General features: G+C 30.6%; 1 protein-coding gene across 1 annotated transcript; it reads left to right on the top strand.

Annotated features, from left to right (window-relative positions):
* Window positions 1–44,759: 44,759 nt before the first annotated feature.
* On the top strand, window positions 44,760–102,872 carry LOC126735787 (vascular endothelial growth factor receptor 1-like). The gene is made up of 25 exons (XM_050439894.1): window positions 44,760–44,956; window positions 46,931–47,064; window positions 57,143–57,299; window positions 64,529–64,704; window positions 64,776–64,926; window positions 64,988–65,139; window positions 65,238–65,397; window positions 65,658–65,781; window positions 65,840–66,045; window positions 67,022–67,188; window positions 81,570–81,711; window positions 81,775–81,951; window positions 82,063–82,212; window positions 82,608–82,732; window positions 88,003–88,162; window positions 88,245–88,348; window positions 89,808–89,958; window positions 96,303–96,530; window positions 96,612–96,780; window positions 97,780–97,850; window positions 97,933–98,216; window positions 99,835–100,046; window positions 100,105–100,210; window positions 100,321–100,585; window positions 102,364–102,872. Exons 1-25 carry the CDS (start codon window positions 44,908–44,910, stop codon window positions 102,681–102,683), a joined length of 4,140 nt encoding a protein of 1,379 aa, XP_050295851.1. The 5' UTR covers window positions 44,760–44,907; the 3' UTR covers window positions 102,684–102,872.
* The last annotated feature ends 2,955 nt before the right edge of the window (window positions 102,873–105,827 follow it).

The following is a 105,827-nucleotide window of genomic DNA, read 5'->3' as shown; positions in this document are numbered from 1 at the left end:
AGTATTTGGAGAACTCATGGGTATTAATGTTTTTTAAATTCCAATAATTGGGAGATATTTTCTGAAGAGGAACGACGAAGAATAGAATTTTGTGATAGAAAGAAAAAATGAATTGTGTGATTGTGAAAAAGTGAATGAATGATTTGTTTTTACATGGGAAATACAATACTTCGGTTATTCGATTTTGGTCTCGCAAAAATGAGCAGTTTTCAATTCCGTACTCAGTATCCTCAAAAATTGAATGATTTTAGATAGTATTTTGGGAAACGTTATTACAGAGCTACTTTTTAATAATGGTACTTTAAACAAGCAAAAATAACTTGTTACTGCAAAACCAAGTTCTTCTTTCAAAGTAAATCCTTCGATCTGTTTTTAACCAGATGGCTGTCCTGCTCGTAATGCTGTTAAGGTTACAAACAATTTTCCTTATCACCTTACTAAAACTGGCGATATTAAATGGGGTCCTAGATTTCCAGACTTGTTCCTAAGTGATGATGAAAATTATTTAGAATTATAAATTTAGTAAGCAAACAAATTTAGAAGAGTTGCGACAGAAACTCTCTAAATGAATGTGCCAATTCCATTTCCCTAGGAACTCTTTTGGAAGTACAAAATGGCTTTTATGATTAAATTCTTGCTTAGCCAGGGAAGGAGATCTGTTTGAGCCTTTTATTTAAAAAAAATAATTTCTGTTAAGTTATTCTGTAAGATATTTAATTTTATTTTTGTATAGTATTTGCATTTTTCTACTTTTATCAGAGTTTATATTTTATTTTTATTAGAAAAATGCTTTAATTTTTATTATGCAATACATAGCATAAAAAACATTTTGAGATTTAAGTCCGTTGCCATATTTTGACTTTAAGCACCTGTCTATGCGTAATGATCGATTTCTCAATCTGTATATACTATAAAAGTTTTGTTGTCAGTTTCAGCATACTAAAATGCAAAACATCTTTAAACAGGTAAGTTCGGTTTCAATAGTAATATTCATTTCACAAAAACTTACATCAACATTGATTTTATCAATTTAATGATGGCTATTTTTGGCTATTATAACAACCAGAGTATACGTGTTAAAAGATGTTCTGCTTTTTATTGTGGAAAAACGACAACCTCGCTTAACTTATATAATTTTACTGCTCTGCTCAGTATCGACTTATTATAGTGCTACATTATTATATGCTTATATAAGTTGAAAAGTGTAAGAAAACATATGATGATTAATAACCAGAAACAAACAATTACGTTATATAGGGTATCCCAGAATATGTGTATACCAGGAAAAAATGTTAAATAAATTTGTTAGTAGAGTTTTTTAAGTAACTTTCAAAATATTTTCTGTAATTCCATGGATTTGAAGTCTGTTAATCATTAGATAAGTCTCTAAAGATAATTATTAAAATCAATAGGAATATATCTAATAAATAGAGTGATTTGCTAATTTATTAATTATAAACTGTTTCCAGGGGATACACCATCACTAATACATTCCTAGCGTTCTCTTATACCTTATACAGTGAACAACAAAAAAATCAAAGAAATTTAATAAAAAATAAATGAAGACGTGCTAGAAAAAATGGTCGTACACGTCGCCGTCGTTTAATAATTTTGGTTGTGCAAAAAAAAAATTTGTATAAAGGATGTTTCATGTAGCCGTTGTCAATACCAAATTTCTTATTTAAAATAGAACACCCTGTATGTGATTACATTTTTGGATTTTTGAAAAAATTATAAACATTTTGATGTATCATATGATATACTTTTAGTAAACTGTTTATAAGATACGGGGTTTTGAAAATTGATGCTTTTATGAATTTATAAGCCTGTATAATTTATTCTACTTAAAAGGAAAAAAAAATTAATTTTTCAATTTTATTATTATACTTTTTCATTCCTTTTTCCTGAAAAAAAAATGATACATGTCAAAAAAATCAATGTACGGAAAATTATAAATGAAACTCAACGAATTAAATATTTTAATTATTTTATTAAGTGTTCAAAATACTCAGTATTCACTTCTTGGCAAAATGCTATTTAAAAACTCATCCAAAACATTGTTATTTCAACAAGTATTTTCATTAATTTGACTAATTTCATATCTAATTTTAAATTTATTTTATCATGCAAATTGCGCGGCTTCTCTTAAGTTTTTGATTTTAAATACCTCGAAGGAAAAAAATCCAGAGGTACGAGATCTGGGTACCTTGCAGGCCATTATGTAAGACCCCTCTTACCAATCCACTGTCCGTGAAAAAGTGCATTCAAATATTTGCATACCTAACAAATAAAATGGGGCGAGGCATCGTCCTGTTTAAATCAAATAGATCTATTTGGCATATTAAGCTGATTTGGATGTCGAAAAGAAATTGCGAGTTGGAATTAAGTCATTTTGAAGAAATTCGGTCTCCAGGAAGAAATTAATCGAAAAACAAGGTCCAATAATTTTATTATTAAAGATTTTCTTTTATCCAATGGGGATTATTCGTGTTCCAATACCTAAAATGTTGAATATTTACCGTACCATTTAAGCAAAACGCGGCCTAATCACTAAATAGTATCTGTCGATGGAACAATGGATTTAAGTTACCCATTTTCATGAAATTTTCAGAAAATTCTAGTCTGCGATCAGGATCATCGTCGTTTAGCTCATGCAGTAATCTAAGTTTGTATGGATTATGCTTTTCTTTCTTCGTTGGCTAACAACATCATTTGAGGCTCCTTCAGAAGACGTAATATGGGGATTATCTTCCACTGCTTATAAAATATTCTAATAAGTTCTCTAAATTTTCTTTCAATTTTACTTACTGGACTTCTTGTAATGGGTCTTTCGGGATATTTTGCATTAAACAAATTACAAACTTCTTCTTGAGTTCTTTGTTTATCTTTGTATCCAATAAAATTTAATACTTCAATTCGTTGAATTTCATTTAAAAGATGCATATTTACTTTAAATACTTAATACTGTGAGACGATATACCTTTTATACCTAAAGTGATGCCTGGTTTTTTTAGATTCGTCCATTTCATTCATGTGTTCCCTATTTTTTAACATGTAATATACAAATACAAATACAAAAAGATTTTATTTGTCACTTTTACAATCAAGTTACATTCTTGTGTTCACTTATTTTATTATGACAAATAAGAGTGTCTCTCGATTAAAACAACCATTTGCCGGCACCATCAGTAAACTGTAGTACAAGTGAGACAACCCTTTTAAAGACCTTAAACAACTATTTACATTCCAGCTGCAATACATTTTAAATATTTATGAGACAAAATTAAAAGAACCTATATTTGAATAGAAATGTAAAAACATAAAAAAAATCAAGAAAAACCACTAAGAAAAATATTTATAAAAAAAAGACATGCACACTCATGAAATAATATACCCTCAATGGGGAATAGGGATACTAGCTTAGATAGGGAGGCAGCGCTGATGCGAGAAAGCCAGAAGGAGGAACGGCATGCAGAGAAATGCAGATGAACGGGCGAAACTAGTCGGAGACACGTAAAACTTTTTTTTTTGCACAGTAGTACACAAACAAAAAAACAAAATCAATTATTATTTTGACCCAAAAGTATTTTTAATTTGACTTATTTAAAAAAGCTTTGGAGAGGTAATTCCTTTAGTTCTTGAGAGAGACTGTTTCATATCTGAACAGCAACAAATTTAAAAGAACACCTAAAAGCTGCTGATCTGTGGATAGGTACAATAAAATCGTTATTTCGAGTTGCATGAGAATGGACAAATTCTTAAAGCTGGTGTCTTAAATATGCCGGTTGTCCTCTTTTATGACCCTGTATACAAACATGTGCATGTGCAGTAGACTTCTGAAAACATCTTGTCGAACTTGCATTGTCTTATTTATTTAATGTAACACGACGTTTCGGTTGGTAAGTATCTCCAACTATTATCAAGTGTAAACTGATACTAGTTTACACTTGATAACGGTTGGAGATACTTACCAACCGAAACGTCGTGGTACATTAAATAAATAAAACAATGCAAGTTCAACAAGGTGTTTTCACTGTACCATTGTCTACCACCTTCAAAAACAGACCAGTAGACTTCTATTATTCATATTAAGAATCTGATTAGCGTTAAGATACGGTGTTATGTGATGTCTATATGGAATGTTATATGCCAATCTTATGCAGGAATTTTGAACTCTTTCAATAGCATTTTTGGTGCTTACAGATAAGAAATCTCCATAAATTACGCCCCCATAATCGAACAAAGACAAAACCAGATTTTATAAAGCTACCTTAATCTTAGATATGCAGCTTTAATTTTGTTTTTAACATGGGATTCGAAACCCATAGATTGGTCGAAAATTATACCCAAGTTTTTTGCTTCTGCTACTATTGGGATTTGTGTATCATTTATTTCAATAGAAATGGTATTTTTTACATTTTCCCTTAATAAATGATTTGTCGACATTATCAGAATTTTTGATTTAGTAGCATTCAACTTAAGGTTATGATTCTCTGCCCAAGCATTTAGTTTTAATAAGTCTAAATTCAGTTCTTCTTGCACTGTATTTAAATTTTCGCAGCTCACAGGTATGTATATTTGGGAGTCATCAGCATATTGTTGTAATCTCGAGTACTTTATTATTTTCTGCATATCTGACACATATATTGAAAAAAGCAGGGGTGAGAGTATCGACCCCTGAGGTACTCCTCGATTACAGGGCATAAATGTGGAGACTTTGTTTTCAGAAACCTGATTAACGACCACACAACTCTGTCGATTATGTAGATCATCGTTTAAAAAATTGGTACCCTCAAGTGACACACCAAAAAATTGTAATTTTGCTAATAATAATTCGTGATTTATGGTATCGAAGGCTTTACTGAAGTCCAGTAATGCCATACAAGTAGGACGATTTTGTTCCTCGTTAATTCCTATGTCGTTTAATATGTTTACTAAAGCCGTGGAAGTGCTAAAATTTTTCCCAAATTTAGATTGGCAAACCGAAATTATATTAAAAGATTCGGCAAAACTAAATATCTGATTATAAATATGTTTCTCAATGACCTTAGATATAGCTGGCAGTATACTTATTGGTCTTAAATCTGAAATTCCCTTTGGCTTTACTATCTTAGCTATAGGTTTTATGATTGCCTTTTTCCATATTGATGGATATTTTTGTTGTAAAATGCATTCGTTAATAATATTGACCAATGGATTTAAGCAAAACGGCAGACATAATTTTATATATTTAATCGACAACTATTCCTTTTGCGCTGGTTCTAATAGTTGAAATAACCTTCAATAAGTTATCTTTATCTATTAATTGAAACACTAACTGTTCGTTGTTAAAATTAATATTTTTATAATATTCGATGATGCCTTGGTTGGTTGTGTCTGGTAAACTGCTAAGATTCTGAAAGTAGTGTTGAATGTCATCGGGATTAGTAAATGAATCAATTGGGAGGTCAGTATATGTTTTTTTTCGTTAACTTAAGTTTTTCAGCAACGGTCCAAAATTCTTTACCTTTTTTGTTAATTATTTAATTGAAACATGTGGTTTTTTCACGAATTATTGCATGTTTTGTATAATTTCTTAATTGTCGATAATATTGCAGATCTGGGTTTGATTTTGATTTTTAAAATTTTTTATGCGCACGGTCTTTTAATTTTATTAAAAGTTTAATATTGTCGGTGATCCATGGGCAGAATGGCTTATTTTAGTTTTTACAGGAATATGCTTGTCTAAGAGCATGGTTATGTTTTTATTGAAAAAATTGATTTTATCGTCTATATTTCTTAAATAATAAATACGTTTCCACGGAATGGCTTATCCATCCGTGATAAAATTGTTGTAGTTTAAATTATTGAAATCTCAAAACATTATATGTGGTTCTTGATTTCTAACGTTCTCATATTCAAAAATAGAAAAAATTAAATTATGATCGGATATTGTCTCTGAAATTGGAATCGATTGTGATTTTTTGGATATTAATTGTTTACTAGATATTATGAAATCAATAAGACTACCATTACCGGTATTTCAGTCTATTCTGGTCAACAATATTTTGTGTCAAATTAAAACTTTCCAAAATAAATCTTAATCTGTTACTATACAAATTTATTTTCAAAAAGTCGATATTAAAATCACCCACCAGAATTATATAGTCATAGTTTATAACCAAGGATTCAAGCATGTTTTCCAAATCATTTAAAAACGTTGGTATGCTAAGAGGTTAAGATATGAGCTAGGAGACCCAAGACACAGGCACATATTTACAGAATATTCTGTAAATCTGTGACACGGGTCCATCCCCTCCTAGTTAATGATTTTTAATTGTTGAAATGATCCGGAATTATGAGGATAAAAAGTGGTGGTGCTTAATCATGAACGCATTAGGTATTGACAACCGCACATGTGACAGTTATGTAATACGCATAAATGAATATGTGACAATTAAGGAAGCAATACTTGTTCTTTCAAAATTAAACGAACCGTAGATTTTGGGCAATCAAAATCGATTATTAATTCTTGCATACTTGTAGAAGGATTTGTCTCTATAGATCTTAAAATATCTTACGTAGTTCTCACTACAATTAATTTGACTTACATAATTACGTTTAGTCTTGGAAATGTTCCTCAAATTATACAATACATTCATTTCCGATACAAAATATGTAAATTATAGCTTTTACCAGCATTCAAAGATCAACTCTTCTAAACGTATTATTCCAATATGGAAATTATCATGCAAAAGCTTTTAAGGATATAGTCTATGGTTAAACGATATAATCAGAAAACATTACCAGCCGCTTATAACTATTTTTACAAATATTAAAAAAAAAACTAGACGCAAAATTGTAACACTAAATTTAATTTAATCAAACTTATTTCAGCTCACGTAACTTTTAATTTTGGTAATGTTTTGTGTGAATAATTGAAGTCTTTTTTCATGTAAAAGATTTAATTAGAACTTACGGTCAAGTCAAATGCAGTAATTTTCCTATTGCATTTTTTACCTTTACCTACTGAAGGCTTACCTATTTACTAGTAATCTATTTTAACTAAAAAAAACTTTTGACAAAAACTTTATTTTATCGTTATTAACTATTTTTAGAGCTATCTTGAAAATGTATTTTTGCTTTAATTTTTCAAAGTGGAAAAATGAAGATTGCTCACATATTCTAGGATATTCTATGTATGAAGTTTAAAGCTTTCCAGATTCCAAAAGGACATAGTTAGCAGAATAAGTAGCGCATTCATACGGATAGTCAAAGCTTTAAGAGTTCAATTAGTAGGTTTAGTTTTTTCTTTTTTTTTATGTTTTATATTTTTCTCATGTTGCAGGTAAAATTATTATATTATGTAAATAATCTTTTGGTGCACTCCACAGGACTATTTATTACTGTTTAAGATTGTTACTCGTTTGATTTCGTTAAATATTAGTGATGTTAAATTCATTTTATATAAAAAAGAATCTAAAATACCAGATTTATAAAAATTTTTAATTAAGTGAACGCATGTAAATGGAAGAAATGATAAAATAATATTAATTGTCAATGGTTTTAAATTTGTTCTTAGTATTTATTTTTATACTTAAAATTATGTTTATGACTGTTTTAAAAATATTTAAATAAGCTCCGCACAGTTTTTATTAGAAATGGGATAAAAACGTAATTGTTTTGAAGTATTGTCGATCTCGTTTGGTCTTAAATTAGTGTAAGTATTTAGTCAACTTATTATGAGTTAAAGCGTTACCAAGTATATCACTGTCTTAAAAGATATTTATGAAATGTACCTGGCTGGATTCTTGTATAATTTTAAATAAACCGTTAATATGTGGTAATTATTATTATAGTATTAGTAATTTTAATAAATGTATTTACCCCTCTCCATCAATAATGCACCGTGTCTTTATTATATTTTTGTCTAATTTCTCAAAAGCGTACACATTTTTACGCATCGGAATAGACAGTTGAACATAATACTTCCTATCAAACCCATTTCGGTTCACGTAATTTCTAATTTGGTATTTTGTAGGGATTATTGAAACGTTTTCTTATGTAAAGATTTTTTATTTTATGAGAACTTACGGTCAAGTCAAATGCAGTAATTTTCTTATCGCATTTGCTTTTTTCTACTGAAGGTTCTTGAAAACACTTATAGTTAAAGCATAATATTTGTTATGATATTTAATTCAAAATTAACAATTTTATTATAGCAATATATTAAAAGCTAGTTTTGGATTATCAAAAAGAGAAGAAGGCGAGGCAAGAAGGGGGTTTGTATTATTTCTTATTAATTATTTTAGCTCAAAATCAATACTTATTTTAGGTAATATATGTAAGTTCAATATGTAAAAATTGCTCCAAAACCAAAAACTAACAAATTCGGAACAATTAAAAAAAATATATATAATTCACTTTAAAAAATATAAATTTAATGAACTAATTAAAACCGTGTAAAGGTTTATAGTTAATATATTGCTACTATTTTAAAAACTATAAAAAGATGCAATTAAGCGTCAATTAAATTTCGCGAGTTACTACATTTTACCCCAAATTTTTGAACTCCCTTATAATTCAGAAATCCGTCTGGCCAACTTAGTTCGTAGGTGCGAAAATCAAATTAAAAAGAAAACGATAGCGTTTTCCTTCTAGAATTCTTCTACTAACTTGATTTTGACCCAAATTGAATAGGAGAAGTCCGATTTGTGTCGGGTTTAGTATTCACTACACAAAAATAAATTTCTTCTTTCAGCGAAAGTGGGGAATCGAAAACGCATTGTCGTTTTCTCTTTAACTTAAGGCTTTGTGTTTGTCCTGCTGCATGTTAATGTAAAGACATTGGCTAGAGGTGTAGACTGCAGTTTCCTTGCTAGATCAGAAAACTGAGCCTTTTCCTTATTTATATTTTTTTACACCTGTCGAGTAAAGATGTATATGTTTAATGTCAGAATGTTGAATGCGTACGATTCTTGACAGTCACTTTTTAAGATTCTCTAGTATATAATTCGCTTAATATGTTAACTGTACATTTAAAATACTAAATAATGAAAATACCTAGGATTCTTATTCAAAAGATCTAGATCAGCAGTAAATTAAACATATTTTTGTGAATTGCGGCTAAAAAATATTTAAACAAAAATAAAAGCATTTTCATTTTATTATTTTCACTAATATTAAGACTTTTAACTGAACGATAAAGCGACTTTTCATGGTCACTTGTTCTCATATACAATATAGCGTCAATATATTTAAAATTTGCTTCTACTTTCTTCGTCGTAAACATCTTAAATCAAGCCAAAAAAAAAAGATTTAAAACATAACTTTCTCATACCGTAAGGTTTCAAAATGAGAACTTTTTCAAAAATGTAACATTAGGAAATCAAAAAGAGAAATAATGTTGATTATATCATAAAGACATAATTAAATTTGAAATTATAATTATCATTATTTTGTGTAGTAAAAAAGTCACCATAAGAGAGACCTATTTAAATTTTTAGAAGTAAAGCAAGCAGAAAATAAGAATCGTCTACAAAAACGTTTTTTTCTGGATTTTTTTATAATCCATCGGATTTTTTAGTTTTAAATGCCAAAGTATACTTACTGCCAGATTATATCAATTTAATGGAATTTATATTTTTTTAATTTCTACAAATTCCTTTACCACCACTCTTTATTTTACGTTTATTTTAGTAAGAAGTATTTATACCGAGCATCCGAAACGTATGTGCAATCCTCTTAGGGGTACTCGCGGACCTAATATCAAACATTTTAAGTCAAATATGTATAGGTCGAAATCCGCCTTTTATTGTAACTGCAATTTTGCCAATAAATTAAATTTCACACTTAATCGGTAATATAGTACATGTTACACTTAATATCTAAGTTTCAAAGTTCATTTTGTTTCGTCTAATATCAAATAACATACATTCGAAACATCTGTGGAACTAAGAGAAGAAATAGAGACATTAAAACGTGAAAAATAATTGTATAATTGAAATAAAATACTTTATTGGATGCTTAAATAAAATTGCTTTTATCGTTTAAACCCTTTTAAACATACGCCTAGTTATTGCCATTTATTTTAAGTCATGCTGATGTCTAGCAATTCTCAGAATTAGAGCCTGTATTGTGGCACAGTTCGAGCAAACAAAAGTTACTGGATTAGGACAGACATGTCCAAATTTTCGGGAAAGAATATTACCAACTGCTACAATGTCCACGAATGTGCTCTTAAGACCAGCTCCTTCAGATTTTTTGTGAATTTGTGAAACTGAGTAATAGGCAGAACTCTTATTGGGCCACATCAGAGTATTTAGATGAAGCTAACTAATTACAGTTCCTGCAAAATGCTTTTCCCAATTATCGCTGTTAGAACGAGAAAGGCCAATAATTTTCTAAAAAAGTAGTTGTCCGGTGCATTGTATTTTCGCTGTCAGGAATTATTTCGACGACTGTTTTCTGGAGGGATGGTTGTATATATTTAGCTTAAACTGTTCGAAATTACGCTGGAAACATATACAGTCACCGCCTAAAGTGCCGCATAAATTCGATAAAACTGAGAGAAATGATTTTTTTGAGAAAACGCTCGGACTCGTCGATTTTTATTTTAAGTTGCGCAATATTTCACATAAATTTTTGTATACGGGGGGAACAAAAAAAAGATATGACGTCATCGGTCATTTTTTTAAATAAAATGCTATATTTTTTATTGCATTTATGAAATATAGCCGAAATTTCAAGCAAGTTTTGTATAACACACCTTATCTCAAAACTCAACTGTTTCCGAAATATTTACATTTAAATAACAAGAAGTACGTCTATTTACAAATTAAGGTAATATCGAGGATAAAAATAATGTTATAAGCCAATTGTTTCTATTTCCATGGTTGCACTTGTAAAGAATCTCCATTTTCGAATGTCATTGTCAGTTCGAAAATTAATAGTTTTTATCAGAATAAATTATGGCTAATTTAACGGAAACCCGACGAATTGAAATTTTGATAATGCTAGGGTACGGGGATCGAGTGCGCACGCAGAAAGAAGTAAGTGAACTGTTTAATGCCAAATACCCAAACCATCCTATTTCTCAGTCAACAGTTAGTAGAATAGAGCACAAATTCATACCTTCAGGTCATGTTAGGGATTTGCCAAGATCAGATCCTCCAAAAACTTTTGAAGAAACAAAATTAAACGTTCTGCTCTCCGTCGAAGAAAACCCAAACAAGGCAACTTCACTTCACAACTTCTTTTCAGTTGATAATAATATAGCTGGAAGGTCAGTAAGACGCATCTTAAAAGTAAATGAATAATACCCTTATAAAATTAGACTTATACACGAATTAAATGAGGACGATCCTGATCGAAGAAACCAATTTTGCGAGCAAATGATGAACATTTGCAATAATAACCGTCAGTTTGTGTTACGAGTTTTGTTTTCGGATGAAGCAATTTTTCGTATAAACGGTGTCGTAAATCGGCAAAATTTTCGGTACTGGTCAGTGTCTAATCCACCCTCGGCAACTCAGGCTCATACACAGTATCGTAAATCTATTATTGTTTGGGCTGGTATCGTGGAAAATAAAGTAATAGGGTCATACTTTTTCGAAGAAAACTTAACAGGACAACGCTATTTAAATTTTCTTCAAGAAGATCCTATCCCTGCTTTGGCTGCCCTATACCCAGACGAACAAGACCCTGCTGTCCCGACAGATAATTTGTGGTTTCAGCAAGACGGCGCACCGCCACATTTCTTTCGAGATGTCCGTAATTACTTGGATACAGTGTTCCCAGGAAGATGGATAGGACGAAGAGGGCCAATAGAGTGGCCGGCCAGGTCACCAGACCTGAATCTCTGCGACTATTTTCTATGGGGGTACCTGAAAAATAAAGTTTATATTGAGAAGCCAAACAACGTAGAAGATTTGGAAAATAGAATTAGATATGAAATTAGACGTATATCACCCGAAATATTTGATTTTGTAAACCGTCTTGCTTTCTGCCAAGAAGTAAATGGGGATCAGTTTGAACACTTGATACATTAATAAGAGTTTTCACAGTTTATAACAAATGGACGATCCATTTTACCTTATTTATAAATAGACGTAATTACCTGCTTTCTTGTTGGTTAAATGTAAATTTTTCTGAAACACTTTTTTTTATTAAATTTATTATTTTCTTTCGAGGATTTAGTTACTATATGAAGTTCTAGCCAATTAGTCACCCAATGTTTTGTTGTTCAATTTTGTTGGCTGACGAAATATCATCAGTCATAAGTCATTATTGTCGTAACATCCTAAGTTAAAATAAAATACGTTAACGTAAATTTAAAATCATTTAATATTTATATGTGAATAATTCACAAGTATTACACCGAGAGGAAATTGTTTCTCCAACTTAATTTTTCGGCAACATAATGACTATTTAAAGTATAATATGGTAACTAAGACAACGTTTTATATTTGTTTTTATTCAGCATTCTTGTTTAAGTTCTTAGTTTTTGTGAAGGAAGCATTTTCTGAGAGTTTATTAGTATAAATATTTCTAGTTACTGCTTATTCAAGTTCGAAGACGTCAAAATTATCACCATGATGTACACACACATGCGATTTTGACAGTGGTAGAATTATTGTCTATCGAGATGTTAGTTTGTCGGACAGTAATGCGTATATGCCGGATATGGATAGAAGAATATAGAAGAACACAAAAAACGCCAACTGGTCAACCGAGGTATACCACAGAGCATCACGTTCGATGCTTCAGGCAACCTACGAGGGCGTTTTGCTACTACGCATCATATTGCTGACCTGGACTTTTTTCATACTCTGCTTCCTAAGACTGCAGACCACTTTTGTCACCGTTTGAACTAGAGTAGAGAACACTGGGAAGAATGGCATAATGTTATTTTCAGCAATTAATCACCATTCTATCTAGGTAAGCCCTATGGACGTAGATTGGCAAGACGCCACCGTGGAGAACGGCATGACATTAGATTTGCCTCCTAACAGGAATGTACACAAGACTATTAAAGTAATAGTTTAGAATTGCCTATTGCCTATGGTAGCCGATCATCCCTTCTTTTTGTTCGAGGCAATATGACTGCCGCGCTTTATGTTGATGATATCCTGCAAACCACTTTATTGCCTTAACTAAGAGGCCATCCACGCGTCCATTTTCAGCAACACAACGGACGTCCCCAAATTGTTCTCCATTCTAGGGACTTTCTTGAAGAGCAGGCGTTACTATTTTGCCATGACCACCTTATTTCCCATGAATGAAATTTAAATCCCATGTTTCGTATAAGATATATTGGGGAAGAAACTAACTACTTTGCACCATTCGCCACGGACTCTGGCCTCTGACACAGAGCTAATATAGGAAGTTCGAGTTGCTTGAAATGAGGTGCCACAACCAGACATCGATCATATCACATTTTGTCGGTGCCTTGAGGTATACAGGAATATATTCAGCTGCGGGGTCGCCGAACACATTATTAATTTTTTTTAATTTTATTTCTTACAAATGTTCGTCTCATTCTTGATGTATGACTACCTCATTGCCAAAAAATTTAGTTAATTATATAATATTTCTTCTGAGTGTAATACTTCTTATGTCAGTGAGTATATTTTCATGTATGATTTCAAATTATCTTAATCGATGCACCATATCTATCAATGATAATATCTATCAGGTGTATGGTCCAACAGGTATACCAGAAACTAAAATGTGATTCGACTTAATCGAACATTAAGTAATAAAGTTTAAGAGTGTAAAGTTATCAATATGTGACATTTTAAACCATTTATGCTGATATTATAACCCGCGGTATAGAATCTATCGAAATTTTTCAGACTGTCATAATGAGTATTTTAAGGCAGATCATAAAAATTAAAACTGAGATGATTTTTATAATGCGATAGATGTAGATTTAAGCCTAAAATGCAAATAAAATCCAAATTGATTTTTCTAATAAAAAAAATAAATATTCAAAAGCTCCCTACCCTAGGGAACCTTGTTCCCCTTGGCTCAAACTAAAATTAATACCTTTGTTTAAACTACGGAAAATGGTTTTAAGTAGATATAAAAAAACAATACTTAAATTATTAAAAAATATTAAATACTTAAATTATTAAAAATAAAAAAATATTTAAACTAAAAACAAAAACCGAAAATTTTAAATATGCATATTTATAACAACAAAATTATAGCAAAATTGAGATCTAGCTCTAATAAATAAATTTAGTTAATTAACATTATTACACATAATAAACAGCATATTAGAAGTGAAGCTGTGTTAAATTTAAATCAGCAGGTTAATCTTAAGGTCAGCTATTACCACGATAAATACAATTTATGTAAAAATATCGACGAAGTAGAAATTATAGTATAAAATACTATCGCTTTTTAACATAAATCACTTTTTATAAATAACTTTTAAAGGAGTAAATGACACCATATATTTTATCAGTTCTTAAAAATATTAAATACATATAGATTATAATCCCAAAACATTTTCTCACACTTATTATAAAAAATTTGCAGGGTCAAATACACAATTTTATTAGAGCACCATTTTGCCTTTCATACAATCAGGATTTCAGAGTAATCATAGTACTATTACACCTTTATTTCACGTTTTTTTATGACTTTTTAGATCCCTGGGTAACAATAAAGACTGTTTGATTTTGTTACAGCAAGGCATTTGATGTTCTTTCACATAAAATCCTTTCGTTGAAATTACAGTATTATGGTTTTGGGACAAATGTATTAAAACTAAGAAATAGTTATCTTGACAATACAATATAGTGGGATGCCTTATCAAATAATTTTTCCTTCTTAGTTTAAGAGTTCCAGGAGTCTATCCGCCATATTACCTTTATTGGTGGGTCTCTTTTATATTTAATTTATATATTTGCCGTTAAATTAATTTCATATTTTTTTCTCATCAATACAAAAGTAAATGTTGGTTTTGAGAATGCTTTTATAGTTCATTTTGTGGGATGCTGTAGTGAAAGATGCAGCAATTTGGCGCCGTTAAAAGTGCCAGAGTCGCAATTCTCTTTTCTTAACTTTTACTCCTGTTTTGATGTAAAATTCAAGTATTTTGTTTAAAATAGCAAAATAAGCAAAACACTTAATAAAGTAGAAGTCTTTAAATGCCCCACCTGAACACAGAGTCATTATATTAAGGAGTGTTAGTTTTGCTCGCTGTGGCTAGCCTCTTTGCTTCTTCACATGTTCAGCAAACGATAGACATTTTACTTTATATTAAGTTATATCTACATAATTAGTAATTACATACTAAAATATAACTTTCGTTAAGTAGTTATTAGTAATAGTAAGTTTGAGTTTCAGTAAAATAAATAGGGTATTTTTGTCCAAAAATATGCAAACCAATTTTTTTAAACTTCCGGAACCAAAGAAGAATAACAAAATCTTACCTATATAAAATAAATTCAAACATGCAGAACCATTTTTTTATTAAGAACTAGGCAGCGGAGACAGTGTGCACTAGATCCCATAATATACGACTCCTAATTCTTCATATTTATCATTGAAAAATTTGAGCACACGACTAAGGGACTATTTTAGAGTTGGAAGATTATCTTCATTTATTAAACATAAATGATCTTTTGGTATACATAAATTCTTATTCATGTATACCAATTCATTCACATATAAGTATTCAACCTTCTCGTTAATTTAGGATATTCGTGATACTAATGCTGGTGAAGGCAAGAAAGCAATTTCCAACAATAATGCTTGTATGCGATGCGAGGCGAGGTGATGAGGCGAGGTTCACCGATGGTTAGAGTGTAATTTTAAAATTCGTCGACTCAGGAGTAAAGACATTCGTGAAAGTAGAAGATTACTTACTAAAAGGGGTGGAATGGTTGTAGGATTGGCTCTCCAGCAATTATAACATTTTGATAGACTAAAAGTCTTTGAATAACACGATTTGCGGCAACAATAAAGAAATGTCATGCTAAAATGTATTGTATGGCTTTCATTCTAGTATCTAAATATTTGAAGTTAATGAATATAATGAAATGTTCGATTAAACTAATTTGAGCTTAAATCTCTTAAAAATCTTGTATATTTCATTAATAATTTTTAAAATTCATTGGAATTAGTAATACCAGTTTAAAAAGCAGAAAAAGAAGTACAACTATAACAAATAATAAGATGCCATTATTAAGTTCAGATCAATTTGTACTTGTTAATACAGATGAATTTGTGATAAACAATTTGGAGTATTTTTGAATACTTTAAAGAGATGATTTAGGTTCACTAGAAATTGTTGTACTTCCCGCCGTAATCGACAATATTCCTCGAAATCGTTTCAAAGAAGCCCACGCTATCTACCGAATTTTGCAACGAAAGTATATAAAACCAATTTAAATAAGGCTGTCGCTCCTGGAGATAAGCAATTCTATTGCTCACAAATATTTTCCATCTAAGACATTCTATATAATCTGACTAAGCAGACTTAACAGATTATCTGAATATAAGAGACTAGCTTGGCACCTAATACAAATACACAAAGTTCTAGTTTAGTTACAGAGAATAAAGATAATGAAGCAACTCTTGACTGGCATCTCTAAAACAACGAATCTTGCAGGAGTTATTTACTTGTGAAGTGGGCTAATGAGGTACAGAAAGTTTAGTAAGAATGAAATTCAATTATCCCAAAATCGATAAAATGAAGGGTAAATATTTATCCCAGTTCATTTTAAAATGACATAGTTATTGCATTAGATATTTTAAATAAAAAGCGAGAAAATGCTTCCTTTAGTACCAGTTTCATGTACAGGTGGAATTAAAAAACAAAATGTGATCACTAGAAATCCAAAAACCCAAGAACTTTTGGTCAACTTTAAGAAATACTATTTTATTTAAGACAAAAGAATGAGCATCTATAGATAAATAAAAGTATTAATGGTCTAAAAGCAAGTTATATCTTGTTTGGAGATTTACTTGAGATGAAATATAAGTTGGTAAGATAAAATAAGGAATTCGTCGATCATCACCAAACCTTGAAGAAGTTAAGAATAATTTGTCGATACATAATTTCGTCGCTTCACATGTCGATACTTTTGATGCCAACACTCAGAATAAATGAATTAAAATGAAAGAGTGTCTAAAAAAATCTATTTTATTTATCCTAGTTTCTATATACAAGGTGTCTTATTTGTTGAAGATGTTCTTTGAAATAAGATATCCCATATTTTAAATCAGTTTTACATTCTACTCTCCAATCAAGTCTTTTTACTAATAGATAAATATATAGATTTTTTATGCTTTTTAAAATATTTAGTTTTATTACGTTTTAGCTGAAATTGGTCTTGTATTTAATATTGCGTGGTGTTAAAGCAGTAGTAATAGTGTTATTGCTGATTAATGAAAGAAATATGTACGATTGTCTATTCAGGCAGGACATATTCGATATTAAAACAATCCTCCACTCCCCCTTCGTAAAAAAGTCTGTGACTACCAATTGGCATTAGGCAAATTATGAACTATTTATGGATTTTATTATGTTGACGAATATTTCAACCACCAAATTTAAAAAAAACTTTGTGATTTGTTGAATTATTTATTTATTGTGACCACTTTTTAGTTCTAGTTTGACTTGTATTGACTACATAGAAATGTGCATATTAACATCGTATGCATATATTCTTATTTTAGAATTTGACATTAAATTACAAATATATTTCCCTATATTATGTGTATATTTGATAACTTTATTTGAAAAAGGCAAAAAGGACACAAATATTTTAAATATTTTTTTAGACTTTGTCAAAAACATTTTATGATAATAAAGCATACCTAATTTTATTTGAAAGCATTAAAACATACGTCTGTTATATTTTGTCTGACCTTTATCCAACCTGTTATTTATGTTTAAGGCTATAATGTTTAAGCTTATAAACTAGATTTGGTCAAATTTTAAAATAAAATAGTTTTTTTTATTATTCATGAACCAATGCCTTAATTATCTTAAAATTATCTAATATAGATATACAAAAAATCTAATTAAAATGTAAAAAGTTATCAATTTAAATTTAAAATCTAGAAAAACCCTTCGAATATCGGTAAATAAATATTCCTGGAGTTAAGTTAATTTTAAGGTCAATATTATGTTTTAATAAATAAACTATCACTAAACACTTCATTTGGAGGAATTAATTTTTATCAGACAACAAACCAACTATATCAAAACCTTTAGGTCGTTTACTTATTCTGGACCAATTTCGTCACAACTATCACGCTTTTTTTTCCCTTTGGCATAACCCCAGCTTCTAAAACCAATAATATATTAAAAAAACATCTAATTAAAACTAAAGATAAATTACCCCCCGATATCTCTCCGGAAGTTTATGAGATTAGGTGTAAAGAGTGCCCTGCAGTGTACGTCGGCCAGTCTGGTAGGAAGATTTCTACTAGGATTAGTGAACACAAGGCCCAATGTAATAAATTTAAAAATACCGATAACACAGTGACCAGATCGGCTTTTGCTAATCACCTCCTCGACTCCAAATATAATTTTCCTGACAGCCAAAATATAAAAATACTTCATCAGTGCAACAAAAGTAAAAAACTAGACTTGTTGGAGACAATGGAAGTTAGTAAAGCTTTTAAAAGCCCAGATCTGTCCTGTGTTAATGAAAGGTTTGATTTTGATGGCCACCTAGTTTTTAATAATCTTAAGTAGTTCTAGACTCTTAAATGATGGTTAGATTTCTAAAATGTATAAAGTGATTTGATTGTTTAGTTGAGTTCTTTGTACATAGATAGTGCCACTTTATTGTGAGCTTTGTTTACTTATATGTCAGGTGTTTTGTGTATGTTATGGTAAGTTTTTGTTGAATTTTCCTTTTTTCGGGTTACATAATTTTAATTATTGTTTAGGTCTGATGATGCTCTAGTCGAGCGAAACATGTAACCTTTGTAATTTTATTAAATGCATTTGTGATGCTGTAGATTTCGTGTTTTTACCTTTTATAAAAGTGTATGACCAGCATCTTTGAGATAATGGATGAATTTTTCAAGGAATTAATAAGATGTCGTACACATTATATTATCTACGGTTTTGTAGAACTGAGTTTAGAACCATTGCACTGCGTCAGTAATTAATACGACACGCTAGATAGCCCTTATAAAAAAATTGTTTAAAAGCTGAATTATAAAACTTTACATGGGAAAAACTTTAATTCCTTTTAAGCTTTTTCAGAACATAAGCACCTTACAGTATTTTTTATTGAAATTTAATATTCAAGTCTAAAATTAATAACATCATTCAAAGGTCTATATTTTTTTTAATATCTTTAACTATAGAAATATTAAACATTTGTTCGAGAAGCAGCTTTGTGAGGCCTTTCATATCATTTTTTACATTCAGGTATATAGATATTGTTTACGAACCCTGCTTATTCAAAAAATAGGCTACGGGGAATACAAAATCCTTATTTTAAATTTATTTCCTCGCTCAGAAAAAAAGACCACGTAAGCAACACGCAGACGGACTTTAAATTGCCGGAATGTATAAGAGATACTGCGGCTTCATCTGACATATTTTCTACATAAATTGTTGAAAAGCGGCAAATTATATTATCTGTGTGAGAAAGTCACATTTTGCTACACTACTCACAGTCGCGTGAACACTCACCACAATAATTCATTTATGTATTTCGGCATAAAATATATTTTTAAAAAACATAAATATATTTTTGTATCTCGGCATAAAAGTACCTTTTTAGCGTTCTTTCCCCTACGTTATACCCAAATTATTTAAGACCAAAATTAAAAGCGGGTGTGTAAGCAAAAGATTATTTATATTTTAATTTTTTCCTGTGAAATATTGTAAAAAAAATCTTTATTTGGTTAATTTTAGACTTTAATAAAGCTTATGATATTGTCGACTGATTAATTGCTATAATTAATTTATCTTATTAATGGCTTTACTAATTTTAGGAATTAAGTCTTTGTTATTCTATTCTTTCCCTAAAAGTCTAAATTTTGCCATATCATAAATTATGTATTTATTTACGCAGGTTTATTCAAACAGCAATGCTGCCTTTTGCTGAGAGAAAAATCAAATACGTTTTTATCTATCTATCTAATAAATAAAAAAAATTAAAAAAATATAAATAAATAAGACTTAAAATTTAAAATGCAATAATAAGTGATCATTAAACGTGTAAGGCTGTTTTGAACATAAACGGGCCACAGGATTTGATTAAGCAAACAACCACACTAAATACAACAGTGCAATCAGAAAAATCAATATATTACATCAAAATTTTAAACTTATTAATTTGGCAAATTATTAGAAAATCAGATACTTCGATTGACTTATCATTTACAGAAAATCTCATATAAGCACTCGCACACAAAACCACTACTCATATACATATATGTATAAAGTATGACTATGGGTTGAACCAACTAACGTGCAAAAATAGATAGCTAGAACTTACGTCGTGCTACCTGCTCTTAAGAGGCCTTAAGTGAATTTTTCGATAAATAGCTTTCTGGCAATATCTATGATGTTGGTAGAATCACCACATAAAAATTATTATTAGAAAAGTTTTGATATTTATGTGGAATAGTGTTCATCACTTTTATTGGCCGGGGAGAATTTGCTTACATTCTATTTAGGAAACTAGGTTTTTATATCCAGTTTTTTTAAAAATTGTATGATTTAAAAATATACTGGCAATTCAATACTCTATATTATGAATATGGTGGTACGTAATCTTACTTTTCAAACTTATAAAAGAGCTGTATTTGTGATGCTGTAGATTTCGTGTTTTTACCTTTTATAAAAATGTATGACTAGCATTTTTGGGATAATGGATGAATTTTTCGAGTTTTATAAAAGAGTATTGTGAAGCCTATTGACTGCACAGAAAGTTATTGAGCAAGTAACCGCAGTAAGTAATACACAACTTGTTACGTCAGCTATCAAAAACTGAAAACATATTTTTTAACAAAAAAGTACTTCAAATTATTTTTGTAAAATATTACTACTAAGAACAAATCTTATTTCCATATTATTATTATGTAGGTTAATTTAAGGCAGGTTTTAGCAAAATCAGATTTACAATGTTAGGTTTGTGACTTTGGAGATATTTACTTATAAAAATTAAAATATAAAAAGCATGTGCTGTAGTAATATTTTTTCAGGATATTTTATAGCAAAAGAACCTATTTATTTTTAAAATAATAATATAAACCAATAATAATTGCAGAAAAATCTTGTCACAAAAAGGAATCATCTTAATAATGTTAATGTCAATCAGTGTTTGTATGTATGTTTAAAATCTAGTCATATATTATTATTAGTTATTAAATGGTAATATTTACACTTTTAAATATTAGTTTTAATTTTAAGAGGGTAGTCGGCAAATAAAGGGAAACTATGTAACTGCAGGGGTACAACTAGCTATATAAAAAAGCACAATTATTATTATTATTAAAAAACGTTATATATTTATTATTATCCTACAGTTTAGAAAATTATACCAATATACATATTCCTGATCTTTATCGGCCACCCCCACGGGACATTTTTATGTCTGTTACCATGTGCAATTGGACTAATTTATATATAATAAGAATATGTGAATAAGTATACTTATATAAGAGATATATATAAATATATATAAGATGTTTTTCTTTTTGTAAAATAAAATGTCAATTTAAATTAATAATATTTTAACTTGTTTTATTTTAGCTATTTCCCCCAGAATGCTTAATTGTAGTTATTCATAAGTATAATAGGTAAGCTAACATTTAAAAAAGAATGTTTTTAAATGTATTTTGTTAAATGTGCAAATGTTAAAAAAAAATATTTGGAGTCAATGAACTATTCATTACCATACATTTTTACTGATAAATCGCTTCATTTTGCATAATTTTTTTGGCAAAGTAAGATGGAAAATTGTTTGCCATTTAAAATGATGTGTGACACTATGAGACAACCATTTGACCTAACAAAGGTTAAAATGAAAAAAAGTAACTAATATAGCTTTCTTTAAAATTGACAGTTCTATAGGAATCTATCATGGCTTGCTTAAAAACAATACAGCATTGTTTCCAAAGTTAAAACCTTGAACCAATTTAATTTTTTTTTAATGTTAAATAGACACTTTAATGCTGCTTAGGTGTCACACGATGGAGGTTCCTATTTAACATATCAAAGTTAGGTTAGCTGGAAATGAGGAGGTGATTGACAGAGCTTTATCAAATATATAATTAAATGTCCCTCTGTATATCTAAATTGACGTGTTTTTTTAGTTAAGTTATTGAGGGTAGTTTGTTTTGAAATTTGAAATGAAAGCACTGTATATTAAAATCAAATAAATATAGAAATTAAAAGTTTCTTGTACAAAATTTTATTCTCGATGGTTTTATAGGTTTTATCAATAAAATAATTACCGAGTTACAGACCCTTTAAAATAATAATGTTAATCAATATTATTTGTGGCTGGTCAGAGCTATTATAAAGTAATTCACAAATTGTACAAATGGCATTCAAAAGACTGTCTAAAGACACTCTTAGACGGATTTATAACCTATCCTATACACATATTTGAACTCTAAGAATTATCTTAAATAGATTTTCATATTAAAACAAAATATATTATATTAATTCACATATTCATATAATTCACAATCCATATTGTATAAGTAATTAAAAACATAATCTAATTTCATTAATATTTTTTACTGAATAAATTTTTAAAAACCCTCCTACAACAGCATAAATAACAACAATACATGCTATATCAGCGCCATTTCTCCATATCTTCTGAGAATAATAAGGTATTAAATAGTGGATATATATTTAATTAATAAATTATCAATGAAAAATAGTTTAAATGGAAGTACCTAAACAGGTCTAGAAGAAAGGGCTTTATAAGATGAAGTATTAAAAACTAGACTCTATAGGTGAAAATATGAAACTAATCCTACAAACTAAGTACTAAGTACTACAAACCTAAATAAACAACTTAATAGTACAGGGTGTTTAGATTTGGACACTTTTAAAGGTTATCTTGGTTGCTATAGGAGATAGAACCTTGAGGTTTTCGCATTACTGTATATTTTTTTATGAAACGAAATATGCCATTGTCAAAAACTTGACAGCTGTCAGCTGTCAGTGACAGCTGATAGTTTTTAACCTGCAGAGTGATTTTGAAAATTATGGATTTTGGCACTCTTCTTGTATTTTCGTTCATTTTTAACATATTGAAAATACATATAAACACACAAATTTAACTTTACAAGGAATCAATTGTTTAACAGTTGCAACCTGAAAACGCTGAACGTCGCTTACTTTTTTGAAATTGTTATATTGCCCAGACATAATTGAACATTAACTTTAATCGATTTGTAATATGGAGCGATGAAGCCTATTTTTCATCAGATGGAATCTATAATAGGTATCATAGGAGACATTGGCACGAAGAAAATATTCATATTACTCTTGAAAGTCAAAAGCAAGGTAGATTTGGCTTTAGCGTTGCATGTTTCATTTTGGGTAGGCAACTGGTTTTCAGAATGTTTAAATAGGTGCTTACAGAATACCCGTATTTAAACATACTACAGGAAGTAATTCCCAAGCTTTTAGAAAATGTTCCTTTGGCAAATATATATTTTCAACGAGATGGTGCAACAGGACATAACGCTAATATTATTCGATCATATATTCCTTCAACCTAGAGGATTCGTTTCCGCAAACATAAATAGGAACTGCCACAAATAGGAATGCCATAAGATAACCAGCAAGATCTTGAGCCCCAATCTTTCTATTTCTGGAAGTTTTTTTGTGGGGCTCCCTAAAAAATAAAGTTTATATGGTGCGGCATTCAAATTATGAACAATTACAGTAATCGATAATAACAGTTATACAGAATATGCGTGCACGCCCCATTATATAATTATTTAAAAATTTAATTTAAATATTTTTTATTAAAAAATATTTGGACTCAATGAACCATTCATTGCCATATTTCATATAACCATTTCAATAACCATTCATAACCATTCATTGCCATTATATTTTTAGTGGTTAAACGCTTCCTTTTTTTTGGCAAAGTAAGATGGAAAACTGTTTGCCATTTAAAATAATGTGTGACACTATGAGGTAACCATTTGACCTAACAAAGTTTAAAATGAAAAAAACTAATGAATATAGCTTTTTTTAAAATTGATACAGAATCTATCATAAATGGCGTTCTTAAAAACAATACAGCATTGTTTCCATAGATGGCCTACTGTAAAAAATAAAATATTTGGTGATTATTTTACGAAAATTGTCTCTTATTTAGTCTTATTTATTTTTTTTCTTTGTTATTTTTAAAAATAAGTCAATATTGTTATAAATTTTAAAAAAATTAAACATATTTATTTATTTAAAAATATATATACTGGGTGTTCTAAGTTTATTTTTTATCCCAAAATCGTAAATTACTACAATATAGCAGATAACGTAATTGTGTTTAACGGAAAAACCATTTTTTACTTTTTTAGTATGTTAAAAAATAATAACGGAGATACAAGTGGGGACCCAACCCAACCCAACTCCTAAGTATCAGGCATTTTTATTTCTTCAAAATTAAACTAAAGAAAACTTTTAAAAATGTTAAAAAATCTTTATTCACTAAACACTAAACACGTCAAAGCCACGAACTTATAAATATACCTGGTCTGCTACAGTCCTACAACCGAGAGAACCGTAACAACGGCTGAGGGGGCAGAGGCGAATTGTGTAAGAAATTCGGCTGCCTCAGTGGCGGGCGATTTTATTTTTAATTTAATAATATTATTTCTTTAATTAGAATAAATATGATAAATTCATGTAAAACGGTTAAAAATGGACTAATAATTTACACAATGATTAAGTAAAAATAATATGAAACTTATAATAAGGTTATACAAGAAATTCGTTTTTAAATTAAATATTTATAAAGTTTAAATCGCATATTAAGAGTAAAAAATTGTATCTAGTAAAATTATATTTATATTAAAGGATATATCATACACAATTGTACACTATCGCCCATAAGTAGAGCAACGCCCTAAAATTGCAAACAAAATTAATAGTTCACCCATTACCAAAGAACTAATAGTGCATTTGGAAACTTCAATTAATTACTTTTTAGTTTTATAGTGTCTTTTTGGCAGATATGAAAAAAGGCTTCGAAAAAAACTTTTTTCTGTGTGGTTTTAGGTAAAAATTACTGATTCCATTCGAAAGAGCGGTAAAAAGTACAGTCCAATCGCGATAACGTCAATTAAATAAAACATACCCCCTGAAAATATTTAATATTTGTAAATTTGTCACGAATTTGGTTTCGGATTAATAATTTTTGCTGATAAATTTAAATTTGAATTTCTATCCGAATTAAATAGTTTAAGTAAAATTTCACTGTGTTTCTGTGTTTCCTTCACCATTTTCAGTCATAAAAAGAGAATATTTAAAGCAGTGGCCTATTCACTGACTTATAACAATTAACATTTTAAATCAACAAATTACCAGACCGTAATATAAAAAAGAACTAGCCAGTTTTTCCCTATGGATTTTTTTTTTAAAGTAAAAATTAGCTGTCCTATTTTTGTCACTCTTGACTAGTTTTCTAGTTTTGCCAAGTCAATCTAAAACCCTAACATGTGTGCGCCAGATTAATAAAGATTAACTCTGTCCACCACACATCCCATATGTACTAGCAATAGGTTTTAACCCGGTTCTTGATCGACGTTTTCTAAAAAATTAAAGAAAATCATATATTAAACAAAAATTAAATAAATAATAATGCAAATAAACACCTAAGGCTTATATATAATTTTCTTTGTCGCTTCCTTCGTCGCTGTCAGAAGAATCGTCATCGCTATCATCGTTACTACCGGCATTCGTAATAATAAGTTGTTCGACTTCCTCCATTATTTGAGCAGTCTCTCAGAATGTATTTTTAATCTCCATGACATGTTTGCAACAGTTTGCCCAGTGTAAAGGAGTTATAGACTCAATTTCGTCCTGGACTAACTGTGCCAAATTTTTCATTGCCAAATCACCCGTTGTATTGTCGAATATAATTTTTTAGTTGCGCCTAAACCAATTCGATCGGATTTAATTCGCACATGTATGGAGGTGTGCGAAGAGCAACATGCCCATAGTTCCGAATTATTCGGTCCACAACATAGTTTTTTTCATCACTGGGGGGCTTGTTTCGTTGAATTATTTCAAATTGTTTCGTTGAATTATTCCCATTTTCGTGCAGCTGGGTCGTGTTGAATTCCTTAAAATAAAATTCCTCAAATGAATAATAATTAATTTACATAAAAAGTCGTATATAATTTCAGCACTTATAAAAAAATATAATATTTATGGAATTTAAAAATTACCATTCTTGGTGAGCCATTCTGTCATGTCCTTTTTAATAGATGATTTGGTTGGTACTTTGTTTTCTTGAACTGAGTGGTAGGGTGCATTGTCCGGTATAATTACCGAATTTTGAGGAATATTCGGCAACAATTTTTCTTCTAACCACTTAGTAAAATGGCTTTATTCATTTGGCCATGATAGTCGCCACTAGCTTGACCCGCTTTAAAAACAAGACCAGCGTTGGGTACAAAGCCACTTTTAGATCCGGCGTGAATAATTACTAATCAACCTGAAAATAGAAGTAAGAAGGAGAAAAACATCTAACTTTTAAATAAAATAAAATAATAACTTTTAAATAAAATTATTTGCCGCTGATTCATATTTATTCAAATTTAACTTTATATCGTAAGTTGTGATAAGAAGCAGTAAATAGGGAGAATTAAAAATATTCTATTTAAAAATTTTATATTACTTTGAAAATTATGGAGAAACAAAAAAAAATTAACAGTATTCTGAATACGTTTCTGTACAATTTTTAAAATGAGCACACAAATATGCTTACCATTTGCTCTAATGTTGCTAACAACCCCAAAAACTTCATTGCTTTGCCAACATTTTCCGAAAGTTAAGTCATTATCCACCCATGTTTCGTCAAGGTACACAATATTTCTGCCTTCTTCCCTATATTTTCTAATTGCTCTTATATATTTATAGCGCCAATGAACAATAGCAGGTCGCTCCACCAAGATTTTTCTTTTATTTTGACACTTTCTAAAGTAAAATCCGTTGTCCTTCAAAAGCTTTCTCAAGGTTTCTCTGCTATACGGGAAATTCATAATTTCTCGTAACTTAATAAGTAATTTATTAACAGTAGGAATATGGACAGATTCGAGATTTTTTATTAGGTGGGGAAGAAAGCATTTGATCTGGGTGTTTTGCCTGTCGTTTCATATCTTCTTTATGAATTTGTCTTACTCTATCTTTAGCGACTCCAGTATACAGAGCAACTCGATCAATCTTTCTTTTAAGAGGCAATTTAAATGCGTTGGCTAGAGCTTCTTCATCGAAAATCCTATAAACATTTGCTATTATCCCCTAGATTGAATTGGTTTCTTTCCATAATGAATAATTGAAAGTAAAATAAAAATTACTTTAAAACTCTTAGAAATTAATTATTAAAAACTTAGAAATAAATATACCATTTTACTTATAAAAATCGTATTTGGTAGCTTAATCTATAGTTACTTTATTTTCTGCTAAAGGAGGTAATCAAGGAAAATAAAATATCTAATGTCTTTAACAAAAAAAAAAACAACCCACAATAACCAATAATAGAAAAAAAATCGCAAATAACAAGAACAACAACAATAACAAGAGCAACAACAACAAATAACAGTTAAATATAATCGAAAATTAATTTAAACGCCGAAATCGCAAAATCGTCCAAAATCTCTAACGCGCGCCTATGACAAGATAACCAGACAAGGAGTCTTTAAACCTAAAATATAGAAATGTATGGCGTGCCAAACAACCATTGTAGGTCACGTGTATGGCTGGACGAATCAGGAGACAGATACAAAACGTCGCCGCTCGGGGCCCGCCTCCACTGAGCACCTGCAAGATCATCTATGCGGTATGTTGCCAGCTGAGACACTTTTTCGGGTAATGGAAGAATTATGATGCTAGTGATTTTCGCCTTCGCTGCATAAATCATGTAGATTACGTATGAGTATTAAGTATAATTTTTAATACAGACTGCGTGTATTGGTGAAGTGTTATAAAATATGTAATTTTAAGTTAGAAAAAAGTAATAATAAATATATAAGACATATTAGTATAATAAATTATGAGAAGAAGTGGCAACGTTGCAAAAACGAAAATATTTTTTTGCCGCATTCTTTCCGCGAGGGTTCTTTCAGTTGTAGCACTGTAATGCATATGGCCACGACACCCAAAAATGACCACTGCCTGGCCGCCATTTTTATAGTGGTTGTGTCCTTTTCATAGAGTAATTAAAAGTATATTTAATATTCATTTCTCTATGGTCCTTTTGATATTGGTCATTCTGAACATTTTTAGTGTTGCCAACAAAAAATATATTAAATAACGGTAATGAAGTTGACAACGCTGACGTTTGACGTGTGTGTATAGCGGATTGCCTAGTATTTGGCGATTTACATACATATGATTTTACTCTTTGTGCTAACTTTTTTTTTATGAATGCTTGAATAATAATATTCTGATACAGAAAATAAATCATAGCTTCATTATCACAAATTTTAATTTTTTTTTCATTTTTTACTATCCTAGTTTTACTCTCCTTTTCTATAATTGTTAATGTTAATAATGTTATGCTATAGTAATTTAAGCAAATTGAAAGAGATATAACTGCAGGATATTATAAACTGTATAAATCAAAATTGGCAGATATCCGTTTTTTTTTTAAATTTGTAGTTTGAATTATTTCCGTAGCTGTGATTTGCTGTATAAGAAGAAGCTTTAATTCCTGTAAATTTCTTTCATATTTTGTGATTCTGCTTTAACCCCTAGGTGATCAGTAATTTGTTACTAGACGTGCCTATTTAAGCAACAGAATCTCAATTTAAATAATTGCATCGGTCTTAGAAGGAGAAGGGCCACAAGCTATAATACCATGCCATATTCTACCTTCAACCCTTCTTAGTTCACAAGAAAACTACATAACCTAACAAAATCATAAAAGCAAAAAGTGGTTTGGTTAAACTATTATCTTCACTTCCGCGTCATCCTTTACCCAGTCAACACGTGGTTGTTCTCGTCTTTTCCTTGACCCCTTTCTACCCCTTGCTGTTAGTTACAACGTGCACTTCAGAATTAAACTTTGTGAAAGTTTCTATCCCACTTCCGCGTTATCCTTTAATCCATCAACACGTGGTTGGTTGTTCTTCCTATCCTTTAAATCCCTTTTCCAGACCCTTCCCTACCCCTTGCCGGTGGTAGCTGATCCTATTCACGCCGGTAACCAGGCAGGATAATGCCGGATGCATCGTGGGGGAGGCGACATCGTCGATTAAAAAGTTTCGATTATGATTGACGATTTAATATAGTGAAAGTGTCGATTCGGGTAACAGGGTACATACCCGACGGTTTTCCCGAATCTCCAAATCGTGCTGGCAAATTGCCTCGTAGCAGAGCCATCAATTGAACAGAACAAAAATCACAAGAACTATTATCTTTCTATCTATTTACTACAATCTGTAGTAAATATGGAGGCTTATGTACGGTTTTTGTCCACCGTATAAAACTTTAAGCCTTTTTAATAAATTCCTTTCTAATGGCGAGGAACCTGATGAAATATCTTGAAAGTTGTATCCTATGAAAAAATGTATTTTTTTGCTGTAGTGTTTACTTTTGGACATACTATTTTTTATGCAAGACATTAAATCATTAGCCATAACTATTTAAAAATATTTTTAAAAGCAGTTTTGTGCCAGTTTTATATTCTGTTTACGTTTTTAAGGAATGATGTTATTCTCCTTTGTATGAAAACACGTTAAAGTGACTTATTTAATATGACGTATTTTGACTGAGACATTAAGAGGTAATTTTCACGTCATATTCTCGTCATGCAAATCATTATTACTTATAATTTATTGACGGGAGCACTTACCTAAAATAAGAAATTAAGTAAAACATTTATATCAAAAGCTATTACCTAAGAATTACCTTATAAAGAAAAACAATTATCAAGCTTACTTGTCTTAGGGTTAGTTCAGATGATAGGCGTTAGATGCGCTTTTTCCTAACACGCATTTTAAAATTATACCAACTACTAGTAGCTGTTCATATGGATCGCGCGATTCGAAATTTTACGAGCGTTCGACGCGGCTCAACGCAAAAATTTCAAAGCGCGCGTTAGTCGGCGTTATTGCGCGCTTTGAAATACGGAACATTCCTATTATCTGTTCAGTTGAAACGCCAATTTTAATGCATTCGGTTGTTTCATTGAGATCGTATTTCAGACCTCGTTAGTAGTCGTAGTGTTCAATTTGTTGAAGTACAAAAGCTAGGTATAAATAATAATTATTATTATGGAAAGTGAAGGATTTAATACTGATTTATTTATCGACGAAATTGAGAAGAGCCCGCGATTTGGGACATGAATTCAAAGGAATATGCCAACAAAATTGCAAAAAGAAAGGCATGAAAATAAATGGTTATGTTTTTTTTGCGATAATGACGTTACGGATGAAAAAAAGAAAATATTAGGTAAGCATATTATTTATTAGTAATTGTAATTTGTAAATTTAGTGCGAATCATGTCTGCATCCCGTACAATGCGTCCAGTGTGTGACCCTTTTAAATTTGTCAGTGGTGCTGTATTGAGTGTATCTTGATAATTGTAACCATCATTAATTCGTACGTAATTTTGCAAAACACATATGGCTTTAACGATTTTCTCTGCAAAGTCTATATTTACATCCAACGGTCTATGTAATATTCGCCACTTATAGCACATTATGCCGAATGTGCACTCAATATAACGACGCGCCAGTGTTAAGCGATAATTGAAAATTTTTTCCGCATAAGGTAATATTTTTCCACCATATGGCCTCATCAAATTCTCCATCATTCCGAAAGCTTCGTCGGCTACAATAACATATAATAATTTATCTCTTTCATTTCCTGTTATTGACGCTGCAGAAGGAATATCCAGTATCTTCTCAGTTAACTTTTTATATAACGTAGATTCTTTGAAAATTCTTGAGTCGATGTCTTTTCCGTAAGCACCGATATTAACCCAAATGAAACAATAGTTAGCGTCATATAATGCCATTAAAACCAAAGAAGAAAAGTTTTTATAGTTGTATTACATTGAACCCGAGTGCGCCGGTTGTATTACTCGCACGTGCTTACCGTCTAGTGCTCCGATACAGTTCGGGAACTTTGCATGTTTTTTATATCCGATCGAAATTTCCATCTATTTCGCACTACTTGGTTGTTCCATGACAAGATTCTTCAATGTATCCCATATTACTTGACATACACGTTGAATTATTTCAAATAAAGTAGATTTTCCAATTTTGTGGTTGCCCAGTGGGTAAAAATCAGATAAAGTCTACCCTAGCAAAAGGTTATATTGTTCACTTTTTTACACATTTATTTACAACAAGATTTGAACCGAACGGCCATGAATACACGCGTCGAAAATTAGATAAAAACTTGTAAAAATGCTTCATTTGTACCTCAGTTTTCTAATAATATTATTCTTTTCAGGATCAATATTTCAAAAAAAGTAGAAAAGCTTGCGCGACAATTACGTAAGGGAGTCCAAGAAAATCAAAAGCTTAAAATCAGGATCAGGTGCTTCTACAAAACCAAAATATTTATATTTCAACAGACTAACATTTCTACAACCAACAATTTCAAAAAATGTTACGGACACCAACTTTAAAATAAACGATCGCGATGATCAGACCCCAAATACAAGTTTGGAAAATGTCGATGATAGTATTACAATGAAATATCCCAACCAGAAACAAAGTGTGAAAAGGTTAAAGCTCCATCCAGCTGATAAATATTTTGCTAATATCATAGAAAAAAATTTAAACAGAACAGAAACTGTACAAAAAAAAGAGGAGGAGGATGAAGATAAGTTATTCTGTCTATCCCTATATAGCGAGATTAAAAAAGTTCCAAAAAACTTGTGGTTAAAACTAAAAATTAACATTTATAACTTAATTTTACAAGAACAATCTACGCAATTGCAACTGCTTGAGCCGATTTCCAAGAATGTCTATCCTGTTGAAACGCCATCATCAAGAAATTATCCATTCACATCCTACGGCGAACAATACAATACGAATATGCCCCATTCTGGATATCCGCAATATGGGTATAATACTAATCCGTATGATAATCGTTCATATTCACAGAAAAATAAGATTCATGCTCCTTGTACTGATGTAAAAAATCAAGCGGCCACGGTCGTATCAGTTCCAGCTCCATCACCATCATTTTCATCGACCTATACTAATGAAAACTCTAAGGATTCATCAGAAATCGATTTATTCGATATGTAAGAGATTTTTACTCGAATATAAGCCATTTTGAATTGAAAATATTTTTAGTTACTGTTTGTTTTTATGTTTTTCTTGATATTGTTAATAATGTTTTTAGTTTTCTTTGTTTTCTAGATGTTGCTGATGTTATTAGTTTGGGTTTTTATTTTGATTGTTCTGCGAACCTATTATTAATGCAACTTTGGAAATTAAAAAATAGAAAAGTAATTACTTGCCTTAGAGACCTAATGAGTTTTTCTTCTGGTGAAATGCAATACATTATTGCATTTACATCGGCTGCAATATCATGATTAATTTTCTCTAACAAAGCATCAAAAGATTTTATCGACATTCTAAAATAATTAAAAAACTTAGGTTCATAACTTCTGAGGCTTGGATAGAGAGTCACGTATAAACTTAGTCTATTTCTTAAAATTGGGTGAACCCAATATGCCCTTTCTCTTCTACGATGTCTCATTCTTCTATACGCAATCCACAAACAAATAGCTTCTTTCACATCCAGTCTCGATGACCAACAAAAAGATACTAACGCTCAATAAACGCAGTCATGTGTACAATCAGCATTTAAAATACGCGGGTTAAATGCGCGTCTAACGCCTATCATCTGAACTAAGCCTTAATTGCAAAGATCACGATATTTTTTATTTTCTTGATAAAAAATTAAAAAAAAATTGAAGATTACAGTATGCTAACTTTTTTAGTTATTAGGGCAACTCGGCTAATAGATTTTTAAGATGACGTCACTTCCAATTATACCGAAGTAGGTGTCAAAGTCAACTTTCCGGAAATCGGGTCGCAAATATATCACACATTTTTTAAATAACTTTATCCCATTCTTTCTAAATATTAAATATATTTAAATATTTTTCTTGTATATAATTTAATCGTCCTGGCCAGATTTATTATTGTTAATTTACAAATGACAGGTAGTGATATCACTGTATCACTTGATTGATCTCTAACGCCGCGCCGTCATGCCCAGCTGATACAATTCAGAAACTGCAAATACTGAAAATATTTGAAAAACTACAAATTTTTGGTATATTATACAATTATATTATCGGATTATAATTGTTTAATAGAGGATTTCCATCTAAAAAAAAAGTAACTTTAAACGTTTTAATAAATTTCAGGCATATTCTTCTTTTTTAATTATCCTATTTTTAAAATTATCGACATTTCATATAAAGTGTTTAAAAATTGGTTCTGCTGTACAAAAAATCTAGGAAGATAAAGAAATTGATAATTATTGCATGGTTTGCAAACGTAATTTCTGGTATAAAAAATTAGATAACTCAAAAACGGTTAGACCCAGATATAGGACATTATAAACGTAGACTCTAATGTAGAATTACAAAATGCCTTAATATATAGTGAGTTCCATTTAAAATAACGACTTTATTATGTTGTCAAATTTTCAGATTTTTTCTATTTATAGCTTCCCAAGGCTTTTAATACCCTTAAGTTCCTACAATTTGTAAAAAATTAATATTATCCTATTTAATTAAGCAATTTCGAATAGCAACAGTACTATCCAAGTTACATTTTCTTTCTTGTAAATTATTAGCCAATAAAAAAGTTTCAATATTAATTTCATGGTAATCTAAGTTAAGTTTTCAATACAAAGCAATTTAATATATGTTAGGCTCATTAGCTTGTCAAGTGTTTATCATTATCACAGCATGCAGCCCTTAGAAGCCCGGACATAAGATATCCATGCCAAAAGGCTTACCGATAACGAGTTTCTCTGATATTTTAAACAATATAAAGAACAGCTGCTGTTGTTAGAATTTACTAATAGAGATATACTAGAAGAGTATTCTAACATAAATGTAATAAAGAAAGAAAGATTACAAACTTAAAATAATATACGGGGTAATTGACGACGATGGTACGTTAGCAGTAGGTATATGGAAAACGGAACATAGCATTTTTTTGAAAATTTGGTAGCCATAGTAACAGACAATGCTCTATCGATCTAAAATATTTCAACATTGCAACGTTGCCGCTCATACAGAAAAACGGCAACACCTTTAATTTTTTTTAACGGAACACCCTATATATTTTTAGACATTTTGATTCTTTGTTTCGTTCTAAGTCTTTTTTAATCATGTCCCTATACCTATCTCTTTTGCTTTAATAATAAATAAACTACATTTAAATATTTAGGCTGGTCAAAGTTATAACACATAATGTTACAACAAAAATTTTAAATGGCTCTCCTGTAAAATCACCTTTTTTGAATGATTGACACTCTTGTTCCGCATGGTCGATATGCGTAAAAGGCATTTTACTATTTATTTATTATTTTATTACATTTGTCAGTATTTATTTATTTCATTAATCCTCTATGGCTACTGTCATTTTATTATTTAAATAATAATTTATCTACTTTGCTCCCCAAATGTCCAAAGCCAACTTGCTTAAAATTTAGCAAAATTATTATAATCGCTAATAACTTGGTCATTTTAGTAAGCGTATTAATAATACGCCTTAGGCTATTAGCACAGTTTAACAAAAAAAATCTATATACTAAAATGAATATCTATATACTGAAATCTATATAATTTGCAATTAGCGTAAATAAAGAACGATAATAAAACTTTTGCTTCGCGTCTATTTGTTTGAAGTGTACATTATTTCTGACATTTGATAATAATATTTATTATTATATTGTAAATAAATAATTTTACAAAATTTGGAAAAATAAACTAAAAGTAATTTTAGAAAAAATTAAGCTTGTTAACCTGATTATCATACTATATAATAGAAATTACTTTTTTACTAAACAATTTCTACATAAATGTTATGCTAGGTTCTAGTTGTCCCTACAATAAAATAGAAAATATCTTTAAACTAATGTATTAAGTATTTCGGTTATTGTAATAGCCATCATCAGATAATTTTTACATATTTTAGATATTTTAAGTTTCTACACCTCTTTGTCATGTCAAGCAACTTGCAATCCTCCAATTTGTGAGACACATGTCTTCGTAAAGGTTAAGGGTTCATACCAAATAGATTACAAAAATAAATTTAGTTAATTCAAACGTTTCATTAAAATTTAAATTTAAATCGATTTATAAGAGATGCGTCCTCAGCTTCATAGTGAAACTGTTTATTGAGCTTTTGGAACCCTACTGCCTACATTTGTTTAACCTAAAAGAAAAGCGAATAAAACTTAAAGTGATTGACAATAGAAGCTTGTAATTAATGATATCAAATGCCTTACAGTATTGTGCAGAATTAGGGTAATGCATTTATTATCTGCAGCTTAGCAAGCCCTTAAAGGACGCATTTAAAAATCATTTGTTGTTTTAAATACTTTGTATATTTTAAAGAATATTCTCCTCAACCCTTCTAAAAGTCGACCACCTAATAAAAAAAACTTTAAACAGGACAGGCCTATATAAGCAGGTCTGCGCTGACGATCTGGTAATCCTTTCCCGAGGACGCCACCACAATGCCAGTTTCAATAAAGAAGGTCCTACGTATAGTGGACAAATGATGCCCTTCGGAGGGGTAAAGATCAACCCCCAAAAAAGCAGAGCTCTTACTACTTAGCGTTCAATGTCTCGATTTCCATTCTAAACTCTCCTGATATGATCATTTAGACATTTAGGTTTAAGAAATCTATCTGCGTGCTTTGGATCTGCAGGAGAGTTTTCGGTAACACCTGAGGTCTTTCCCCTAAGATTCTTCACTGGATCTACTCATCGATTGTCAAACTTCTTCTCACATACAATTTTTTTTATCGAGAAAGCAAAATTTCAAGCTCAAACGACCTCAAAGAAGCATAAAGATTTACATGTAAACGGCCTTAACTAAGTTAAGACTTCCGATGACTCTCTTAAGACTTCCGCCCTTGGATTTTGTGGTGCAATCAGAGGCAATAAGGACTGCGCATAGGCTACAGGTCTTTGATGAACTACAAGCTGGTGAGATTGGTCGTGAAAAATCTGAGCTCTATGGCCAGCAGGAATGTCATCTCCTTCTAATGAAGAGTGACTCTAAGACATCTGAGACAGTGGATTGTAAGGTCTTTGTGACCGATGTCATAAAACCTTCTTGCTGCTGTCTTCCAAGTCTTGGCTGAAGCCTTTGCTGTATTAAAATGCGGATACAAAATCCTACATTGCGGACACCGCAATACTGTCATGTCGTATCAATCTACTCGGGCAGCAGAGCTATTAAGACTATTACGACCGAAAAGGTAAGCAAACTCGTGCTGAAGTGCGTAAAGTCATGGAGGAACTGGCAAGTTTAAAATCTGCCATAAGTATTTTTAGTTAATATCTCTTAGTCATAGACTGTGCACTTAAAAACTAATCTGCGGTAATTTTTCTTTAAATTATTTTTAATTTATTTGCTAAATTGTAATATACGTTTTCTGCTGAATATGCTGATATGAATCTAATATATGGACTTGCATGTAATGCCTTAGAAGTGAGAAGCCGTTACAAGAAATAGAAAAACTTTTGACTTTATTGGTATCTGACGAAGGCTGGCAAAAATTATACTTTTTAAGTTGAAAATAAATACCGTGCACAATTGTAGCAATATTTGTTAAAGAAAAAAAAATTTTGAAATCCTATCAATCAAAGTGAGGCTGCAAAAGAAAATACTTTAAATGTTGTAAAGGCCTTTTACTAGTATAGGGAAAATTAGATCTACGATATTGACCTAATAATCCTGTGCCTGGAGAAGGACGCCGCCACAATGCAGGTTCCGATAATGAGAGCTCTACATATAGTAGACTAATGGTTTCTCTGGGGAGTCTCAGAATCAACCCCAAAAAAGCAGATATATCCTATATTCTACATTTTTTTAATATTATATTCAAAGATTTTGAAATAGATATTATATTTTAACCTTCCACTCTCCTCTTCCTATTCCATTCCTATCTCTTTTGGTATATGTTCCTGTTTATTTTTTTGCTTGCGGTTTTTGATTTTTAGGCCTCAACAGAATTTGGGAAAAACTTCTTGAAAGTCCCCCCTAAAATTCTATCCACTTATTATTATCCACGATTATTATCCACGAAGAGACGTAACTTTAGCACACCGCCTGCTGTCTCTCTGGGTGGAGTGCAGTTGCAATACTTCAGAACGGTTTGATTTTTAGAAGTCACATTAGATTCCAAACTCTTCTGGTATGATCATGCAGACACCAGAATTAAAAAGGCTACTTGCGCGCCTGCAGAAGGACTTCGGCAACACCTGAGGTCTGTCCCCTAAGATCCTTTACTGGATCTATTCATCTATTATTAAACCTCTTCTCATATACGAAGCTATCGTTTAGTGGCCATGTACAGAAAAAGCAAAAATCTGGGCCCAACCGGATACAGTCCACCTACTTGCATTTCTCATCATAACGCATTTCATGCGAACAGCGCCAACTAGAGCGCGAGAGAAACTTTGTTAAGCCTTCCGCCATTGGGCCTGGTGGTGCAAATCGAGGCAATGGGCTCCTGAGACTGGTCATGCAAAAATCAGGCTGTACAGTAGTACAGCTTCTCCTTTTGATGGGCAGTGTCCTGATAGCACCTGAATATTTAACAATACTTATTGCACCTGGAACATTTAAACTAAACAATACCTTTAGATGGTCAATTTTTTTAAAAATGTACCAGTAACCATCTATTGACTACTCCTACATTCTTATTAAAAATGATGATTTAACGTCTGGTTTTGAGATTTAAATATATTTACATTAAGCGAACATGTAATCAACAAATGGTCAGAAATTTTTGTATCAAAGTCATATTTCCAGCTTGAAGATTTACTGAAGCCAGACGTAAATCAAATAAAGTCTTACAGTAACTTGATTGAGATTGAAGATATGCGGTCAAGAAAATAATGATAACGAGTGGAAATTTTATAAATCCGATATTCAAATTTATTTTAAAAATTAAGTAACTGAAAACTGTTTCTACATAGGAATTTATACAAACATCCCTTAAAAAAAAACAGTTAATTTTAACAATTCCCAGTAAAAAAATATAGAAGGGGAATCGGCCTAAGCTAAAATAGGTTGTGTGCAAATTACCTCCTCCAATAGAGAGCACATAAATACTATTTATTATAGTTATAATAATAATAAAGGTACAGATGAAGCGAACATGGCGACGAGGCGGACGGCAAATTGGCAGAAATTTTCATAAGACTTGAGATATTTATTTAGTGTAGTTTTAAAATAATGCTGCAAAATATGTTTGATTTTCTAACTATGTTGCTATATATTTTAATTAACTATTTTAAGTAACTTATGATTTTAAATATCATGTAGTTGATAGAATTTGTAAAATATATTTGTAATTTTTTATTCAAAAAAGCAATTTGTTCTTCACACTTTAAATATTGATCCAACGTAACCCCTAGATATTTTATGTGTTCAACCTTCTTTATCTTTATGCAATTACAAATAACTTTATTTAAGTAGTTATTGCTATGAATATTGATTTCATTAATATCAGGTTGATCTGTCAGGGTTCCAGTAAAAGTAATAAAATATATATTTTTTATAATTTAGTCTTAAAAGGCTATTCTAAAGCCAATCATATATCTTGGTGAGACCCATCTAAGCTTGATTATAAACTTCAGCCCAGGAATGACCTGAATATACTAATGTAGTATCATCTGCATAGGATATGACATTGCAGTCTTCTAATATATCTCCTAAGCCAATAATGTATATGAAAAAGAGGATAGGGCACAATACAGTACCTTGTAGAGCTCAGGCATTAATGTATTTAGAGGAGCTTATTATGTTACCTATTTTAAAAAATTGTTTTCTTCCTGACAATTAATTTCTCAACAAACTTAATGGTCCATTTCGAATATCGATTTTTCCTAAGCGGTTACATAAAATGTCATGTGAGATAGTGTCAAAGGCTTTTGAAAGATCCATAAAAGCCGCCAATTTTTTTTCTTATTTTGTAAATAAATATTAATGCTATTAACTACATCATATATCGCATTTTCAGTATTTTTTTATCTCGATATCCATATTGCCTATCGTGTAAAATTTTACTTTCGTTCAAAAAGTTTATTTATCTAGAATTTAAGCCTTTTTTTCAAATATCTTTGCAAAATTATTTATAACAGAGATTTGTCTATAATTAATAGTTTTATAGCAATTACCTAATTTGAATACAGGAGTCACAATTGAGATTTTCCAGTCCAAGGATAAATAAATGCATCCAATTATTTTTTTTATATTTATTTTTAATTTACGTCATTACGTAAAAGATAAATTTATTAAATGACATAGTGGTTTTAAAATATGAATGTGTATTTTTTTAATGAAATTTGATGATATTTTATCTTCTTCCGAAGCTGACTTATTTTTTAGAGATTTTATATGCTTTATAAGTTCATTGTTTTGTACTGGAAATAAGGAATTAAGGCTTAGCTTACTTTTCTCTTTGTAATGTTTATCTCTTCTAATGCCATTTTAAATATTTTTACTTGATATTTGTAAATAAATCCTTAAATATATTACTAATTTTAAGTTCATCAGTTATTATCTCATTATTTTCGTTCACTTTAAACTGACTTTGTGAACTTTTTTTTGAGTACCTGTTATTTTATTTATGGTTTTCCATATTCTTTTGTAATTATTTTTGGACACATCATTTTTGTACAGAATTAGAATTGGAAATTTGTTTTGTTAGATTTAGGAAAATGATCAGTTAAATTTGTTTGAAATACGAGAGGTACAGTCTTCCCTTCTTACATCCAGTTGTTTCATTAAAAAAAAAAATTTGATATGATGCCGTTGAAGTCTTGTGCGTTATTCTTATTGCTTGATTAATGCGTGATACATAACCATTAAGCATCATAATGTTTGAACTTGTTACATTAATATCTGTTTTTCCAGTATATTAATATTGAGATCGCCTATAAAAACGTCATACATATTTTTTTTTATTTTAAAACCCGTGATTTTCGAGCTCCGTTAAAAATAAATGTAGGTTTGTAGAGGGTGGTCTGTAAGCACCCACAATACAAAAAAAAAATCATTTATTTTTATAGTGCAGTGCAGAAGATTTATTTCACTTACTTTAATAATATGCGATGTTGCATAAAGATTTTGCTTTATAAACATTATAACGCATCATCATTTTTATTGAATAGAGATTGATTATAAAAAATGTCAAAATACACAATTTTATACCTATTGAGATGATTAAATAAAAAAGATTCTGACCGAACTATTACATCTATATTTACAATATTCAACTCATTTATATATATTAGTAACTCCTCAATATTTTTTTGTATTCTTCTTATATTAAAATAAATAATATTAAGTTTGTTATCACCAATAAGAATATTGCCAAATCACAAAAACAAGAAAAAAAAAACAATATGAAAAAAAAAATAAAATTTCTCCCACAGAAATTTTAGGTTTACCCCAAAATTAATTCTTCTCAAAAATGTGTTGCTTTGAAAATTGCTTTTTTAAATAATGATTACCGAAAAAAGAAAACAAAAGTAAAAAAACATAGAAAAAACATATTGCGCCAAAAATAAATTATAAATACAAAAAAAATTTATATCTAAATATTCTAATTATTAGAAAAAGAAAAATTTTAGAAAAAAGCTGAATAGAGATTTATATTCAGATCATTACAATACAAAATCCATTCTAAGATATGATTATTTCTAATTTAGGTATCTGGAAAGTTATCCTTTTTTTAAATAGAATGATACAGTTTGTACATAGCACATAGTACGTAGATTCATACGTAACATGCTACTTATCTCATAGTAGATTAATATAGAATAAAGTAATTTAGTAGATGTTTAGCCTTATAAAAGGATATATGACCTTTTCCTTGTTTTATGTTTTTACCCTGTAGAAATATTTCAACTTTTTTAATTTAATAATATTTTTGTAATTGGGAATAAAGAAGTTAACAATAGTGCCGTCTTAATTTTAGGCATCATATATAGTATATATCCGAAATAAGTAAGTAAAGTTACAAAAAAAAAGATTTCAAAGATTTGCTAATTTCTTATGGTGGCTATAAGATCTAATCTAGTGTTAGCTATAAACAATAATTAGTATCTATTATCTATATCTTAAATATTAGTAAATTTTTGGTGGTAGATGTTGTTCTTGGTGGTAGATGTTGTCCACTTGCATCGCCCGGTTCAATACCACCACATAGGACTTAGGCGGCGTGAAGTGGTTCCATGGAACTCACGTTTCGCCGCCATGTCGATGTTTCCGGTTTCCAAAGGGGAAATGGAGAAGAAAAGTAAATGCATGATGGCGCCCTCACGACCAAAACTTTCCGGAGGTAAACTCGCCTCCCATTCGGATCTCCGGGCAGAGGCTGGTCGGGAGGGTCCATCAGGCGGATCAAAAAGCCTAAAAATCAATTTCTGCAACATCAGAGGCCTAAACACCAATATTAATGCAGTACACCAACACCTGCAATCAAATAAGCCTCACATTCTGCCATTGGCAGAAACAAAGGTGCAACCTTCAACAACAAATATTCACCTCATTTATCCTGGATACAACCTACACACGCGATTTTGACTAAACTTTGGATTAGCAGTATTTGTCAAGAACGATTTGAGTTGCCAGCGGGAGGAAATGCTTGAACCTGCGGACTTCGACGTCATGTGGTTTAAAATAATAGCCAGTGGTGCCACGAAATTTATCTGCTGTATCTACAGACCACCAAGTGACACCCAATATACACGGCTGTTTTTGAACCTGGTTGATTGCGTTAACCATCTGCAAATTGACTACCCAAGCGCAGAAATCATCGTCATCGGTGATTTTAACGTTCACAATATCAACTGGCTGCGCTTCTGCAACAAAAACGACGATGAAGGACGAGAAGCTGAGCTATTTGCCACCATATGCGGGCTTACGCAGCTTGTGGAGGAACCTACCAGAATCCCCGATCGAGACGGCGAGTTCGCGAGTCTCCTAGATCTGGTCTTGGCTTCAGATCCTGACTCGTACACAGTATCAGTACATGCCCCCCTAGGAACATCGGACCAAAAATTGATAACAGTCTCTTGCCAGTTGGAGGTTAAAACGCAGGATCCTCCGATGCCGCGGAAGGTATGGCACTATAAATCAGCAGAGTGGAACCATCTTGGGGAATTTTATCGCTCATTCCCTTGGAAAAAAGTCTGCTTTAGAACCAATAACATCTCAGAATGTGCAAACCAAATTACAGAGACGATCTTGGCAGGAATGGAAGCTTATATCCCTTTTTCTACTAAATGCGCATCAAACAACAAGCAATGGTTCAACCTGAATTGCAAAAAGGCAGTAAACACTAAAAACACAGCATATCAGAAATGGCGTCAACATTTTTCCATCGAAAATCGGAGGAACTTTTTAGCCTCCAAAAATAGCTGCAAGCGAATTATTGATGAATGCAAAGAGAGTCACAACAACAGGATTAAAAACAAACTGCTAAACTGCCCAAATGGAACAAGATCTTTCTGGTCGGTATCGAAAGCCGTTAGTCAAGGATTTGCTAAGTCGGCCTTGCCACCCCTAATAGCAGATGATGGTTCTATCGCGGTAACAGCAAGGGAAAAAGCCAACTTACTGGGTAAACTTTTCGCGTCCAATTCTACTCTGCACTCGCAAGGCAAAACACCGCCATATTTGCCAAGGGTGAATTCATCGATGCAAGAAATTTCGTTTCCCCAACTAATTATAAATAAAATTCTTAAAAGCGTAGACACCAACAAAGCTACTGGACCCAATAGAATTCCAGCCCTAATACTAAAACGTTGTGCAGACGAATTGACTCCTCCCTTATGTAGACTGTTCACGGCATCGTATAAGCAGGGCCAATTTCCAACAAGCTGGAAAACTGCTCGAGTGCAAGCTGTACCCAAAAAAGGTAAGAAGACGATACCCTCCAATTACCGCCCGATGGCACTAGTTCCAGTAATATCGAAGATTATGGAGAAAGCAGTCAACCAACAACTGTTAAGATATCTGGAATCATCTGGACTAATCAGCGATCATCAATACGGCTTCCGAAAGCTTAGATCCACCGGCGATCTTCTGGCCTACGTCACACACTTGTGGACGGAGGCCATGGAGAAGCTCGGCGAGTCCCGCTCAGTCGCTCTTGACATTTCCAAGGCATTTGACAGAGTGTGGCATGAGGGACTACTAACCAAGCTCTCCTCAATCGGCATACAAAACTCATTATTGAATTGGATCAAAAGTTTTCTTGAACAACGAACAATCCAAGTAGCTGTCGATGGATACCTCTCCGACAAATTTAACATTAACGCACGAGTCCCTCAAGGATGCATTCTATCCCCCACCCTTTTCTTGGTATATATCAACAATTTGCTAGGAACCACTATCAATCCAATATACAGGAGTCGAGGTCACCAACAGAGTGTCTTGGCATGACCACGTTGCCGAGGTTGCCAGGGCGGCTTCCAAAAAACTCGGAGTGCTTTTCAAAACGAAAAAATTGTATACACCAGAACAGCTGCTGACTCTTTATAAGGCTCAAATACACCCTTCCCTCGAGTATTGCTCGCATGTCTGGAGCTCTGCACCCAAGCATAGTTTAAACCTGCTGGATTCTATACAGAAGAGAGCTATTCGTCTTATCGACAAACCAGAACTGACAAAGAGTCTGGATAGTCTGGAGCACAGGAGAAATGTGGCTGATCTCTGTTTATTCTACCGTTATTATCACGGTAAGTACTCCTCTGAGCTGGCAGGCCTGATTCCACCCAGGGCTGTTCTGGCAAGAAGGACGCGTCTAGCAGTTGCGGCTCATCAACATCGAGTCCACCTGCCTACCTCAAGGACGTCGCTGTATCGGGACTCATTCATCTGGAGAACATCTTCTTTGTGGAATGGGCTTCCACCTCACATATTTCCCGACGCATACAACCTTCAGCGATTCAAGATAAATGCCCACAAATATCTTCGCGCAAGCACCACTCCAAGAGGGACATAGGACTTTCCTCTTGTGCTTGTGATTACCATAAAAAAAAAATTCAAAACCTCTAAATATTAAATATATTACCAAGTTTCCAATTTTTTTTACAAATAATTTAATTTTTTTTAATTTCACTTTAGTGCAAGACTAGAAATTGGCATACTGTATAATTAGCATTAAGTCATACGCAATACATCCCCTAATCTTATTTTTGGATCGGGTATTAATATTCCTTGTATTTTTCTAAGAACCTTTTCCCCGAACAAAATAATCTGAAATAAATGACTACAAAGCAAACCAAGATAAGTATGACAATGTTTTGTTTTAATTATTATCGTTGTTGCCCTTCATCAGTATGCAACCGACAGTTCTTGGGATATGCAGTGTTAAATTATCAGCTTGGCGTTCGTATTCGCCCCCACAAATTATTTATTAAATTTAAAATGTTTAATAACAAAAGCTTAATACTCGTGTGAAGAGTTATGTTTAGTTAAATTAAAATTATGAATTTTGTTTCGGGGTTAGTGACTTTTTCTATATTATATTATTCGGGTAAGATATAATTTCATGGCTTTTTATATTCTTCTAGTGTATCTTAAAAATAATTTATTAGCCATTAATAGAATTCATTAAAATATCTCATTTTGGAAAGAAATAGAAGGTACTGCATGCTGTGCTCAGTTTGGCTATTCAATATTTATATTTTTACTTATTAACATGACGAATATATATGTATATGTCTCCAATCTTGCTTGTGCACCAATGTACTTTTACATACATTTCAGCCGAAAATTAATCGGGTCCTTTATATTTTGGGCGAAAAATTTATTCTTTCACCTTAAAAATATAAATACTTTAAATTTTCTTCAAATAACATTATAATAAAGAATATATTTTATAAAAATAGCGACATGTATATAAATTTACAATACAGTTCAAGAATCATGTCAAAACTTATACTATTAGAGAAAATCGATTCGACATGTAAAATTAATTTGAAGCTGTTTAATTAATAGACATTTTAATGAAATCACTCTTCTACTATTTTATTGAAGTATTTTTGTTTTGAGTACGAATATTATTATATAGCAGCTTATCTTGTCCACTACTGAACATAAGTCTCAGATCAGATTAGATTTTCTGATCTGAATACATGTCTGACCCTGCCAAAGGCAATCCGAGCTGTCCAAGTCAGTCCTATCCTTTTAATTAGTTTGCAGATCTTATTATACCTTCCCTTTTGGTCTCGTGTCCGAATTTCTTTTGTTTTTAGCATTACGTTATATATACAAATATTTATGAATATATAGGAAAAAACTAACATCTATTGCTAGTTTAAGTAAGTGCAAAAATATCAACGTATCTATTATTATATAGTATTGTGTCCATCGATCCACGTTTTTAAACATATTTGTAGTAACAGTTTCCCAAAATTGATTAAATGCTGTTAGGTTCATTTGTGTTCGTTTTTTGCTTACTATAATTTAAAAAAAAACCCTTTTTATTATTCATTTCCAATTTTATTACTGGGAATAAAAAATAATCTTTAAGTATTTGACTATTTTGTCGTAATCGGATTGTTTTAATTTTAAAAGTATCTGAAAATATTAAAAAAGTCTACATCTAGATCCTTCATTATCCTGTAGAGTTAATAATGAATACAGTAGTTAATATAAGTAGAAAATTAACCGGATGCAGATATTTTTATATAACAAATAAAAAGGAAATAATAATTGATAACATTCTTATGATTAAAAGCTATATATGAATTTATTATCTACAAGCTAAGTAAGATATAACAGTTTAATGCCTTTTTAATGACACTAAATGTTCATAAACTATTTTTGTTTGTCCAAATTGCAAAAATAGACAAAAGTAATATATTCTTAAAAAAATTGACTTTTGTAATTATATTGAAATAAAAATGAAGAGAAGAACAAAAATAGAGACAATAGAGTGAAAAATTGATAATTCCTTAAGAGCCTTGATAAATGTTTTAAATTTTATATCACTTTATTACTATGCTTAAAAACTGCTTTTTTTATATTTAAATCTTTTAAGTCCAGTAATACAGTATTATAATTTTAAAAAAATAAAATTTTCATACTAACAAAAGAAAATAATAATAAATAAAATTTGAATGTAAAAAAAAATTACATTATATGTCAAAAAAGAATAAGCAATCATTGGTTTTGGAATGTCATTTTTTATATTTTGCTTAAAATTAAAAAAGTTAGAAAGGACATAGTATTCTATTTATCCTGGACATTCTGTATAGTTGAAGCTTTGTACTTTAAAAAAAATAGTTCCTGATAGGTAACAAAGTTACTTTGAACTAATACAAAATAAAATAATACTAGAGTTAAAAACAAGTAGACGGCATTTCCTTTTCATATAGACTTGCTGTTCACTTAGACTTATTAATACATGTTAGCACTATTCAACAAAAAAAAGCGCTAGCTTCCTTACTGACTTATTTTACATTAAACATATTGTACGGTTAATTAAATCATTTATTTATTTTAGCTAGGGCGCCGAATAAACCAATATTATTAAGTAGACCTGTATCAGGTGAACTACTTATTGAACCTGGCGATAACGTTACTTTTATTTGCGAAAGTGAGCAGAAGATTCAGTGGTTTTACCCTTCAACTGATGACGTAAGTTTAGTCTTTAGATTATTTATAATCCTCTAAATTTTATATAAAAGCTTAGAAAGGTATTCTGGATCTCTTTCACTGAGGTGGTTTTATATGGAACCCGGAGGTTTTCATAATTTCGGTGTGTAAGATCCGTTATAATAGATGAGCTATTGTCCATATCGGTGATAAGTGTTTTCTGGAATTTATTCTTGACTTTATTTTTAACTCATAAAATGAGTTCATTCGAACTATAGCAAGAAAACCACCTTGTTCTTATAGACATACCAAATAAACTTTATAGATATATATATATATCATATATGTCATATATATATCATATATAGCATTTTTTCTGAAAATTTGATAGCCATGATAACAAACAATATGCTCTATTGGTGTAAAATATTTCATCACTTACGTTGCCGTTTATATAGTAAAATGGTAACAAAATTTTTCTTCAAACCCCGTTTCTTTTATCGATTTAAATCGGCCCAAAAATGAGTATTTTTTCTATTGAAAATTCCCTCCCTGGAAAATTCTTAGAAAGTCAGCCTCTTCATCAATGTGAATCAAAATATTTTCACAGAATTCTACGCTTCTGTGATAGTCTTGTGGTTTCAAAATCTAAACTTTGGTGAACTTGTATGGATGCCTTTTATGATTGGGTAATATTTTTTTAATTGAATAATACGACAAAACTAAATCATTCTTAGCATTTCTAATTGAAGATATGCGGTAAAATCTGCCAATACAAACAAACTGAATTTGTTTTATTTAATTCAGGTTTTAATTTACATCCATAATTAACAAAATTATTTTATAACCTTACATACGTTTGCCGATTCATTGATAGAGATCTGGATACATTTCGTTACAACGGATACAATTTTCTACAAGCTCTTGCTATTATTTGATCACATGGAAAATAAATAACCTTATCACCTCTTTTGAGTAGTTAATATCTTCCATTTTAGACTTTTTAATTAAGTGATTTCCTAAAACACAATGTTCATATTTTAACTTAATATGTCACTGTCATTTATTAAACCGTTGTGACATTTTCATGGCTTACTAAGTAATTTACAAAATAAAAATGAATAAAATTATCAAATTTCATGAAAATAACAATTTATTTCTAAAACGCGGCTATATTAAATTAAACATATCTTAACTCCTTATTAGAATATAAAATGAATAAAAGGGTGTTTCGGTTAAACAAATTGACTTTTCGCCATTTTAGTAAATAAAAGATATTAATTAAATTTTCGACTACCCTGTATAATGCTGATTAAATCAGGCTATGGGAAGTTAATCAAGATAGTCTCTTAAAATGATGTTTGAAATTTGAGCTTCCGATTTCTTTCTCGAAAACCACTAGAGACAGGTATAGGAAAGTGTAATTAAAAAAGGCTTAAAATGAAGCAGAGAATCAAAATAATAAAGGGTGTTTTATTTTAAAAAAACAAAGTTGTTGCCATTTTTTTATATAAGTAGCAACGCAGTAGTGTGTAGTGCAGAAAATATTTTAGACCGATAGAGCATTGTCTCCCAGGCAACTACAGAATAACGTATGACGTCAAAAAAGACTTCAAAATATGGTCATATAATGACGTAGTCAGCAAAAACAAACCCCAATATGCTCAGCATACTGTTCGGTCCTTGTCAACGTATATATAATATATATGTAAATAAATAAAATTAAAAATATTAAAATTAAAAAAAAAAACAATAATAGTAAATAGAGAGTTTTTTGACATGGAATCAAACCCTGGGCGTATATCCAATACCAATTTTAAACCTTTTATCCCTTGATGATGGACCGCACTGTGTCCGAAACATGTAGGGAATTTCAAATAACTAAATGTTTAATAAATAGTGAAGGGAGACTGCACTTTTAATGCAGTGCTAATTTTGAGTTATCTGTGGAGTACTACAACTCATGTCTGCAGATAAAAGAAATTTACAAATGAAAGGGACTTAAGTATTGTGGCTGCAATCTGGCTTTTATTAATCAAATTGTCAATATGATGAATGAGCTACACAAAACAAAAAGGGTTTCATTGTCAGATCTACTAATATTTTTAATGTGAAGTGTTGTCTAAAATTGTTGGATGGTCTGGTATTACTAAAGTTGGAATATACTAGTATAATTTAGTTGCGTAAATATGAGGTTTGGATTAAAACCATTAAACGCGTACAGAGAAAATTTCTTAAGTATATATTTTTTTTTAAGTTTGGAAATTACCCAAAGCAGGGCTATGGCCACTATTTATTTTTACGGAAATTTTTATACATCCACTTTTAGAAATTGGTCCATCAGAATTTATATCTCTTTAAAATTTTAACCAACAAAATTGATTCTCCTGAAATTCGTTCAATAGATTTGAACTTATACTTAAAAAAATTCACCCATTTACAATATACAGCGCATCCCAAAGTTATGTCTAAATTCATTTAAAATTCAGGGGTGTGTTCGAAAAAAAAACGTTCGGACCCGTCGATTTTTATTTCAAGTTGCGCATTTTTGTACGTGAAGTTTGTATATACAGGGTTGCTCAAAAATAAATTACGACCATCAACTTAATTTTTTCAAATGAAAGCACCTTTTTTTTATTTCATCTTTGAATTTTGCGTGGAATTTTACGCATGTTTCATGCATCATGTCCTATACCTTAAGTCAACAGTTATCGAAAAAAAGACGATTCATGTAACAAATAAAAAAAGAACAAAAATTAAATTAAATGTTCGAAATGGTTGCCATTCACGGCTTAACAATATCCAAGGCGATCAATAAAGTCTCGTTGCACATTTTCAATCATTTCCGGAGTTATGACGCGCACTTCTCTGCGAATTCTCTCTTTCAAGTCGTTTAGATTATTAACAAATACCTTCGACTCGAGATATCTGAGAACTAATTCTAACGCTGGAACTAATTCAAATTGGAGAAAATCGAGATACACTTGTCCCGTTAAAGTCTGTTTAAAGAAAAAGGGACCTATTACTCTTCCGCGCACTATTCCACACTACACATTTAGTTTTTGAGGGTACTGGGTGTTTACCTCCATCATCCAATGCATATTTTCTGTTGCCCAATATCGACAATTTTGTCTGTTCACACTACCATTCAAACAAAACGTGGCTTTATCGGAAAAAATAATATTTGTTACTAAATTATTAATTAGATTGCACATGTTTTGTAAGCGTTCACAAAACTCATTTCGCCTATCGAAATCGTTATCAAATAACTCTTGCACAGGAATAACTTTGTAGGGGTGATATTTGTGCTTTTTAACTATTCGGTGAACTATAGATTTCGCCATGTGTAAACTTGCCCCAATCTGCGACAGAGGAGTGCATGGATTTTCTTCCAAAGAAAGCCAAACGTCAAGTTGTTCATTTTCATCTCGAGCAGGACGACCAGATTTCGGCAGATCTCTAACATGAGCGAATTCTCTAAATTTAGCCTCTATTCTACTCACCGCCTTTTGACATATCGAAGGACGATCAGGATGGATTTCATTGAATAATTGAGCAGCTTCTCTTTGAGTACGTGTTCTATCACCAAACCCAACCATGCACAGAATTTCTATTTTTTCTCGTTCCGTTAACTTTACCATTGTGAAAACCGCAACTTTGCTCGTACACTTCACACTTGACAATATCTGTTTGGCGTACAACTGTCATACAGTTTCTATGAAAATACACGGTCACCAGCCAACAATAAAAAAACACGACCTTTTTATTTTAAGTCACCTCTTATTGTTAGCATAAAAAGATAACCACAAAATATCCCCTCCTAGAAGAAACTCTTAAACGTTCAAGAATTGGACTGATTACAGCGCCACCTTTTGACTGACCGCACTACTACGTTGCTTTATGGCGGGTGCGGAAATTTAAAAGTGGTGTTATTTTTGCTTTTCTGATAATTTTTACTTTAAAGTTATCAAATATGTAAATTTATTTGCAATTTTTCTGTTACGACAAAGATTAAAACAAAAAAATTGCAAATCATACATTTTAGTAACTCTAAAGTAAAAACTATCATACAGAAACAGTAGTAGGTATAAAAAAAACACAAAAACATTGTTGTTTTAAAAGTTTATTACCAAAACAAGATTTACTTATTATATACCTTACTAAGAAATACTTATAGTTAGTTACATACTTAGTTTATTAACAAAACTACTATTACTAAACAATTTACAAAATATTCTTACAAATGAATTTTAAATATTTGTACATTTTATTTTTAAAAGTGCTTACTTGGCCATTTATAATTATATCCAACGAATTTAAAAAGCCTTTTTTTCTGTAAATTAGTTAGGATAAGGTAGATTGGCCTATAGATGGCTTTTCTCTAGAAAAATAAACGATTGGTAAAATCATAATGACCAAATAATCCCACTAACAGCCGATTTTATAAAGTCGGGTTAAATATCCCGAGTTACCCCACAAGTTAACTCTCGGATCAAAATACAAAATGACAGCTAAAATTTTAAAAATGACACATCACATTGACGCACATCACCTTATTATGACAATTTTAATTATGACATTTTTAAACATTTTACCAAATTACCTCAAATTATTCGAATCTTAATATTAAAAATATAAGCTATATAGTTTAGCTGGGCGACTGGAAATTACCATTCTCAAAACGGTTTTCTCAAAGCAACGGTTTTTTCAAAAGATCACTTTCCTATATTGTGATGTTTTATAATCTATTACCACCATACTCTTACCGCAATTCCGTTTGGCAATTGATAGTTGCCGGTTTGGTCTTTCTAGTTTGTTTATAATTCAGGGCCCAATCGTAATCACCTTACTTTGATATTGATTTATACATTTTATTATATTTAATATTTATGCTTTGTATTGATTTTAGTACCTTTTGTAATAATAAATAATAGTTGAAACGAGTATTTTATTTAATTTTGCTATGGAATAATGTTTTTATGATTTTTCACTTTTTTTAACATGTCATCATATTGGTCCTACCATACCTCTAGTAATGAAAGTGTTAGTTATTTAACTGCTATTGAAATAACCATTTTATTATGAAGAAGGTGATGTATGAATACTTACAAAAAATAATAAAATTATAAACTAACCTTTTATATTTAAAAAAATTTGCAATTTTTATATTTAATTAAATTTTATGTAAGTTCTCCTGGTCGTCCTGTAGAGAATGATCACATATGAGTGAAAATTAAATCATATAATGAAAAAGAAAATAGATGTAAATATGTCTGTTAAATCAAAATGTTGTGTTAAATATTATTGCATTTTTTAAACTACCGTTTTATATTTACAGGAAAAAGACTATTACATTTTTATTATAAATGTAAATGACAATATACCAATTTTACCAAATTTGAGAGCTCTTTATAAATAATGTAGGCTCTTTAGAAACGCAATTAAAAATTTAAAGAATAGGTCAGTAGAAGCGTCGCTAAAATGTCGTCTGTAAAGACCTCTTTAACGTTCTTTCGTTTTTGTCACGGTTTTGAGATGTCATTTGGTTGCCCGGGCTGTTATCAATTTTACCAAATTTTCAGAAAAATTGAAGGTACGTTTCGTTTTCCATATACGGCTAACGTATTATCGGTTGTCAATCGCCCTGTATATAATGTAAATCATTGCATTGCATTATTTTTACGCTGAAATATTATATTCCATTAGGGCATGGTTTTATAATCTGTGCAATCTAAGATAAAATTTATTAAAAACTAAAACAAAAAGATTGAAATTTTATTTTAATTAATAAAAGTCATTTTAATTTATAGACTTCTCGTTTCCAAACTTTGAAGTTGAGATTGTAGAGACACCACAATCGTATACTCTCCAGAGAATTCTGCGGTGCAAAAATAATTTCACAAGTGATGTAAACTGATTTCGCTCTACTTCTAGTGTTTTGTTATACATACAATGTATAGTTCTTTCTCAGCTAGAACAGTCTCTAGGTTGTGAGATTTATTCCTCATTCTCAGAGATCTGATATTCCTATAGAATAGTTTTCACGTGTTGTTGAGTTGAATTCTACTGAAGATTGTAATAGTAATACGAATTATGCTCAAATAAACATGTAACAATTTACAACGTATATTGTGTACAGCTTTTTTGCTATCGATTGATTTTTAGTGGTTAAATGAAGACATGCATTAACAGAAATTTTTTCTTAAAAAAATAAGTGCTTCTGTATGCAATTAAATTACGAAAAGGGGTTTAGGTCAGTTTCATTTTTAGGTTAGTTAGATATTCCAATATCTGGTCATTATATGCAGGCTTTGACGACCTTAAAAAGCTATTGTGGCCTCTAAACATCATTTATTTTGTTTATCCAGAACCTGCTTGAACCCCTGTCAGAAGAACCTAATAAACAATATAAATAATAGGTGTCATAAATAGTTGTCACAGGTAAAAAGCAGGAGTTTTGGGAGTGGCTATATTAAATTATGTCTGGCGGCGACTATATTAAACTACAAGATGGTGATATGGCCTCAGAAGCCTATAAGAATAGCAATCATTTTAGCTATACTGTTAGAGAATACTTTTCTTCTAATCGAGATAAGCTAAAACTAAACTAAAGTTATTAATGATACATGACTTTTGATAATAAAATAGCAATAAGCTCAACATGTAAAGACTTTTTTACGTTAACATATTTTATAATAATTCACTTACGTCCCGATGTATGAAATATAAATTTCTCAGACTTATTAATAAGTATGAATACAGTTCATGTTACTCTACTCAAAATTTAGCAAAAAGCCGGCGATACTAAACCTCTTATAGTGCCCATTCAAGATAATGCTTTATTATTAACGTGGCCTATCGATTTACTTTATAGATACTTATATACTTTTATTTTTAGGCATATGTACATATTAACATATACATATTCTTTTAATTAATAATATCTTTTTTTTTAACGTTACTAGTTTTAGCGTTATTTTATGAATTGTTGAAAATGTCCGCTATTTACATTTATACCTATTTACATCTAAAGAACAGGATCTGTTTAAAGTTTCCCGGACATTGCACATACACCCGATATTCTTCCCAATATCCGATGTACTTTGAATAGTAGTTGTCAATAAATTCTTACTTTGCACTAGTTTTTAATACATACCTCTTTTTGAAATAGTTCTTTCATCTATGTCTTTATATAAAAGGAGTTGGAGTTTGCTGTTAGGAGATCTTCTTCCTATAGAATTTCCTATATATGGCATTAGATTAAAATATACAGCGAGAGTAAGTTAGGCACTAATACTAAAAAGTGTGTTTTATTTTTCTGCATTAAGTTCAGTTGGGAACATATTTGCCTATGAAATCCGGCGTTCCTCAGTGCTTCATCTGGAGCCAATTTTTTTATATGGTATAAAGTTGATTAATAAAAAATACGCGTTCAGTTTTCTTGTGAGCTGAAGTAACTAGGCTGTTTCAACTTGCCAAGCATAGGCGTTACCTAATTATAGCTAATTATAGGCTCGCCATCGCGGAGCCCTCTGTTGGCTTATAGCTTACCATTGTTACTTTAATCATTTTTTAAGAAGGTTAGTTCGCTAGTTCACTTTTTCAAATCCATACTTTTTATGACTAATTGGAAAAATTAATCATTTACTTAATAATGGTTTAGCATCTATATAAAATTCTATTCTTGCTTCATAATTCTTTGCTTTAATAATAAGATAGCGTTTTTTTTACTATTTATTTCAATTTAAAGATCACCTGGGATAATAAGCAGGTCTCGCTACACTTCACAAGTCACGCCGCGCCCATTATTTCGTGGTTTTTACAATAAGGAGCCAGTCGGATAAAGAGAATGACTGAAGCTTTACCCCGCGGTAGCTTTGACGAGTTTAAGATCTCATGGCGCATCTCAGGATATTTGACATCATATGCGTCTTTGATCAGATTGCTGCTATTGTAATGTAGCGTCCGGCAACATCGATTCCTCGCGAGCAACAAAGCTTCAGATCGCATGACACACAAGTTGTCTTTCTATATCTTATATATCTATTCTAGCCAGAGACTCTTCTGTATTTTGATGGATCACCACTCAATAATTCAACAAGAACAAATACAGAAACCTTTCCCAGTCTCTTTTATGACTAGAGAATATTTTATCTAAATACCCATTACTTTTCACCCAATCGACAGATCTATTCTTTTACTAAAGCGTCGAAGGCAGTAAAAAAGGCTTATTGGTTTGGTAGAGGGCATGGTTTAACTTATTTGCTGAAGTAGTCATGACCATAAACTTATTCCCTGCTTCTGAATTAGAAAACAGGCCGGCAACTTCAATTTACTGGCCGGCAATAACAACGTTCTTTATAACAGATTTCTCACCTTACACTGACGCATTAAACCTTTTGTCTTTTCTGCAGTCCTTACAAAGGGGCACTTTTCGCGCGTACAATGCATTTCCTGCACTAGTTCCTTACGTTTGCGTTGCTAATGGCTCAGTAAAATCTTTTCCTCACTTTTCTTATGGTCTTTTTTACTCCAAGATGTTCTTCTGACGAGCATAGATTTCCTCTAGAAACTCTGAAATCTGATATCTGATCTGAATTGATTTCACCATTGCGAAATGCATCCAGGAATGATTAATTTGTCAAATGTTTTATGATCCTTTTCGAAACATCTGAATATACTAGTCAAACGAAACGTGTAATATCAGCTTCAAATTCTTGCTGGAATTCCTCTGTCTTCTGACAGATTTTTCAACTAGGTGTGGTAGTTATGTTGTAGGTAGGACTGATCATAACGCATCTTCAAATACCTCACTAGGTAGTCGTAAACTTCTTGCTCTTTAGGGGACATTTTCACAGAATGGCAACAGCAGCACCTTATAAGGCCAACACAATTGCAGTCGCTTTCTCCCTCAGTGATCAATTATTTGCTTTTGCAGCCTCGTGATCTACAATAGAGCCGTGCGAGTGACGCTAAAAATAAACAGCATGGGAGTTAAGAGTGTAAGGGATTTAACAGATAGCAATAGATCTTGTCCAAATACAAATTTAAAGGCTGCTTCATTTAATGATTTTTACATCTCCATTGCTGCTAACGTGAGAAACTTTATGTCATCGACTTCAGGCATTGTTGAGCCGTTCAATCGTATGGATAACCCAATCTCGCTTATTTTTGTTTGTTTCCTACTAAAAAAAAATAAATAAATAAAAACTATAATACAATAGATTCAAAATAAAAAAAAATCGGGGTGGGATAATATTTCCATTAAGACTCTGCAGGCACTTCCGGACACAGCACTGGCTGTTTTTCTGAACCCATAAATCAATGTTTTATATCAAGTATTTTTCCTAATAGTCTTAAATTGACCAAAGTTGTGGCTCTTTGTAAGGATGGTGATATTAAATCTCCCACCAACTATCGACCGATTTCTATCTTATCAACAATTTTAAAAATTATTGAAAAACTTGTCGAGGATAGCATGCTGAATTTTTGGATAAGAAATCAGGTTTTCTCAACATTACAATTTGGCTTCCAAAGCAATCTAGCAACTATGCAATTTTGTCAATTTTCAGGCATAGCAGCCGTATTGCGTGATTCCATTAAGGCATTCGATTGTGTGTCACGGAACTCTGTTGCACAAGCTGAAGCTTTATAGATTTTGTGGTGTTGTCTTGAGGTGGCTTGCATCCTTTGCATCTCTTTGATAAACAACAGGCAGTGATATTACAAAATGGTACTTCAAAAGTTCAACAAGTTCTATTTTGGGACCTTTATTGATTTTATTTTTGTTAATGACCTTTCAAATTTGAAGGTCTCTGGAAAATTTATTATATTTGCTAATGATCCCACTGTCTTGTGGAACAACAAATCAAGGGAAGATTTAGATCAAGCTATCGGATCGGATCTGCATATTCGTGTAAGGCTAACTTTGTTTCAGTGTCAATGGGAGACGAGATGATTTCCGAATGCCAGAGATAAAAGTTAAGATCGTTAAAATACAAGAATAATAGCAGCTCTCAATATTTTATACTAATTTAGTATATGTACAATATTGGATTAATATTGATACGATATCTTAAACTGAGTATGCCTTATTATGTAATAATAACATTATTTTTAGGTAACACCGACTAAAATAGAAGTTTTGGATGCGGCCAATGACACATTTCACCATTCTGAGCTACATATAATAAATATGTCTTATTTATTTGTGGGATATTATAAATGCAGTCCCTCTAATATAAATCATCAGCAAAACATATATGTATTTGTCAACGGTAAGTTAACATATTTTGCGGAAAAATAACAAGAAGATAATTAAATGGTACTAAAGTTAATTTTTTTTAGTCTTTTAGACTTTTTAGTTTTTTTTTATTTTTTTTTAGTTGGATTAGTGGCCAAATAAAACTAAGTATTAATTTACCTTGTTTTAAGAAACTAGTTTTATTTGGATTCATATTCTACTAAACCTAAAATACTAAGCAAATATGATACATATGAGGCGATACGACGTAGAAGCTTGATCTGTAAAAGTACTTTTATAATACCTAATGTACCGCGTGTCTTACCTTACTAAGAATTAATCTCTTTTGTATCTTATGATGTATTAGCCGTATGCGAAAAATTGAAATTGAATCTCCAAGAGACCATGAGAAATTTATGGATTGACTTAAGTCCCTAGAACAACCCGTGGAGCATGCAATGTTTTTGGTTAAACCGAAGGTATTGGCAAAAATAATAATAAATAGGAAAAAATTGCTTATTTTTAAATTAGGTACAATATGAGTTTGTTGAAATAAGTGAAAGCATTATTACAAAATGTAATATTTTCTTGTGGTATTTGTTTTATTTTATGCTTTAAATTTCCGAAAACCAATATATTAGTATATTTACTCTTTTGAAAAAATATGTACTTACTATGTACCATTTTCCGTCGGTAAACAGAATAATAATATAGTTATAATATCCGACTCTAGGAAAATATTATTAATTACATCGACCCTTGATCCTTGGCAAAAAGGTTTGACGCGATTTTTAACAACCGGTACTCTAGAGCTGTTGACAAAAGAAGCCAAGATTGAGACAAGCCTGTCAATCTAAATTTAATAATTAAGATTTCTTTTTTAAAAACGCTACAATTGATTTTAAACTAAATAAATTATAACAAAACATTTGCACGAGTGAAAATAATATATACCATACTCTAACGATATTCTAAACACTGAGAAACCAGCCGATTCTCCGTTATTCCGGAATGACACAAGCGGTACTCACCGCACGATGGCTAGAAGGTTAGCGAGAATCTTCCGGAACAGCGTTCTGCCGAGTAAGAACCCACATCGCTGACAGTTGTAAGTTAAGTGAAGTAAAGTTTGAAATATTGGCGCGAGATTTTAATAGTTGTAAATGAATACAGTTAAAATAAATATCTCTAGTAGTCGTGAGTGATGGTAGACTCTTCGTGAAGTGTGTAAATAATTTAGTTTTTTATTATTTTTTATTTGTTTTTTGACTATGTTTTTGCTGGTGCAAGCGATATTGGTCAACTGTTGCAAGGTTTGAAAGCTAAATTACTGCAAAATTATACCGAGATTGAGATGAGAACATTGGACGTCAACACTATCGACGAGGTGGTCTATAGACCTTCAGCAGTGGACCATAAGAACGAAGCTTGTGGCAATCTGTTGGGCTGATGCGCCTCAGGCTGCCTCAATTTGATGGTACTAAATCTTGGAATATTTTATGTTAGTTTGATGTGGCTGTAAAAGCAGACGATTGGTCATACAGGGAGAAGGCAGCTGCCCTTATGTTGAACTCGAAAGGAGATGCTGGTACCATCCTTTAAAAAATGTCCCCAAGAACAAGACGTGTTTGACCATCTAGTGAGAAGATGCATTATGGCCAGTCACTTAGTTGCCTTGCCTTCAGCAAGCCGTACCACGAAGGTCATGTCCGGAAGAGATCAAGCTTTGTCAGCGGCAGAGGCAAAAGGTTCTAAGTTATTAAGAACCACTGTGGTCGATGATACTTGGCAAAATAGGATTATATAAAAGACTAAGAGGACGATCCCGATATCCAGATGGTCCTAATCTGGATAAAGGAAAAGAGGAAGCCAACTTGGAAAGAAGTCGCCAAGTATTCTCACAATGTGAAGTTATGATTATTTTCTAGTCTGGTCTTACAAAACAATTTTGATGTCGTGGTGGTAACAGAAACTTGGCTGCATAGGGGAATTCCTTCGGAATTATTTGGCATTCAGGGTTTTAATGTTGTTCGTAAAGATCGTTTACATGGTAGAGGAGGCGGGGTGCTGGCTTATATAAGGAATACATTTTCAGTTACTGAGGTTGGCTTTGATTTTGATGTAAGTGAAACTACTGAATATTTGTTTTTTAAATTTAAAATTTATGGAAAGACCTACTGTATTGGAATATATTACAGGCCACCTAGCTCTCCAATGCAGGACTTTTTAAACGATATTGACAACATGTTTTCTTATGTTTGCAGCACTTTTGATAGTGTTATCTGCCTCGGGGACTTTAATATAGACTTTCTGAGAATTCCAAATTCAGTTTTCTTTTGTTTAGAAACTTATGATTTAATCCAAGTCCTAAGTGAGCCTACAAGAATTGCAGAAACATCTTGTACTCTGATCGATCCGATTTTTCTTTCAAAAAGTTTTAAGATTAATCTGGTTGGGACAATGAATGCTGACAATATCTCAGACCATAAGTTGTGTTATTGCGATATTTCGTCACCTAAAATAAAAACTCCTTAAAAAATTATTACATACCGCTATTTCAGAAACTTTAATTTAGAGCAGTTTAAACATGACCTACTTTCTTTGGACTGGTTTTCAATTATACGCACGAAAGATATTGATGCAAAAATTAATACCTTAAACTCATTTGTTCTTCAATTATTTGATAAACATGCACCAACGAAAACTAGAAAGGTCACAAAGCCCAAAGCAGATTGGTTAAGAGCAAATATTAAAATGCTAATGCGAGACAGGGATAAAACACTACAAACATATAAGTTGTCGAAAAACAACGCAGACTGGCAAGCATATAAGCAATTACGCAACTTGACGGTTTCGGCCATTAGGAGGGAAAAACAACAATATCTAAATTTTATATCGGCACAAAACAACCCACGAAGAACTTGGAATGCATTAAGTAACCTCAATATTCATGTTAATAATAAAAATAGCCAAGACTTACCGCAAAATTTATCGGATCCTAACCTTATTAATAACTATTTTGCCCAGATTTTTCAAAACTCAAGTAATGACTGTCAAAGTGGAATAAATTTTTATAGTTCCAATAAATTTAAGAATGATTTACTTAATTTTTCTTTTACAATGTGTACAAAACAAGAAGTCCATGAAATACTACTTAATTTTTTAAAAAATTCTGTCGGCTCTGACTACATTTCTCTGCGTATGCTTAAATATTGTATCCCTTGTATCCCACATTGAAATCTGTATAGTGCATATTATTAATTGCTGTTTTGAAAAGAAATATTTTTCTCCAATTTGGAAAAATGCAAAGAGCATACCTTTACCTAAATCTAACGATCCAGAAAACTTTTCCGACTTACGTATAATAAGTATTTTACCTGCCTTATCAAAAATATTTGAAAAGGTTTTATACCAGCAAATCCTAAAATTCTGCAATGACAACGAAATTATACCAGTTAGCCAATGTGGGTGCCGACAAGGTTTCAGCACCTCAACTGCTTTGGCAAAAGTAACTAATGATACCTTCGAGGCTTATGATAAGGGATTTGCAACTCTGCTTATTTTGTTAGACGATTCGAAGGCATTTGATACAATAAATCATCAGCTACTTATTGCTAAACTTAAATATTATGGTTTCGAATCGTCAGCATTACAATTAGTAGAGTCTTATCTATCGGAAAGAACCCAGAGCATATTTTATAAAGGCAACTTCTCCGATAGGATTGATATTTTAACTGGAGTCCCACAAGGATCTATTTTGGGCCCACTGTTATTTATAATTTATACGTCTGACTTGCTCGCTTCCTTAAAACATTGTAAAAAGGTTACCTATGCTGATGACACACAACTGTACATTTCACTCAAACCTGATAAATATAGAATTGTTAATGATTTAGTAAATCAAGAATTAGACATTATTCAGCATTTGTCAACTGAGCATAATCTAACATTAAACTCTTCTAAATCTAACGTAATGTTATTTGCAAATTAAAAAAAAATCAGTATTTCTAAAGAATAATATTATTATTTCTATTAATCAAGTGCCACTTAACTTTGTTGAGGTGACTCGTAACTTGGGCTTGATAATGGACTCTCAGTTAAGATTTGAACATCACGTTGCAGATATGAGAAAAAAAGCATTTTACAACTTAAAACTGCTTTACGCAAATCGTAAATATCTCAATAAAAATCTTGCAAAAATGCTATCTGAATCACTAGTACTATCAAGATTCAACTATTGTGATTTTATTTACTTTCCATGTCTTACTTATCTTGAAAAAAATAAGATACAAGTCATGCAAAATGCCTGTTGCAGATTGATATTTGGCTTGAGGAGACGTGATCATATATCACATAAGGTTAACCAGCTTAAATGGTTCAGAATGGAAAATCGTTGGAGACTTCATTTCGGTAGTTTTTACATAAGACCATGAATTTATCAATAAATAGTACTCAGTTAGATTGTCTTTTTCTTACTAGGTCTGCAGTTCACAATATTAACATTAAGCGCAAACATAAACACACAATTCCCAAATTCCGTACTTCCGTTTTTAGAAAATCGTTTGCATATAATTCAATTACTTTGCTTAACTTATTACCTGAAAACATGAAGGGAAAGAAAGAAAAAAGAATAAAAATAAAAAATTTAAAAATTGTGATGATTGTTATTTTTTCTTTTTTACAATGGTGAAATGTGTTTTGAAATGTTATTAGGTTAGCTAGTGTAAGGGTACCTGTATTTTTCTGTTTTTTTTTGAATGTGTGTATTTTATCTAATAATAAGTTTCTATAAGATTGTTTCTATTCTTCTCAATTTTTGTGGTTAAGTAGAATAGCAGTGTTGCTAGACTTCGCCATAAACTTTTCAATTAAAGAACAATGAAACTCATAATTTTGGAAAATCGACTCTTGAGATGGAAAATAGTTGACGACGACGGTAAAAAAGAACGAAGGCAAATTGTTGTGCCTGCCTAAATTTTGGATTTTAGAGTTGCTAGAAAAAATCTATGCCAGTGTATCAGGAGAACACCTTAGAGACACAATGACCGTAGGAAAAAATCGGGAAAATATGTTGGGTCGATAGTCAGGTAGACGTAAGGGATTGGTTCAAGAAATGGGTTTTACATGCGGCAAGTAATGAGCTGCAGAAAAAGCAGGACACTTTAAAGCGTTAATGCAATGTGGAAAGTCCCTTTGAAAGGATTGCTATTAGCGTTGCTAGTCTGTTTCCCGAACCAGAAGCAGGGAAAAAGCACATCGTGGTCGTGATCACCTACTTCATGAAATGAGTACTATCCATACCCTATGCTAAATCAGAAAGCCTCTACTATCACCGACATCCTAATAAGAGAATGGATTTTGTGTACATTCAGAGTAAGGATGAAAGTTTGAATACAGCTTATTCCAGAAGATCTGCAAGACGCTTGGAATCAAGAAAATGAGTACTACTGCATCACACCCGCAGTCAGATCGCATGATGAAACGAATGAATAGGACCATTAGTCGGTATTTACCAAAAGTAATCTCTAGCCACCAAAGAAACTAGGATAGGTTTCTTGATGGCTTCGATCGGCCATCCATGAAAGCACAGGCGAGGCTCTGGCTCGAATAGTGATGGGAAGAGAACTCCGTCTCCCATGCGATCTGAAGTTTGGTTGTCTGCCAGGAAGCGTATTTACATACTATACTACAATATAGAGCTACACCATATAACTCGGCGGCTCTGCACCGCAGTATAATATGTAGTTGAAAAAAAATTATTATTATTATTGGTTTTTCTTTCATTTTTGTTGATGATTTTAATATACAAGATGAAGCATATTAAAATATTTAATGAATACAATGATACTTTAAAATTTAAAAACAATGTTGTGAAGGTCTGTTGTATTTTGGGTTTTAGAATTTCGATAGTGCTTTGTTTCTAAGTTAGGTTTTTTATTTTTATGTATATGAATACAAAATATGTATCTAAATAAGTACACATAATTTGTTAGATTTTAATAAGGTGCTACCTATTTAGTTTAGATTTGAAATTTAACGGGCCTAATGAATAAAAATAAAGCAACTTTTGCTTAAAATATGAAAGCAAGACCTCAGGACTTTGCGGATTAGAAATGGTAGAATTAGAAGCATATTTTTGTGTGTTATTGAGACAGAATATATAGGAATTTACACATTATTATTTATTTTCTTTTTATTTTACGTCAAGTACCTGTGTTTATTTTTAATAAATATTTGTTTAATACCTATAATATATAAATCTGTTTTATTTTTCTATTAAAATTAATCTAATAAAATAATCTCTTATAGTCGATTCCTTACTTGGTACACCTTCTAATTCTAATCAGTTTGCAAACTTTTCTGAAATTGCAAAAAAATTTAAAGCAAACTTCAGCAGAATACTTAACGTAGTCAAGCTTAACCATTGAAGTAGTTTTTAATTTAGTTTTTAATTCATATGAATTGCAGAAAAATATAATTCAACTTTTGCGCTATTACTATTTTGTGGCGTCATACAAGCAGATTAATGATAAAAAATATAAATCTGAACATTCTGAAGCGAAAATTGTATTTTAAAATTAAACCAAAGTTAGGAATGGACTAAAGAAATTACGTTTTACGCGTACGTACCTTAAAAAGCCTACAAGCCACTATTAAAATTTTTAAAATACAACACACCTTCACAACATTTGTTTTCAAATTTTCCAGTCGCATCATATTCTTTAAATATTTAAAGATCCTTTATCTTGTATATCGAAATCGCCAGCAAGAAAAAAAAAACAAAATTCAATAATAATAGCAAAATAAATAATTACAAAATAATTAAATGTGTTACTACCAATTTTACAGCACCAAAGAAATCACATAAAAACATTTTTCTTTCTAATGCTCTGTAGCGTAGTATAGTATGTAGTGATAAATAAGCGCATTTCTAAACTACATATTATACTGCAGTGCAGAGCCGCCGAGTTCTATGGTGCTCTATGCTGTAGTATAGTATGTAAATACGCTGCCAGGAACCGGTGTAGCCGGGGAGGATGCATATGATGGATCAATGCTGAAGACTAGAGGTGTAACAAACTTCAAACATTTTGGGATGGGTCATACAAAGTTCTGGAAGCCATCAACGAATTTCTATACATAATACAAAAGCCGCCGAGAGGCAAAGCTCGAGTCATTCACTTAGTTAGTGAATGACTCGAGTTAGTTATTTCACACGACATGTCGTGTGCTTTGTATTATATTTGTATTATATTTTTTCAGATAGTGAGCATCTCTCAGCAATTAAGGTAACAAATGAAGGGTCGCCAAAGGTACTACATGCTTTGCCTGATGTAGAGCTAACAGTTCCTTGCAGACCTACAGAGCCACATGTAACTGTAAATTTTTGTTCTGATACTTTTTTTGAATCGGAATGTAATTGCAATGATAGCAATTATGTAAGTTTAAATTTGACCAAATATTTTATCTAAAACGACTTCGACTAATTCGAGTTTTTTCTTTATACTAGAGAAACAATATCGACCAGAGGCCTAGTTTTAATCCTCGACGAGGATTTCTTATCAATACTACAGAGGAAAAGTTAAGCAATACAATATACACTTGTGTTTTTTGTAAAAATCAGGCAATTGAAAAAGTTAGCTTTATGGTGGAAGAAATTGGTAGGTAGTAGGAAACTTTAATTTTCCTTCAATAGGGTTAATACTAGAGTTTAATTTTTAGATCGAAGAGATTTTCTTCCCAAACCATATTTTAATTCTACATCTCGTATGAATCATACAGAAGTTGGAACCTCAATCTTAGTGACTTGTTTTATAGACTTGGTTGCTAGTGATCTTTACTTTACTATAATAACACCGAGAGGTATCTATAGAGTAAGTAATCCTTTTTTCTTTCAGTAATGATCTCTTATAAATATTTATAGTTTAAATATTTAAAATGCACACGACTTATGCTGTTTTTTGCTATTTAGAAACTTAAACAAACAAGATATACTAAGAAAGGTATAGACTGCCTATATGTTGAAAAAGTTTTAGAAAAAACTACGCTACAAGACAGTGGCACCTATGTGTGTGAGGTCTCCGATCAACAAGACCATATTAGTTCAACAAAAACATCCATAACGCTCCGGGGTAGGTATAATTTTTTAACCCCTTAGCATGATGATAAATGATTTATATAAGAAATCAGCAGCTCAGTAGTGTAAAAGGAGTTAGTAAAGTATATAATATATTTCAATTCTATTAAATATTTATATTCCGTCTAAATTATTAAAGTTTAAAATTTGGTAGTATTTCTCTCTAGAGACTCAGCATCAATCTTATATGATTTTTGAACCTTTTTTTATATGGTGAGATTTTGAAAAATATTAAATATTTCAATTCTGCTTTAGATCCAAATAAATGCACTTTGGAAATGGACTTAGTAGCAATAAAAAATCAACTAATAGTGGACTCTGGAGACAGTATGAGATGGAAATTTAAAATTTACTCCCATCCCGTTGCAACATTAATATGGTATTATATATTTTTTTTAATTTTATAAATCTATTTCAATATAGTAAATCTTTTTTAGGTTCTTTAATGGTGCAAAAATGATAAATAATACGATTATTCAGTTTGGCTTTAATGAAGAAGAATCAGCAGCTTATTTATATATAGCAAATGCACAACTCGAAAATATGGGAAACTATACAGTAGAAGCTATATCGAGTCGTTGGACTAAGAACGTAGAAGATTGTATCAAAAGAAGAACTACCAGCTTGTTCTTAACTATAAAAGGTAAAATCTATTTTTAACAAAATTTTTCGAAAAAAGTGACGAACTAACTCAAAAGACGTACCCCAAAATAATAATTTAAAAATAATAGTAAGTGGGTGTTTTATTAAGTGTCAGCACCATATATAAATAGTTAGGAGAAATAAATCAGAAAATTGAAAAAAGAAAATTACATACAAAAACAAAAAAGAAATTACATATTTTACTAAAGTGTTATTTGGTTTTAGTTAAACACTTTTTGCTATAAAATTCTAATTACTATTAAAGTCCATTATATTATTGAAACGTCGTTCAAACAAAGTGTGGTAGTAAGAGGAAATAATTGTTACAATAGAATAATTGATCTAAACCAAAATTATAAATAGTTGCATCAAGATACTGATCCGTTTGCAATTTGAATGTCGCTATAATAACAATGTAATAATACTATTTCTAACAAAAATTAAAAAGTGAGCAAATAAAACTCATAAATTATAACTACTAATTATACTATAAAGTTTAAAAAGACTAGTTACTTAAAAACAAATTAGTAAGAACCCACTAAACCTAGCATTACTATAATTACAAGTGTAAATGCTAATCCACCAAAGTTATCAACAACCAAAATCTACAAATTACAATTTTCTGATTTGAAGTTTCTAAGACAAAGTTACTTCAAAATGTATAATGAAAATAGGTGCTTTTATTTTTTTTGTCTGCATTACTATTTGTCTTTCTATAGAATGAGTAGCAATTATATCAGCAGACTTGTCTTGGACTTGTAAAGGATAGAAAAGCAAAAAAATGTATTTTATATGTGTCAATTTTATTCACATTTTTTCCCTTTCCGCATTATTTTGGACAATGTATATCTTTAAATGTTTTCTATACCAGATACTTTATTTTTCCAATTATTAACTAAAAGTAATTCTATTATTTGTCTTTTTCGTTACGAGTTAAGTTATACTAACAAAAATATAGTCTAATAATTTAATTATAGAAAAGCCAACCATCTGTATAACTTCTTCTACTCAAGAAGACTGCAAAAGTGAAGTGAGTTCAAACATCTACATGTTAAACGAAAATGTCACTATGACTTGTACGGCTAGGGGCTATCCAATACCTAATATTACATGGATAGAAGAAATAAACTCTAAAACAAGAAAGGTAAATGGTTTTAATAAAGCACAGAAGCACAAAAAAAGCATACTACTACATTAATTATATTAAAATTTATTTGTTTTTTTGGATTTTTTTATATACATATGAAGTTGTATACTTTTTTTTAAAATTCTTTCTTTCCTGTATTTTTATAAACTTTAAAATATGAAATAAAAGGGTCTAACTATAAAAAAGTCTTTGTGATACACGGGGTGTCTGCGAAAGGTTGGAAAATTTCGAAACTGAAGATAGCACAGAGCAAAATGTGTGAATTGACCCAAAAATACCATAAAGCTCGGTACAGGAAGCTTTTCCAGTGTGATAAAAAACGGCTCTGTTACTTTTTATGGATAAACTTGTAGAGGGCGTCAGTTACAGCACTATTTCGGTAAAACAACTGACAGGAAAATCTTATTTTTTCGTTTTTCCACAACAAAAAAGGTCCACTTGTTAGAAATGTCTAAAGTTATTAGATATTTCATTTGTTATTAAAAGTTTGAATACATTATTTCTACCATGATGATAAAACATATGTATAATATAATAACCAACTCGCTTGGGATAATATCTGAGTAGTGTTGCTATGGTTTCTAACAATAATAAATGAGGATCGTAACAAAACTAATAAAAGAAAATACTAACTACAAAAAATGCTCAAAGTGAGCAGTACCTTGCCAGTTACACTCTCGAGCTGGACGAACTAATCCTTGCTGCACCCTTCAAGGCATTTAGATGTTATTTTTCATGTACTATTATGGTGGAAAATATTTTATCGAAGATCACCTTCAGTTTCCACTGTCGTAACGTAAACGCGTCGTTTGCCCATTTCGTCTAGGTGGTAACTCAGCGGGTCCTATTAAATATTGTGCAATTATTCCTGCCTGATTTTTGTCTGCATAAATATGAAGATTATGCGAGTTAATCGGCTCATCCCTTCGAAATCTTTCTTCGTCTGAAAAAAATATTAACGAAGTAAATCCATTGTCGTAGTTAAGCTTCCTTAAGAGCCACGTACAAAATTCCACCCTCGCGGGGTAATCATTCGCGATTAAACCATATACTTTTTGCAAGTGGTATGGATGGAGCAATTACTCTTGAAAAATTGTATTCACTGTACATTGGGAAACTTAACATTTTCGAGCTACCTTCCTAACGCCAACTGTAGGATTTTTAACGACAGCATCTAAAACATTTTCTTTAACTTCAGTTATACATATAGTTCTGGGAGCTCTGCTATGTCATATATGGATACCTAAAATCCTACCTAAAATCCAAACCGACTTTACTACTGAAAACTTGACTCAAAATAAGGCCATAAGCATTTTTTTCCAGTTTCTCGTAACTGCAGATCGAAACGTTAGTAAACCTTTCAATTAGGTATATGTTAGGAAATCTGTCAGGGTATGATCTGCGTGCTTTTAAAGCATTATATCTTCCCAATCCGTATATTAAATGCATATCAGAAGATTCAACAAACGTATACTTTATGATTTTAATATTAATATCTATGATATTATTATTAATATTATTCTAAATTACGACAACACATAGAATCAGATATTACCCAAAGCATAGGTCGATTATTATGTTATAAAAATGTTTTATCATCATGGTACACATAACGCATTTGAAATTTTAAAGACAAATAACTCAAAAACTTTCTTTAGACTTCTGACAGGTGAACCTTTTTTATAGCAGAAATACAAGAAAATATACATAATAATCAGTAAATTATTATATACAGAGTAGCACAAAAAACTTATGATAAGTTTTTTACCGAAGTAGTGCAAGCGCCCTCTAGAAGTTTGGCCATATAAAAAACGGATTCTTGTTTCTCAAACTAAAAAACCAGTAACCAGTTTCGAAATTTTTCAACCTTTTACAGACACCCTGTATAAGATCCAACCAAAGTTCTAAAATTCAATTGCAAATCAATGGTGTTAGTGTCACCTACACCTACCATATAGGATGGTTCTCTGGGAACTACATCTATGGATTGTAAAAAAACTATGAATAAAAAAAAATAAAATTTTGTAACATAAGAGTCATTAAAGTCATTAAATTACACAACTAAAAAATTTTGACAGTTCTGGCGTTTTCGATAATTTTGAAAAGCAGGATGTACACCGTCAGGACGAAATAAAACCAACTAGGTGTATTTCGGTGAAAAATCAAAATATATTGGCTAAGCGCTTTCAATATATATTGTAAATGTCCCGACCGTTTTGGCTTTATTCTCTATATCTTTTGACAAGGCTGCTCTAATGATGGTTTATTTGTAAAACCGAAAGCGCTTAGCCAATATATTTTGATTTCTAGTTGGTTTTATTTTTGATTACGCCGAAAGTTAATTTGAACTTCATTATTTCAAAAGGAATACCCTTTATATATTATTATATCCTTGATTCTACAGAATCTAAATACTTTTATGTATAATGTCCTATATCTAAGTGTGGGGGTGAGAGCAATAAATTTATGAGAGGAAAAGAATAATAAAAATGAACATACTGTTGGGCTGTTGATTCCTTTCTTCTATATACTTGATTTGCCCGTCACTCCCGTTACCGGCCGGTATTTTCGATAACTTTGGCAAGGTTTTACTGGATTATGCATTAAACCTTTATCATTATCTTTTCTTGGGGTTCATAATGTATCACCATTTTTATTTAAAGGTATTTGGTTTACTGTTTCTCAAAACCGAATTATTGTGAATTGTCTGTGTTGTTTATGATAGAATAATACATTTTTACTATATAAACCCTTGCTAATTACAAACTTTCATAAAATCATCTATATTTTGATTATTATAGATGGTTGTACCTATTAATGTGGAAACATTGTACATGGAAAGAAAGTAAGAGTCATCATAGTAAAAATAGAAAGAAAATAAAAGTGTTTTTAACTGAATTTGTTAAGTAAATACAAGCAAAGATTTAAATGAAGAGCATCATTTTCATGATATTAGAATTTATAAGATTCAAGTTTAAGTTTAGATTTATAAAATTCAAGATTATCAGAATAATAAAACAAATATTTTAAAGTGCATGCATCTATTCCAAGTTAATTGAAACTTGGTCTCATTTTAGGTGAGGATTACTTTCTTTCATAAATTTTAACGAAATTCGTTATAACGAAAGTACAAGAAAAATCACAGATCTAACGCAACTATCTCAAATTCTTAGCTATACAATATGTATGTAACTTTCTATTTTCTATTTTTAACATAATCGTAACATATCCTCCACAGAACATCCCCCTTTAGAAATGAAAGTGAATGGAACGTGTCAGTTGCTTTAAGTTGTCCGCTCGATCGAAAGATGGCGCGGCACGTCATCGATTTGCCGTACATTACAGAAGCTGTTTTGTTTCATTCATTCTCCGATAGATAGAGGAACTATATGTTTTATTATGGGTTTTCCCGATTTGCTTTCGGTTCTGGGTGCAGTTTTATTAATCCAATAAAAAAAAATATGTGAATAAATTATTTTATTGGATTAATAAAACTTCCTAAGGTATCGTAGGTGGTAATTCAAAAGCATTTTAATTAAATATTATGTCAATGAAAAAACACCAATATTCTTGCTAGTTATACAATTAATTATGTTCAGTACTATAAAAGAATAATAATTAGAAAATCTGGCTACATCCATGTACGTTTATGTTACATATTATACAGATTCTGAAATATGCCACCTCATCACACCTTTAATGAATCACCTAGTATAGTTCAGTTCAGAGATCTATTAGAATCTTTGATGTGCCGTGAATAGTCCGTGTGCCGGTGTTGCTTGTATTGTCACATGACATGCATGTTTAAATCGCAAAATTTTATGTGAAAAGAGTCATAAAGTAATATTCTAAGCGATATTTAATCATTCCATTAAATAAATAAATGTTTTAAGCATTTTTTGAGAATTTATACATTTGATTCGTAAAATTTGACTACATGCGCCCACGTACTATTTTGTTAGACGTCTGACCTCAGTCACAGCCACTCAAGCGTGAAAAGTTGCACAGGTCTGGCCTTAAAATGTATTTGTATTTAAGACTTTATTATTCGGGATTTTTGGGTTTAGTTTTATTAAGTTAGAAATTGAAGATAGTTGAAAGCAAGATAATAATTAATTTAACTATAAGATTTAAGTACGTAAAATGAGTTTAACCAAAAATTTTAATTTAATACGTTTATAAGTTTAGTTTTTAGCGCCGTCAGTGGGGTGTTTATAACAAGTGATGAGAGAATGTTGAGATTTATTTTTACTTGGTGGTGATTATTAATGGGGATTTTGGCTGCCATATTCAATGTCCTTTATTATTGTTTTTTTTTAAATTAATACATACATATTATGATATATTATTATAATATTTCACTCATGAAAACCCCCATCTCTATATTTAGTACCAACTTCTTTTAATAAAAAGTAATTATGTAGTCAGAAAAGTGGAAGTATATTTTTTAAAATAAACTTTTACATTAAAAATCATCTAGCTGTCTATATCTTATGCGTGTAAAAGACACAAGTTTTACTTATAAAAAAAATACAAACTTTACATCCTAAATGTAATATTTATTAATTTGTTTGCCTCATATTTAGTTATTGTGCATATTAGGAGAGATTAGATGAAAATTAACAAAAATAAATGCTTATACTAAAAACTAAAAAGCTTATACAAAACACTACATTTATAAGTATACTGGATCCTTAAACTACAGTGAGGATACCAAATACTTTTATAAATTTAACCACTCATTTGAATCTGGTCCAAAGAGTTAATACCATTTTCTAAATTCAATTTTTTTGCCTTTGTTCTTTAGCAGTTTCTTCCATTAAGAAAGGAAACAGTTTCTCTGTTGCCGCTATGGATTCCAACTTCATATCGCACATCAACATATGGATACTAAAGCATTACATTATATATACTGTCGCTGAAGGACAAACAGGGGCAGTAAGCTGAAAAAAACAAAACTTTAAACTTGTTTAATTAATGAAAATATGTTTTTTTTACTAGGGCAATAACGACTTTTTCCCAGAGAATGGAAATCATACATCAATCATAAATGTATCATACCATGTTTCGGCTAAATAATATATGGATCTTTCTTCCTCCCAAAATTTTTTAATTTTCTTCAAATATTCTATACACCAGCTGACAATTCCATTACAGCAGCTCTTTTGTTAACCATCTTAAGCTTAAATCCAAGTTTTATCAGGTATCTCCGCAATTGAATTGTTTCTCTACAACTGGCACAACTAAAATTTGTCAGAGTGACCAACATCGAAAGGACACAATCACGCAAAATGGCGGCCCTCTAGTAGTGGTCATTTACTTTTTATTGAATTAGCAGTCCAGATATATTTATTAAGTTTGTGTTCTAAGCTTACAGCAATAAAATCATGTCGAAATTTTAGTTTGTAAATTAAAAACGAATGTTTGCAAAATAGATTGGATAAGCTCCAACATAAACATAAACAAAACAAACCAACCTCACTTTGTTATAAAAAAAGTTAAATGTTAAACTCCCAAAATATTTAAATATTTTTTTTTCTATCATTAGTAATAAATATTTAAATCGATTTAAGATAGTTGGAAACTTCTACAAATAAAAGTTTTTTGGTAAAAAATGGTTGAATTGTTAGATGCCATAAATTATAAAGGGCTATAACTCCCAAAGGATTTGAATAAAACTTTTTTCTATATAATAGTTAAAAAATGTGGAAATCGATTTTAGATGGTTAAAAAAATTATTAAAATCTGTTGGGAATTTTATGAAATACGTGCATTATATCGATTGAATAACAGCGAGCGCGGACTATAAATAGGTTGCTGGCAACGGACATATGCTGCGTTCTCGATTTGGTCGCTAAATATCGTTGCGTTGGAGGCTAGCTTCACACATCTATTAAATTCGACAAAATCGATAGAAGCAAGCGTAAAAATAAATAGGCACATAAATAATTATCTTTGGTAAAACCGGAACCACGTGAAAGTTCCTAACCTAGATGGAAGCCAGCCTGAACAGCTGGACAGCTCCAGCTGAACAGGAGGGAAGCCAATAATAACAAACCACAAAATGCAATTTGTAGCGGATCAAAAAACTAAATAGGTCTAAGTGGAATCGAATAAGAAATACTTTCACTTTAACCAATTTTCGGTAACATTGTAAACGACTTTCCGCGAACAATTTTTGTTTATGCAGTAGGGATCGTGCGAATTCATAAATTAAACACGTAAGAAGTAAAAAACGTAGCAAAATTCATGCTGTCTCTCTTTCTGAATATTTCTCACTGAAATCTCTGTTATATATCAAACAAAAATTAATTGTCAGCTCAGCTGTCAATATCAATATTTATTCTTTATTCTACTAGCTTACCCTTTTGAATGGTTATATTGGCGATCATTTACGTAAAAAGTATAACGTAGGAAATTGAACCATTTGTTGCGTCTTACTTCTTACAGCTTACTTATTACAATTTAATAATACAATTTATGAACCAGACTTAAATGGTTTCTATTTCATCTATTTTCGCGCAATTTAAAAGGAATTTCTTAGGCTCGATTGTACAATCCGGTATCGGTGCGAATACGGTTCTAGTCGGGTAAAAAAAAACAACATGAATGCTGAAGAAGAGTTCTATTTAAGTGAAAGATTTTTGCTGTCCCTTTTTGGACCAAAAAAGATATGAGTAAACGAAATATTTGAACACCACCACTAAAACGAATATTTTCAACTTTTTGAAAAATTAAAGAACCAGTCACGACATTTTTTTAAGGATTACCGGATGACTTACGATTACACACTCTTATGTATTGAGCGCAGTAGAAGAGAAAATAACAAGACAATTTCACCTTAGAGAATGTAATTTTCATCTGAAAAGATAACAGTAACATTAAGGTAGGCACCTATGTACTTATATTTTATTATATCTACTAACTAAGACAACGTAAATTTAAGTGATACTTGGTAGTCTCTGATATAAACTGCTACAATGTAACCTACTTCTTACGATGCCGGATTTTCCATTATATAAGCTTTGGTGCCAGATCTTGGTAGATTAGTGTAGCACCGGCACCGGATTGATTTTGTTTCACAATTTTCTAATATTCCTGATGAAATGTGTCGCGAAGTTCTTTCCGCTTTGACCTTCAGTTGAAGGAAATAAAAAAGAACAAACATACAAAAATAATGGGTGCTATTTGTTATTTAAAAGTTGCATTATATAGACATTATGAAAGTGAATTTGAATTTTATTTTCTAGCTTATTATATTTGACTGTCTCATAGTACGATAAAAAAAATAATATACGAAATCTGTATAGCTATATGGAATAAATTACAACAGCACTTATCATCGCCTCTAAAGTTTTTCTAAATTGCATCGGTTGTATTAATGGATCACAATCGTATTAACTGTCCAAAAAAGTCAGGTAATCTAGTTTATAATTACAAACAATACTTTTCTGTAGTGCTACAAGGAGTAGCCGATGCAAATTATAAATTTTTCTGCATTGCTGTGGGCGATTATGGAAAGCAAATCGATGGTGGAACTTTTGCATCTTTAATATTATGGCAGCAGTTATAGACCAGATTTTTATTACCAGAAGAAAAGAAACTTTCAAATTCTGATTTGATGCTACCTTGTGTTTTATTTGGAGATAATGCGTGCCTGTTAAAGTCATATTTATTGTAATCATTTTCTAAGCAAAACCTATTACTTAAAAAAGAAATATTTAACTATATACTGTCACGATGCCGCAGATTTATAGAAAGCTCAATAATTTCATCAAATTAAAGGCTACTAAACAAACCAATAAAATGTCATCCTGATAAAGTCGATTTAATTGTGAAAACCATTTGCTTTTATATGATATTATTATAGACAGAGAAGGTATCGGCCAATCTAAGCTCTCACATTCTCGCCAAGATAACTGCAAAACGCGTGGAAACAATATATCTACTAAGAAATCATATGATGTACGAGAAACTTTTAAAAGATATTTTAATAGTGAACTAGGTGCCATACCTCAACAATATATTAACATATAAGCCATACCTACATATTTTATATACAGGGTTATGTTTTATAAATAATGGTAAATATTTTCACAGCAGATTTCTATTGAAAAAAAGGGGTTAATTAAATTTTCCTAGTTTGAAAGTCAAAGACAACCAAGATACAGAGTCATAAACTGAATGTATTTTTTTTTTAATTTTGGTCATAAATTTAGCATTTATTCTTCGTTTTTAACAAAATTTGGACAATGTTTTTTGTTTCATATGGCAAATTGTAAAATTAAATTTTTTTAAATTATATCATATAAGGCACCAGCAATAATATTTTAATTTTTTTTTAATTCTCTATCTTTTTTAGGCTTAGCATAATTAATTTTTTTATTTGAAAGATCCATTGTGCAAACAGTTTTGAATCTACTTCAAAAATCTCGCTATGATTAACCCATTTCAAGATATTTTCATTTAAAGTTTTCAATACGATCAAAATAAAATTGGTTTTAAAATGTTCCTACTTCAAGTCAAAAATATTTGTTAAGTAGACTGTGCTTGACGTGATGAATTATTTTAAATGTCAGTGACACTCCCAGGGTTTATGTTCTTTTCAGTTACTTTGATAAATGGGTATGAAGAATGAAAATCACATAATAAGACACGTAAATTTAACCCATTGGATTTGTGCTTATTGCATATTTTAGGGATATATAAAATTAAATATTTACGAAAATACAATAATTACAAGAGTAAAAATATCAACTGCTGCTGAAGATTCGGCGATTTTTCAGTTGCAGAATTTTAAGATGTATTGAGACAAATAGCGATGTATCATTTACAAAAAATTTGACAAATATTTATAATTTTAATTTTTAATTTATTTCTTGTATCTCATCATTCATTCGAAGTGTAATAAAGCTATTTAAATAGTTGAATGAATGCCATTTTTGTTGAGTGCATTGAAAACTTGTAAAATGTAAAAATCTCGAAAATCTCGTATTTTTTAAAAAATACCCTATTAAGCAAAACTGTTTGCGCAAAACATATTTTAAATTAAAAATTAAAGAATTTAAGATTTTTTATATAAAAAGAAAAGCATATTCCAAACGAACAATAAACGCTAAATTTATGGCCAACATTCAAAAAAAATTACATACAAAGTTTATCACACCGTCTGTATCTTGGTTGTCATTGAATTTCTGAAAAATTTGACTTGACCTAATTTTTTTTCAAAAGGAATTTGCTGTTAAAATATTTACTAGTATTTACCAGACACTCTGTATATAGTGTGTTAAGTAAACGAGCTATTTTTTTTGTACCGGGTGACCCAGTAAGACTGTCCCTCGGCCATATCTCAAGAACCGTTTGGCGTATAGACTTAGGGGTAAAAAAAATTATTAGGTAATAAATCAGTCATAAAGAATCGCTGGAAAATATTTCCAAGTTCTAAACATGACCACCAGAGGGCGTAACGGCCATCTTAAATTTTTATTTTCTTTAAATTTCGCAACTTAATTTTTTTTTTAAATAACCAGTTTATCTACAATTTTTGTAAAAATTCAGGTATTTTAAAAATAAAGTTGGTGGTAGGATTTTAATTGTTTTTGCAATAACCTGATTTAAGTTCTTAACGGTTTGACTGATTTTAACAATATTGTATCGTTGAAAAAACAATCCTTGGGCAATATAAATCGACAAAAATATAGTTAATTTATTCGAATCCTTCTCTTTCAGAAAGCTAGCTTTGACAATATGACCCAAAATTCTAAAAAAAATCAATAGAATGAGATGACTTTTACTTTATGAAAAAGTAGCCAATTACCATCCAAAAAAGTCACTAAAAATTGTTTTGTAAAATCTCATTCCTAACCTCAAATATTGGGAAAATAAGATTATTGGATCTTGAAGGGGAAGGTACAGTAAATTTCCTAAAACTACAAGTAAAAAAATTTTTCACCCTTAAGTCATAGTACGAACGATTCCCGAGATATGGCCGAGGAAAAATCTTATTGAGTCACCAGGGAATATTTGTCCACTTTTTAATGTTTGTTCAATCTGTAAGTAAAAAAAAATTATAAATATGATTTAACAAATATTTAAATTTAAGAAACAATTGTACTATAAAATAAAAAATAAATTAGCAGATTTCTGTTTATTACAGTCAAAATTTGACAATAGCGTTAATGTCACATTATCTTATATATTTTTAAGTTCGATATAAAATCCTGGCACGATTATTAAACCAAAGGAGGGAAAAAGTAAACTCAAACTTCAAGTCTCATAAATCAGCGTTTATTAAAGGTTACTCGTTTCGCCGCATTAGGGCATCATCAGACCTAAATAAAATTATCAAAATTAAATGATACGAAACAGAACGCTAATTAACAGAAAAGACATACGTATCGAAATACTTAAATAATTACATTAATACTTAATTATTACTTATTAAATACTTTGTTAATTAGCATTGTGTTGCGTATCATTTAATTTTGATAATTTTATTTAGGTCTGATGATGCCCTAATGCGGCGAAACGCGTAACCTTTAATAGACGCTGATTTATGAGACTTGGACTTTGAGTCTACTTTTTCCCTCCTTTGGTCATATACTCAAGTCTCTTTGAGAGTAATGGATGATTATTTTGAATTACGATTATTAAAGATATCCCTTAAATAGAGATGCATACGACTCAAGATTTTATATCGACCGAAATCTGAAAGTCTTAATATCTGAAAGTCTTAAAAAACATATAGATATTATATAGAGAGTGCTTTTTATTTTTGGTCCTACAATATTTTTCTATCAAAAAAAATAGCATTTCACAATCCATATTAAATATTTTATGCTAAATACAAAGAAAAATAGGCCGGAATCCTTGCCGTTCGCTCGTACTTACTCGAAAAAACGACATCCGTTTTAATTTTTAGCGATAACTAACAACTTTTGCGGCTAATTCGCTTCTACTACAACCACGTGCAGTTATTTTAGTGTGGTTGTTGCCTTCGCACCAAATCGCTCGAAGAATTTTGTTCGCGCGGAGTCGATGCACTGTAGCCGTAGCCTTAAACTCCCCTCCTAATCTACATAATTAACCTCCCATCCAAGCCTAAACTGGCAGCTGCGTCCGCGTGCACTCGAGATTTATCGGAAAGTAATTTTGAGTATTTATGCTACAGTGCAAATAATGGCTGACGTTGGTTATAGCCAAACTTTACTTCCACAGACCAGGTCGTTGGTGGCTATGACAACGGGCAGAGTAGTGCATTTGATGCGGTCTCTGCGTCTGAAATACAAGTAGTTGTTTATTTTCGTTGCGGATCTCGTGTCGTCGTGTCGGTTGGATATATTTGTTGATGTTAAATATAAATAATATCAATAATGAATACTGTTAAATATATTTTAGAAAATAGGCCACTGCCCTTTAAAGAAAAAGTCGAAATTAAAAAGTTAGGTCGTCCTACGCCCGATTTACAAATAAAATCAACGGTAGTTTGCAAGAAAAGAGAATTTAATCGTTATTTTAATCGGAAAAATACGTACGATCGATTTTTATGGCTGTGTGGTTGTCCAGAAACAAATAAACTTTTTTGCTTTATATGTTTACTAAGCAGTGATCTTAAGCCTTCGCGCTGGGTTCAGTGTGGAGTTAATGATTTAAGACATTTAAACGAGAGAGCCACAAAACATGCTAACAGTGTTACTCATCTAAACCATTCGTTGGATTTCAACCTACCATCCGACGTAGATATACCGAAACAACTAGACAGTGCTTATGTCACCAGCATCAGAATGCACAATGAAAAAGTGGATAAAAATAGACATATTTTACGTAGACTTATAACCTGTATTAAGTTTTGCGGTGCCTTCGAACTCGCCTTACGCGGTCATGATGAACGAGTTGACTCTCAGCATCCAGGCATTTTTCGGGATTTAGTTGACTTTGCATCTGAGATAGATTCGGCTTTTAGTGCGCATTTAGGTATTGAAGGTACGGTTTTCAAGGGAACTTTAGAAACGATTCAAAATGAATTGTTGGATGCCATGTTGGACGTGTGTAAACGTGAAATTCAAGAACAAATAAAAAAGGCAAGTTTTCTAGCAGTAGAAGTAGACGAAACGACTGACTCATCTAATCAACAGCAACTCGTCATAATTTTTAGGTATGTTTTTGAAGACAAAATTTATGAAAGATTTTGGGGCTATATTTACTTAGAAGGCCATAATGCAGAAAATATGTCTAAAGCTATTTTAAATGAAATAAATAATTTCAAAGTACCTGCTGAAAAACTTATAGCCCAAAGCTATAATGGAGCTTCCATGATGAGCGCTGGTACTGGAAGTGTTCAGGCAATCATAAGGCAAACATATCCTAACGCTTATTTTATTCATTGTTATGCCCACCAGTTCAATTTAATTTTGGAAAAGGCAGCGTCTTCTCATAAAAAGTTAAAGATATTTTTTGCCGATATTCAATCTTTTGCAACCTTTTTTTCTCAGTCAGCCAAGAGACAAACTAGTTTAGATGATGTTGCAAACAAAAGGCTTCCTAGAGCAGTTCCAACAAGATGGGATTTTAAGTCGCAAACTATTAATTCTATATATGTAAACCGAGAGTTGTTACTCGAATGTTTGGAAAAAATTATAGAAGAGAGTAATGATGGAAAAACAATATCATCGGCTAACGGACTTATACGTAGTTTAAATTTCTGTGATTTTAATTTCTTTTTAGAAGCCCTTCATCATATTAGTCCAGAAGTCGAAATTTTTTTTAATGAAGTTCAGTCAAGAAATGCAGATAGTGCATTTATCCATAAGTGTATAAAACATTTTGAAAAGGAGATACTGGAAATTCGAAATCATAAAATTGACTTATTATTTCAACAAGCTCAGAATGAAAATAAAGAACAAATGCATAAACGACAACGTATTGAATTGCCTGAATCTGATAGAGCAATTTTAAAAGAATACTGCGACATTTTGATTTCCCAAATAAAAGATAGATTCAAATTTACCGGACATTTAGCAGCAGCTTCACTTTTTTTTTCATATATGTTTCAATGCTACAAAATAATTTTTCCTCAAGACATTTTTGAAGAGACAATTAGAGCTTATCCATTTCTTAATAGTGAAAAATTAAAGTCTGAACTTACGGTTATATACAATAGAAATGATATGTGTGGTAATGGGGACAGCAATGATATTCTTCCGTTTTTTTTATTTGTAATAAAAAATAATTTAAAAGAATGTTTTTCTGAAAGCTACAAAATATTAGAAATTATTTGTACTACGCCAATGACAACTAGTGAATGTGAAAGATGTTTTTCGACTCTAAAAAAAATTAAGTGTTTTTTAAAAAGTTCGATTGCTCAGGATAGACTCAATACTCTGGCTATGGTTTCAATAGAAAAAAAACTTGTACAAAATATTTCAGATTTTGACAATAAAGTGATTGAAGTATTTGCTGCGTCAGAAAATAGAAGTAGAGATTTTAAATATAAATAAACAATCTGACATGATTTTGTAGTTTTTGTTTATACACTTTGTTCCTTAACACTCTTTATTTCTATTCTACAAATGAATTCCATTTGGTGCAAAGCCAGAGGATCCGGATGTGCCAAATATGTTGATTTTCGGTCAACAATTTGAGCGCGGAATCTACAATTTTTTTATCCTCGGGTGGAATAATAATTATTTCTTCCTACCCCACAGAGCCGTCACCTAGAAACAGCCCCAAAATTTAAAAATATGTTACTATAATGATTATACAAAATTACACAAGCCGCTAAGCATTTTATGAATGAAATCGGTCATATTATATTTACAACTGCGTTTTATTTTTTTAATTCCTTATTGATACCCCGTAACGGCAGGTTGGATTGCCAGACAATAAACGTAATTTTTTATATAAAATTCAAAATAATAAAAATCATTTGACTTAGATATGGGACATTATCCAGAAAATGTGTTAAGTTGTTCACGTTGATGTCTACTCTCGGTAAAACCGGAAACGAAAAATCTATCCAAATATTTTAGGTGTGTTCTCCAAAGAGCCAACTTTCTGAAGAAGTGTAGTAAAATAAACATAAAATAGTTAACAAATGCTTAGTCTAAATAGATAATTTTTCTAAGATAAAATAATCTCTCATTTTTAGCTATGGAGTCTTAGGTCTGTAAAGTGAAACTCCAAAAGTATTAATTGAATTTTTGAGAAAATATCTACCAAAATTTCTAAATCCTAGGAATATCATGTAGGATCCACTATTTCTTTTTATGAAATAATATGTTTAAATATTTTCTTACTTGTTGGAGTTACATTTATTATTCTTTAGTACATTTTAATCTATAGTTTTTGTACAATTAGATTATATTTATTTATATTGTTAGATACGAGGGCATTACTTTACCGTTAAACGGTACCTTGCCGAATCTTATGTAAATATAGATACCTCCCATGGTGGTAAAATTTACTGCCTTGCCCAAAATAGTGAAGGTTCTTCTGAATTATCATTTGAATATCATATATCAGGTAAGACATTTAATTTTGTAATATTAAATATAACACTGATTTTTTAATTTTAAATATTTTTAGATGTGATGAACGGCTTTGATATTACTCAAATTACAAATGCTACCTATGTAAGTAAGGTTAATAAAACTACAAAAGTATTGGCTGCTGAACAGGAAACATTTTCATTTATGTGTTCAGTATCTCCTAAAAGATCTAACGATATTCAACTTTTTTTCAATGATACAACTTTAAATAAAGGTAAGATATAGATAAAGTTTGTTTAAAATCTGTACCTATGTTCTTATTACATGCCTTCAACTACAAGAAATATCCGCAGTGAAAGGTTTATAAATGTATTTTTTATTTCAGAGCTTGTAACTGAGGAAGTTGACACATTATCTAAGAAAAAGATGGTAATTATAAAAAAGGCGAAAAAATCAGACACGGGTCTCTACAGTTGCAGGATTAAAACCTTAAATAATAACTATGAGTACATAAACTTTACTTTGGAAGTTGCAGGTAACAAACTCTTTAGATTTATTTCTTATTATATGTAATAATACATAAAAAAATAAAATCTCTATCTTGTATGTTCAATTATTTAACAGAAGAAGATATACTTATTCGCATATTTAATAAAATTATTAACATAAATCTTTAAAGATTCCTTTTATTCTATTTAATTCAATCTAAGTAAAATACATCTTAAATATAAAATTTTATTTTGAACACGCGTCGAGAGTAAAATAAGGAGTTTTGGTTAATGATAAAACTGTTTTTTGATTTGAGTGTCACACCAAAGGTTCTAACCATAGGATATGTCTTTTTTTGTATGGAAATATTTCAGCAATTTAAATAATAAAAAGATCAACATTCGTCTGACTACAGCAATACAAACCTTTTTTAAATTTTAGCACGCCAGAAGCCAAAGTGGACAAGCACAAATATAAAAGAAGATATTTTAATAGATTTGGTTCAAAGTACTAAGTTGTACTGCTTTGCAGTCGGCTTACCGAAGCCTATTGTAACTTGGTATAAGGTGAGTTTTAAAACAATTTAAAGTTTACCTGGTATAAATTGTTATATGTTCTTTACAAGAACATATAACAGGTGACAATTAAAAAAACTTAAAATGGCTATATATTAGAAGTAAAAAATTGAATAACGCTGAAAACAGGTTCTATAAAACAAATGGCGAACAAAAATAAGCATATTATCTCACCCTTATCTGCAACCCCTTGAACAGATGCATCCTTAAAATTTTAAATATAAACGGAAGTCGAGTGATATATCATCTTGAAGCTCTAGAAAAACTATTTTATGCTGGAGTTGCTCTAGTGACTCAGGTTGCATTGTAAAAACCATAGACTTTAGGTGATCCCATAAAAAAAATTCAAGAGCTGTTAGGTCCGGGGATACAGAAGGCCATTTAATAGGACCTCTTCTTCCAATCTACTGGTTAAGATAATGATCATCTAACCATTGCCTAACGAGAACTACATAATGAGGAGGTGCTCCATCCTGTTGGAATGCTAGTAAGCGTTCCTCTAAAAATAAGCTTCTGTGTACATCCCTCTGATTTTCTAATTTCCGCACTATTACTGATTTGATACACCTCTGTAGCACTTAAGCGTAGTACATGTCGCCATTTAAATTTCCTGGTATAAATATTGGACCAATAGTACCATCTGCTAATACACGAGCCTAAACATTAATTTTTTGGGGTACTGGGTATGCTCTTCTCTAAATACGTGTGAGTTCTCGTCAATTTAGTAACGACTTTTGCTTATTAGCATGCCCATTTAAATATAAGATACACTCATCGCTAAAGCAAATTATCTATCTGTAATTAATGAACAAAACTGAATTGTTCTGTCCGGGTCGTTGTCACCAAGTTCTTGCAGTATTTTCAGTTTATAGGGATCAAACTCATGTAATTTAAGTACGAAAAAGGTACTTAATTGATTTACGAGATAATATAGTTGCTACAGCTGCATGACGAATTTGATAATTTTGAATTCATTGAAAACTGACCCAAAATTCTAATTTGCACTGTTTCGTCGACTAACCTCGGTTAATTTCTGTTTTTATTCGTGCCAGAACCAGTTTCTTCAAATTTGGCTGCTAGCTGGTGATTACTACTACTCCGGATTTACATTTTGACCTGGATGCATTTCGTTAAAAGGCTCTTCTTAAGAAACATTCAGTCTGGAAAACATAAATGAAAATAATGTCTTCACGTTAAGCTATCCTGTTCTCCATTGTTAAAGATAAGAAGTGCTGCTTTTCATTTAAACTGAACCGAAAGTCAACTGTGGGTAAAATAATAACATTAGTACAGTTACTTTTAAAGTAAAGTCTGTGATAATAAAATGCGAATATTTATAAACAACGTTTTTTTTCGGTAAAAAAAAACTATAGCAAATAAACAAACACAAAATACCTACAGATTTGACATTTTAGCATTCTTAAGAGTGTATTGGAAGCCATGCTTGTGAACATCTATTTTAATATTTAAAAAAAAATCAAAAAAAATTTTTTCATTTATGGTAGTAGCATTTTTCAAGAGCTTCAAGATTTTTGGCATGTATGTCACTCTGTCCAAGAAGTTGTAGACAAAGCTGAGATAATATTCTTGTTTTTGTTCCCCCTTCATTTTATAGAAACTATTTTCAGCGTTTTTTATGTACATTTTCATTCCTAATATATTCAAATTCAAAACAAATTTATTCATCATGAAGGTAAATAAATAATCATATACAGAATTGTAGCATAATAATATACATATGTTGTACAACTTACCAAATACATGATAAATAGGACCATGCCTCGATTATAGAGTGTGTTGAAATATAGAGAGTTTACACAGGTTCATCATAAGATAGTGTGGGATAGCCCGTCAAAAACCTTAAAAGTAAAAAAAAAAGATTGTCTTAATTAATCGAGACATGCATGTGTTGAGTATCATATTTAAGTGAGGCGAAGCAGGCGGGGGTTCTAGATGTGCAGGAAAGGTAAATTAATTAATATTTATAACAATAATAACTAGACGGCAATAGAAGATCGAGCGGCTCAGCTCTTTTAATTTTTATTATAGATTAAGTATTGTTTTTTGAGAATCAAGCAGTTTATTTCGAATATATTTTCTAAATGCAGTAAACGGAAAACTTTTGCAATTAGCCGGAAGTCTATTCCAAAGTTGAGAGGCGACAAAAACAAAAGATTTTTGAAAATTTGCTCTTCTATGTTGTGGTATTTTAAATAAATTTATAAATTTACTGTTATGCTCATGAAGAAAATTTGTAAAATTGTTAGCTAAATATAATGGCCCCTTTTCAAAAAGATTTTTGAAAATTTGCTGTTCTATGTTGTCGTATTTTAAATAAATTTATAAATTTACTGTTATGCTCATGAAGAAAATTTGTAAAATTGTTAGCTAAATATAATGTGGTAAATATAATGTAAATATAACCTCCCGGTTTTTATAACTTTATACACGAAAGAATACATGTGATATTTTCTACGATTTTTCATATTTAGAATTAAGTTATTGTTTAAATAAGGAGAAATGTGACTTTTAAATGGAATTTTGTAAGAAAAACGTATACCACAATTCTGAAGTTTTTGTATTGAGTAAGCGGAGTCTTCAGTTAATGAATCCGAATATATCACATTACAATAATCAAATAAGGTTAAAACAGGTGTGTTACATAAAAAATATTTAGTTTTAGGAGGTAAATGATTTTTTAAGCCGTAAAGTTTTCTTAAGCGCATGTATGCAATTTTGAGCTTATTCTTTATATGTGTTTGAAATGAGATACCGCTATCAAGGTATACTCCTAAGTTTTTGACCTCTCGTACTACCGGTAGCTGCTCATTACGAATCTTTGCATTTAAAGTTGTTGCTGCATTAAGGCCGTTCTTTCCACCACCAAGAAAAATTACACATGATTTAGACGAATTTAATTTCAAATTATGGTCGCAGGAAAAGTTATCTATATTTTTTAAATCCTTATTAAATTGTTCTTCTATTATGGGTAGAGTTTCACGTGAAAATGAAGTATACAGCTGGGAATCGTCAGCATATTGTTGTAACATTGAGTACTTTATGCAGGATTTCATATCTGCAACATACAATGAAAAAAGCAACGGCACCAAAATAGAACCCTGGGGAACACCGGTAGATACAGGATAATAACTTGATTTTTCAGTTGTAGAAGCCTTGTTTATTACTACGCAATTCGCTCTATTATTAAGATATGACTTAAAAATCAATCGCGTTATTCGAAAAACCAAAATAATAAAGCTTTGCTAATAACATTTCGTGGTTTAAAGTATCTAAAGCTCTACTAAAATCCAATAATCCAAGACATGTTATTTCCTTTTTTTCCTCATTTATCCTACAGTTATTAAGAAGGTACTAGACTACTACTAGACTCGTGGTAGTGCTAAAGTTCTTTCTAAAACCCGATTGGCAGTCCGGGATAATATTATAAAAATCAACAAAGCTGCATATTTGTTGGTGCACGAACCTTTCTAAAATTTTGGATACCAGAGGCAGTATATTAATGGGTCTAAGGTCTTTAAACCCTTTTGGATCAGCTACCTTTGCTAGAGGTTTCAAAATAGCTTTTTTCCAAATTGTAGGATAAAAATTTTCTAATAAGCAGCTATTTCAAATATTTAATAATGGTTTTGTAAGATATGGTAGGTACATTTCTAGATCTTTTAAGCCTATGGAGTCTTCACCTATTGCGTTACAATATATTGTTTTAATGATTTTAATTAATGTTGGCTCATCCAATTGTTTAAAATTTAGGTCAGACATTGTGTTAAAATGCCTGTTAGCTTTATAAAAATTAAGTTTTTCATTTGAAGTTGTATCAGCTATAGTATTTAAACCTAAAAAATAGTTCCTAAGAGCAGTTGTATTTAAAAACTTGTCTGGTAAGCCAGAATTGCTCTGGCTTAATTTCCTTGCAGCATTCGAAAATTCTCTTCCATGCTTTTGTGATATTGTGTTGAAATAGGTGATTTTTTCCCTCGCAACAGCATGCTTAGTGAAATTCCTTAATTGCCTAGTACTGGAGGTGTGCTTCAGTTTTTTATTTTAAATATCTACGATGAGACTATCTCTTTCTTTCATAAGAAATTTGATTTTCTTTGTAATCCACGGCGTAAACGGTTTTTCTTTTACCTTTTTGGATAATAGCGGAGCATGTTTATTTATTAAAAATAATATATTCCTATTAAATATGTCAATCTTTTTATCTATATCTTGTGTATAATATATATTATCCCATGGTAGCTGTTCTGCGTCTAAGTTAAACTGATCGCGATTTATATTATTATAATTTCTATACTGGATGTATTTAACAGTATCACCTCCCTTGGCAAAATCCAAAACAGTATATACCATATTATGGTCCGAAATGACTGACGGAACTACTTACTGAACCTGATTTTTTATGATTGATGATTGGTTTGTTATAATAACATCAATGAGGCTAAAACTGTTTGCAGCAAAATTTAATTTCTAAAATGTCAACCTGTTATAATATAAAAATAAAATGAATAAAAAAAATGGCTTTTTAAAATATTCTGGAACGAATACAAATATAAGAAGGTATAGTCCCTTTAGGAAATTATATAACTCATTTTAATTTTTGATATTATACCTATATATTAATTATAAAAATAGCAAACTTAAAAATCAAAATTTAATTTTAATCTAATCCATAGATCATTGAGCAAAAAAAATATTTTGCTTAGAGTGAATTATAGGGGATATTACTATAGGTAATAATTTTAGTATTTACATACCATCAACAATCTCAAAAATAAAATAAGTATTTTGGAAATTGTAAATTAAACTTGATATCAAAATTGTTATCAATTAATATAACCTTTTCTCATACATAATTAAATAACATTATTTGCAAATACTTTAAGACCTTTAAGTGCAAGAATCTGGCCTTTTAATAAAATTATGTTTAAGAGAATAGTATAAGAGGCCTATAAATGTCCGCGACACTTATTTGCAATTTGTATAAAAAATATTAAAGATGGTTTTCCAAAAACCAAACGTTTAGTATTTCAACAAACTGTAGAAATTTCGTGAATAAGAACTATTAAATGTGAATAAGTCCCAAGTGAGTATTTTTTTCTTTATTTGCTTTAACCTGTATCTTCAACGATAAACATTGGTTTAAATGGATACACTGTGTATCTGTTATCATTGACAAGGTTTGAATACAACTAACTTTGGAAACTGGAGTCATATTAAAATTACTCTATTAATTTTTCTAGGATGGTCACATAATCAGCCCATCGGATCGTATATTATTTGAAAATAATAGTATGGCTCTACATTTTAAAAATACTACATTACAGGATGAAGGATATTATGAATGCAAAATATCTAACTCGGTGGGTCATATTTCTGCATCAGGGAATTTATTATTTAAAGGTAAGGAAAACCATATCATAAAAATTGTTTTTGATTTATTTATATATAGTTTTATTAGATATATATGAATATATTTTTTTAGTGAAACCTATATCTTTGACAGCATACTATTATGCGATTGGTACCTTCTTCACTCTCTTCATAGTTGCTCTTATTTACATAATTATAAGAATCAAGAAGGAAAGGGTGAGTATAATACTGAAAATAATGTTTTTTGCAATTTATCCTTGCATCTACAGCTAATGAAAGTCTCAAAGTTGATACAAAATGGTTATAAATGTGGTTGAAACCTATGACCTTTATGTATTTTCTCAATATCAGTTCTAAAATTGCGTCTTTTACTTCAGGAGTTCTTAGATTTACAAGCATTTTTGCATAAAGACTGGTTGATTTAAAATAAACTTAAACACTGAACTACTTTGGATAGCTCACTAGTTCCTCCGATAAAATATTTAAAAAAATATCAAGTCCATTCTTAAAGCAATTTTTAAGAGGGAATCCAATAATGAGCTTCAATTAGGCGTTGAACTTAACCTTCAAGGTTGGTATTACTAGATTAACGTTGTTTTCTTAACAAACACTTAACTCTGGTCCTGTCGATCACGAGAACCGAAAACTTTACGTTCAAGTACGAGAGTCACTGAATTGATTATAAGTAATTATAAGATTACAATTCACTAAATATTTTAATAATATTAATTATTATTTAATACTTTGCAAGTTGATAAAATTACAAGACGCCAACAAGTGGTTTGAAATATTCGTTAATCATAATAATAATATTAACTGCAAAGAATCATTATTCAATCATTATATTAACTAATTAGTAGCTTAACTCACCGATTGAAAACTTGCTGACAACTCAGCGTGTAAGACCATTGTCAAATAAAAGTAAAAGTTTTATTTTGAACCGTGTGCGATTTCGACTATTAAGAGTCATAATTTTAGCTAGTTTGAGAGATGATTTATTTATTTATTTTTTTTAACCATTTGAATTTTTTTAGTATTTGTAGCAAATCTATATACCACACATATTTAAATTTAAAAAATATTATCAATTTTGAGGTAAATAAAAAACCTATATTTTTATATACTTTCTGCAATAGTTAAATAAAAATATTATGAAATATTGTTTATGCCCATAAAATACTCTTATTATCTTAAAACATCTATTATTGGCATAATTTTTTTTACATTTAAGTCATACTTTGAGCTTAATATTTGTTCTCTTACACTTTTCGTTATTATTAGGTTGTTTTCAATCTTTTTCTGAAATATTTCTTTTGTTTTTAAAAGATCTGAAACTGTTAAATTTGCGACATATGTATAAACACCTCTAATAATACTATTTTATTTTGAAATAGAATTAAGATTAATAAAATTTGTTAGGCTGCGTTATTACTTTTGCATCTTAATTTAAAGAAAATTAACAACATAAAAAAATTAAATTATTTTAACAAGTTTTTGGAATTTAAGGAAAATTAAAGGTTTTCCCTCTATAGGATTTAATATTCTAATACACTTTTTTCAGCGTTTAAAAACATGGCTTCACAATAAGTTAATTTGATAAGAAATATACATACACTTAAGTAATTTTCTTACGTATTAAATAAATCATTAAATAAAAAATATAATATAATTTTAGGAGCTTCAAAGAAAATTAAAGCAATACGGTCTGGAAAATTTTCAAAATGGTAATCCGGAACATCTTAACCCGGAATTGGGACTTGACGATCAAGCACATTTGTTGCCGTATAAAAAAGATTTTGAATTTCCGAAGGAGCGGTTAAAATTTGGTAAGTTGTATAGTAAATTATTTTTTTCATTACGCATTACTAGTTTCACTAGGTTAGACACTGTTATTTTGAAACTATAACAACCTTTAAAGTTTTCAAAAAATATTTTTTAAATCTTATATATTAAAAATCAAGAAACATTATTTTCTATAGACAATACTTTTATTCCTAAAACTGATTTTTCCGTAAGAAACTTTCTCAAACGATTCGTTTTTTTTTCAGGATAACTTTGAAAAAGTGGCTGGCTAAGGGCTATGTTAATATTAAGCAAAATCGTACTACTCTCTCTCTCATATCTTCACTAAAAAATTAAATTGATGTATAATATTTAAATTGTTAAACAATTAATATTTACATCCTTAGACATAGGCAACAGTTCTCTACCCTTTCCACATAAGTTACACTTTATTACGGATTTAAGGCAGTAATTCCTTAAATCCGTATTTACTTTTAATGTCTAGTGATACTTTTCGTAAAGAAATATGAAAATATTGATGATTTAGCAGTTGCAAATTTCAAATTGGTAGAGTAATAATAATAATAAATAGTAATATAGTTATATAGTAGTAATAAAACCTTAATAAGTATGCAAAAGGGGTACAGGTATACGATTTCCGTAGTTTTCATTGGGAAATTAGTTCTTTTTACGGAGTGCAGGTAATACCACCCAGACTTTTTTCCTGTTTTGGGTCGGTTTATGAGCTTTTTTTTTTTCTTGTTACCCATAGAATAAACACTGAAAATGGTACGACAAGGGTATTGAAAGTTAAAATATTATAAATAATAAATAGATTTAATACATAATTAAGTTATTTAAAAAAATATATATAATTTTTGTCATCTGATAAAGAGCTGTGAAATAATAATTAAAAGGTTTGACCTTTTCTTGACCTTCTATGCTTTGGAAATTCTATTTGTCGTACCTTTCTTTCCTGCAATGGGTCTTTAAATGGTAGATTTTCTTATATCACTCATTCGGAACAATTATGTACAACTTCATATACAGCAAAACTAGGGTGGTCGTGTTTTAAACAATCATGCACTTTTAAAACAATAACTTTCTTATTGACTGTCAATGCAGGAGTATGAGCAATCAAACGATTATTATCGAACTTTATCTTTTTTTTCGCTTTATTCATTAACTAGGTAACGATTTTAAATATTTTTTTCTTAGAACATTGAAAGGCTAGAATTGGTATTGCCGTGGAACTATGGTCAGTTTGTTTGCTTTCAACATCTCTGATGCAATAATGCCAAATGCTTGTGTAGAAATGGCAAAAAAAACTTTATAATATCATAAAAATTTGTCACTTATTTTGACAGGCACGAAATAATACTATACCGTTCCTCTTTAATAAAATGAGTAAAGAAGCATTTTCTTTAATATGATATATGATAAGATATTCTATCAAGAGGTAAATATTCAAAGTAAAATGAATGCATTCAAAAAAGTAGTCCATTTTTCTCAAAGAGACCTCTTAATAATAAGAATTCGGAGATTGGAGGGACACAAAGTCAATGGCCTCAGAATATGATTATTTTCTAAAAAAGAGTTTTGAAACTGGATATAATGTGAACGTCAGCAATATTTTTTAATGTATTTATTTTTTGTTTTAACTTAAATGTTTGTGATGTTAAACGAATAGCTTTACCGATCTATGATGCCAGGGCGAAACACGTGTAATAGTTTTTTAAAAAATAAACATATTATGAGACCATTGACTTTGTGTCCCTCCAATCTCTGAATTTTTTAAATTAATGCAGATTACGTATAATTAAGAAAAAGGCAACAACATCGCAACACCGCTATCGTATTGTTGATTCCATCGACACAAGAAATCTTTACCAGTGACATCGTCAAAAAACATTTACATGATAAATATTTATTAATAATAGATTATGCTTTAAATTATAAACAATATTACCGTTTATGAACTCTTTATGCGTTTTTTTAACAAATTTCATTATAGTATAGGTACCTAATACGCCTATCTAATAAAAAGCATTTTTATGGAAATTAAACACTTTTTGTAATAATTACAGATTTCTTAATAAGTTTTTATTATTCTACGTTTATGATGACCTTTCTACCTTGATATGATGTAATGATATCGGTATTTACTTGTGAAAAGATCGGCTTGAATCGCCCTTTTTCCATGGTGCGGCACAAAGACACAAGTTTTTACTATCGTAACAATTCACAAAAACACTGAAATGATTCAACCTTTATCCATTTTTAACCAAAAACTAAAGAAAAAACACAGAACTTCACAAATACCAAATGTAAACGCAAAGCCGTTTGTCAAGACGACATTTCGCATGATGACATCAGCTTTTGCCTGAGGTGTTGCCATTTCAAATATTTTTTAGAAGCGGTTTTAGAAATAAGTATGTTAATAATTTTTTTTTGCTTTGAAGATGTTATTTTTGCTTTTAGAATAACATATATTTCTAATTTTTATTTTTAATCCAAATTAACATTATTATATAGCTTCCTTTTCCTTTCCTCTTTAAAAAATGCTTGTAAACTTAATAATAGAAAATCGATGAATATGTTTGTATACAAAACACCCCCCTTGCCTCTGTACACATGTTGAATTTAAACAAAAATTTCAAACAACTTTCAATGTTCTAAGATTTTTTTGCTATACCAAAAAGAAGCCTCATCTTATCATTATTTTAAATAATAAAACACCCTGTATGTGTTGAATCCGTAACTACACCCTGACAATTTTTTATAGGAGGTTAATACTGTTCTTTTTACTATTTTTAACGTTTTTCTAGTTAGTTATTATTTTCCATTATTTTGTGCTCAAAAAAATACTTTCCATTAAAATTTTTTATTACTCTATCTGCATTCATAAAACTATGAAATTCTAGGCGTAATGTCTCAAGGGCTTCTGTATTGGTTTTGTCAGTGATGTAAATAGCTCCGCACGTGCGGAGCTATTTACATCTGTGGTTTTGTTTTGACAAACTTATTTTAAATTACACAAGGTCTCGTGATATTACCGCTGGATACGAACATTTTATTAGGTTAGGATAATTGGTTTATGGTTAAGAGCGATATTAACTTCCTTTAAATTGGAACCTGTATATTTTTTTTTTAATATTTAAAAATTGCATAAAAATTATTATTTCCGCCATAACTCGAAATCCAATGAAAGTCCATATTTAACACTTATATTATAAAGCATTGTTATAGCCTTCATGAACAAAAACTTTATAACAAATCTAACGTCGCTTAACCCTTTCACTGCGCGGTGCTAAATTGAAGTGGTCGCCCAAAATTACCATTTTTTTGCGGCTTGCGAATATATTCGTCAAGAGCAGTTTGGTCCAATTTACCATATTCATAAATGATTTTTTTTATATCTACAGAAAAAAAATACAAAATAGTTTTCTAAATGCTAGTTTATTTTAATAAAGGTGATACACGTTCAATATGGTATCATAAAAAAACATTTTGGATGGGTTACATGATCTAAAAGTGTTTTTTTGTATGATATATTTCAAAACAGGGAACTATACAAAGTGCTACATCACAAATTGGACACATATATCTTGATTCGCGTCTTCTTTTATTTTTTGTACAAACGACGCATCGTTTTGTAGTGGACTTCTTTTGGGCAGTGGATGGAATGAAATTTGCAAAATGTCTTTCAGTTAGACGTAATTCTGAGTTCTCATCTAAAACTCTGCGACCTACCGTACGAGTGGAAACTGGTGTGTAAAATTTCGCGATAATTTGTTTAATCAGCATTAGATGAAAATCTTCAATTGACACATAATGCACGGTATTGCATTTATATAATTGGTAGGCATTCAAAACCGTGCAATCTAATAAGTGGAAAAATACTTTTTTGTACCATTTCATTGATTTGCGAACGCACTCTACAGAAGAAAGGAGCATATCTGATTTATCGACGGCACCCATGTGTTGATTATAATCAACAATGCAGCTGGGTTTCATGATCCTTCTTCCTGTTTGATGGTCTGTCTTTCCTATCTCCTCGACGTCAGGTTTATGGCAATTTGACAACATGCTAACTTCCCTTTTATCTTGGCATCTTACTGCAAGCAGGTTTTCAGTAGATCTATAAGTAAATCCTTCACCCTTTCGTAACTTCTCTGTGAATTTTGGCATGTTTTTCCTATTTTTCTTCACAGTACCACAAGCAGTTGTCTTGCTTTTATACAACGACTCAAACAAATTGGGGCTAGTGTACCAGTTATCCACGAATAAGGTGTGACCCTTTTCTAGGTAAGGCTCAAGTAAAGTCATTACTATGCTGCCAGATTTTCCAATATCAGCTCCATCAAATTCCTTTACGTTTGTCGAGGCACCAGTGTAGACAATAAAATCAAGTATATAACCCGTGTCACAGTCGCATAATAAAAAAATTTTACTCCAAACCGGTGTCTTTTCGATGGGATATATTGTCGAAAAAAACTCTACTTCTAAAAAGTAACAAACTTTCATCAATACATATATTCTTGAATAGACAAAATGCTTCTTTGAATTTATTTTTTAGATGGTCGATAACTAACCTTACTTTCTGAAAGGAATCTTTTTCTTCAGGTAAGGGACCATTATTATCAGTGAAGTGAAGTAATTTCGTTATTAGTAAAAATCTGTCTCTTTTCATAAGTCTGCTAAAAATTGGGGTTTTGGTAAATTCATCATTTGACCAATAAGAGTTTAATTTGTTTTTCTTTACATGTGGCATTAGTAATGCTACAGCAAAGTAAGAGTACATCTCCTTATATTCCACTGGCCGCCACCTCTTGATACGTGAATGTTCAGATTGGTCTTGCAATAATAAATAGTCGTAATATTTATTAGTTTCGGTCGCTATTTGTTCCACTAACTCTTGGGTAAAAAAAAATTCAAAATATTTTAAAGCTGAATTTTCCGTACCTTCGATTTTGCATCCACAATTTGTGCTGTCAAATTCATGTACCTTTCGGTCAAAAGCCTTAGTTGTCCACAAAAAGCTTCTCTCACTTTGAAACGCTGCAGCTTGCACTGGTTGATCACTACTGCTGTCTGAATCCTCACTTGACTCCACTAAGTTTGTTCTATTCGAAAAAAACTCCTCAATATTATTTTCTTCAGCGGGCGTTATAATGATGTCATCGTCTGGCCAATCGTCTTCATTCTAGAAGATAAAAAACCAATGTAGAAGCACGTAGATCGCGTACATCTCATAATTACAAAATATAAAGTAATAATCCTTTTTTTCTGTACTTATGTCAAGCTCCATCGGCTCGTCAATCTCGTCATATTCACTATCACTCCGAGCTAATATCTCTTCCAACTCCCTCTCTGTTAAATAGTTTACTACAAGTAGATTAATTAAATAGTTTACTACAACTACAAGCTAGAAAAACCTATGAAAATGCCAAATAAACAAACAAACGTACTGGTAAATAGCGGAACACTACACTAGATTATCACGCCACAAGACCTGTTACATCATATCCCAATCCTTCGGATACTTTGCGCAAGTCCCGCGTCCCGCGGCGGCAGCATGCGGTCGAGAGAGGCACGAAAACAACGCTTGCAAATATATTCGTCAGGATCAGTCCAATCCTATTTTTATTAGCGATGCGAGTTTACTCGTCTAGAGCAGTGTACGGCATAGCGAATAAATTTGTCCACAGCAGTTAAAGGGTTAAAGCTAATGTATATTAAAAAAGCATATTTAAAAAATCTTAAGACAAATATTTAAAAATAACCCTAATATAAAATATAACTAACAAATTTGTAAAAAAAGTAATTATAAGTTGTTGTTATTATTAACAACAGCGACTATATTATAGAAAAATCTATTTTACCACCAAGTTTTGTTGGATTCAAACCAAAGAAAAAATTATAAAATTTCCTTAGAGAACCGTTTCTTTATAGTAGGTAGACATTTCGACCTCTAGGAGGTCACTAAAATATTACAGATATTTAAAGTATTAAAAATTAAATATGTTAAATATTTTCAGATATTATATATTATGTAAATATATATTTTCAGATAGATATCTTTATTTTAAATTTAGCACGACATTTCGGATGGGAATCTCCAACTGATACCAGTTTACACTTGATAACTTTAAAAACTTATGCTAAATTTAAAATAAGGATAATGAAAGTAGAAATCTCTTGCCGTTTTTATTTTCAAATACAGAAAAAATCCTTTTTTCTGTATTTAAACCCTTACCCTTTTTAGTTTTAATTTCTTAATTGAAATGAGACGTCGTGTAGCTGAATTCGTTGATGTAATTTCAAAATAAATATGAATTCCAGAACTTCACTTTTTTTCTTTTTATATTTATTTGTATACTTTTAGGCAAAGTTTTGGGCTCTGGTGCTTTTGGAATAGTATATCGAGCTGAAGCAAAAGGAATTATTCCAGGAGAGCCTACCACAACTGTTGCTGTAAAAATGGTTCAGCCATCCGTTGAAGATCCTGTTTATCTCAAAGCTCTCGTATCGGAACTTAAAATTTTGGTTCATATAGGAAAACATCTTAATGTGGTTAATTTACTGGGAGCCTGCACCAAAGATGTAGTTAAAAGTAATTTTATCGTTCACAAAATTTAATTAAATATTTTATTTTATTAAATAGAGCAATTTTAATTAGACCAATTTTTTTTAGAGGAACTGTTTGTCATAGTAGAGTTTTGCCGTTTTGGTAATTTACAAAACTTTCTTTACAAACATCGAGCTTCATTTATAAATCAGTTGGACGGAAACAGTGGTACAATTAATTATAGCATCGGAATGGATTTCTTGGATAAATCTTATATGGTAACAAGTGATAACTGGTAAGAAATCTTAACAAAATTATTGCTAATTTTCCACTAAATAAAGTTATTATCCTAAACCAATAGAATAAGCAAAAAAGCGGTACCTTGAAAGAAAGGACCGGCCTTTATATCAAAACATTTATCTTACCCCGAAAAAGATAATTTGTCTCTTTTTCACAGTCTCAAAATTTATTTGGGACAACCACAGATGTTAAAATAAAAGACATATATGTCAAATAATACCAGGAAAACTAAAAAAAGAAAATATTTATGTTCACACATCTACAAGCAGAAAGAGTTCTAATAATAAGCTAAAAATGTTAAATAAGAATCCAATAATCATAGAAAAATAATGTTATTCATGTTTTCTTTCTTACGAGGTTTGCACGATAAATAAAATTAGAGAACTAAAACGGGAACAATACATTTTTAGACATATTTTTTTTTCCAAAAATATTGATGTAAGCTTTTAACTGATAATAAAATCTTATTCCACCTTCTTTCTTACTCTCAGTATTCCGAAACTTAAAATAGAAAATACTATTAGTTCACCGATTGAATATTAAAACAACTATAACTTCAAGAGAATTCAAACAATCGATATTCCAGTCACAAAATCTTTTGAAATTATTGTTTTTATAAGATTTTTAAATATTCAGATAAACAATGAAAAATTATAATAAAGTGAAAAATTTTTAAAAACATAGTTTATAAGAAATGCTAAGCATCTGGAAGTTAAATCACATACAGTATTACATTAGTACAAGTTACTTATAGGTATATAATATGTACTAGCTAAACGCTGGTCATAAATTTTAGTTTTCAATAAACAAATATTCAATGAAAAATGTTTTAATTAACATGTGCGCTAGGGTGATTATTACAAAATTAGAAAAATACAAAAATAAGAAGAAAATAAACTTAAATTATATTAGTTTATAGAAATACAAGTTTTTAGATAATTTATATAATTATTTGAAGCATTTTGCACAAACATTTAAAATAATTTTTTTGCAGTTTGACACCTCCAGCAAATTTGCAGCAGCATACACTACAATGTTCTTCGGCCACGGTAGAAAATTCTGCAGGTAATATATTTGATATTATTATAATAAGATAAATAAAAAATAGAAGTCATTTCTCATAATAATTAAATTCATTCTTCTATAGGCCGGTATAAATCAATAATGAGCAACAACAGTATCCAACCAGATTGGCGTCTATGCTATAAAGGTGATTATAAAGGTGAAGTTAAGCCAATTTGCACAAAGGATCTCATAACCTGGTCCTTTGAAATTGCCAGAGGAATGGAATACTTAGCATCCCGAAAAGTTTTACACGGTGATTTGGCTGCTAGGAATATTCTTTTGGCTGAGAATAATGTGGTTAAAATTTGCGATTTTGGTCTTGCCAAAACACTGTATAAGGATACTAACTACCAAAAGAAAGCTAACGTATGTATCTAAATTTAATGAATATGATTAACATAATAATAAGTTTGTGTGTAAGTTTTTTACAATGAAAAAGTTTAACCCCGCACATAGGAAAATTTAAAAAAGACTCTAACATAGAAATGGGAATTTCCAATATTTGGTTTTTATTATAACGTTGTTTTTCATTTTAGCTATAACTCCCCGAATGAATAAGATAACATAGGCTTACGATACAAATATCATTTTACAGACAAAATTATAATACATTTCTCACAGTTCGAAGGAATTAAGAGTAAGGCAAACTTAAATCGCAAATAAAATTAATTAATATATCTAGAGGAAACTTAAAAAAAAATAAATTTAAATTTAGTTAATATAGAAGAATATAGGTTCAAAAATTATGTAAAATTAATATGCAAAAATTTTAATAGAAGGTAATGCGATGGCAGTAGCCTTCGCTTAAGTAAACTCTCGTAGTGAAGAGTGAACCAGTTCTTTATTATCTGAAACCCGGCGGATAGACTTGGCCTTCTTTAAAAGCAAAATATTTGAAACATATTCTCTATTTTCTTAACTTCTTTTACCTCATTTACATTTTCTGATGCAATGATGACTAAATAATAGCTATACCCTGCCTCTAAATAATGAGTGGTAAAGAACTTTAAGAGGATTGATGTTTTTATAAGATTTGAAAATATATATGATAATTAAAAATTATAACATATATAAAAAACTTTGTTCTCATTTTTAAATCTTTGTGAGAGGTAAATTATAATAAATGATGTGTGATATACAGGGTGTTCAAGACAAGGATCCTAAGCATGGGGATCTCGGTACCTGTTGGAGATATAGCTTCGGTTAAATTAGGAAAAAGTTGTGCACTTTGAAGCGTATTTACATGCCGTTGAGAAACTTCAAAAATTTCCATGGCCTGCTGAGATATTTGGAAAAAACGGAAATTTGCCAATATCGATTTTATTTTTTTCCTGGCTTTATTTTAAAAGATATCAAAAAACTATTGACACTTTCTCATTGACACTTTTGATGTAGTACGTGATGGCGCTTTTAAATTTTATATCCGACGTTTCAAACTACTGGCATCCGTAGGTTTTTCCTGCTCAGTCTGTCTTATCCACTCTTCCTGCGTCAAAGCTCAAGAACTTTTTAGAGTGAAGCCATTGGTGTCATTCCAATCTTAGCCCCATCATGTAGGAACCACATATTCGATTTCACATTTAAATGAACATCTTCTTATAATTGTGACACATTGTGACTGATACAGACTGATACAACTCAGCGAATCAAAGATTCGTATTAAAACCCATATAATTTTGATAAAATTATCAACATAAATTTTGATAAACGGTAAAAACAGTAAAGAAAAAACGGTAAGAATTTACACGGCATTAACCCAAAATATCAAGATTTTTTTCTCTTTTATTATGCAATTTTTATATAGGTGATTTTTGGTATATCAACTCCTTTTGACAAGTACTACAAACAGTTATAATAAATGACTGAACTTTGAAAACGCCCTATATATTTGAAATAAATGGTTTTTAAGGCTTTCTAATAATACCCAATTTTTTATTTTGAAAATCTCACCTTCAATGCGTTTGTGAAGATAGTTTTTTTTTAGGAAAAATTACCTGTTAAGTGGATGGCCATTGAATCAATAAGTGATCGCATATTCTCTACACAATCTGATGTATGGTCATATGGTGTAGTTTTATGGGAACTATTTTCGTTAGCAAGAACTCCATTTCCAGGAATATCAGATATTGATATCTTATATAATAAATTAATTGATGGGTATCGAATGGATGCTCCTGCCTTCGCGCCCAAGGAGATGTAAATATATTTATTTTTTTCTTTATTTATAATATAATTATGGCTTTTATTTTTGTAGGTATGATTTGATGTTAAAATGTTGGAATGCTTCAGCTACGGACCGACCGACATTTGCCGATTTGGCGCAATCTATTGGTACTCTTTTAGAAGATAGTGTTAGAAAAGTGAGTTTTGTGGTGTTTGAGTTATAAAACCGTCGATTAATGTATTTATAAATAACTATATTAAAAACCAATATTTCTTTATCTCTTAGATTAACTTAGATAATTTTTAGCATTATATAGATCTTAACGACCCGTACCTAAAAATGAATACAGACAAATTGGATGAAGACTATTTGGCGATGCTAAATCCTCCGTCATTTAAAATGTTATCTTCGCCAGCTAGCTACTATACGAATTCAGATGTTTTATCGTCTAGGACGATTTGCGAGTCTGAAGGATATCTTAGCATGAGTCCAAATGACATATTTAGTCCTCGGCATCATGGTGTTTTCAGATTTGAATTTGAGAACCAAAAATCGGATGTATGTGACACAGGTAGTAAATTTATTAAAGTATCTAAGGAAATCCTACATTAGTTAAGAGTTTATTAGAAATATGTGCTCTTTACCAATGAGCTAAAAATTTGTCTTATTTGTTATTATGTCATATGAGTTTTAGTAAAACGCTTAACCGGTTCAGGATACCCTATAGCAATAAAACTTTTCAGAAAAAAATGTAGTAAAGAATTGTTAACATGATATTACGCAGAAAAATAACTAGTATACATATTTTTTATCTTAATAGCCTTTTCAATGTTCACGAAAAAAAAATATTTACAATTTTTAACCACTTATCGCAATTGCGGATGACTTATAAATTACTTAGTATATTTTACCTAAAAAGAAAAGAATATATGTCTTTTATCTTACCCTTTACTAAACTATTCCACTTATTTGATAATTGTAATTTTCCTTTTGAAATTTTAACTTAAAAATGTGCAAAGGAAGAATTACCAAAATATTAATTAAGCAATACTTACATACTTTTACCAACAATTGTACTGGGGTACCATAGGTACAGCCTGTCTCATACCTAGTCCGTCCAAGCTTAACAGTCCAAAAAAAATTTGCAGAAAAAAAGAGATGGCGAGAGAAAAAATTTGATCTTAATCCCTTACAAAGTAAATCCTGAAAAAGAGGATTTATATTTACATAAAAAATTGAGACGCTGAGGTATAACGAACATCAAATTTCCATTTACGAAAATTATATTTTCAAAATATATGCTGTCATAATACCTCGAAACTTTGTCGATCAAATAAATCCCATTACACTAGTGGATGATCAAATTTTATCCAAAATTTTAACCGATTACTTCAACCTGACATGTTTTAATATTCATAACTTGCTTCCCTGCACAAGAAGGAAGTGGCCGTCAATTACCTTTCAATACCACTCATAAGCAAAAAGAAGATCTGAGCAGTGAGAATATATATGATATATAGAAAATAATGTATCGGAAAATTAGGCTTTGCTCATACTTAATCTAGCGATAATTAATCCAGAAACCATAACCAATAAGCAAGCTCAGTAAATATTTAAAATGAATCATTCATTTTTATATACTTGCAGTATTTTGCTGTATGGAAATAGACATGTTTTTTAATAATATTAATGTCTAATATGATAGGTAAATTCATAAAAGAAATTAAAACTCTTATAGTATTTGTTATAGCCTTCGCTTGACTGATGTAGCCCGCTAATTTTCCCAGCTGTTGCTATCCCTTGACTGCACAATTGGATCAATAATTAATGTCAGGAAAAAAACTGTAACAGTTTAATAAGTGAAGTATCCGTGTTTTAATAAAAATATTAAAACGTATACAGGGATTTATAAATGTTTTAGGTATAAAGTTGAAAACTGAAGGATCAAAAAACATTGAATAGGGCTTTAATGTCATATTTTGTAGCTAATAAAAGATAGGAATCAAAAATCAATCATACATTTTGAAAATTTCGTCCTCGCCGCGTCATGTGATTCACTTTTAAAATGTAAATTTGATTGAACTACAATATTTTTTACTACTAAATTTAGTTATTAAATGACGGTCCCAACAATGCGGCTGGGTTTAAGTTCCAGAGTGTCCGATTAAGTTTCAAGTTAAGCGGATCTAGCATATATTGTATATTATAAATTACGTATAGTGGTTAATAAGTACAGCAAGAAAGCAAAAAAAAATTGAAATATTTTTCTTATTAATACTCTTTTCGATTAAGTTTTGATCCATTTGATATTCATCGCCTATATTCTAAAGTATGTGTTCATTTTTTCAGATGAAGCCAACCACCCACGCATCTCTTATCCATCAGAAGATTCAGAATCAGAAATAGGAGCAGATGGATATCTTACCCCAATAACGCAATTAAATGCAGTATCTAATGCGACTTACTTAACCTTACTTGAAAGACACAACAAATTGGCTAATTTAACCAAAATGAAAAGTAAAAGCCATGAAATAATATTAGATAGTCCAGATAATTATCTTTCCATGTCTCATTATAAAAATTTAGTTAATATGAAAAATATAGATAATCAGTTATGTATGAATGTATCAGATAGGTATGAACCTGTAAACTATGTTAATATGTCTTAACATATTAAATTTTTTTATCTATATCTAAAATATATTCCAGTCACGTCACTTAACTTTTCAAGTTTGTAGCCGAATAATTATTATTAAGAAAATATATTTTTAAATAGGAAATACGTACTGTTAATATTCTCTAAAAATACGAAAAAACTATTAGGCACAATTAAGATTATAAGATTTAAGAATTATAATTTTTATATAATACATATTTTTAGATTTATTTGGATACTCTCTTGAAAACTTTTCATTTTTTTAATGAATTGATGAATAATTGTATAGATCTTGTATACCTTGTACTTTAATCACGCCCTTTAGTAATACGACAAAAAAGCGATATTATATACAGTAACTTTATAATACATTTTTATCGTTAATTAAGGTCAAAATGTCTTGTAAATTTATGTATAAAATAACATATAACCAGTTTTTTAAATAAACGTTTTTTGATATTTGTTATTTAATAGGATATAATAAGAAATATTTAAGTTTATTAAAAAAAGTAATTTGTAGAGATCTCATTAAATATGTAATTTAATCTACTTAGAAAAATGGTTGGTGTACAATAATTATTACATATGATTAGTAAACTTGACAAAAAACTTTTTTCAATTAGTACCCTTCGGCGGCGACATTCACAATAATCAACTTAACACCTTGACTTATTTACTTTTTTTCAACTTTTTATTCCTAAACGTCTTGCATTTGTTAGTTGAATATTAGAAGACGATTTTGACCACCGAGTGTAGTTTTGTGAGGCTAACAATAACTACCCAAGTAACAATTTGCAGTCACCTAAGTTGAGATTACTCTTATTTTCACTAGTTGCAACGTTGTTTTCAGTGCAAAACCTAGTTGGTTTTGCAACGACGTTTACCTTCGACGTATTGCAACTGTTGTAAAACTCTGCTGTTTTTACAACGTATTTTTTTACTATAGATGGTAGCAGTAGTAATTTACACTTAAAACAACGACCTGCAGACGTACAATTTTTCGAATCAAAAACCCAGTAAGAACAACGTTACCTCATTGTTAGCGAATGGGTATTATACAATTGTATTGTATGTACATACATTGTACATTGCCTGATCGTCTGTGTTAAGCATTTTTCGCTGTAGAGGGAGCTTTTTCACATGTTAAGAGTTTCAGGAAGAAGATGAAAAACAAAGGAGAGAGAATAAGAGGAAGAAAAAATATTCAATTCAACATAACCTACTTAATCTATATTTTTATTTTTATTATTCATTTTTTGCTTGGAATTATTGGGATTTATTATTTTTGTTTTGCTTTAAAAAATGAAGAGATATAAAGACTTTAAATATTCTGCAACTTACTACAGACGCAAAAAAACTTGCAATGGAAGCAAAAATGCCTACAACCTGCTTACCTGAAGATGATATGGATTATGTAGAATCAAAGGAAGTGGCGGAAGATAGCAGTGAAAAGGTTTGTATTAAATTTTACATATTTTAAGTTTAAAAATACTGGGTTTACTTTTTGTAAATGGTTTCCTTCATGGTTCCTGTATCCTACTTTATGGCCTTTCTTTACACTAGAGACTAACCAGTTTAAAAAAAATGGTAAATTTTACAAAGTTTTATTTTTTAGGATTTATATAGCAGCAGCATTAATGTGAACTCAGAATGTAATGAACATTACATTCTCAGTTTATATATTTTTTGAAGAGCTTACGAATTCTTTTGCAAGGTTCTTTTGTTAAAGTTTTTGTTTATTAAAGTTTGTAAAAAAACGTGCTGCATACGCGCAACAAACTGCAAACAATAATTGAAATATTAAAGTTTTAGGTTAGGTCCATCCGGTCTTTCTCTTGCTTCAGGCCAACCAGGGATAACGATAGCGGGTTTCTTATGTAACCAATAAAAAAAATTACTTATTCTTTTTAGTTTTTGAAATCCGCTATAAGTTCAGGGCGCGCATGTTATTTAGGGCTAAAATAACATCTTTTCACAGTAAACTATGTTCCGTTTATAAATGAAGTGATTTTAAATTTTTCAAAACGGGTATTTTACCCGTTTAATTCACTATATCAAACTACATACAAAACAAATATTAATAAGGACTGTTCAAAAGATGGATTAAAAAGGTTGTATTTTTGGAGTAGCTGTCTACTGGAGTTATCTATTAGTTTATTGTTTAAAAATTAATTAATTTTTCTGTCGTTATGGCGTCCATCCGTTCAAAAATAAGTAACTCTAAAAACGTTGCAAAAGCATTTAGAAATTTAACGGGCAGTCATGGCGTAACGTTGAGACAACCAAAAAAATCTCTTTCAAATTGGTGTAAAACGGGGTTCTCTCTATGGTTAAGACAACGTAACAATGCAACGTTGCGTTGCAATTTGTAACGTTGTCGCGTCGAAAAATTGCTAATTGGGTATTTCTGATGAGGCCATTAAATTGACAAGTTAAAAGGCGAAATTGCCGATATTGGACAACCGAAAATCCTTATTGGACTCAAGAATACCAGCACAGCATCCTCAAAAAATATGTAGGCAGGTATTGTGAAAAATCGAATCCTTGGACCCTTTTTTCTTCGAAGAAACATTAAACGAAGAGCGCTACTTGGACTTTCTACACTTTGAACTTATCCCTGCTTTAGCTGTTTTTTCCCTGATCCGCAAAAGGCTGACATACCCAGTAATGAGATATAGTTTCAACAAGACAGGGCACCTCCTCACTTTGCCATCGCCGTTCGACAATCTTGATGCAACTTTTCCTATATTGAATGAAGAGGACTGATTGAGTGGGCACCAAGGTCACTGGATATAACTTCATTAGATTTTTTCTTAAGGAGCTATTTGAAGTCCAAAAGTTATGTGAATAGTACCAAATAATGTTGATGATTTAAAGCAAAGAATTCTACAAGATATTAGATTAATCAATCGGCAAGTGATTGAAAATGTGCAATTGGAAGTTATTTACCAACTTCAAAAATGTATTGAAGTAAATGGACGACGAATTGAATTTCAGTTGCAATAAATATTGTATAAATATTTATTTTTTAATGTCGTATGTTTCATTAGTGGATTACGTCAAATTTTCAAACCGCTGACTTTAGGCATATTGTATGCTAGGTATATAAAAAGTATTGAGATTATATCATAGAATTGTAAATTGTCATGATATACAG

Source organism: Anthonomus grandis, chromosome 4 (genome assembly GCF_022605725.1).
Source record: "Anthonomus grandis grandis chromosome 4, icAntGran1.3, whole genome shotgun sequence".
Lineage (NCBI taxonomy): Eukaryota > Metazoa > Arthropoda > Insecta > Coleoptera > Curculionidae > Anthonomus > Anthonomus grandis.
This window is presented reverse-complemented; position numbering and strand designations above follow the sequence as displayed.

Coding starts and splice junctions, on each gene's coding strand:
- LOC126735787 (XM_050439894.1), top strand. CDS start 44,908: ATGAATTTTGTTTCGGGGTTAGTGACTTTTTCTATATTATATTATTCG. Junction 64,927..64,987: donor CTTTATGGTGGAAGAAATTG/GTAGGTAGTAGG, acceptor TTTAATTTTTAG/ATCGAAGAGATTTTCTTCCC. Junction 81,712..81,774: donor ATTTGAATATCATATATCAG/GTAAGACATTTA, acceptor AAATATTTTTAG/ATGTGATGAACGGCTTTGAT.